A 114,627-nucleotide genomic window follows, 5' to 3' on the forward strand; every position below is an offset into this window, starting at 1 on the left:
AGCCTGTCCTGGGGAATCATGCAGGACATGCTTAACTGCCCAGCAAGGAATGTGACAGCACCTGTGAGGTGTCTGCCTGGGGGCTCATCAGAGATCAGAGGCCATGGTTTTTATTGGGGCTGGTCACATGGCACCCCTTCCTGGCACTTCCCAAAATTCCAGGCTCCCAGAGAGACAACAGCTGCCAGCACAGCCATTGTGCCAGTGAGGCACTCTCATCGCGTATGGTGGGAACCCTCCCGAAGTCCACATTCCCAGGAGCCAGCCAAGGGCCAGCCTTGGGCGGGTGGGAGAGGCCACACTGGCTGATCCTGCTGAGCACTCAGGCCAGGGCCCTGGTCCCCTTGGATAAGTCTCAGGAGGTCTGATTGCAGGGCAGGCAGGCACCCTTGAGGACCCTACACCACACATCCCCTCCCACACAGGGAGTGCTGTTCCTGGGCTGAGCTGTGCGGCTGGGATCCAGTATTACAGCCCCCAAATTTGTTCAGGTCGTGCTCCCCGCAGAACTGAGCTTTGTACAGGGAACAAAACTGTTCACTTCCTCAGAGGCCTGCCCGCCACCAAACCAGAACCCTGGCCCAGCAGCACCTTCAAGATCCCCTGCCACCTGCACTCCCTGGGGCATCAGGCCCTGTGTCCGTGGTGTGAGCCACCTGGTGCCCGCTGCCTCCCCACTCTACTGAAGGCTGGCTCTGGCAGATGCTGGCCCCAGCCAGTCACAGAGGCTGCTCCTCTCTTCTCCACATTGCCAGGGTGCCACTTACACCTGCTACCCCAGCCCCAGAAACCTCGGCTTTAGGAGTGGCTTGGGCACTTGCTGGGGCTTCCTCTCCACCTGGCACCTGCCCTAAGGGGTGTGCCACAGTGCCTGTGGTTGACCAGAGTGCCCAGGCTACTCCGGGGTGCGCAGGTGCTCACAGGTGTTCTGCCTGGAAAGCTGGACATGGCTGTGCAGACCCACCCGCTGCAGCGTGGGGCTGGAGGCCGTTCAGCCATACTGGGCGCCTGGACCTGCCTGGCCGGCGCGCAGCTCACTATTGTAGAGAGGCTCGGGCATCTGGTCGGGCTAGGCTCCGGAGCCAGAAGTCCCCGATGGCCTCACTGGCAAGAACTAAGAGACCTGGGTTTCCTCCTCCAAGTGCTCCTCTGTGAGCTGACTCATCAGCAGGCCAGGGGGCACTCTGGGCAAAGCCCCTCCACCCTCCACAGGAGGTGGGTCTCTGCGTGGCTGCCCGAAGCCCCTCCTGTGCAGCTCGGATCCAGGTCCGTCTCCACCCAGGGACCTGTCTGGCTGCTTCTGGCCCTGTTACCTCCTCAGCTCCTGCCACCGACCTTCAGTAACGCTAACCCTTCTGCCAGGCATCAGCCACTGCGAGGCTTGCCAGCCCCACCTACTGCTGGCGAAGCCTGGAACAGGGCAGGGAGTGGGCCTCGAGGAATCGAGACCAGAGCGTGAGTCTCGCAGGCTGCAGGTGGCTGGTGCTCGGTGCCTGCCCCTCAGGCCCCAATGGCCCATGCAGTGTGTGACTCTTGAGTGTGTGACTGTTGATGGCACTGACCTTAGGTGCCCACCTCAGTCCTGACTCTTGTTTGCTCCCGGGTAACGGTGGTGACAAGTTCCTTTCCAGTTGTGTGTGCGTGTACATGTGTGTGCGGGCTTACCTGTCTGGCAGACGACCTGACGTTGGCCAAGATTCAGATGGAAACCAGGGACCGAGGGATTGTCTTGCTAATGGCTCTTTGAAATCCTGGATAATACACTAAATGAGTTGGAACCACATGAAACAGTTGCAGCTTCAGGGCAGAGCAGGCTGGGGGTTCTCACGGGTTTCTCCCTCTTGGACCAGTTCCCACCTACGGGAGCAGCTAAGCGGGGAAGAGGCAGTAGCGAGGTCCCACCCACCAGACCTGTGGGCGCCACCTCACCCAGCATAGCCCCGCCTTTGTGAAGACCTGTGAACTCACACGTGTGCACATGCACTCACACCTGTGTGCACAGAGCTCATACGTGCATACAAACGTGCACACACACACACACACACACCGTGCCTCAGAGCAGGAAGCCCCTGGGGCTGGGGACCTGATCGACCCCTCCACCTCCATTGTCCTGGCAGTGCATCCCCAGGAGGCAGTGGGCACCTGAGGTCTGACTGTGCAGGGTGGGATGGGGCTTGACTTTCACAGCTCACCGCTGTAATTCCCTGGGCACTGCCTGGGACCCTGCCAGGCTGGCGGGTCCTGTCAGGGACAGGCGGACGCTCTATAGGGTACTGGGAGGGTTTGGGGAGACGAGGGCAGGCTTACATCGGCCTGGGCGGCAGGGACAAGGGTGGAAGGCTGTCCCAGACCTGCTGAGCTGGAGTGGAGGAGAAGGGCCCCTGATGGGTGATGGCTGCAGGGGTGGGACCAACCCCTGCCAACTAGAGCCCAGCTGTTGGGGAGGGTGGGGGTGAATTCCTTGTCCATTTTCCTCCCACCTACAGAGATATGCTGGACTCAGGAATGCAGGGCCTGAAGCAGGTGCAGGGGTGGGCCGGGCCCCAGGGCTCAGCACACAGCATGTGGGGTCTGCATGAGGCTTCAGGGCAGCCTTCCAGGCCTGGGGCCCATGGGCAGTTAAGGGAAAGGGTGGCCCGGGCCCATGGATGTGCCTATGGACGTGCCCCAGGGCCCATGAGGTGTCTTGAACAACCTCAGGAAACAGAACTCTGTCTCTCTGTAGACTCTCCCTCTCCTCTCTCCCAGCCCCTCATCTGCCTGGGCTGCTTTTCGGGATGTCCTGTCCCATCGCCCTGACTGCTGTAAAGGTGGTTGAGGTGGATGAGCCGAATGGTTCCCTGGGCCTGGTCCACGCGAGCTCCCTGGTTCTGTCGCCGTATGTGGATGGTAGAAACTGGGCTGGAACAGGAGCCCTACCAGATGACCACTCACTGGGGACCCCAGAGCAGCACAGCCTGGTGGCCGACTGTTTGAATATGTTTCTCTCTCCTCTGCAGGCTGTGAGTGTGACAGTGGCAAGAACTCGAAACCAATGGGGAGGTCGGGGGGTGGGGTTCCAACACACATATACTTTAGCAGGTCCCTGTGGGCCCAAAGAGTTCTGTGCCTGGGGCCTTGTGGTGGGCGTGGTGGTGGGGTTAATGGCTCTGCCTCTTTTTTAATCCTCACAGGAGCTGATTTTTTTTTTTTTAGAGAGAGGAAGGGAGAGAGAGAGAAACATCAGTGTGAAGAGACACATCGATTGGTTGCCTCCCACATGCACGGGACTGGAGCCAGGAGTGGAGCCTGCAGCCGAGGTACCTGCCCTTGGCTGGAATCAAATGAGGGGCTCTTCAGCCCGCGGGCCGGAGCTCTAACCACCCAGCCCAGCCGACTAGGGCGTGCATTTTCCATATTTAAACCCTCTGTGTTTCTCTGTCACCCAGTTTGATTGAGGTGTGTTCTTGGGGTTTCTTTGTTCAGTTTGACTTGCTGGTGTCTGTTGCAGGTCCTGCATCCATGATCAGGAGTGCCTGGGGACCTGACTTTCCCTCTCACAGTGTCTGTCTGGTTTGGGCATCAGTTATATGGGCCTCAGGGAAGGACTTGGAGAGCTTTGTTTTTTCCTTATAAGATTCCTCTTGAAAGTCTGGCAGAACTTACCTGTTAAACCACCTGGGCCTGCTGATCTCTCTGGGGGAAATTTTTTTTTTTTTTCAATATTTACCCCATCTATAGAGTTGTTTTAAAGTGGGTTTCTTTACTGAGACAATTGGGTTTGGGTCAGCAGTTTTACTGTTTGCCCTCTGTTGTCCCTCTGGTTTTTGTTACTTTGTACCTATTTTCTTGCTTTTTTTTTGGATTATTTGAATTTGTTTAGTGTTCCATTTACTTTATTAGCTTTTAAAATATATTTCTTTGTATTAATTTTTTAGTGACCACTCTAGAGATAACAAAACACAGCCCTAAGTTCCACATTCTGCATACAGTTAATATTATATTTTACTCCATATGTTGTATTTTTGTCCAGCATGTTGTTGGTTTAGGACAATGGTCAGGACCAGCTGCCGTCATAGCTGCGTGGGACTGAGGCCATCGCCGCCTTTGCTTTGCACTGGTCCCCTTGTTACAGCCGACAAGTGCTGCTTTTAAAATTTGATAAACAGAAAGATTAAATCGCTGGTAAAGCTGGAACCTGCCCTGTGCAGGTGCATCTCTGACCGGGTTTCAGACTGTTCAGATTATCTCTTGGGAGGTAATGAGGTGAAGCCAAGGAATTCCTTCATTCATCTCTCAGACTCTGCAGTAACGAGTCCTGCCCGGGGAGGGGGCGTGGGATTAAGGGCAGTCCTGTTTGATGCCTGTGCCTCAGCCTCCACAGGCAACCTTTCCGGGGCTCCCATTTTACCTCTGGGCTGTAGACCAGCCTCTGTAGCCAGGCTCTGCCTGGGCCTCACACAGACCTTGTCGCGTCCATCCAAAGCAGCGTGAACCCGAACCCTGGCTCGCAAGGCTGCTGTGCAGGGGGTGCCTGGCCTTGCTGGGCCGGGGTGTGGTCAGTGCACTTGGGGCAAATGGTTGTCCGCTGTCTGTGGGACAAGACCAGCTGGGAGGTACAATCCCTCGGGAGCAGGGCAGGGTTTCCGGCCATGCCTCTGAGGAGAGGATGCAGTTTGCAGGGTCAGCCACAAGGCAGCAGGGGTCCCCTGGCTTCTAGAGCCTTCCAAGTGGGTGCAAAGGAAGAGCTTGGAAGGAGTGCCAGCGCTGGAAGCGCACTCTGTGGCTGTGCTGGCCACGTGCCCTTGGAGCTCCTCTCTGAGGGGACAGGTCCCTCATGTCCATGGTCAGCTGGAGAGCCAGACAATTCTGCCAGCAACTGTGAGCCAGAGTGATGGCCGAGCCAGTAGGTGGCCCAGAGGGCTCCACCCAAGAAAGGGTTAGGGAGGCTGCTGTCTCGGCTCAGGGAGCCTGGCAAGGGTGCTGGGGCAGCGGGGAAGCAGCAGCTGTTCTAGAATGAGGGTGGAGCTCAGGGAAAGGCAGGGGCCTTAGAGCCCAAACTGGTGGGGCTGGGGGCTGGGAGATGTAGGGGGCAGGGAGGGAGGGACTGGCAGCACAACTGGTCAGTCTTTCCATTCCCAGGTTTCAAGAGTGACTTTCTGGAAAGTTCAGTCGCGCTGTTAAGAGAGGACAGGATGAGGAGACCAGGGAGGAGGGTCCGTGGGGGGAACCCAGCTGCAGTGACGGTGCACAGGGGCCACTGGTGACATGGAAGAGGGCTCCCCAGGTTCCCAGGTCTCAGTGTGCGGGCTTATCCATCAGGTGAAGGCCTCAGAGGCGCATGGTCGGGGGTGGGGATGGGGCTGCAGGGCTGAGCAGGCAAACTGCCCACATTCATGTCCAAGTGTCCGAAATTCCCACGGGGCGGTCAGTTTGCACTCTGGACAGACATGAGGTTCTCTCCAGCTGGCTGCCCTGGTCCCCTTGCGAGCAGGGCAGAGCCCGCACCACCGGGCTGGCATCCGACCCATCAGATAGCAGCGTCGGAGCTGTGGGCCAGCTTCAAGTATCTTCATGTACCCTCGGGAGAATGGTTAAAAAGTAATTAACCTAAATTTAGCCTGATTGTCATAAAAAAATTAGCCACGTGAGTCACCTGTGACTGCCAGCCCGCACATGCTTTCGTCCAGGTGAGCGTCACCCTGGGGCAGAGAAACATCGATGTGAGAGAGAAACATCAATCGGTTGCCTTCCACACGAGCCCCGATGGGGGAGCAAAATGCCTTTCGGTGCATAGGACGACACTCAACCAACTGAGCCACTCCAACTGGGCTTCTTTACCTTTATTTTAACAAAATCACTAATTATGATATTCAAAATTTTTATTAATATTTATTAACAGTGTTGGTCTAAAATATTTTTAAAGACTGTAATTGTATTTAAAGTGTACAGAATTTTCACCCGGCCAGAGTGCTCACTTGGTTGAGATGGTCGTCCTGTGCACCGAAAAGCTGCCGGTTTGATTCCCGCACAGGGCACATGCCTGGGTTGAGGCTTTGATCCCGGTCGGGGCACATACAGAAGGCAACCAATCGAAGTTTCTCTCTCTCTCTTTCTCTCACCCCCTTCCTCTCTCTGAGCATGTCCTCTGGTGAGGATTAAAAAAAAAAAAGCAAAGTGTACAAAATTGGAATGCATTTCCATAAAATATATAAATTAAAGTTAAATATAAAAATAAAAAGCTGAAAGTATTTTTCAGTGTTTTCAGAAAGCTATTTCCTTTTGAGATATTCAAAGGCACATATTAAAATTAAAATACAAACTATAATTGATAACTAGTAATTTGCAAAATGTGAATTATGAATATAAAATGTAAATCCAAGTTATTAAAATTAGGCTTTTAAAAAATTAATTCTTTTGAGAACTTAATTAAATTTTATTGAAGAGTCTTTAAAGAAACAACCTTCGATCTGAATGTTCCTGCAAAGTCCCGTGTCGGGCATGCCCGCCTGGCCTGCCGTCTGTAGGGTGATTCATGATGAGAAATGTGCCTGGGAGACAATAGCAACTTGCAGATCCTGCAGTAGCACCTGTGGACCTGTGGCCACCAAGTAGGACTCGGGGAGAAGCAGGACAGCATGGGCCATGCACTGCTTTGCCACCAGGAGCCCACAAGTTCATTCACCAGTGTCTTCTCTCACCTACACTCTTCCTCCCATCACATCAGGCCCATGTGCGGCTCTGTAGCTGAGCATGCCGCAGGCCCACCCATCCCAGGACACGGCTGAGACCCCAGCTGGGCCAACTGGGTGCCAAGAGCCCTCCCTCACCCTTCAGTAGGTGCCTTGTTCCGTGTTGGTGACCTGCAGGCGTCTGAAGTGTGGCCCAGGGCCCGCTGCCTGGCCTGCACAGACTGCACAGAGACCTCACGGCTCTTCTGCGATGTAGGTCACTTTGCTTACAGCCCACTGGCTGGAGGCTGTCATATGCAGAGCCTGGGACAAGGAAGGGTGGACTCTGCAGGGCTGGAAGGGGTTTGGGAACGGAGGTGTCCACACAACTTCCCAGCACCCGTCTTAGATCAGGGTCTACCTCTCAACACACCTCTCCTGGCCCATCTCCCTACTCTTCTTTTCATTTTCATTATATATTTTTAAGATTTTTTTATCAATTTTTAGAGAGGAAAGGTGAGGGAGAGAAAGAGAAACATGGATGTGAAAGTGAAACATCGATCAGCTGCCTCCTGCACGCCCCCTATTGGGGATCGAGCCCGCAACCTGGGAATGTGCCTTGACCAGGAATGGAACCTGCAACCTCTTGGTGCATGGATGCCGCCCAACCAACTGAGCCACACCGGCCAGGGCCCATCTTTCTACTCTTGAGAATTGTGGGCTCATCTGCGAATTGTGGTGCCCTCTGGGTGGGAACCTACCAGCCAAGATTTTGCTCAGTTATATTTTTTAAATTTATTGTTTCCTTTTAAATTTTGCAAATGCACAGAATAAATATGATTGTTCAAACAACCTCCATATCCTCTTTTCCTGCCCAGAAGTTGAATGGGGGTGTCAAGTGGAAGGGCCCATGGAAGAGTATGCCTGCCCCGAGGGTGTAGCTGGGGGCGCCTGCTGGGACCTGAGCGTCCTGCTTCCTTGGTGTCCTCCCTGATGGGCCTCCTGTGCCTGAGGGGACCCTGCTGGCACTCGGGAGTGGCTCCGTCTGTGTCTGCGGCTTTCAGGGAATAAAAACTATTTCCCACCCTGTTTTCAAACACAGCGAGCACAGGCGTTTACACTGTGTGTCTGAAGTCTCTGCTGGTCTGCTCCTGCCGCCTGTTGTTTCTGCTGACTCTAGTTCCCATTCCTCCCTGGGCTCAGTTCATGTTGCCCTGGAGCCCACCGTTGGCTGGAGGCGCGCTCCCCCAGGGGGTGTTTGCCTTCGCTTCCGCCAGGCGCAAGGACACCACCCGTCTCGGACCTCCTCTAACCACCTGCACTGCCTGAGGGGTGGGTTGGGTTGGGCTGGACTGCACACCTGCTGGGCTCACCTCCCCTCCAGGATGGGTCTCCAGCTCACTTTCCTGGACACCCCTCAGTTGGGGCTGTGGTCACTCAGAGGGAGTAGCCCTTTGGGGGTCCCAGCTTCAGGGGGTAGGATCTATGACACACCCCATCTCGGGAGCCCTGGGCTCTACCTTCTGTCCCATGAGCTGGGCCAGGTGGGAGCCTGCAGCCCAGGTGCACAGGTGCAGTCAGCGCCCTCAGGAGCAGGCGGGTTGCACCCTTTGGGTTTTTGTCTCATTTCCCACCTGGGCCTGCGGGTTCCTGCTGTGGTGTGGCCTTGGCTGCACTGAGAAGTGTTTTTCATGTTCCACCCATCGCGATTCTCATTTCGGTGTGCAGGGACTTGCAGGTGCCATTCCAGTACGAGCCAGCTGGGCTCCTGTGACAGAGACCCCCACGGTCCCTCTCCTTCGAGTCTCCCACTGACACTTCATGTCTCCCACTGGCCACCTCTCCTCTAGCTGCCTCTGAACCGTGAGCTTCTTTCTGCCTGTTGTCTTCGTGTGCTGGGCATTTCATTTGATAATTTATTTGTAAAAGTGATTTGAGGCCCAGGGCAATGCTGTCTTCTAGGTAGGATTGTAAACTGCGTCTGCTGGACGTGTGCAGGCGGCAGCCTTCGGAAATTGTAATTTCTGAGGGAAGAGCGGAAGGCTGGCCACGGGCTGTGCAGGCCTCCCTGCTCCTGCTGGCCAGCTCTTAAGGTCAACCCTTCTGGGGTAGGCCCAGGTCCTTTGTTCAGAGCCTTGGGGCAGGGGGGTCCCAGCTGCTTCTCCCAGGCTGGCCAATGCCCTCAGGGCGGGTGGCTCCAGATGCCAGGTCCCCTCTCTGCTCTGTTCTCTCTTGTTGGGCCTCGTGCCCATGGCTCATTCCTTCTTTGTTACCATTAATGAGATTTAAAGGACCCTTTCCTGGCCTTGCGAGCGGCCTTCAGTGTGAGGACCTGATCTGCACAGGGGCTGAGGGGGCCCCTTCCCCTGAGTTACTCCCGGGCCGCTCAAGGCCAGGCTCGCTTCTCCCTCTCGGTGCCACATGCACACTGTCCTTACCTTGCTCCTGCACGGGGGATTCTCAGGACAGCTGCCCTGCTGGCTGCGAGGTGACCCTAGAAGCTGCAATGATAAAACTCTCCCTAAACCCCCTCATTCTGGGGTCAGACCACGGTGTCCCCACCCAGGGCCTTGCAGAGCGGCCAAGGAGCCGGTTAAGAACTTGGCTTGGGAACCAGATAGGCTTGGGTTTGGGCCTGGATACAAACCCAAAGAGCTCGAGCCTGGCGCTTTGGGGGTGTGCGGTCACCAGACCCATTACCATTATTATTATTACTGTCACTGTTGCAGTTGTCATCACCGTTGCTGCCCACTGTGGCTCCCGCAGGGGGCCTCCAGGGCTCAGGCGTTTCCACAATAAAAGGCACCTTCTGTTAAAGTGTCTTCCAGAGCAGGGGCCTGGACCTCCGAGCAGCACGGCTGTGAAGTGCGCGGGTTCCACGGGAGCTCTTCTTTCTCCTTTTATGGGCACAGACACGTGTTGAGACGAGTCGTGAGCCGACTCATTAGCAATGGCACCGAGGACGTCGCTCCCGGTGCTTCGCCCTCCACTCTGGGAGTCACATTCGGAACGCATCCAGCTTCCTCCCCTTCAGCCACCTGGAGATGCAATCACTCAGTCTGCCGGCTCCTATCTTCCTGCTCACAGCCACGGGCTTGCCCCCGTGCTCGGTCCCTGGGGCGGGAGGTGACTCACAGCCTTGGATTTCGTGGGGCTGTTGTCCTTACTGGTTAAATGGCCACACACACATACATGCACACACATACATGCACATGTGCATGCGTGCACACATGCACACACACCACATACAGACACACATGCACACAGAGAGGGCTGTGAGCAGTGGCTTCCCCAGCTGAGGCTGGACAGGGAGCAGCCGGGCCATAGGCCCTGTGGGCAGTGTGTCCAGCTTGGCTGTTACTCTGCAGGTAGCAGGGCCATCAAGATTTAAGGAGCCTCATGTTTGGAGTGGTATCTTTAAACAGCCCCTCCTGCTGGTGGGGGACGGAGTGGGAGGGACGTGTGGAGGCCAGAGGCCCATCTAGAGGCTGGGGTGGGAGGCTGGGGGACCTGTGGAGATGGGGGTGGTGGATGAACCCGAGATCAGTCTCAGAGCAGGATGGACAGGGTTTGTCAGTGGGTCAGAGGACAGAGGCTGGAGCCTCCAGGAGGGCAGTGGGGCGGTCGGAGGACTGTGGGGACAGGGGACAGGCTGGGCAGTGTGATCTGTGTGATCACGCTTGTTAGGGCCCCATGACCCCTCTCTCATTTTGGCCATGCCCCCCTTTTGGGCATCGACTCCATAGTGTGCAGTCTGTTAGGACACAGGATCGTGTAAACCTGGCCTCAACCAGCGGGGCTGTGCCTTCTGGGATGTGAGCCCTGAGCCGAGGGTCCCGGGACAGACATGCCCAGAGCAGGCTGCCCTCTTGGGATGGACGTCCTGGAGGCTGTGTCACAGGAGCCTCCCACCCTGTTCATTCTGCCCGAGGAGCCCAGTGCTGGTGCCTCTGAAACACTCACCCCAAGAGACGCATGACACGTGTCCTAGCTCCAAGGACCCAGGCAGGTTAGAGGAGCATGAACGAATGCGCAGAACGTGTGAGGTCACTGCAGGGAACGGTTGGAGCTCAAATGGGACATTCCCGCTTTTGTTTTTTTGTTGTTAATCTTCACCTGAGGATATATATTTTTTCCATTGCTTTTCAGAGAGTGGAAGGAAGGATGCGGGGAGGGAGAGAGAGAGAAACACCAACGTCAGAGAGATACATCGATTGGTCGCCTCTCGCACGTGCCCCGACCCAGGGCGGACAGCGAACCTGCAACTGGGTACATGCCCTTGACTGGAATCGAACCTGGGACCCTTTTGGTACCTGGGCCTACACTCTAACCACTGAGCCACACTGGCCGGGACAGGGACAGTCCTGGTTTTGATGCTCACCCGTCAGTGGCCTGAAGTGTACTGGTGAGTTCTGTGGGTACCTTCTCCAGGTCGTGCGTCCATCCCTTTGCCCCAAGGTCCGCCACTGTTGGAAGAACAGCCCCAACCCGGGTCATTGTACCCCAAGGAACAGCGTTTGGTCACCTCCATCTGCCCCGTGCACTCCCACACCCACGGCCCTCACCCCGACGTGCTTCCTGAGTTCGCTTGGCTGTCTGGTGAACTCACACCTAGCGTTTAATTCACCTTTCACGCCCCCCCCCCCCCGCCCCGTCCTCGGTGGGCAGGAACCGCCAGAGCTGGGAGGCAGGGAGGCTCGGGCCCGGCTGACTCACGGGCGGCTCTTAAGTGGGAAGGAAATGGGCCGGAGCTGTCGGGAGGCTTCGCGCTCGGGTGAGGCCTCTGGATTATGCAGCCGGGAAGCCTGGGTCCCGGCCCCTGCGCTCAGAGCCAGAGCCAGAGGAGGTTCCTGCCCCAGACTGGGCTCCGGGACACGGTGGTGATGCAGCCAGCGAGCCCCCAGTCCAGAGCAGGCGTTTTCCTCCCCAGGTATCGCCAGCTTATGAGTGAGGTCACTGCAGGTGAGGTGAGGCAGGAGCAGGTGGAGACACAGACACAGGGCAGGGCCGGGTGACGACGGAGGCAGAGGTCGGGGTGATGCCGCCACAAGCCAGAGAACACGGAGGATGTGGCAGTGCCAAGGCTGCAAGAGGCAGGAGGGAGCCTCCCGGAGCCTGGGGGCGGGGAGCGTGGCTCTGCCCACACCTGGGCCTCCAACTTCCGGCTTCCAGACCGTGAGGATGAATTTCTGTCCTTTTAAGCCCCTCAGTTTGTGTCCATTTTTCCCGGCTGCCCCAGGAAGCAAATGCACCTGTCCTCTCAGGTCTCGTCCCTGCCAGCCTGGCCGGCACCCCTCTCCCTGCGGTGCCCCCTCTGCAGGTAGCACCCCCAAAACCCGGTGGGGGTGAAGATGCTGTGTTTTCTGAAAGCACATGACACGGGGACACAGGAGTCATTCGACTGAGAGACGACCGTCACCCCTTTTTCGTTGTGGCCGATGGTCCTGACGCCAACCCAGCCTTGCAGCTTTGAACCGGCTGCAGCCGAGCAGCGGCGTCCCCAGTGGGAAAGTCCTCTGCAGGTCCTGCCCTGCCCTCCTGCTGTCTGGGCTCAGAGCCCAGACATACGGCATCGTGTTCCTGCCTCCGGTGCTCGGTGTCTTCGGAGGGCAGGGCCCCCCTTGGGAAAGCGCAGAGAGCAGTGTGGGCCCCGGAGCGGGCGGTCGGCGCTGGAGCCTGGGACACGCCACCGCAGGCCAGGCCGGACTTGGAGACAGCACCCGCTCTTCCTGCGACCCAGAGCGCCCCTTCAGGCTGCACCCTAAAGTCCCGTCTCTCTGATGACATCAACGACTGTCGCCAGTGGGCCTCACTCAGGGCTCACTGCGCCCCACCAGAGTTTCATGAGCATTCACCCCTCTTCCTGGAGCATTAACTCCACTGAGAAGTCAGAGAAGCAGCCACAGCTCCCTGGCCCTCCAGGACCAGGAAGCCCACGCTGGGCTGGGCTGGGCGGTGACAGGGTGACAATAGTGAAGCCCATGCTTGTTCCTCCCTGTCCCTCCCCTATCCCTGCTGCCCCCCTGCTCCAAGGTGCCCACCCCTGCAGCCTTCTTGCTCAGGAGGTGCCCCTCTGGCCCGATGGTGTCTTGCTGGCTCCTGGAGCAGCTCCCAGGCATCCGCTCTGGGTTGGGGCCTGGAGACCCCAGGCCCCTCTCCCAGTGCCGCACAGCCAGGCAGGAGCAGGGGAGGGAGGCCAGGACAGCAGGGAGTGTTCCAGCTTTGGGTAGAGAGGCGGCTCAGGGGCCAGGCCCCGGGGGGAGGCTGGAAGAGGGAGAGAAACGAGAGGCACAGGCGGAAGAGGGCAGAGACTCAGCGTCTACAGAGCTGTGTGGCCCTGTTCACGCTCGGGCCACGTTCCTCCCCGCTCCACCGAGGCTGGGGAAGAACAGGATTAAATGTGTGTCCTAAAGGCCTGGACCGTGCCCTGCACCTGACGTGTGGCTTAGAAGCCATCTCGTGAGCCAGTAAACCCACACGGAGAGAGGCCTCCGCGTGCCGGGTGGAGGGCCGGACTGCACCGTGTGTGGGGAGGGACGGAGGGTGGGCCTCTGCACTTTGGGGGCTCCGGGAAGAAAGCTGTGTTTCCAGGGGCTGCTTCACAGCATCTGAAAGTATCTGCTGCTCTTTGTACTGACGGAAGCAGCCCCTTCCTGATGGGGCCGGGCAAAGACCCTCCCGCAGTGGGCCCAGGTCGTCTGCTTTGTGCCAACTCAGGGAGGCAGGGCTGTGGCCACCACTGGGGTTCCCGGTGTAGGACCAGGAAACGGAAGCTTAGCAAAGCAAAGGGACCTGCTCTCCCTCTCACCCGTGGGTGGTGTCCCCCAGTCCAGGGGCCTGGCCTCAGGCAGAGAGCTGCAGGGTGTGGCAGGGAGGCCAGCTTCCCACCAAGTGGGTGCTGCCCCCTTTTTAAAAAAAATCTATTTTTTTTATTGATTTTAGAGAGAGGAAGGGAGAGGGAGGGAGAGAGAGAAACGTCAATGATGAGAGTCATTGGCTGCCTCCTGCATGCCCCCTGCTGGGGATCGGGCCCGAGACCCGGGCATGTGCCCTGACAGAGGGTAGAACCATGGCCTCCAGGTTCAGGGGTCCATGCTCAACTGCCCTGTGCCCTGCAGGGGAGCTGGATGGAGGTTCGGGGCCCGGGTTGCAGGGAGCATCTGCTTGACTCTGACCTGGAGAGGGGCACATGGGGACCCTGGGCGGGCTCAGAACTGCCTTTTCAGCTCTGCTCAGCCATACAGGGGAGCAGCTGTGCCTCCTGGGCCCAGGTGGGCCTCCCCCCCCCAGATTCCCATAGGAAATGGGTGCGGAGCGTGCCCTGCTTGGGGCCAGGGCTGTTGACAAGGATGGGCAGTGCTCATGTTGATTCACATCGTCAGCTGTGTTGTCAGCTAAGAAGAGATGGCAGAGCGTGTCTGTGTATACGTCTACACGTCTGTAGTATATTGTGTGTATATAGCATACTGATACGGTTCTTGCTGCATTACACCGAGGCGCTAAGTGACCTCCTCTGACAGCAGGACTCGGGATAATTTTCATTTCCTTCTTTTTGTCATTAGCACATGATGAGATTTCAACGACGAACCTATTTTTACTCGTGTAATAAGGAAAACAAAGCTATTTTTAAAAGCACCTGTGTGTCTAGGTGAGGTAATCTATTTGCAGGCTGTAAGAGGCCAGGACCGTCCTAGACTGTTGGGAAGGCTTCCCGGCCGACAGCGCCCCTCGAATCTGTCAGCGGGGAGTAAAGCTGTAAATGTGCAATTTAATGGCCTCGCTGTCATTGTTATTTTTAACAAATTACACAAATCAGAAGTGAGCGCATTCTTGCTGAACCACATAGACGTGTGTCACCGGCGCGGGTAGGACCTGTGCTCCCAGCGCAGTGTGACCCCAGAACCCCAGCTGGGAAGATGCAGGCACTGCAGGTGCACACACTGATTGAACGTGCACCGTGTGTGAGGAGCGTGCACCGTGTGTGAGGAGCGTGCACAGTGTGTGAGGAGCGTGCACAGCGTGTGAGGAGCGTGCACAGCGTGTGAGGAGCGTGCACAGCGTGTGAGGAGCGTGCTCGCCCCCCCCCCCACCAGGAACACCCCTCGGCGGGTCCGAATGTTTGGGCAGCGTGTTGCCAGTTTTATTCCCGACACCGAGAACAGGGCTGGTGCCACGCTATGCTTTTACTTATTTACTCTCGTCTTAAATAAATAGTGACGTAACCTCTCTCTTCTATGATGATAGTTTTTTTCTGGGCTGAGTTGTGACCCTGAAATTCATATGTTGCAGCCCTAACCCCCAGCACCTCAGAAAGTGACTGTATTTGGAGATGGGGTCGTCAGAGAGGAGATTAAGGTAAAGTGGGGTGGTTAGGGTGGGCCCCGATCCTCCGTGACTGGCGTCCTTGTAGGAAGAGATTCGTCCCGGCCCGCGAGGTCACCGTTTGACTCCAGGTCAGGGCACATGCCCAGGTTGCGGGCTCCATCCCCAGGAGGGCGTGTGCAGGGGCAGCTGACGGATGTTTCTCTCTCGTAATGTTTCTAACTCTCTCTCCCTCTCCCTTCCTCTTTCTGAGATCAATACAAACATATTTTTTAAAAAGAGGTTAGTATACAGACACATGGAGGGACGACCATGTGAGGACACGGGGGAGATGCAGCCCTCCCTGCCACCGTGGCATCAGGTGGCACTCAGTCTTCCCCATCGTCTCACGTCCCCTGGACCCCTCTGCCTTCCTCTGTCTCCTGCTTCCCTCCCTTCCCTCTCTGCTAGGGGCTCGGTTCTTTCTGGAACACCCCAGCTCTTTCTGTCTCGCGGCTTTCTGCTCTGCGCCCACTGCCCGAGGAGCACATGGCAGCCCCAACCCGCATCCTCGGAGAGGCTGGCCGCCAGGGAAGGAGGCCGCGTCCCCTGCCATCCTCCACGTCTGATCTCCCTCCCTGCTGGGCCTGCTTGTCACAGCCCCACCATCACCACCCAGCAGCCCGCGGCTGGCACGGGGTGAGCGCCCCATTGAGGTTTACCGAGCACGTGGATGGTGCGGGATTTTGGAAGGTGGCAACAGCCCCGCTGGGAAGTCCAGCAAGTTCCCTGCTGGGAAGTGCGGCCACTGGGACTCCCGCTGAGGTATCCGTTTCTTCAGGGAATCCATGAGGTCTTGTGACAGGCAGGCTCAGTCATCTTTCAACTCCTATGACCTAAGTGTTGGACGTGGGCCCCTTCGAGCACCCGAGCACATACATCACACGTTTACTGAGCCTCTGCTGGACGCCAGCTGAGGACCCGAGGCCTGAAGGCAGGGAGCCCGCGGTCTGTGCCCGATGGCGGGCAAAGCTGGAGGAGGCGTGGAGAGTGAGGGGGAGAGGAGGAGCCGGGCCCTGCTGGGACCAGCACAAGGGCATATCCCCCAGAGTGGAGGGGAGCCCAGCAGGTGCCTGCGCCTCCCGTAGAAGGAAGAGCTGGAGCGTTTCCCAACACGCCCCGGTCAGGCCCGTCCTGGGCCCAGGCTGGACCCTCCAGGGGCTCCTGTGCCCCGAACTTAGAGAACCACTCTCCTGGAGCAGCCCTTAGCAGACGGAATGATGGTCCTTAGGGGGAAGACGTAGCAGGGCTGAGGAGGGAGGGGACACCTTAGGGATGAGGGCCGTGGAGAGGAGGGGGGGACGGACGGCCCAGGTGGCTGTGGTGGCTGTGGATCCGAAAATGAATCGGCCTCACCCGCCGTGCAAGGGGCGGCGCAGGGCTGGCAGGTGCGTGGACCTGGCGGGGAAGGAGCAGGTGAAGCAGTCAGCGGGTTCCCACTTCCCACTGAAAGCGAGGTCACTGGCTGTGGGAGAAGGAGAGCGGGAAGCCACAGGGAGGGTGCATAAGCCTCTGGTCACGGTGTCCCACCAGTCAGCTCGTGGGCACGCAGCGGGCGAGGGCTGCAGGTGCGCCCAGCAGAGGCGGGTGGTGGGACGCGGCCGGGGCAGCCACGGTGGGCCTGTGCGTTCACTGCGGCTCCCCCGGCCCCCGAGATGACCTGCTGTCTGTCTCACTGCCCAGGCGAAGCACCCACCCAAGCCCGCACGGGGAGGAAGATGTGGCCACAAAAAAATCTTTTTTTTGTTTTGTTTTTTGTTAGTCCTTACCAGGGGATATTTCCATTGATTTTTAGAGAAAGTGGAAGAAGGGAGGTGGAGAGAGAGAGAGAGAAACATTCATGAGAGACACATTGATTGGTTGCCTTCCGCACGTGCCTGAGCGGGCCGGGGATCGAACCTGCAGCCCAGGGACGCGCCCTTGACCAGGAACCGAACCCGAGATGCTTCAGTGCACAGGTCAGTGCTCTACCAATGAGCCACACCAGCCGGGGCTGCCACAGGAAACCTTAATGCAGGACTAGGCCAGTCTGCAAATGCCCCCAAACTCTATTTCTACGGAAGCTAAGAGACTGTGCATTGATTAACTGAAGAGCCTTGCCGCTGCTGAGTGAACATAACATTTTAAACTGAACATACAGGTGCCTCGGTGACAACATTTGAACACCCTGTGTCCTTGGAAAATGTGGTTTTAAAAATGTCTTAAGATAAAAATGATAGGACATCAACACAGGGGCCCAAATACTATGATTTGAGGCCAGTCTGGGGCCAACTGGCCATCAGTCAAGTGGCCAGTGGTTGGCAGCGCGAATCCCACGGTTCCTTGTCTCTGTGCGGGCCCTTCAGGAGGGAGGGCCTCCAAGCCAGTGCCCCGGCCCCCCGCTTTCCAGGTCCCGGCGGCAGAGAGGGTGTGGGCCCTGCTCTCCAAGCCCTTTCCTACCCAGGCGCCCAGGATGCGCCCTGACCAGAGAGGATGTGCGTTCTGCCCGAGATGCGTGGCTGGGGTGCAGGCCCACCCCGGTCCCACCCGCGTGGGAGGAAAGACCACGGGCATCTCCAGCCTGCTTTAGGGCCCCCCGAGGGTGCTGGCAAGGGGCAGGCGCGCCTGGTCCATCTCCCCGAAGCCTGGCCTCCTCATGGCATCCCCAAGTCTGCAGGGACCTGCGGAGGGCGGGCGGGAGGCCTGCGGGGGTCGCAGGCGCAGGGCGAGGGGCGCGCCCTCCCGGGACCCTGGGTGATTCACATCAAACACGGGGCGCCTTTGTTCCTCCGGCTGTGCGTGCGCGCGCGGGGCTTTGTTGCTCCCCGGCAGCGCAGCCGGGGCTGAACAGGCTCGGGGTGCCCGCGGCCGCTAATTACAGCTCTGCCCGCGCCCGCCCCTCGCGCCTTTGAAGTGGGTGCCGCCGCCCGCAGGCCTCGCACCCCAGTAATTGCAGCTTCCCTCCAGGCCGGCTGCCGGTTGCTAAGTTCCCCTGGGTCTTTTCAGCAGGTTGTTGGGGAAATTACAATGCGGCTCGGAGCAGAAGGCAAAACCTATGCTTTTATCGGCGTTAGATTAATGTAGGTTAAGCTGTGAGGAATGTTAAGAACATGCTCTGTGCGGTAAGGATAGGTTTCGCCTGGAGGTGGGACCGGTGCCCCGCGCAAGCTGAAAATGACAGGCTTGTGAGCCGGGGCAGGAAGCAGCCTGGTGGCCCGGGTGCGAGGCTGAGGCGGCGCCCTTTGTCCCCACAGCCGTGTCCGGGACACCCTGGTCTGCCCTCGGAGCACAGGCCCTCTCCGCTCCCCATTGCTGCGTGCGCCCCTTTCCATAAGCGGCTAATCGAACCAACTCGGGTGATTAAACTAATGGGTTTTTGGTATTTGAAATGAGGGAAAAGCCAGTTATAGGGAGGAAATGAGGGAAATAGTCCCTCCTCCTGGTAATCCTCACCTGAGGATATTTTCCCACTGACTTTAGAAGGAGTGGAAGAGAGGGAGGGAGGGGGAGTTAGAAAGAGAGAGAGGGAAACAAACAGCCATGCGAGAGAGACACACCTATTGGTCGCCTCCCTCACGCACCTCGACTCCGCCGGGGAGCGAACCTGCGGCCGTAGGGTGTGCGGCTCATGCTCTAACCACTGGGCCACACCAGGCAGAGAGGAAATGTTTCCTTCTTACACCCACCCCCCATTTGGTTCTCTATGAGAAAACATCCTGGGTGGGGCCTTAGAGATGTCTACTTCAGCGGTAAATGTGCTTCTGGAAATATTTGATTGCGGTTGGGATGGAGGGTTTAGACAGGAATCCAGTCTGCTTTGCTCTGGGCTCGCTCCTGGCCATGAGCTGCGGTCCTTCTTTGTGGAGCAGACGGCTTCCTTCAGCCCGTTCCACGTTTGCTCCCCACACACGACCGTGAGACCCACCTGAGCAAACCTGGCTGACCCCAGAGCCTTGAGGAAACTCCCAGGGTCCTCCTTGAATCGCAATTCCTGAGCCGTGGACAGGCCTTGCCCGGGCAGAGGCCGTACTGAAGGTCTCTTAGACACTTCGGGGATGTTATCACAGGACAGAATGGCCTAGAAAACAGTACACAAGTGCCTCAGGCAGGGCATCACCAGCTCAGGGAGAGAGGGGCTCGTTCAAGAGAGACCTTGCCGCCGGAACCTGCATAAACGAGTCGCATTGAAATTCCCAGGACGGTGCTTTCCAGACTTAAATTTTAATCCAGGAGAATCTTTCCCCCCTGAAATGACATTACCTGGGACTCCAATTTATAGGAGTAATAAAAGCAAAACTGCTTCACCCCTCGGCTCAACTGCATCCGCCTCCGCCTCCGCCTCCCCCTCCTCAGCTCTCCCCTCCCCACTCTGGGGTGTGCCTTGGGAGATTTTTTTTTTTTTTTTAATTCTCACCTGAGGATATTTTTCCATTGCTTTTCAGAGAAAGAGGGGGGAAAAAAACCATCAATCTCACATCGATTGGTTGCTGGGGATCAAGCCTGCAACCAAGGCACGTGCCCTTGGCCAGAATCAAACCCAGGACCCTTCAGTCCATAGTCCATGCTCTAACCACCGAGCCAAACTGGCCAGGGCTGCCTTGGAAGACAATTTAAGGAGAACTCTCCTAGCCCTAGTAGTCAGGGTTCTCCAGAGAAATAGAACCAATAGGAGACAGAGCTGTGTCTAGCTATATCTATATATTCTACTTATCTATCATCAATCATCTATCCATGTATCGGGAGAGATTGGAAGGAATTGGCCCACATGACGGTGGAGACTAGCAAGTCCATAAAGTTCGAAATCTGTAGGGCAGGCCGGCAGGCTGGAGACCCAGGGAGGAGCTGGCGTTTTTCGCAGCTCGAGTCTGAATGCAGATCCCTCCCTCCTTGGAGGGACCTATCTTTTCCTGAAGGCCTTCAACTGGTCAGATGAAGCGCACTCACATTAAGGGCAAAGAAGAAGAGACCCTGGGAATGACCCTGCCTCGCAGGCACTGGGGTCTTACTCTGTTCCTACCGGTTCTTCTGTGAAGTTCCCCTTCCACAGCTGAAGGACACAGAAAGGATTCAGGCTATTTTCACAGGTTATTTTCTTTCTTTTACTGCTTCTGATGCTGCCGTAGGATTTCTTGTCAACCGCCGTCTCTGGCAGGGGAGCTCCCCTGCCCTGAACAGCAATGTTAGGCCTCCCCTCCGGCCTCTTTGCCGATCCCTCCCCTTTTCTTGTGGCCTGTGTGAGGCTCACACCTTGCCCACCTTTCTCTCTCATTGCCGTGTTTTCTGCACGCCAGCTTCTGCCACGTGGACTGATTAGACAAAGAACCAACACTGGGCAGGAAGACAAAGATGCTCTTTTTTTTTTGGTCATGATACAAAAGAAAAAGTCACCACCAAAGTAGCAAACACATTTAACAAAATTCTAGACATGTAAGAACTTTTGGGTAAAGAGGAATGTTCTATACCAACCAGGAAAAAAATAACTGGGGAGCATATAGTGATCCCAAACATACATGCACCTAACAACACAGCAACGGACAGAGTTACAGGGAGAAGCGGAGCAGAACAGGGAGCTTGGGAACACGCACGTTCACATACTGCCTGAGAATATAATATATAAATACATTTATAGGGTATTTCTAGGAATAACTTACAGAGAAAGCGGAGGACCTCCATAGTCAAAACTCTAAAATTTTTTTAATGAACTTAATTCAAGGTTGGAATAAACAGAGAGATACACGTGCTCCTGAGTAGGATGATGTCATATTATAAAAACATCCGTTATTCTGAAATTGATCTACAAACTTACCCCATGCCAATAGGTATTCCTATGATGTTTTTTGACTGTTTGGTTTTGGTTTGGGAGGTGAAGATGAGAACCAATAATTAAAGTTCATGTGGAAGAGAAAATATGTGAGAATTGCTAATACATTTGTGCAAAGGGAACGCTAATGCACGTGTCCTTTATCTGTAGGTGTGAACGCTTATGATAAAGACCGTTACGGAGATAATGTGCTGGCAAAGGAAAGAGACCAAGGGATTTTCAAACAGAGGCCAATGGGCTGGAGCCAAGCATCCTTAGGAGCCCAGTCTGTCCTAAATGTGACATTTCAAGGTGGGGGGAAGGAGAGGCGTTTAATAAATGGTGCACAGCAGCTTCTGGAAGTAGAGTCCCACTCGCCGCGTTGCCCGTGGTCATGCTCACACTCCAGGTGGATCGCAGAGCTAAACATAAACACACAGACAGCAGAGACATTTAAAACCTGTATCTTAAGACCCATAAGTCCTAAAGAAAATGTTACTGACTAAATAAAAGCTTAAAATACCTGGCAAAAGACAAAAGCACCAAGAAACATTCCTTTAAAAAAGGCAATTAAACCAAAGCATCAAAAAAGAGGCGACAGGGAGGAAATACAGGGTGTCCCAAAAATGTATACACACTTTAACAGCTGATAGCTCAATTAATGTTTCTTTCTTTTCAGATTTAACCCACTGGAACTGACAATTATTCAAAGTATGTATACGTGTGTTTTGTTTTTTTTAGACACCCGGTATCTGCAGCAACCGTTCAGCAGACAAAGGGCCAAAGAACCCTTCTGGTGATAGGAAAAACCAACTTATTCTCTTACTCAATAACCTCAAGAGACCCCTCTTATTAAATCACTTTCAAAAGGGAATTCTAACCCGAGTGTCCTGGGGACACTGGGCCTCACGGGTGCCCCCGCAGGTGTCAGTGATGATGGCCGGACGCTGGGCAGGTGGGAGCCGGAGCAGCGAGCCCAGGGAGGTGGCCACTGCTCCTTGTCAAAGACTGCCACCAATTCTTGTCTACCGAGACCCATGGTCGCGTGTCAAGGACTCTCTTTCCCCCGCCCCCAGTATCCCACATAAGCGACAGACAGGTTAGCAAAACCGGGGGCTATTAGCATGGTATTAGCGTCTTATCTTTGAAACATGGAGTTTAGTTATTTTATTTTATTATTATTATTTTTTGTAACCCTCACCCGAGGATATTGTTTCCCATTGCTTTTCAGAGCGAGTGGAAGGGAGAGAGAGAGAGAAGCATCGATGTGAGAGAGACACATCAATTGGTTGCCTCCCGCACCTGCCCTGGTTGGGGCCGGGGATCGAGCCTTGGCTGGAATCGAACCCAGGAACACGAGGGGGCCGGAGGCAGAGTTACCGTTTAAAATTTCTCCTTTACCTGCCACTTCACCTCATTTTTCTAGAGAGAGCTTCGTTCCCTGGTTGGCATGTGAACAGCCCCTGAGGAGACAGGGACACACTGAGGGCCACCTTCGGCCACACAGTGATGCTCTCAGGGTCATTGTTGCACTGAAAGGAAGTCCCTGGACGACTGCCTGGGTGCTCGTGCACCCATCTGGGTAAATGCCCATGTCCCAGTGGAGTCAGAGTGGCCCTGCTCTCCACCGGTGGGCGGACAGAGGTGAGCAGCGAGACCTGTAGCAGTCAGACAGGATGTTTTGGGGAAATTCTTGGGCGGTTCCCTGTTTTCTCATTTGGAGGGAGCTGGTGGACCAGGATGGGCTGGGCTGGCCTGGTGTCCGGGGCTGGCTGGAGCTGTGTCTGGCTCCCCGAATAGGACATTCAGCCAGCCTGCTTCCTGGGGGCGACACTGGTCCCGGAAGGGCTGGGCAGGCTCTGAGCGACCGTGGCAGCAGCTCTGGTCTGTGACGCTGTGGCAGGGCCACGCTCTGCTCTTTACACCTGGGCTGGCCTAGTGGGTCCCTGGGACACGTCTCCATGGCCTTAGTGTATGTGACACAGGGCAAGTGATTTCAGCTGGGAGAACATGGGGCAGAAAACTTGAAGTAGGTTCTTTGCCACCAGTGCCTCAGAACCTTCAACGGGCAGTGCACTGGTGTGTCCCCAGGGAGGGGACATGGAGGGATCCCACACCTAGTCTCCTGTCCTCACTGAGCAAGCATCTCAGAGCCCGTGCGCTGGGGACGTGTCTGCAGAAATGCTGCTTTGTGGAAGTTACACCCCTCGCTTAATCTGCAGGCTCTGCCGACCACGCAGGTCCCACCAGGCGCGTTTCACAGAAGGGGAATCAACCTTCAGAGCATGTCAGTGACTCGTCCAGGGCCACAAGGGCCCAGTCCAGAGATGGCGATTCTGAGCCCTTGCCTGCGCCCAGGCACGTATTTTTGCAGTTTTAAATAGGAACAAGATCCCGCTAATTACCCCGTTTGTCATCAAGAGCATTACCGGCATTACTGGGTCGGATGTAACAGAGGAAACCTCTCCTGGGAGGGTTCAAGGCAACTTCGTTCTGAGTCTGCACATCTGGTTGTTAAAAGATGACACATGATCTCATTTTTATCAACCAATTAAAAGTCAGTGAGAGACTCGAGATCAGAGGTCAAGGGTCATTGGGTGAGGTTGATGGAAGTCACAGTGACCTCTACCATTCTGGGCAAGTCGCCTGCCCTCTTGACCTGCTCCTGCCCCACCCCCACCCAGGGCCACTGTGACCCACGGGGTTCTCATCAGATGGGAAGGAAAAGAGGAAAGCTCGCCCTGGCTGGTTTGGCTCAGTGGTTAGAGTGTCGGCCGGGAGACTGAAGGTTCCTGGGTTCAATTCCGGCCAAGGGCACCTACCTCAGTTGTAGGCTCGATCCCCGGCCCGGTCAGTGTGAGAGGGGGAGGCAGCCAATCGATGTGTCTCTCTCACATCGATCTTTCTTTTTTTGGGGGAAGATATGTCTTTATTGATTTCAGAGAGAGGAAGGGAGAGGGAGAGAGAGAGAAACATCAATGATGAGAGTCACTGATCGGCTGCCTCCTGCGCGCCCCCTGCTGGGGACCGAGCCTGCAACTTGGGCATGTGCCCTGACCCGGAATCGAACCTCGATCTCCTGGATCCTAGGTCGACGCTGAGCCATGCCGGCCGGGCTCTCACATCAATGTTTCTCTTTCTCTCTCTCCCCCTTTCACTCTCTCTGAAAAATAATGGGGAAAAATCCTCAGGTGAGGATTTTAAAAAAAGAGGAAAGCTGGATTTATCCAGTTTAAGCAGCTGTCCTTTCCCGAAGATCAGGCCTGTCACATCTGGAGGGCCAGGTCCTTCCTTTTATCAGATATTGGTCCTAATGAATGATACTGTGAGTGAGGTTTCACAGCTCCTAAGATCCAATGGGTCAGGAAGCCTTTGTCCCCACACGGTGTGCGCCAGGCCTGCAGGTCTGGGGAACAGAGGCGAGGGAGGCCCAACTCGAGGGCTCAGCTGGTGCTGGGAATGGGAGCCTGTGTACTAAGCCACTTCCAGGTTTTCTTCATAGGACCCCAGATAACTGAGGCCATGCGACCAGGAGGAAAACCGTCTCTTAGGATCTGTTGGATATATATATATATAATCTATCTAGCTATTGAGAGAGAGAGCGAGAAAGAGACAGAGACAGAGAGAATCTCTCCAGGCACAGAAGTTGCTTTAGGGAAAGAGCCTTTAACACTCGCCCTCCCTCCCTCCCTCCCTGTCTCTCCCTCCCCGTCTCTGTCTCTCTCCCCGTCTTTATCTCTCTCCGGGCTCTGCCTCTGTCCCCACCCTCCAGCAAGCCCTAACCTCAGGGTGTGTGCTTTCCACAAACACCTGTGTCCCACGCAGTCTCTGCCCAGACCTGGAGCTGGGGTTCCCCAGGGGAGCTCGGGGCTCACAAGGGCAACCTGTCCCTTTGAAACATTCACTTTAGGGGCCCTGGGAGGAATCCCACTGACCCAGGGACAGCGGCCACTGTGGGCCTGGGAGGCCAGGGTGTCCTCCAGCGGCATAAATCCCTGCCCACTGCCGGGAACCGCCTCCAGCCTCCCCTGGAGCACTGTTGGGAGGGGCAGGCAGGTGGGGCGTTTTATGGAGAACAGTCACGCTGAAAGGCCCGGGGCAGCGCTTGTCAGCTGGGGTTTGGAGAGGTCAGAGGGGAGTGACCCCAGGCCTTGAAGACACAAACTGCACACACGCGCTCACTCCCCTCCCCGGCGGGCGGCGACTCTCCTCTCTCCTCATTAGCTGTTCCTATGAAGGACTGACTTCCCTCCGGAGGGAAATTCCTGAAACCCAACAGTTGACAAACCCACACACCCTCCGGAGGGCCGGGCACCAGATAAAAGGGGGACGTCCACTGCGGAGAGTGGGGACCTGCCGCTGCCACCAGGGGACCCAGCAGAGCGTGGGGACCTGCGGCTGCGACCCCAGGAGAGTGCGGGGACCTGTCCTCGGGACCCCGGCAGAGCGGGGACCGCCCGCGCCCCGGGATCCGCTCGAGGCCCTCCCCAGCTGTGGCCGATTCCATCCTAAAAGGCTGCCGGCGGCGTCTCCGTGCGAGGAAAACAGGTTCTCTGAGTTTTTCTGGTTTGCTCTCAGCTCTCCGCTGGCCGACGATCTATTTCTGTCGTTCCTTTGGGAAAAATGAGCTTTGCCAATGACTAATCGAGGCCCGTGCAGAGATGTTATCGGCTGTCACCTGCGCGGCAGGACCCGAGCCCCTGCAGAAATGAGGAGATAGACGCAGCCCCGACCTGCCAGCACCACCTGCCTCCCCGGCGGAGCTGCTGGAAGCTGGCTACCGCCAGGGCCCCCTCCGTCCCTGCCGCAGGCCCTGGGCATGTGGTCATCCCGGTGACTGCCAGGGGCCCCCCGTGGAAGGGCTGACCCAGGTGTCTGAGGAGCAGCTGCCTCCCCTCGGGCCAGGCCCGGGCCCTGGATGGAGCTTGGGACCCAGACCCCTCATGTCTATCCTGCTGACGCTGTGTGTCGTGCTCCTGCCCTTGGTGACTCCAGGCCGAGGTGGCCGGCGATGGGAGCCCTGCACAGGTAAGGGGGCTGCTGCCCCGGGAGCCAGGAGGGGTGTCGCTATGCACTAAATGCAACTTTCTACTGCGACTCAAGGTCCCTGGAGCACTGGGACAGGTAGAAGTGGGACGGCAGAGGTGGTGAAGATGAAAGGGAACAGGGAGGCGATCACAATAGAAATGCTAACAGGGTGGGGACTCGGTTCAAAGAGTTAGGCAGCCACCATCTGAGGCCCTCCGCGTGTACGTGCCTGCTTGCCCTCGTGAAAGCCTTCCACCTGCTTTAGGAATGAAGCCCGTGGAGGAGGCGGAGAACCCCAGTCTGCACTCAGCAAAGCGGGGGCCGCTCCCTGGCCTGGCAGTTCTGTCCCGTGAGAAGCGAGAAAGATGGGAACAGCCCCAAACATACCTTTTGGGGTGGCCTCCATCGCAGTGGGGCATTCACTGGCCAGCTCACCAGGGTGGCTGGGTGGGCAAAGCTTATGTTCCCTTCTTTTCAGAAAGGCTGAGTGGACTAGCTAGTGACCATGACATCATCATAGCTTTCCGGATTTTCTACCAAGAGATTAAAAAATATATATATATATATAATATATATATGTTTTATTGATTTCAGAGAGAGGAAAGGAGAGGGAGAGAGAGAGAAACATCAATGATGAGAGAGACATTGATCGGCTGCCTCCTGCACGCCCCCTACTGGGGATCGAGCCCACAACCTGGGCATGTGCCCTGACCTGGAATTGAACCGTGACCTCCTGGTTCATAGGTTGACACTCAACCAAGAGATTTTACTTATCAAACCCAACATTAAAAAGCAAAGTAACAGGGAGATGAGGCCTGGTAGTTAGAAACCTGGTTTGCTGGACTGTGAGTGATGCAGGCACAGGTGGCCTCGGTGACTGTGGCAGTATGGGTGTCACAGGGAGTCACTGAGAGGGTTTGCTGTGTGGTTCTGGTTTTATTTGCAAATTGCTCATCCTTGGGCCCCTGGGCTCAGCCGAAGCCCCTCCATGTTATGGCTCTTTGCTCTGCCGGCACTTGGCTCCCGACAATGTGACAAGCAGGTGTCCGATGATGATCCAAGTTGGAACTGTGACTGGCATGGGTAGAGGTGTCTGTTAAAGTCCTCAGCCCCCACCCCTGAACAGCCAGGGCCCCTCAGGCGGGAGGTGAGCAGCCGTGGGGTGCTGGGGCAGCACTGCGTGGGGTGTAGGGGAGGCCTGAGCCCCTGCCTGGGCTCCTGGGTCCACTGCCCCTGCCCCCGCGACTGTCCTGGGACACAGGATTTGAAAACCACACAGGAGCCAGGTCAACCTGTCAGAAATCCCCTGGCTTCAAGCTACTGATGGCACAGGGACCAGCCCAGGAGGTCCCAGCCAGCCCCAGAGGACCCTGTGCAGCGCCGGGCCCGGGCCGTCCCGAGTTCTCGGCAGTGTCCCGGTGGCGATGAGTCACTGACATGTAGCTTCACGTTCCCTTCAGCGCTGGGAGCAGAATCAACCTGCATCATAATAATAAAGGTTATTTATAAAGCCCGCCCCCTCCCTCTCCCCTGAAGGTACATTGCAAATAGTTAAAAGATGACCCAGTTCTAAATACCACAAACCAGGGAGGAAAGATAAAAGCCACGTACATAATAGTGAACTGCGTTTGGAACACTCCCAAGACACTTGCACAAAGACCAGAGAGCTAAACACTCCACTTTGCTTGCATTCAGCTCTGCACAGCACATGAGCGACACTGTAGGGGTGTGTGTGAGTGTGTGTGTGTGTGTGTGTGCACGCGTGTGTGTGTGTGTGAGTGTGTGTGTGTGTAGGGGTTGGACTTCGCTCTTTGGGCCTTGTTCATGGATCTGTCATTTTGTGTAATGCTGGGGCGTTTTAGCTGCGACACATGGGATTTGAAGTCCTGGCCCCCAACTCTGTCCAGGTTGGAGCGGTGGCCTGTGGCTGGTGGCTGACGGGCAGGTGACAGGATGGCAGTGAAGGCTTCAGGTTTGTGCACTCCTCTCCCAGGAGGGCACCTTGCTGGGGAGAAGGTCACTTTGCCTGCCACCACTGTGCCATCTTTCTGCCCTGGTCACACTCTCTCCCTAGTCTCAGGTTGCAGTTAAGGTCACTGGAAGGCTTGGGGACCTCTGGGCTAGGATTTGCAGGTATGCCCACGCGGCGGGGCAGCAGAGGGAAGGGAAACTGCACCTTAGAAAGTCTGGGCAAAGGAGGAAAGCCTGAGTAGCCAGGAGTTGGGAGAACAGGGGGCGATGGCTCGGTGGGACTTGGGGTTTGTGTGGCTGTTTGTGTTCGTGTGGCCCGGCCTGGGGACGGGCTGGCCCCTCTGCACAGTTTGTCTGACAGTCAAGTCTCAGTCTCAGCCAAGCCTGAGACGACCCAGCAGGTGGTCAGCATGAACAGGCCACGGGGGTGGGTGGAAGGTGCAGCCACTGGACCAGCCTAAGGGTGGGAGGGGCTCTGGAGCCCAGCAGCTGGGGCTCAGGGTGTGCCTGGGGGGTGCTGTGTGGCCAGCAGGATTCTGGGCCAAGATGTCTTTAGTGCTGTTGGTCTCTGTGACCCCCGGAGCTTGGACCCCTTAGCAGGGTCAGATGCCTTGGGACAGGAAGGTTGAAATAGGGATTAGGATCCACCCGGCTCCTACAAAAAGCCCATGATTCCAGCTGCATGACATGTGCGTGGGTGTCCTGCGGGGAGACACCTGGGTGGGCATGTTTTAAGGGGGCTCATGAGGGCATGAGCAGTGGCTGTGGGGGGCAGGGGCAGGACGGTGCTCGTGGAAAGTCCCCGTTGTCCATCCCAACTCAGCTTGTTCCAACCAGACAGGAGGCCGAGGTGGAGAATTCTGTGGGAGCCATCTAGGGATAGCTGGACCCGATGCGCTGAGGTCACTGATGAGCTCAGGGGGCTGGGCAGAGAGAAGGGGTGAAGTGGGGTGTCAGATGGGGGTGGGATATCAGGAGAACTGTGCCCTGACTTCAGTGCTGTGTCTTTGAGTGTCTTCTGTCACCTGGAAACAGTCAGAGGTGGGTCCTCACTTGGGACTCAGGGCCTAACCCACATGGCACCCGTCCATGCAGCCCCTCCTTCCCTCCATTCGTTCAATACCTAGGCAAGGAAGGCGCCGTGCCTGCTGCCGGGGACACAGCAGCAGGCTGGGCATCCCCAGGGGCTGAGAGCTTGCACCTCAGTCACACTGCAGCTCTGCAGAGCAAGGATCTGCGACCTCCTGAGGGTGGGAGGGTCCAGGAGAACCTCAGGAGGGTGGGAGCCACATGGGCCAAGGCTTTGCGCAGGGACCCCATGGTGAGCCGAATGAGGAAGTGGGGGGGGAGGTCACCCTTGGAGTGCCCCGCTTCTCTGGAGCTGGAGAAAGTACCCAGGAAGTGCTGGGAACAGATCTGCGTTTTAGTCAGCTGGGGTGGGAGGCAGTGGGCATCCGGCCTCCTTTGCACCTGGGCAGTAAGCATGGTGGGGTGGGGGTGGGGGTGCCGAGTCCTTTCAGGGGCTTTGTCTTTGGACTTTGACAGGAGCCCTGCAGTGGTCAGTGGTCAGTGGTGATGTTTCAGCAGGTGACTCCCCGTGTGAGTTCTGGGGAATCCTGGCCCTTTGCTGAGACGCCCCCTGCTGGTGGTTTCTACACACATGCATCAAGCCTTTTAACCTGTTGAGAAGCCTGTCGCTTCTCCTTCCTGGTCCGCTGTCCTTTGTCCACTCAGAGTGGGGGCGCCAGCCACAGGCCCCCCCGTGGGTCCTGGGGGTCTGGGAGGCCAGGGGTGGGGGGAGGAGGCTGGACAGTTCTACAGGGCTGGGGAGGGGTTGGCAGTTGGGGACAAGACAGTCCCAACACTTGTGCTGAGACTTCACTTATGTCAGTTTTGGCAAAAGTTCACATGTGACATTAAATGAGTGACCCCCACCCCATCAGCACAGGTTCTGCCACCTGCGCTTGGAGGAGACCCCAGAACACCCCTCACCCTTGTCTCTCCAAATACAAGTCTGAGGGGCCCCCCACCCCCAGCACAGAAGCGGTGTCGCCTTGAACCAGGGCACTCGGTCACCCTGACGCCTGTTTTCCTTTAAAGAACTCTCAGCTGTTGGGACAGGGTTTATTTTTTATTTTTTGTCCGCACAGCAATCAGGAAATAAAGAATATTCATTTTTCCAACGGAACCTCATAGACTGTGCGCGGATTCTGTGGTTTTGATCTTCAGGAGTAAATCGCGGGTTCCCGGGAGCCTTTTTCCACAGTCAAGGCGCTTCCAGGTCCCGACTGGCTTCCAGCTGGACCCCCTCTCCCCCCGTGCCCCGTCCCCCTTCGCCCCCCACCCAGCTGGACCCCTTCTCTCCCCCAGTACCCCGCCCCCCCAGCACCCCCACCCGGCTGGACGCCCTCTCCCGCAGTGCCCCGTCCCCCCAGCACCCCCACCCAGCTGGACCCCCTCTCCCCCAGTGCCCCGTCCCCCCGCGCCCCCCACCCGGCTGGACCCCCTCTCCCCCAGTGCCCCGTCCCCCCGCGCCCCCCACCCGGCTGGACCCCCTCTCCCCCCGTGCCCCGTCCCCCCGCGCCCCCCACCCGGCTGGACCCCTCTCCCCCCGTGCCCCGTCCCCCCGCGCCCCCCACCCGGCTGGACCCCTCTCTCCCCGTGCCCCGTCCCCCCGCGCCCCCCACCCCACGCCTCGCCCCTTCCTCCCGGGCGGTTCCGAGTCCCCGGCTTAGAGAACTCCTGTTGGGGTGGGAGGCGCCCACTTCCCACCCTGAGCCTGGCGGGGGCGGGGTGGGGGCGGGGTGGGGGCGAGGTGCTGGGCGTCACCCTCCGTGTCCCTCACCCCGTCTCCCAACGCGGGACGCGGGCTCGGCCCTGGGCTGGGGGCTCACCGAGCTTCTGCGCGACCCCTCCCCACCCCGCAGGCGCCCACGCCGCCGCCACGGGTCCCGCCCGAGCCCGGCTCCGCTCGGAAACCGGGGAGGGCACCGGACGTTACAGCCCCTCCCTTCCCTCGCAGCGACCGGCGGGATCCGCCCGTGAGCTTCGCCTTTCACCCCTGCCCCGTCCCGCTGGGCGCCGGGGACCCAGGCACCCTGCCTGCGGCGGCGATCTGGGGGGGCCTTGGGCGAGTCCACTCTAAGAGCAGCTCCGGCACTGTCGGGGTACTTACCTGCCATGGGGGGCGGGGGGCGGAGAGAAGACAGGCCCGCCTCGCTGTGACCCCACGGTGACTCCAGGGTGGGCCTGCGCCCCCGAGCCCCCTTTGTCCCCGCTCGGGCTGCGGGCGTCCGAAGGGGAGGGCGGGGCGGCCTGGGAGGCAGAGCGGCCCCCTCTGGGCGGGGGAGGGGCAGTGGGGGCGGCCCCGCCTTCTGGTCCCCCGGCTGGGCGGGCTCCCCGGGAGCACCCCGGAAGGGACGCGGAGGGGTTCCTGCTACCCAGCGGGGCGGGCTCTGTGCGCGCAGGAACGCACCCCGCGAGCGCCGCCGAGAACAGCGGGAGCGCAGCCACCCAGGGGATGAGCTTGTTCCACGGTCTTCTTCCCGCGGGTCGCACGTGGCCGTGACGCAGGTGTCGCGCCGGGATTGGGGGGGCGGGTTGGGGGTCTCCCGGGGAGCGGGCGCGGTGCGTGAGTGGCCGCCTGAGCGCCGTCGGGGCTGGTGCGCGCGTTGGGGGCGCTGCCCGGGGCGGGCGCTCGGGGAACCGCGCTGGGAGCGCCCGTCCCAGGTCCCAGGGGAGCCCGCGAATTGCATGTTCGGGAGTCGGAGGCCGCGCTGAGGACAACCCAGGGAAGGGTCACCAGTGGTGGTGACAGGCCGCTGCTGTGTCCCCGCAGAGGGGGACAGAACAACGCTCAGGCGGATGGCTTACCTGGCGCCTTCTGGTTAAACCCGGGTGCCCTGTGCCAGTGCGGCTTTCCCGATGCCGCTGGCTCCATCCTGGGTGGGTAGGGGTGGGATCTGGGGCCAGGAACTTGGGTGGGAACCACTGCATCTCTGTCGCCAGGACTCCAACCCAGACACGGCAGTCCTGCGGAGATGCCTGGATGTGCGAGGTGTTGGCAGCACCCGGGACTGTCACATGCTTCCTTGTGCCCTGTGCCAGATTTGCGGGAGCATCTGACCCCCATCTGCGTGAGGCCGCTTTTCCTCTTGTTGGTTAACACCTTAATGAAAAGGCCACCTCACCACGTTTGTTTCAAAAATATTTTGGTAACTATATTTTCAAGCCTCCCCTTGATATCTCCAGTATTGTGTTTAAATATCCGTTTCTAAGAAGGGGGTTTCACCAGCTGCCCACGGAGGTCCAGGCCCACAGGAGACTGGGCTCCCCAGTTAACTGGTCTCTGGGGGGTGCAGGTGAAGTTGTCCGCAGAGAGAGGCTGCTAAAGGCTTGGGGGGGTGGGTACAGTGGACAGAAGTCCAGGGGATTTTCTGGCCCCATAACAGCTGGGACAGTTGATTTCTTACTCCCCCTTTCATAGTAAGGTCCCAGAAGGGAGGGCCAGGGTCCCGCCCGAGAGTGGCAGGGGCAGGGAAGGGTCCCCAGGAGAAGCAGCCCAGAATGTAGGAGGAAGGACTGTGGGCTCTGGTCTGCACACATTCACACCATCCAAATCTAGTTCCTCTGACAGGTTCTCTGAGGACCCTCATATATATATACATATATTTTAAATATGTTTTTATTGATTTCAGAAAGAGGAAAGGAGAGGGAGAGAGAGAGAGAAACATCAATGATGAGAGAGTCATTGATCGGCTGCCTCCTGCATGCCGTCTCCTGGGGATCGAGCCCGCAACCCGGGCATGTGCCCTGACCGGGAATCGAACTCTGATCTCCTGGATCCTAGGTCGATGCTCGACCGCTGAGCCACGCCGGCTGGGCAGGGCCCTCATTTTGTGAGGGTGGCTCTAGAAAAGGCAGCTCAGCCCAGGGGGTCTGGCCCAGGTTCTCCCGGGGAGATTGGTGAGGGTCAGGTGATCTCTTCAACCTGCTCTAAGAGGGGGGCGCTCGCTGTTGACCCGCCTCCCTTTGAAGAGTGCTCGCTGGGTTTCATGGCCTCCTGGGCGGGAGAGGGTGTCATATCAATAGCAGGGGAGGGTCAAGAGCGAGGAGGTGGCACTGGCTGGGGGACCTCAGTTGGAAGTGGCTCTGTCCAGGAGTGAGGGCTGGGCTTGGGAAGTCTGGGAAATGTGGGGACCCTATCCAGACTGGCAACGGGGGAAAACCCTCCAAAGGAAGCAAGCCTGGGACCCCGAGTGTGGGGCCCTTGAAATCACCTCCCCTCTGGCCTCTTCCCTCTGACCTCTGCCACACCCAGGCTGGACCTGGGTCGGGGAAAGGGTGTTGTCATTGGCCTGCGCAGGCACAGACAGGCAAGGTTGGGACATTTGGTGAAAATGAAGAGGTTGAAGGGGAGATGGAGGGACAGACTCAGGGATTTATTTGGTTGTCTGTAGAAAGCCTGTGTCAGCTCTGTTCCCGGAATGTGCTGGTCCAGCTGCCTCCTTGCCCAGAAGGCAGCGCAGGCCCTGCCCTGTGGTGTCCTCAGACTGACCAGGGACAGCAAGGCCTGGGACATCAGGGCCCTCCTGCCAAGGGCCTGCTGGCCAGGTGTTTGTTGGCCACTTAAATCCAGGCATGCAGCACAGCCTCCCAGAGCTCCCCAGAGGTATATGGGGATGGGCATGGGGCCTGCCCTGGGTGGGCCTCAGAGGTCAGCATTGTTGGAAAAGCTCCTGAGATGTGACTTGTGTCTGCAGATACAGGAGCCAGGGTTCTGTTAGCCTGGAGGCTGCAAAAACCTGCAGCTAGGCCCAGAGAGAGGGCACCAGGGGCCAGGACAGCTAGTTTATTCACTCAGCTGAGACACACGTAGAGGAGGGGAGGGCAAACAGCATTGGGGGTGGGGGTCGAGACAGGGCAGGGCCCCAATAAGGCTATGGGAGAAAGGCCAGGAACCATGTCTTCCAAAACAACCTGGGGACCCCAATAATAGGGGAGGGCCGTCTCAGCTTCCTCCGGGCCTGATGTGGAGGCTGCAGACAGGCTCGGCCTGGTTGCTGGGGTCCGAGGTCCGCCAGCGTTCATGCTGAGACATGTCCCAGTGCATGTGATGGGTTAGATCCTGCAAGCGGCTGTGAGGAGGGTGGGGTCTGACCCAGAGGATGTGCTCGGTCAGCAGCAGGACTTCTGGGCAGAGGCAGGGACACAGCAGGCCGGGCGGGAGCACGCGGGGCGGCAGAGCAGGGACACGCAGGAGGCCGGGCGGCAGCAGATGGGCTGGCAGGAGGAGGAGGGGGCACAGCAGGAGGAGGCGGGCACGCAGCAGGCGGGCCTGCACACGGGGCGGCAGATGAGGGACACGCAGGAGGAGGGTCTGCAGCAGGGTGAGGAGCAGGGGGTGGGCTGGCAACATGAGGGGGCTGGGCAGGGGGTGGCCCCAGAGCAGACGGGCACACAGCACACAGGCTTGCAGCAGACGGGGGTGCAGCAGACAGGGGTGCAGCCGACGGGCACACAGCAGGCCTGCTGGCAGGGGGAGGAGGTGCAGCAGGAGGGGGTGCAGGAGCTGGTGCAGGCTGGTTGGCAGGGGCTGGGTTCACAGGCCACCTGGCAGCAGGGGCTGGACACGCAGTTCACTGGGGCACAGGTGAGGGTCAGGCAGGAGGTGGGGGCACAGCAGCTGGACTGGCAGCAGGTGGGGGCACAGCAGCTGGGGGCACAGCAGGAGGGCTGGCAGCAGCTGGGGGCACAGCAGGTGGGCTGGCAGCAGCTGGGGGCACAGCAGCTGGGGACACAGCAGGAGGGCTCACAGCAGCTGGGGGCACAGCAGGAGGGCTGGCAGCAGCTGGGGGCGCAGCAGGTGGGCTGGCAGCAGCTGGGGGCGCAGCAGGAGGGCTGGCAGCAGCTGGGGGCACAGCAGGTGGGGACACAGCAGGAGGGCTCACAGCAGCTCTCTGGACAGTCGTCCACCTGCCAGGAGGAGTCTGTGCGGGAGTCGCAGGACCCGGGCAGGCAGGCGCGGCTGCCATAGCTCAGGTCGCTGGAGCAGACGGACAGGGTGGACGCGGCCATGGCGGGCGGTGGGATGCAGGGGAGCTGGGAGGAGTGAGTGTGTGAGTGAGTGTGTGAGGTGCCCGGGGCTGTCGGCTTTTATACCCTCCTCTGTGTCGTGTGTTGCCCCAGCACAGGCCCCCAACGCCCTTCCTTCCTTGTTGGTGTTTGGAGCTGGTTCCTGGGGAGCCCTCATTAGTGCTGGTTTATTTTCCCACAAGATGCTGCCCAGCTCGTAAAAGTTCTGCTGTGTGTTGGGGCGGGGTGGCCGGTCCTGACCAAGTCTGCTCAGTGGGCCCAAGGGACCAGCTTGGGGTAGAGCTGAGGCAGGCGGACAGAGGGTGGTGGGCTGCTGAGTGCTAGTCACAGGCACCTGGTGACGGGGGAGGGTGGCTTGGATTCTGGGTCCCAGGAATGGCTCCCCACGTGGGTGCCTGTCTCTGGGGCATGTGGTCCCCTTTCTTTTGCATTGTCACTGAGTTCCTGTAGATCGGGGGTGGGGAACCTTTTTTCTGCCAAGGACCATTTGGATATTTATAACATGATTCGCCGGCCATACAAAATTATCAACTTAAAAATTCGCTATGAAAAAAGCTCCTAGATTTATTGAATTTCGAGTCCCACCTTAGCAGGGCCAGACCAGATGATTTCAAAGGCCGTATAAGGCATGCAGGCCAGAGGTCCCCCATCCTTGCTGTAGGTGCTGGGGGAGAGGGTTGTAGAAATACTGGGCCCGTTCTGCCTGTGGTTGGGGCCGGCTGTCCCTGCCTCAGGGTGTGGCCTGGGAGATAGGTGCAGCCTGGGGATGTGCAGCTCTGGGCTGTTCTTCCTCCAGACTGTGGCTCTGGCTGGTGGGGTTGTGCTGTGGGCAGGGGCAGGGTGGTCCTATGCCCACCTGAGCAGCAAGTGGGGGTGTGTTTCCTCTGCAACCTCTAGGCTCTCAGGGCCCCGGTGGCCTGGCCAGGAGGCAGGCGGAGCCCCCGGGCCCTGCACATGAGAGGTTAGAGCACTGTCTGCCAGGGTTTGGGAGGTGGCTGGACTGGGCTCCTTAGAAGGCTGAGGGTTTGTTATTATTATTATTACTATTATTATTACTAGTTTATGTTGTCTCAATGACATTTTAAACCAGAGCACTTAGAAAGTAGGAAAGCTATATTTATTATGCAAAGTTTATCATATACAGCAGGTCCTTGAGTAACGATATTTCTCATTATAACGTTGATGAGATGCTCTAGGAACTTAACTCTTGTTTGTCTCAGCGCCTGTGGTCAAGTTGGCTCTGCTATTTGTCTTCACCTGAAGCTGCAGAATAAGCGAGGGCTGACTGCGCATTTGATTTTGTGGCCTGGGGTGGCCGTAACAATTGACCACACACTTGATGGTTTCAAACGACCGGAATTAACCCTCTCAGGTTCTGGAGGCCACAAGCCTGATAGGAGTTCCCAGGTGTCGCAGGGCCCTCGGGAGGCTCCAGAGGTATCTTTCCCGCCTCTTCCAGTTTCTGTGGCTCCAGGCGTCCCTTGGCTGTGACCCTGGAGCTCCAAGCTCCGCCTCTGTGGTTAGGAGTCCGCCTCCTGTCTGTGAGGAGAAAGTGGACACGTGTGAGGCCACGCAGGGCCCACCCGGCAAACCCAGGACAGTCTCCCATCTTGACACTTATTAATCAGCAGCTGACAGTCACTCTTCAGAGTCCTTCCTCCTGCACAGGGTGACACCCACAGGTGTGGGGTTAGGAGGAGGTTGTCTTTGGGGACATTACTGGCCCACTGCAGCAATCTTTGCAAACACTCCATGTTTCCCTGCCCCACGTGGTCTCTCTCCTGTGCTCACCCCTCACTCTCGCTGCCTGATTTGGCGTGTGCACCCTTCGTGGCTCACTGTGGGCCTCCAGCTCCTCTTCAACCAGAGGGGCCCCAGTGCACCCCGGCCACTGTGTGATTAGATATGTCAGTGCCCGATGCTTACTAGATGCTCCGTAAAGCCACTGGTCTTTCCAGTTTCACTGGCCACGTGGCAGCATTGTGCTTAACAAGGCAACTCGGTCCCCACTACACTTAGAACCGCGATGCATTTGGCTGGGAGGTTCCAGGGGCCCAGCGGCCCGGCCAGCATGTGGCTTTGACCGTAACGCCGGGGCCGAGGCTTCAGGTCCCATGGCGAGTGCACAGTACCCGCCCTGGAAGCGCCGGTTTCCTGGACTTCTAGAGCATTCGGACGGAATGGGGCGCCTTGCCAGTGTGTCTGGACACTTTTTTCGCAGGTGGCGCTTACTGAGATGAGCTCACAGACTGTCGCTTACCAGATGGCTTTGGGTAACAGGAGCGCTCCAGGCAGCCTGTTCGCCCAGCTTCTCCTGCTCGGGCCCCTGCCCCTGCCCCAGCTCTGCACCCTCAGAACCTCAGGGAGGGCAGGGACACAGGGACGGACAAGTGGCTCTGCCCAGCCAAGCGCAGCCGACCCCACAGGGCCGCCCGTTTCTGTGGCGGCTCCCCTTCCGCCCAGACCACGGCTGTGATGACGCGGGACCCTAGACGGCAGGTTCTCCGAAACCTGTCGGATTCTCCATCATCTTTCTTGCAGGTCTGCACCTTCTACTGGACAAAAGGTACATTTTCTTCCCCAAATGCATTCTAGAGGAGAAAGTGCACGCGCCGCTGTGAGCCTGGAACGCCGGCCTCGCTAGGACGGTCTTGCCCCATGGGCATGGCTGCGGGCAGCCTCGGGGGCAGAGAGCTGGGCAGGGCCCTGTCTCAGGCTGCCCAGAGTCGCTTAACAAATGGGGAATGGTGGCGAGGGGCAGGGACAGACCCCGGACTGAAGGAAGCACCGCAGGCTCCGTGGCAGGATGGGGTGTGTGTTTGGAGGGCTGGGGAGTGGGGGCGGAGTCCAGCGGGCGGGGCGGGGGCCCCACTCTGGAGGGGTAGGGGGGCCGGGAGAGGCAAGCTTGGAAGAAGGTCCTGTCTGGAGGGTGTAAGTGGCCTGAGTCCAGGAGGGGCCCTGGGGGGAGAGAGCCAAGGTCCCCACGCCATAGTGAAGTGGACGGTGACAGGCGCAGGGAAGTCAGAGAAGGAAGAAAGGAGCAGGGGAGACGCATCCTGCAGCTGAGGGCCCAGCTCCGTGGGGACAGGTCCACAGGAGAAGGGACGGGAGTGAGGCTGATCTCAGCAGCCGTGGGGCAGGGCCCGGCACGGGGTGGGAGGGGAGAGGGAAGGGTGAGCAGGTGAGGGAGGGCAGCTGTCCCCTGGGGGATGCAGGCAGCTCCGAGCCGGGAGGGAGGGAGGTGCTGGGTTTTATTGACCGCTGTTATGTGAGAGAAGACTTGAGGATGTGTGTGACCCCTGCGGGATGTTCCAGAGAGAGGAGGGTTTGGGAGCCAGAGGAAGAAGGGGCAGGAGGGCTGGGCAGCGAGTGCCGGTGCTCCCCCGACCCGTCCTCTGGGCGCGGGCAGGGGGGCTGCTGCGTCTGCCCATCCGCTCTCCTTGGAGGCACTGAGCCCCGTGTCCTGCCAGGCCCCTTCTGCAGGGAGCCTCCCCTAAGGGGACCCCTGAAGGAGATGACCAGGGCAGCGTGGTTACCGTGCCCAGGACCGGCCACTGCCAAGTCCCTGAGGAGCGACCGCCAGTGGGCTCCGGGGAAGGGGGCTGCCCACCCTGAGGCCACCACTCCTGGGACGGACCAGATCCTGTGGGATGGGAACTGGGTGCCAGGCCAGCACGGGCAGGGGCCCAGAGCGAGGCTAGCGCAGCTGGCGTCGGGCAGGGCAGCGAGGGCACTGGGCCAGGCCTCTGTTGGGACTGGCTGGCAATTCAAATAGAAATGGCCAAAGGAGAGCCAATACCGTCCAGGTAAATGCAGGTGAGTTTATTAGGTTTTCCGAGCAGCCTCTGAGGAGGTGAGACCACTGAGGCTTGCATTGTGGGCATGACCCCAACCTGACCCCTGGGACCCCAGCAGGAGAGCAGCAGTGGGCATGGGCAGGGTCATCCCGAGTTTGATGGGGCACCCTCCTGGGCTGAGAGGAGGGGCTGTCCATGCATCTCAGGAGTCCCTACGAGGCAGACCCTTGGCGGCTGTGAAACCTGCAGTGCCCCATAGTGCCTGGCTGGCCCTGGGGGTGACATGCCTGGTCAGCAGCAGGCCTTCTGGGCTGAGGCAGGGACACAGCAGGCCGGGCGGGAGCACGCGGGGCGGCAGAGCAGGGACACGCAGGAGGCCGGGCGGCAGCAGCTGGGCTGGCAGGAGGAGGGGGCACAGCAGGAGGAGGCGGGCACGCAGCAGGCGGGCCTGCACGCGGGGCGGCAGATGAGGGACACGCAGGAGGAGGGTCTGCAGCAGGGTGAGGGGCAGGGGGTGGGCTGGCAGCAGGAGGGGGCGGGGCAGGGGGTGGTTCCAAAGCAGACGGGCACACAGCACACGGGCTTGCAGCAGACCGGGGTGCAGCAGACGGGGGTGCAGCCGACGGGCACACAGCAGGCCTGCGGGCAGGGGGAGGAGGTGCAGCACACAGGCTGGCAGGAGCTGGTGCAGGCTGGTTGGCAGGGGCTGGGCCCACAGGCCGCCTGGCAGCAGGGGCTGGACACGCAGCTCACTGGGGTGCAGACGAGGGTCTGGGTGGGGACCAGGGTACAGCAGCTGGGTGCGCAGCAGCTGGGGACACAGCAGGTGGGGACACAGCAGCTGGGGGCACAGCAGGTGGGGACACAGCAGCTGGGGGCGCAGCAGCTGGGGGCGCAGCAGGAGGGCTCACAGCAGCTCTCTGGACAGTCGTCCACCTGCCAGGAGGAGTCTGTGCGGGAGTCGCAGGACCCGGGCAGGCAGGCGCGGCTGCCATAGCTCAGGTCGCTGGAGCAGACGGACAGGGTGGACGCGGCCATGGCGGGCGGTGGGGCTGGAGGAGGGTGTGAGCGTGTGGGGTGTGAAGGAGTGGTTGTGAGGTGTGTGAGCTGCTTGGAGTGGTCAGGCTTATATACAGCTCAGGGGCGTGTGTTGTCCCATCACAAGGGCACAGAAGAGCCAGTTTCCTTGTTGTTGTTGGAGCAGGTCCCTGAGGACGCTGGTCATGGACCCATGGCAGGTAGCTCAGCTCATTAACCCCTGAGAGGTTGGAGCCCAGGGGCCTGCAGGGTGCCCGGGAGGTGTCAACAGCTGGGCCAGCCCTGGGCATGGACTCAGGAGGGCCGGTTAGTCCCAACAGCCCCTCTCTGAGACGCTTTCTGGTGCTTGCTATTATTTAGCCCATTTCTCAATCCTCGGTTGAATCATAAGTACATTTTGATTTTTGTGTATCCTATTTATTTGGGGGTATAATTCTCTCCTGAATCCACAGCAGCGAATGGTTTGGGAGCTTGTTTATTTTTATTGTATTAGCAAACACTTAAATAATAGCTCTTGCTATGCCAGCAACTCTTCTGAGCAACTTAATAAATATTGACTCCGAAACCCTCACGACAGCTTCGTGAAGTAGGAGCTGTTGTCATTTCCACTTTACAGATGGGGAAACTGAGGCACAGCTAAGCACTTGCACCAGATCCACACTAGAAGCAGAAGAGCCTGGATCGGAACCCAGTGGGCCTGTGTCCTTAACTATAAACTGCTCCCCAGAGAGCAGAGAGACAAAAGTCACGAGAAATCTGGCTTCTGTGGGAGGGGAGGGGGGCAGGATCGGTTGGATTAGAAACCATGATGTGAGGTTTATGTGGAAATGTGCAGTGGGGGCCCTGAGAGCGGGGCTCGTGCCAAGAAAGGAGCTGCTTCTATGGGATGTGAGAAAATTAGCATTTATTTACCTGCAGGAAGGAATGTGGACAATGTGACGGTGACAGGAAGCCACCATCCAGAGACGGTGTCTAGGAGGCTGGAGCTTTCCCTTTGGGAGGGAAGTAGTTTTAAAAAAAAACCTGAGACATCCCACAGCCGCCTTTGTTGAGAGCTCTGCTGGGAGTAAGGGTGGGGCTGCTCGGCTGAACCCCAAGAGCCCGAGGGAGCCCGATGCCCACAGGCAGCGGGAGAGTGGGGCTGACCGAGGGGACGGCCCCTCTGAAGCGAAAAGCCCAGGTTGGAGGATCGCGAGTGACGTGGTGCGAAAATTCCCACCGTGGCTCCTTTCAAGCCTTCAGCCGTCTAAGAACCGCGCGCGAAGGTCCTGGCTGGTGACCAGCTGCCTCTCCCGGGGGCCCGGGCTCGGGGAAGAGGGTCTCGGTGACGGGGGCCTGGGCGCCCCGAGGGAGTGAGCCAGGTTGGGTATGGCAGCGGGGGTCCCTGGGGTGGCCTCAGCATGATGACCTGAAGGTTCATGTATGGTGTAGCATGAATCGGCACTGCTTGCATTTGCACGGCCGAGTCATTCCACTGCACGGAGGCAGCCCTTGCGGGTGTCCAGCCCGGTGACGGACGCTGGGCTGTTGGCACCTCTCGGCGGCTGGGGGTGAGGGCTGCAAAGAAGGCTTGAGCCCCCTTTCTGGGCCGTATGGTAACTCGTGTTTCACTTTCCGAGGAGCTGCCTAAATGGCTCCACAGTGGCTGCAACATTTTATGGGAAATGTGTGAGGGTTTTAATTTCTCCTGATTTACCAACACTTGTTAGGTTCGTTTAAAAAAAAAAAAAAAAAATATATATATATATATATATATATATATATATATATATATATATATATATATCCGTTCTAATAGATGTGAAATGGTCCCGTTGTGGTTCTGATTTGCATTTCCCTAGTGACTAATGGGGTTGAGCGTCTTTGTGTGCTCGCAGGCCAGGGGTCTACACCTTCATTAAAGAAACGTGTATTCAAGACCTTTGCCCGATTTTCAGATCGGTGGTTTGTCCTTTTGTTGAGTTGTAGGAGTTCTTTATACATCCCTGAGATTAAACTCTTATTATACACAGGATTTGCAAAGATTTTCTCCCATTCTCCATACTGTCTTTTCATTTTCTTGATAATGGCCTTTGATCCACAAAAGCTTAAAATTTTTATGAAGTTTATTTATTTATTTATTTATTTATTTATTTATTTATTTTTCGTTGTTCTTTTGGTGACATATCCATTGTCAAAATAAAGGTCATGAAGCATTTCCCGTATGTTTTCTTCTAAGGCTTTTTTGGTGTTAGCCCTTACATTCTGGTTGTTGGTCCATTTTGAATTCATTTTTGTCTATGGGGTGAAATAGGGGGTCCAACTATATTCTTTTGCACATGGAAATCTAATTTTCCCATATCTTCTGTTGAAAAGATTATTTTTTACCCCATTAAGTGGTCTTGAAACCCTTATAAAAAATCAGCTGGCCATAAATGTGTAGGTTTATTTCTGATATCTCAGTTCTAGTCCGTTAGACTGTATGACTCTCTTATGCCTTAAGCCGCACAGTTTCCATCACTGCAGTTTTGTAGTAAGTTTTGCAAGGAGGAAGTGTGAATCCTCCAGCTTTGTTCTTCTGTTTTGCTCTTCAAGGTGTAAAGTTAGTTTGATTTGAGATATTTTTTTAAAATGTAGGCAATTGCAGCCTTAAATTTCCCTCTGAGCACTGAATCCCATAGGTTTTTAAAAAATATATGTTTTTATTGATTTCAGAGAGAGGAAGAGAGAGGGAGAGAGAGAGAAACATCAATGATGAGAATCATCAATCAGCTGCCTCCTGCACGCCCCCTGCTGGGGAGTAAGGGATGAAGCCCGAAACCCAGGCATGTGCCCTGACCGAGAATCGAACCCGACGCTCAACCACTGAGCTACGCTGCTGGGCGCATCTCATAGTTTTTGATATGTTGTGTTTTAATTTTAATTCATCTCTAAGTATTTTCTAATTTCTCTGTGACTTTGTCTTTGACCCACATTAAAAAAAAGAGAGAATGTTGTTTAATTTCCACATTTGTGAATTTTCTAGTTTTTTCCATTATTGATGTCTAGCTTCATTCCATTGCTACTGGAAAAAAAATCCTTTGTATGATTTTAATCTTTGAAAATTCATTGAAACTTGTTTTGTGGCCTAAAATATGGTCTGTCTTGGAGAGTGTCTCATGCGTACTTGAGAAGAATGTTTGTTGGGCTGATGCTGAGTGGCATGTTCTGGATGTTTGTTATTACTGGCTGGTTTATAGTGTTGCTTGAGTCTTCTATTTCCTCATTGATCTTCTGTGTAGATGTTCTGTCTATTATTGGAAATAGGCTATTAAAGTCTCCAACTATTATTATAGAACTGTCTACTTCTCACTTCAATTCTGTCAATGTTTGCATTATATATTTTGGGTCTCTGTTGTGTGGTGCATATATGTCTATAATTCTTGCATCTTCCCAATAAGTTGAGTTTTTTATCAATATATAATGCCCCTGTCATGTGCATTTTTGCAGCTGGTACAATATGGATGAATAGATCTTTGGTAGATGTTATGTCTATCAGTTTTTAGGGCCTTAGTGTACTGATGGGAGAAAGTCAGCTGTAAGTAATGGTTGGTTCATCATACTATGGCAACAATTTAAAACATTAGAGACGTAAGGGAGAATGCCAGTCTTTGCCATCAGTAGCCTGGTCCCCAGTGATGTATGTGCCATTTCTATTATCTTTTGAAGCTTGAAGAGAGGAGGTACTCAAAGTGACAAGGTTTTAAAACCACATTCTGAGGAGACATATCAGAGGCCACCTAGGTAAGAATGTGTGTCGGGGGGGGCGGAGAGGGGGGGCAGAAGAGGCACAAGGGGGAGAGGTGTAATTAATTTCCCGTCCAAAGCAGGAATCCTATTTATGGCTTCTATTTGTTGTGTGGGAATATCTTTATTATTTTAAAACTACTTAGCTCTTAACTTTACTTACAACTGGGTATTTTTTTTTCATTTTGTTGTGAAAATTTCAACATAGAGAAGAGTTGAAAGAATCACACACTGAGTACCCATGTACCCAGGCCTAGATTCTACAGCTAGCATTGTGCTCATTCACTTCCTCAGACGTCTACCCATCAAACTGCGCCCGTCCACACTGAAACTCTGTCGGAAGCATGTTGTAACTGGAGCTCTATATTTATGTCCCAAAATGTCCCCTCCCACCCCATCCCAGTTGATTTCACCCCAAACCCCCAGAAACAGCCGCTGTTCTGAGTTTTTAAAATCCTAAGCGAGTCCGGCGTGTCTCAGAACCTCGTTTAAAGGGACTCGCCCAGCAGGGCTCCCTGTGCCCGGCTCCTGCCCGCGGCACGAGGCTTGCGAGATGTTTCTGCTGTTGCACGTGGAGGCAATGCGGCCCTTTTCACTGCTGATTCGTATTGTTTCACAATTTGCTCATCCATTCCCGTGGGTGGACACGGGGGTTGACGCCAGTTTTTGTCGTTATAAAGAGAATGGAGTGAAGGTGCCTTTTCTTTGAGCCTTCAGCACCCAGGAGCTGGAGCAATCGCCAGGTGCCCGCTGTGTCACAGGGCAGCTCAGCTTTGGGGAAGGCTTCCCCTGTTGAGCTGAAATCCGCCTCCCTGTCACCCTGGCTCCTTGGTCCAATCTTTGAGGCAACATACAATGAACCCCTCCCACTTGAAAGCCCTTCAGATAATTGCAAGCAGCTGCAGGTCTCCCGGGCTCTGCCTCTTTCTCCAGAGCTCAGTCCTCACTGGCAATTTCTGGGCTCCCAAGGAGCCCTGGATGAAGGCCTCAGTTGAAACCATGGAGAAGGAAATGCCCCATTTATTTATTATTTATTTTTAAAAATATGCCTTTTATCGATTTCAGAGAGAGGAAGGGAGAGGGAGAGAGAGACGGGAATATCAATGATGAGTCATTGATTGGTTGCCTCCTGCACGCCCCGGGCATGTGCCCTGATCGGGAAGCAAACTGTGATCTCCTGGATCCTAGGTCGATGCTCAACTGCTGAGCCATGCCAGCCAGGGGGAAATGCCCCCTTTAGAGTCAACAGCCTGGGCCACCACTTTTCCCAGACAGACTCCCCAATACCCTGAGGGACAGGATTTGTCTTGGGCAACAACTGTCCTGGGAGAGCCGCCCTAGGACAGGACCTCTGTGCCATCGGTTCCTTCAAGACAGCAAATGACGAGGCAGCTTGGGGGAAAACCACAGAAAGACCCAGTGCTGAGAGCAGGGAGATTTATTTCTATAGATCACTAAGCTTTCGTGGATAAGTTCACTAGGGAGTGAGCAATTCTTGCCCTGGGGGGTGTGGCTCCATCCCTGGCTGGGTACTGAGCTGTGCGCTGGGTCTTGACAGTTAGACGAGAAAGGTTTCAGTCATCGATACCAGAGAATTGATTTTCCAGATGATTTGTCAGCAGCAGGAAAGGGTGCCTCAGGGGACAAGTCTGAGGACAAGGGCAGGGCAGGAGGACTGACAGCACCCGGAGGACTGGCAGGAGGGGGCGACACACACAATGGGCCTGCAGCTCACAGGCGTGCACATGCAAACACGCACACCTGCACATGGGCACACACAGGTACGCACAGGCACTGTACTGGTTTACTGGGTGCCTTGTGAATTCACCAGTGTGATTTGTGTGAAGCTGATGGTATAGGTGGGAGCCAGGAGGCCAGTGCAGGCGTTTTGGGCCACGCGGGGTGAGGTGTGTGGCAAGGTAAGGGCCGCCTGAAGAGACCAGAGACGGGGAAGTTAGGTTTACTGAGTCTGAAGAACCCTCCCTTGCTCCCCCTGCAGGAGACCTCCCCACTTGAAGTCGGGGTGTATCACCCCAGGGCAGTTCATCATCCATGCTCTGAAACAATACATTACAGTCCTTGGCATGTTTTTATAGTTTAATGTCATCATAAGCTGTGTAGCGTTCTGTCACTTTTTTTTGCTCAGTGTTGTGTTGGAGTAATTTCTCCCTGCTGATACGTATAGCTCCTGGTCGTCTGTTCACTGCTGTATAGTATTCCACTCTATGCATATCCTGCAGCCTCTCTGTCCTCCTATCACAGACATTTAGGTTATTCTTAGTTTTAGCTACTATCCCAAATGCAGCAAATTTCCATTCTTTTCATCTTTTTCTTGTGCACCTGTGTTGACGTTTCTCAGGTAACTTACCTAGAAGCACTGCTGCTGCGTAGCTGTGCATGCCTTCACCTACACCAGGAGGTGCGAATCACCCTGCAAGGTGATTGCTCCCAACTCAGTCACCTGCATCTTGAACTATAGCTGTTACTGACAAATATTCAAAATTTGGGCAGTTTGATAGTTGTGAAATAATCTTGGGAATTTATTTCCTATTTTATTTATTTTTTATAGGATGACAGCCATGCAGAAAAGTGCACTAAATGTAAGGGCATAGCTTGATGAATATTCAGAGTGAGTGTCCCGTAACTGCCACCAGGTTTAGAAAGTGAGCACAAGCTGCCCCCAAACCCTCTCTGCCTCCTCCTCTCGTGCCCTTCCATCCTCCAGAGCAGCCCCACCCTGACTTCTAGCAGGACTGATGAGTGTCTACTGTCCTTGAACTTCTACAAGTGGAATCGCAGAGCATGCATTTTTTCTCATCTTATTGTCTTTACCTGGCTTTGGTGCTCAGGTTAGTCTTGCCTCACGAGTGAGGGAGCTGCCTTAGTTTTGTATTCTCTGGAAGAGACTGTGTAAGTTTGGAGCTATTTATTTCTAATTAGAAAAATTTCTAATGCGAAATCATCTTTATTCATAATATTGCTTTCTACTGTAAAGTACATTTTGTCTATAAAGATAGTTGTACTAGATATATTTGGTTATATTTGCTATATATATATATATTTTTTCAGCCTTTCTGTTCTTTATGTTTTAGAATAGGGGCTGATATCCTTTTTCTGTAAAGAACCAGATAGTAAATACATCAGGCTTGCAGGCCTCATGGTCTCTTTCACAATACTCAGTTCCACTATTGTAGCACAAAGAGCCACAGACAATCTATAAACAAGAAAACGTGGCTGTGTCCAGGAAAACTTTGTTTACAAAACAAGCAGAGGCCAGATTTTCCTCAAGAGAAGGACAGAGTTTGGCATCCCCTGATTCACACTGCAAATAGCTTAAAGCCAGATTTTGCTTTTAAAAATCTAATCTCTGTCTTTTAACTGGAGAGTTTAACCTACTTACAGTTATTGTAATTATTAATATATTTGAATTTAATTCTATCACTTATTTTGTTATTCTCTCCTCTCTGTCATTCTATGCTTCTTTTGAAAGCCCACTTCTACTTGCATTTACAATTCTATTTTACAATTTTTAATGTCTTTTTATCCCTTATCTGCTTCAGAAGTTCACATGCTTTCAATTCCTTTTTTCGGTGATCTTAGGATTTTAGCACCATCATTTATGTAGACTAGGGTTGGTCACATTCCTACTCTCCTTGTAAACGAAAGCAGGTCCCTTCCACTTACCTGCTCCTCTGTTCTGCTATAGCTGAACATTCACCCTGACCTGTGTGGTCATCGAGGGTCACCTCATCCCCCACTGGACAGGGCTGGGGCCCTACCTGTCGTAGCTCATGGCTGCCTGCCCTGGGTCAGTGCAGAGGTGCTTGGGAAATAGTGAATATGGGCAGACATGAGGGCCTGGTGTCTTCCTCTTCATCTTTTTGGGAACCATTGCCAGGAGCCCCCTCAGCCAGCTGATGTAATGGCCAGCACAGTAGCATGCTGCTCAGGGAGCTGGCGAGGAGCCCGTAGGTGCTGTGTTCAGTTGAGTATGTGCCACTTCTCTCTGCCGAGCGCCGGTCAGTGGAAGAAGCGAACTGCTGGGGAGTGGAGAGGAGCATGGCTGGGCTATCACATACCCTGTGCCATCTCAGTGTCAGTCTCCGGTGGTGGCCTGGACCGTGAGTGCTCTTTCACAGGTGTGGCCCAGGGCAGAGGATGTGCCAGAAGCCTGCAGGAAGGACAGACGCAGGCACCAGGCTCTGGCCACACTCAGTCATCCTCATGAGGACGAGTGAGCCCCCAGCCCTTCATCCCAGACCCTTTCTCCAGACAATGAGCCACTCCTCCTAGCCACAGGGGAGTGTGCTAATGGCGATCTCCAAGGAAAAAATGCCAGACTGATCAGTGTCTTAATCAGCCACTGGGGGTGGCTCCTGGTTCAGTCATCCAGTAGGGGCCATGCAAGGACCTTGGTCGTTAACCGGAGACCAGTTATGGTGCCGGAAAGCTTGTCCTGTGTCGGGCAGAGCTGGAGGGTCTGCGATCAGGGAGAGGCTGGTGTGCCGGCTGCAGCTTCAGTAGCAGGCAGGGATGCAGCAGCAGAAAGGTATGCAGACCAGGACGCCACCTGCGGAGGTCTCGCACTCAGGGGACTGGCAGTTCAGGGGCACACAGCAGGTCGGGCTGCAGGAGGAGGCCTGGCAGCAGCCCTCTGGGCAGTCGCAGGCAGGCTGGCTGTAGGTGCCTGAGTCATCCACGGGCCGGCACAGCAGAGCCACGCAGGGGCAGGGAAAGAAGCAGGAGCTCCCACAGCCCATGAGAGAGCAGCAGGCAGGGACATTGACCAAGGGACCAGGCAGGTTGTCAGACCTTGGAGCAGCCAGTGTGGCACATGGTGGTGTGGGGCTGGGGTGGGTGGGGCTGGTCTGGAGGCTTCTCCCCTAGGGTGGCCTTTATTACCCGGGCCTTGGCAACATGTCTTGGCAGCATGACCACTGTTTGCTGTTATTGCTGACGTACGTCCCTGTTTCTGTTTTGGGGGCCCCTATGAAGCCAGTCCAAGAAAGAAACCCCGCAGGTAGAAGGCAGTCTCTGAGCTGGAGCGGACAGTAACCAAGGTTGGCTGTGTGCTCGTGCTGGGCTGGGCCCTGGGATCTGTTGGCACTAGGTGAACATGACCTTGGGGTCATTGTCTCGGTGCACCTATCTACCCACTCCCTGGGTGTCCCTGTGTGTACTGACGTGCACACTCTGGGAGTGAGGGATATTGTCCAACAGATCTGGGCTCAGGTTATCGGCTGCACGTGTCAGCTCCCCATTTTGGGCCTCTTCCTGCAAGGATGTTTGGGCACCCTGCCCACTGGTGTGGGATCCCAGTCTCAGGAAGGAGGGGAGGACGCCAGTGGGATGTGCCCCCGGGGGTCTGACCGACAACAGGAGTGTCCAACAGGAATAATTGGGGCCCAAAGCCCTGCAGCCCCTGGGAAAGGGCAAACCAGGTGTTACCTGAGCCAGCAGGTGACACAAGAAGGGTGGAAGTCAACCGGCCCCGCCCCAGGCCCTGTGAGGAGTCTCTCCAACACCATCTGCATAAAACTTCTCAGACTTCGGGGGGCCCCTCCCTGGGACCCAGACCCTGCTCTGTGTGTGTGTGTGTGTGTGTGTGTGTGTGTGTGTGTGTGAGAGAGAGTTTCCCGCCCTCCCTGTTTAGCAATCCTTTCGGGTACCCATGGGACCTGGGGTCCAGGCCTGTGTTCCGTCCGCCCCTCAGCCAGAGGGAAGTTTCTCCCTTGCCCTTTCCCATCTACAATGTCTTGAGTGGCAGATGTGGGGACGGCACCTCTCCCCACCCCTCCACCCACCGAGGATACCCCACCTTCGGCTGAACTTTCCGGGGAGACCCTTTGAGGAGCGGTTGCTGTGCTTAGGAAGGTGCTGCCTTCAAGGAAAGAACTTCAAAAACATGTGAAGGTGACACAGAGGGACAGCTGCCTCGAGAAAGCAGTTTATTGGCCTCACATCGGGTGCCGTGAAGGGTCCGGGGCGGCGTCCCAGGCAGGGGCACACGGGGTGAGGACCCTGCTGCGGAACGGGCCTCGCCAGGAGCGGTGGGGATCCCGCAGTCGGGTGCGAGAGCACTGGCGCCGGTGACCAGATTCAGGTCGTGCCGCCCGAGCCACCAGAAGAAGGTGGGTGAACTTGAAGACGCTCAGTAGAAATGGCCCCAGCGAGGAGGGAAAGGAGGGAAGGGAGAGGAAGAGGCCTCCGCGACGACGTCGAGAAGGCCAGCGCGCAGGCGTTGGCACCCAAGAAGAGAATGACACTGAGATGTAAGGCTGTCTCGAAGAAATATGGGAAAAATCCCCAGATTTGATTTTAAAAATTCTAACTCATATATGGAAGAATCTCAGGACCCCAAAGCCCCAGTGGAATTTGGCACCATGGTCCAGACCACGGCTCTGGAGTGAAACTGAGCCGCCTCACACACCTGCCTCTCCGTCTGCGGTGGCAGGACACGGACACGGACACGGACACGGACACGGACACGGACACGTCCCCCATCCTGGATAGTGGCGGGACTGATGAGTGACAGCTTGTGAGACAGTCCATGTTAGACGTTTAGGGCGGCACCTGGCCCCAAGCTGGACCCGTCATTGTTGCTGTTGCAGTGCCGTGGCCCTTGCACTCCCCACGCGGGGCCGACAGCGTGGCTCTCGGTGGCTGGGAAGACCTTCTGGATCTTTGAGCTTCCACATCTAAATGGGGGGCCCCCAGTGCAGCGAGTGGGACTGTGCTTGTGTGGACAGAGGACAGGGTATTTAAAACTGGGGAGGACCTGGAAAAGAGGGCCTGGGGAGGGAGGTCCCCTGTCCCCTACCGATGGCCCTTTACTATCCAATCTGGGTTCTGGTTCTGGAAATCACAGGGCCGCTGGGTCACAGTGACCTGCAGCCAAGAAGGAGCTTCCTGAACTGAGTCACTTCAATGAGGAAGAGACACAGAAAGGGAAGGGGAGGGAGACCCAGCTGGGCAGCCACGAGGAAGGCACCATGCGCCTCGTTGCCAGGATGCCACGGCCTGGTGTGAAGGCCGCCTCCGGGAAGGAGCCTGCAGACCAGCCCCGTCCCCCACCCTGATCTCACTTGGGCCCTGTGCCACCACGCGCCATACCAGCTGCTCCGCCAGTCCCCTGGGCTGAGTGGCCGTTTATTGCCCATCCCCCGGCTGCAGGAGCTCCTGCTGTGCCCCCTGTGTGGCTCTGCTTTCCCGGCCAGTGTGCAGCTCAGCCACCTCCTGCAGCTGCCTGTCAGCCCACAGCTGGGCCGCCTCCTGCAGCCTGGCCAGCTGTGTGCCCAGCCCCTGCCAGGGGACAAGCTGCACGTCCCTGAGCTGCTGGGATGCCTTCTGCGTGCCCGTGAGCTGCAGGCTACTGTGTAGGTAGCCCCCTCGTGCCAGTCCTCTGGATGCTGCCAACCGGTTGCATGAATTCCTATGAGGCAGCCCAGACGTCCACTTCAGACCTTCTGGACCCGACTGGACCACCTTGTAACAAGGCCACTGGAACCCAGCCAGCCAGGCCGAGGGACTGGGCCTGGTCCACCCCACACGGCAGGTGCCAGTGTGCAGGCCCTGCACCCTACCCCATCCAAGGCCTAGTAAATATCAGAGTGCGATGCTCACCCGAGGGTGGCAACGTCTTTCCTTCAGTGTCTTTCCCTAGATTCCTCTGGCGAGGTTTCCGGGGATTCTGGAAAGTTCCTTCTGTGGAGAGAGCAGGGCCTGACCACTCAAAGGCCACCTCTGGGTGATGGGCGTGCTCCTAGTGCCCAGCCACATGGGACCCCCTTCCCTTGAACGTAAGAGGGCAGTTTTCAGCCAGCTCTGGGTGGGGCTGAGGGGAAACCACTGGCTTTCGGACCTGATCCCTTCTAGGGAAGCAGGCCTCCTGCTCCTGCTCTAGCTAAAGCCCAGGCGGCAAGCTCCATTGAAAAGCACAGCCCCTCCTTCTCCCAGTCGGCGGGAGAGGGCTCAGTGGGCAACTTACATGGTCCCCAGAGATGCCCACAATCCCAGACCTGTGAATATGCTCCTTACAAGCAAAGTGACTTGGAAGATGGGAGTCCGTGAAGGGTTTTGCAATGGGAGATGATCCTGGGTCACCCAGGGGGCCCAAAGTCCTTAGAGCGACTTATGAGGGGGGCAGGGGGGACTGGAAAAGGAGGCCCAGGAAGGTGGAAGCAAGACACCAGGCCGCCGGCTTGGAGCACGCAACTGTCAAATGTGGCGGGGCCTCTAGGAGCTGAAAGGGGCTAGGATCGGACTCTGCCCCGGAGCCTCCGGAAGGGTCCAGGCCTGCCCACACCTTGATGTCAACCCAGAGAGACTGTCAGATTCCAGCCACCACAGCTGTGAGACAACGCATTGGTGTGGTTTTAGCCACATGTTCGTGGGCATTTCTCTGGCCACAGGATAAACCCAACTTTTCTGTTGCACAGTCTCCAGTGTCCACTTTTCCTCCGTGATGCTCCTGGCTGCCATGTGATTATTGGGTGGGAGAGGTGGGGAGGAGGCGGCGTCCCCAGCAGGTTGCAGCTGGCTGCCCCTCGCCCTGCTTCGGGGACTTTGAGCCCCTCCTGTCTCTGTGGACTCCTCCTGAGCCCCTGCCCCATGCCCACCAGCCAGGGGAGGAGGCCCCACTCCAGGTGGTCCATACCCTTCTCGGGAGCTTGGCAGAGGGGTTCCTTCTGCTCAGGCCCACCCTGCTCCAGGCTCTCCCCTGGCCTGAGTCCACCCCACCCTTGCCCCCAAGGGTCCACCTGGATCCTTACTCCTCTTACCCATGGAGTGTCCAGCACAGACTCCAGCCGTGTCAGACCCAGGCCGGGGTGGTCCTCCCTGCAGGGGACACTGGCACACAGATCCTGACCAGCAGGGTTTCTACTGGTCCCCATCTCACCTTCACCTAGACCAGCAGGGGGACAGACCTGGGCAGGAGCCCAAGTCCACTCAGGGCCTGTGCCTCCTGGGCCGGGCCTTGGAGGCCTGTCCCTGTGGGGAAGGTGGCCGCTGGGGTCGGGAAGGGAAATGAGTGTGCAGATGGTGTCCCTTCAGGTCTTGTGGCTCAGCTGCCCTGAACTTGGACTAGAGAACGTGTCTTTACCTTCTGGCTTCTACCAGACGGAGCACCACAGCCCGGGAGTGGAGTGGCCGAGGGGGCTCAGGGTGACGGAGAATAGACACGGATTTCCCGGCACAGACATTTTATTGATTATAGCCATTGGCCTTTGTCACATGGGAAGCAAGCAACCAGTCCTGCAGAGGAGGCTCCTGGGGCCCCAAGTGCACCCCCAGTGAGGGATTGGTGAGGGGATGGGGGCATGTTCAGAACTGCACCAGGCAGCCACGGTGACAACCAGTGCGAGAGGGGAGGTCCTGGCACCAGCAGAGGGGCTCTGGGGGCTCCAGGGAGAGGAGAACTGGGCTCAGGAGCAAGGACAGCAGCTGAGAGGCAGAGGACGGAGCTGGTCAGCAGCAGGACTTCTGGGCCGAGATGGGGACACAGCAGGCCGGGCGGGAGCACGCGGGGCTGCAGAGCAGGGACACGCAGGAGGCCGGGCGGCAGCAGCTGGGCTGGCAGGAGGAGGAGGGGGCACAGCAGGAGGAGATGGGCACGCAGCAGGCGGGCCTGCACACGGGGCGGCAGATGAGGGACACGCAGGAGGAGGGTCTGCAGCAGGGTGAGGAGGATGAGCAGGGGCCGGCCCCAGAGCAGACAGGCGCGCAGCACACAGGGGTGCAGCACACAGGCTTGCAGCAGACAGAGGTGCAGCACACAGGCTTGCAGCAGACAGGCTTGCAGCAGACAGAGGTGCAGCAGACAGGCTTGCAGGAGACAGAGGTGCAGCACACAGGCTTGCAGCAGGCAGGGGTGCAGCACACAGGCTTGCAGCAGGCAGGGGTGCAGCAGACAGGCTTGCAGCAGGCAGGGGTGCAGCACACAGGCTTGCAGCAGGCAAAGGTGCAGCACACAGGCTTGCAGCAGGCAGGGGTGCAGCAGACAGGCTTGCAGCAGGCAGGGGTGCAGCACACAGGCTTGCAGCAGGCAGGGGTGCAGCACACAGGCTTGCAGCAGGCAGGGGTGCAGCACACAGGCTTGCAGCAGGCAGGCTTGCAGCAGACAGAGGTGCAGCAGACAGGCTTGCAGCAGACAGGAGTGCAGCACACAGGCTTGCAGCTAACAGACACACAGCAGGCCTGCTGGCAGGGGGCAGAGATGCAGCAGGAGGGTTGGCAGCAGGAGGGCTGGCAGCAGCCGGGGACACAGCAGGTGGGCTGGCAGCAGCTGGGGACACAGCAGGAGGGCTGGCAGCAGCTGGGGGCACAGCAGGTGGGCTGGCAGCAGCTGGGGGCACAGCAGGTGGGCTGGCAGCAGCTGGGGGCACAGCAGGAGGGCTCACAGCAGCTCTCTGGACAGTCATCCACCTGCCAGGAGGAGCTGGTGCAAGAGTCACAGGTCCCAGGGAGGCAGGTGTGGCTGCCATAGCTCAGGTCGTCAGAGCAGACGGACAGGGTGGACGCGGCCATGGTGGGCAGTGGGGCTGGAGGTGCGCTGGGAGGAGGTGTGAGTGTGTGAAGGTGAGTGAGTGTGTGAGGTGCTGGAACTGTCCAGCTTTTATACCCCTCCCTGGGTATGTGTGTTGTCCCACAGGAGGCCCGTGCTTTCCCTTCCTTGTTGGTGTTTGCACTGTGAGCACCTTCATTATGGTCAGTCCTGGTGTCATGAGATGCCTTTGCTCAGCTCATAAACTTTTGACTGTCCTGGGCAAGGCTAGCTGTCCCTGGCCTGACTCTGACCCCTGCAGGGACGCCTGGAAGGAAGCCGCAGTTTCTCTGTTTCCACCTGGGGAGTCATGTGCCAGGCTCCTGGTGACATCTGGGGCCATGGTTTGATTGTATTTTGTTGAAGATTTTTAAACTTTGCTATAAAGAATATTGGATTGTAGTTTTGTTGTTGTTGTCTTTTCTGGCTTTGATACCAGGATAATGATGACCTACCTCGTAGAACGAGTTAGAAGGTGTTCCCTCATGCTGTGCTCTTTGGAAGGGTTTGAGAAGGATGGGTGTCAAGTCGTCTGTGAATGTTTCCTAGAATTCAGCACTGAAGCCATCTGGCTGTGGACTTTTCCTTTAGGGGAGGTTTTTGATTACTGACTCAGTCTCATTGTTTTATGTCTCTTCAGCTTGTCTGTTCTTGAGTCAGTTCACTCACGTTAGATCCAAAGATACAAATATATTGAAAGTGAAAGAATGGAAAAGGATATTTTAGTGCAAATAGTAACCAAAAGAAAGCTGGTGGCTATAAGAAAATCAGCAAAATAAACTTTGAGTCAAAAATTATTGTAAGAGGCAGATAAAGACTTCAACTGTTGATAAAAGGTCAATACAGTAAGAATATGTGACCATTATAAACACATATGTACCCAGCAACAGACCTCCAAAATACATAAAGGAAAAACTGACAGAACTGAAGAAAGAAATAGACAATTTCAGTTCTAAAGTAATACTGGAAGACTTCAATAAGTCTTTTTCACTAATTAAAAAAAATGAGATGGTAGAATGACTAGATTAAAGATCAATAATGAAACAGAGGACTTGAAGACCACTATAAAGCAACTAGACCCAACAGACATGTATAAATTGCTCAACTCAACAATAGCAGAATACACATTTTTCTCAAGTGCACATGGAATATTCTCCAGATTAGACCATATGTTGGGCCACAAAACAAATCTCAATATGTTTAAAAATATTGAGCCCAGCCGGGCATGGCTCAGTGGTTAAGCGTCGACCTAGAATCCAGGCGATCAGGGTTCGATTCCCGGTCAGGGCACATGCCTGGGTTGCGGGCTGCAGCCGATCAATGACTCTCATCATTGATGTTTCTGTCTCTCTCTTTCCCTCTCCTTTCCTCTTTCTGAAATCAATAAAGATATATTTAAAAATAAATAAATAAATAAATAAATAAATAAAAAATAAAAATATTGAAATCACACAAAGTATCTTATCTGACCACATGGAATGAAAATAGAATCAATTACAGAAGGAAAACTGAAAAATTCACAAACATGTGGAAATCAAACAACACAGACTCAAACAACAAATAGGTCAAAAAAGAAATCAAAAGAGAAGCTAGAAAGTAGTTTGAGATGAAAACATGATAAACCAATACTTAAGGGATACAGCAAAATGATACTCAGAGGGAAGTTTATAACTATTGACACAATTAAAAGAAGAAAGATTTCAAATCAATAACCTAACTTTACACCTTAACAAACTAGTAAAAGAAGAGCAAACTAAATCCAAAGCAGCAGAAGGAAGGAAATAAAGATTAGGACACAGATTTATGAAACAGAAACTAGAAACAATAGTGAGAATCAATGAAACCAAAAGTTTTTCTTGGAAAAACCCCCCCCAAAACCCCCAAATTGACAAATCTTTAACTAGACTGGCTAAGAAAAAAAAGAAAGGAGATTCAAATTACTAAAGTCAAAAGTAAAAATGGGGTATTATCACTGCCTTTACATAAATAAAAAGGAGTGTACGAGAGTACTGTGAACAAGTATTCGCCAAAAAATTTGATCTAGACTTAATGGAAAAATCCTTAAAACACACACTGCTGAAAGTGACACCTCTTTGGTGATCTTATTTCTTCATATGGCTCTAAGTTATTAATCAATGCCCTATTATTCAGCCTGAATTATTATTTCTTGTAGATCAGCTCTACTAGTAATCAACTCAACATTTATTTATCTGGATATGCATTAATTTCTCCTTCATTTTTAAGGACACTTTTGCTGGATATACACCTCTTTATTGACAATTTTTAATGCACTTTTTATATGTCATCCTACTGCCTTCTGGTCTCACAGTTTTTGTTGGGAAATTAGCTGTTAATCTTCTCTCGTTGCTTTTAAGGTTCTTTCTTTGTCTTTGTCTTCCAATAATTTGTTTATAATGCATCTCAGTGTGGATCTCGAGTTTATTCTAGTTGGAGTTCATTCAGCTTCTTGGATATGTAGACTCATATGCTTCGTCAAATTTGGGAAGTTTTGAACCATTATGTTTTCTTTTTAAAAAATCCTCACCCAAGGATATGTATTATTGATTTTAAGAGAGAGAAGAAGGGAGAAAGGGAGAGAGAGAGAGAGAGAGAGAGACGGAGAGAGAAACATCAATCAGTTGCCTCTTGTACATGCCCCGACTGAGGAATCAAACCTGCAACCTGGGTATTTGCCCTGACTGGGAGTCGAACCTACAACCTTTAGGTGCATGGAATGACACTCCAACCAACTGAGCCACCCAGCCAGGGCTTGACCATTATTTCTTAAAATATTTTTTCTGCTTCTTTCTCTCTCTCTCCTCTTTCTGGGACTCTAGTTTAGTATATGTTTTTTTGCTTGATGGTGTCCCACAGGTCCCTTAATTTCTGTTCAATTATCGTCCTTCTGTTTATTCTGTCTGCTCCTCAGACTGGAGTATTTCAGTTGACCTATCTTCACTTTCACTAATTCTTTCATCTGTCTGCTCAAATGTGCTATTGAGACCCTGTAGTAAAGTTTTCATTTCAGTTATTGTACTTTTCAACTCTGAATTTCCATTTGGTTCCTTTTTATATTTCTGTCTCTCTATTGATACATTGTATTTGGTGAGGCATAATACTCTTGATTTCTCTTAGCTCTTTGTCCAAGGTTTCCATGAACTCTTAGAGTATGAATAGAGTTGACTTGAAGGCTTTGTCTAGTAAGTTCAATTCCTGGACTTTGCATGCCTCATAATTTTTTTTTTAAAACTGGACATTTTGAATGAATATTATAATGTGATAATTGACATTGGATTCTCCTCCCTCCCTAGTTTGTTGTTGCTGGTTGTTGTGGCTTTTTGTTGTTGTTGTTGTTTGTTTACCAACTCTTTTAAACTATTTTTGCAATGACTATACTCTTTGTCATGTGTGGTCTCTGTTAGTAGTCAGAGAGTGATTTGACAGAGAGTTCCTTAAACACCTGGACCCAAAAAATGTTTTTCCCCTTCTTTGTAGCTGGGTTCTGTTTGTGTGTTGGAACATGATTTCCACCCTCAGCCAGGCAGTTTACAACTCTGCCTTCACCTTCACTTCCTGCTTGTTCAGAGCTTGAAGTGCAGCCAGAGGTGAGGACTTTGGGCCTTCTCAGGTCTTTTCTGAGCATATGCCCCTAGTAGGTACCTGTGGGTCTTCTGGACTCCCAGGAACTGGTAGAAGCTTTGAAAGTCTAATTCTTCAAAGCATCTCATTCCCCAGCTTGTCATTCTAGGCTTTTTGGGGTGTCTTCTGTGTGCCACAGCTGATATTCTTTCCTCAGGTGCCTTAACTTGTTTGTGTGTTTTGTTTGTTTATTTATTTTTATTTTTTGTTAATCCTCACTTGAGGATATTTTTTCCATTGATTTTAGATAGGGTGAAAAGAGGGGGAGAGAGAGAGAGAGAGAAACAAAACAAAACATCGATCAGTTGCCTCCTGTACGTGCCCCAACTGGGGATCGAACCCATAACCTTTTGGTGTATGATGGGACACTCCAACCAACCAAGCCACCTGGCCAGGGCAAACTGTGCTTTTATTAAGACCAGGACCTCTTGTGGGCAGTGTGATGATTTTCACATCACCAATGTCTGCATGCTTTGATCTACAGATCTGGTTCTAGGAGTCTGTTCTCAGTCTTGCTCAATCATTTGTGGGCCTGCATTTGTACACATCTGTATACACATATTCATCTGTGCCTCCCGCTCTGTGGTTTGGACTCCCTCTCACACGTTCTGGGCTTTCTACACCATTGCTGCCAGGATCTGCCCTTTTCCACCTCCTCTCCCTCAGCCCCGCCCAGCAGGTGGCACTCCAGAGGCTACACCCCTGTCTCTGCCCTCTGCATCCAGCAGCTGGCATGGTGCTGGGGCACAGGGTGTCTGTCTCAGTGTCTGTGACTATGTGCATGAGTTCAGGATGCCCATCTGCAAACTCCAGTAGAGTGTCCATGGCTTTTCTCTGTGTTTGTCTTCCCCAGTGTCCACCCCAGACCCTGTTCTTACTTCCCCTTCTGTCTCAAAATTACAAAATACTGTTCATAATCTGTTATTTCTGGAGTTTTCAGTTTTAGATACAAGCTAATTTTCCGCTGTGGAGGGAAGCACTTTCTCTTGTTTACTACCAGCCCCATGAAAAACTCCCTTCTTCCCAGACACAGAAGGCAGTGATACCCTAATGTTGGTTAAATCAGTGTTCAAATCTGTATTGTTTTAGCTGAGTATCACTCACAGCCAAGTCTGTGTAGTGGAACCAGGTTTAACTTCCACACTGATGCACATTTTGTTTTTGCTTGTTTTTCCTTTCTTAGGGTTCATAATTGCTGCTTTTGTTTATTTGTCTATTTTTCTGGCGGACTTATCATTGAATCATCCCCACGCTCCACACAAGAGGTTCAAACATATCAGGTGATCAGTCAGTTTCATTTACTTTTTGGAAGTCTCTCTCCTAGAGCCCTCTGCATCTGTGGGCTGTCCCCTCTGCTGGTGCACAGGTGTCATCTAGGCATCTCTGTTCACTGTTTTCTCTGATGTTCCCCCATCTCTCTCCAGTCATGGGTCTCTGATTTCCTGAATGTGGTGTGTTTTCCTCCCTGGGTTTTTGCCCTTATTTTGGTGGAGTACAGCCTCCAGAAGCTTTCTGAAAATGGGTGCATTGGAGATACATTTTTTAGCACAGCATAGTTAAAAATGCCTTCATTCTGCCTTTATAGCTGATGGATAGTTTAGCTCAGTATAGTCTTCTGGATTGGAAAAGTTTTTTCTTAGAATATTTGTTGAAGATGTGTAACATTTCCAGAAATCTAAATGTTCCTTGTGCTGTTTCTCAGTTAACCCACCTCCTCCCCGAAGGAGAAGTCACTATTCCACCTTCTCTCCCCCCTTGCTTAGTTCTGCTTGTTCTGTCTGCTCTTTTATTTATGGCCCATTTTGCTCAACAAAAGGCCTGTGATAAAAACATGTTGCTGCATGAATCAGAAGTTAATTTTTATTTATTTATTTATTTATTTATTTATTTATTTATTTATTTATTTATTTATTTATTTATTTGCTGTGAGGTAAATTATTGCATCAAACCCTCTACATGTTACTTATCTATTCTCTTTGTCAATGATGGAGATTTTGATTCAATATTTTGGCTAATATGAATAATGCTGCTACGAAAATTCTTGTACATTTTGTTTTTAATGAATATATTTAGCAATTTCAGGGTATAGTCATGAGTGAAATTTCTGGGCCATATGACATGCATGTGTTCAGTTTAACACTACCCAACAAGTTTCTAAAGAAATTTACAGTTCCATTAGTCAATTTTATGAATTCCAGTCAATGTATATCTTGTATAAAATGAGGCATTGTCAGTCTTTAAGACCTTACCCATTTTGTAAAGTGGGTAGGGGTACAGTATTATTGCATTAATTTGTATTCCCTGGTGTATGCTCCCTGAACATTTGAATATGTTTTCCTGTAGGTGCTTGTTCAAGCCATTTGCTTGTTTTAGTTAAATAGGGTTATTTGTATTTTTCTTGATTTATAGAAAATCATATATTCTGAATATGAGTTATGAGTTGTATATGTGAAGTGGTATGCTGGTATGTGTTTACTAACTGGCTGCCTGTGAAACAAAAGCAGAAAAGTCCTGATTCGTGGTGTTTGCCAAGTTCCATAATAGCTACTGATGTGATGTTACTGAACACCGAGCCGGGAAGAGAGGTCCACGGTCAATTCTCAGGAGCTGGGCAAGTCAGCCTCAGCCCACCACTGGGGGGGTGTGCGATCAAATCTCTATCCAGGACTGGGGTTGTGTTTGCTTGTGTATCTCTTGATCATATTCTTTTAAAAAGTGAATGTTATTTAGGTGTGATTTACATACTGTAAAATGTACCTGTCTACACTCTAGGCCCTGTTGGTTACTATCAGACTTGGACGTTTTTTCATTTTGATGTTGGGTGTTGGGTCCTCAGCACCTCCCTGTTCTGCTGACTCTCTAGAACTCCTAGGATTAGGTACGCAGAGCTAAATCAGCACAGGAAAAGGGCTCGTTGGGGGGGAGTTGGGGACATCAGGTGTAGCTTCCAGAGCCCATCCTGGTGGATTGTGCAGGAGGCACTTAACTGCTCAGCACACAGTGTGACAGCACCTGTGAGACGTCTGCCAGGGAGCTCATCAGAGACTCAGTACCCATGGTTTGTATTGAGGCTGGTCATATGGCACCTCTGCCCGGCACTTCCCAAAAGTCTAGGCTCCCAGAGGGACAGCAGGCGTCAGCACAGCCATCATGTCTGCACAGATGGTTTAGGCCAGTGAGGCATCCTCATCACACACGCTAGGAACCCCAGGCCTGCTGTGCTAACTCCTCCCTGAACAGGCCCTTCTGGAGCGGGGACACTGAAGACAGTCTGAGTCACCCCTGAGGGGCAGGCGCCACTGTCAGATTATTCAGACTTTGTGTCCAGAAAGTGTGTCCATCTCTTGCACATAGATGTGGCAAGAGTCAGGGGGCTTCAAGGACACCACTGAGGGGCAGGAACATGGTGGCCCGGGGGTATGACCTAGAACCACCTTACCTGGGGGATGTTGGTGTCAGGTAGGGGTCTTTGTTGTCAACAACAGAAATGAATGCTGGTTAAACGCATCAGGAAAAGAATTTATTGGAAGGGATGGACAGAGTACAGATGGGGGCGGGGCTGGGGAGGAGATGAAGAAACCAGGGTAGGGTGAGTGGAGGCCTGGGCCACACGGGCGGGGTGGCGAGGAGAAACCAGCTTTTCTCTTTTCACTCCACTCACGGCTCCGAGGCCTGGGGGAGTCCAGCTGGCTTCGCTGGGGTCACTGCCAACCTGGGTGGGTGGCAGGGCACATTGACATGGGGGAAGTCAGTACTTGGAGAAAGGAGTGAGTTGTTCCCAGAGGGAGAAATGCAATGGTGGCCAGGTGACCACAAATGCCCAGTGCAGGAACCCATGAAGGTCACTTGGCAGTTGTCTTGGCTCTTAGTGAAGAATCCTGGGGGTGCAGATGGCAGTGAGCTCTTGAGTGTTTGGGTCCCCTTAAGGAGATCACTCAGCAGCAGGACTTCTGGGCCGAGGCGGGGATGCAGCAGGCTGGGCGGCAGCAGCTGGGCTGGCAGGAGGGGGGGGCACAGCAGGAGGAGGCGGGCACGCAGCAGGCGGGCCTGCACACGGGGCGGCAGATGAGGGACACGCAGGAGGAGGGTCTGCAGCAGGATGGGGTGCAGGGGGTGGGCTGGCAGCACGAGGTGGCCCCAGAGCAGATGGGCACACAGCACACAGGCTTGCTGCAGACAGGGGTGCAACAGACAGGTGTGCAGCAGACAGGTGTGCAGCAGGAGGGTGTGCAGCAGGCAGGTGTGCAGCAGGAGGGTGTGCAGCAGGCAGGTGTGCAGCACACAGATGTACAACAGACAGGCCCGCAGCAGATGGGCACACAGCAGGCCTGCTGGCAGGGGGAGGAGGTGCAGCAGGAGAGGGTACAGGAGCTGGTGCAGGCTGGTTGGCAGGGGCTGGGTTCACAGGCCACCTGGCAGCAGGGGCTGGACACGCAGCTCACTGGGGCACAGGTGAGGGTCAGGCAGGAGGTGGGGGCACAGCAGCTGGGGGCACAGCAGCTGGACTGGCAGCAACTGGGGACACAGCAGGTGGGGACACAGCAGCTGGGGGCACAGCAGGAGGGCTCACAGCAGCTCTCTGGACAGTCGTCCACCTGCCAGGAGGAGTCTGTGCGGGAGTCGCAGGACCCGGGCAGGCAGGCGCGGCTGCCATAGCTCAGGTCGCTGGAGCAGACGGACAGGGTGGACGCGGCCATGGTGGGGCTGGAGGGGAGCTGGGAGGAGTGAGTGTGTGAGTGTGTGAGTGTGTGAGTGTGTGAGTGAGTGCATGAGGTTCCTGGGCTGTTGGCTTTTATACTCTCTCTGGCTTGTGTCCCCACAGGATGCTCACACACCTTCCTTGTTTGTGTTTGGGACTCGGAACTCTCATTAGTGCTGGATTTGTGTTTTTGTTCTGTGAGATGTTGCTCAGCGACGAGGCTCCTAGCATGTTCTGCTCTTGATGTGTCCTAAGCTGCCTGTGGTTCATTCATAATGTAGAGGCAGAAAGGCATGTGTGTCTCAAATAAGCATGTTTAGGGTCTGAGGTGGCCTCACGAGAGAACCATCTCTCCTAATCCAACTGCCCTTTCTTGACACCTGGGACACATCCTGTGAACCCCTGGAGACTCTGTTCATTGGGTACCCTGGCTTTCCAAGTGCCTGCTGGAGAAGCCCGAGGCCAAAGAGGCATAAGGCTGGAACATTTCTAACTGTGGCTCCCCAGCTCACCCTCCAGTGCAAGGACTGCCCTGGCGCAGGTGGCAAGCAGGTAAAGGTGGACGGCCTGGCAGCGGCTCCTCCAGGTCCCTGGGTGGACAGTGCACACCCCGTCCCCCCCGACTGCTCAGTGAGGCACAGACCCCACACCCGACCACAACCTTACCACGCCACCTGCATTTATCTGACTGAAAGCTGTGTGCGTGACCCAGAGGTCCCTGCCCACCTCCCTGCAGCAAGCACAGTCGCCGCAACAAGGTTTCTGCCCAGAAAACGAGGATTGCTGTGTTTCCTGTTTATTTTCTTGAATGTTAACAAAAAAATAAAATGCACAGTGGTGTTAACAGTAAATATGAGAAGGGTAGACAGAGTTAAATGGCTCTGAGGTCTGAGCATTGCCTGGGAAGGAGGGAGAGCACCAACGTGTACTTGAACGGCCAGAGTGCACACTGTCATCTCCAGGCCGCCGCTGAAAGGGGAGTAAACTCAGTGGGTAACTAGTCAAGAGTAGGAGTGGGAAATGGCCTGGCCAGTGTGGCTCAGTTGGGAGTTCGATTCCCAGTCAGGGCACATACCTGGGTTGCGGGTTGGATCCCTGGTCAGGGCATGTGCAGGAGGCAGCAGATCCATGTTTCTCTCCCACATGGGTGTCCCTCTGTCTCTGTCTGTCTCTGTCTCTGTCTCTGTCTCTGTCTCTGTCCCCCCCTCTCTCTCTCTCTCTCCCCCTCCCTTCCTCTCATCTCTAAACTCAATAAAAACATATCCTCAAGTGAGGATTTAAAAAAAGGGGAATTGAATAATAAAAATGCTTAATTAACCCCAAATAGTCAGGAAATAATAAAAAAGAACATTTGGGGGCAAATAGGAAACATATAGCCAGAGGGCAGATGTAGGAGGTGTGTGTGCGGCTTACGGCAGCGGAGTGAACCATGGGCGGGAGGACAGCACCGAACACCGGCTCTGGCGACCCGGGTGGCCTCCTCATACCAGGGAAAGTGGGTTTGAAAACAAGAAGCATTGTTTGAGATAAAGACTTTTCGTCACGAAAAGGGTCAGCCCACCAGGAGGCTCTAACAACTCCAGGTGTGCATGCACCTCGTAACATCGCCTAGAACACAGAAATGAAAATGTGACAGGACTGAAAGTAGGAACAGAGAAAGACCAAATCATAGTGGGGGACATTACTACTCCTCTCTCAATAACTGAAGGGAAAGGAGACGAAAATAACCTTTAGGTTTGGAGTAAAACAGTGGTATCTGCGCGTCTGTGGCCCCACGTGCGGTCAGGACCCGTGACATGCTTTAGGCACAAAGAACACGGCAGAGGGGACGGGTGCGTGGCAGGACTGCGACGCGGGCCTTGGGGGAGGAGCCTAGCGGGACAGGGCTGCGGCCCCTCCGCGGGCAGCCCACGCGCTCCCTGTGGGTCACGCGTGGGAAGCAGGCTCCCAGGAAGCGGTCGCTTTCCTCTGGAGAAGGGAGCCACACGATTTCCCCAGAGTACAGTCTTGTGGCCTCCCAAGCTCAAGGACACGTGGGAAGGGGACACATGGACAGCTGGCCTGGGAGAGGCTCTGTGGTGATAAGAAATCCTCCTGAGCTCTGGTGAAGAGGTCCAGGTCCTGTCCCGCCCATGTGGCCCTGGGAAGTCACCAAATCCCCCTGGCCTCTAGGTTCCTCCTACACAAGTTGGCGACAGTCCTGCGTCCCCACGGGACGGGGTGTTTGAACCACAGGGAAACGCTGCCTAGTGCCGGCTCCTGCAGTGAGCCAGGCGGGACGGCCGCCCTGCAGCTGACGGGACAGTGACCCAGCACACCCAGGGTGGCCTGCGGCAGGACCCGATCCACCCCTCCCACCTGAGGACCAGGCTGGGACCCGCCACCCTCTCCTAGTCCCCTGGGGACACCACAGGATGGGCTCCTGAGCAGGATGATCTGGGAGATTTACGAGCTGGACAACATCCCGGGCAAACATCCTTGATGCCCCTGGGAGGCGGAAATGGTGCCGCGGGGCCCGGGGCACAGAGCCAGGAGGGTATAAAAGCCAACAGCCCTGGGCACCGCACACTCACACTCACACACTCACTCACACCTCCTCCCAGCTCCCCTGCACCCCACCGCTCGCCATGGCCGCGTCCACCCTGTCCGTCTGCTCCAGCGACCTGAGCTATGGCAGCCGCGCCTGCCTGCCCGGGTCCTGCGACTCCCGCACAGACTCCTCCTGGCAGGTGGACGACTGTCCAGAGAGCTGCTGTGAGCCCTCCTGCTGCGCCCCCAGCTGCTGTGTCCCCAGCTGCTGCCAGCCCTCCTGCTGTGCCCCCAGCTGCTGCCAGCCCTCCTGCTGTGTCCCCACCTGCTGTGCCCCCAGCTGCTGCCAGCCCTCCTGCTGCATCTCCACACCCGCCTGCTGCAAGCCTGTCTGTTGCATACCCTCTTGCTGCACACCTGCCTGTTGCACACCCTCCTGCTGCACACCTGCCTCTTGCACACCCTCCTGCTGCACACCTGCCTCTTGCACACCCTCCTGCTGCACACCTGCCTCTTGCACACCCTCCTGCTGCACACCTGCCTGCTGCACACCCTCCTGCTGCACACCTGCCTGCTGCACACCCTCCTGCTGCACACCTGCCTGCTGCACACCCTCCTGCTGCACACCTGTCTGTTGCACACCCTCCTGCTGCACACCTGCCTGCTGCACACCTGCCTGCTGCACACCCTCCTGCTGCACACCTGTCTGTTGCACACCTGTCTGCTGCAAGCCTGTCTGCTGTGTGCCTGTCTGCTCTGGGGCCACCCCCTGTGCAGCCCCCTCGTGCTGCCAGCCCACCCCCTGCCCCTCACCCTGCTGCAGACCCTCCTCCTGCGTGTCCCTCATCTGCCGCCCCGTGTGCAGGCCCGCCTGCTGCGTGCCCGCCTCCTCCTGCTGTGCCCCCTCCTCCTCCTGCCAGCCCAGCTGCTGCCGCCCGGCCTCCTGCGTGTCCCTGCTCTGTCGCCCCACGTGCTCCCGCCCGGCCTGCTGTGTCCCTGCCTCTGCCCAGAAGTCCTGCTGCTGACCGAGCACATCCCCCAGGGCCAGCTGGGCTCAGGCCTCACCCTGTGACTGGTTCTCGCAGTCACCCCTCAGTCTGGCCCTGACCTGGATCAGATGGTTGCCCCTACCCAGGGCAGGGTCCCTCAGGTCTCCACTGTCCTCACCTGACCTCTGCTCTCAGGAACCCTGGACCTCACTGCTCCCCCGGGCTCTTGCCTCCCAGGAGGCTCCTCCACCTGCTTCTGGGTCACCTGTCCTTCCCTCCCAATTTCTCTGTCCAGTCACTTGACTCTCAGTCTGTCAGCACTTCCTCGGGCACCCCAATAAACTGACTCATCACCTGATGGCTTCCTTCATCTGATTTCATTGTGGTGATGGGGTGGGGGTGGGGGGACAGGGTTTTCACCAGACAGTGGTCTCCAGCCACGAGTATTTCTAGGAATGAGTGAGAAGTCCCAAAGGGCAGTGGCCTATCTGTTCTGGGTGAGGTGACTGGGTAGGACTCTTGCTCTCGCCAAGAAATGTCAGTGCCTGCTGGGCCTGAGCCCAGCTTCCCTGAGATGGGTCACCAGCAGACACAGCATGGTCCAGGGGTTCTCAAGCCCCCTGGGTTCTCAAGCCCCCTGGACCATTTCCACCCACTGTTGCATCCGGGCACACCTAGCCTTCAGAGTTCCTCCTTAGGAAGCTGGCCTGGGGCTCCACGCAGCACAGCCTGTGGCCCTGGGCCCCTCCATCACCCGCTTGCAGGCCCACACCGTTAGCAGAGACCTGATGGAGTGAGGGAGGGAGCTGCTCCCAGCTCACAGGAGTAAACGGTTAGAGATAGAAACAAAATATGAAGCAGCAGGTGGTAGGACCTACAGGGCCCCAAGTCTGCACGTGCCTCGAGGGCCCTCCTCTGGCTGCTCCAGGCTCCGTCTGGGAGTGTGAGAGACCCCAAGTTATGGTGCAGGGCCTCCCCTGTGATCTGAGCACCCGTCAGGCCTCAGCTGAGCACCTGGACAGCAGCCTACCCTGATATCAGGATGACATTGGTACCACTCAAGGGCACACATGAACAAGGGTGCAAGATCACCCACTAGGGCAGTGGCCAGAACTGTGGCAGGACATGGACCACTGCCCCCAACCCATGAAGGATCAGATAATGTTCAGCCCTCCTCGGGCCTACTTCGTGGGTGAAGCACCGCCTCCCTGCTCATGAGCCCCCCATTCTTCCTGCGGCCAGTGCCCGGGCCGGAACCCACAGCGGGAGCCCCTGCTGTCCCCTGTAGGTCTCAGCCTCCTTCTCTGAAGCACTAACCACCTCCCACCCCACACAAGCCCCACCTGCTGCACATTCCTCGCCCAAACTTCCCTCTTCTCCTGCTGACCAGTTTTTCACCCACTTCTGCTTAAAATTGGCTTTGCTGTAATACAAATGCACTCAGTTGTATAGTTTGATGAGTTTTTAAAAAGGCTGCCATCCTGTCACCTCCACCTATGTCAAGATGTAGAACATTTCACCCTGGCCGGTGTGGCTCAGTTGGTTGGGTGTCATCCCATGCACTGCAAGGTTGTGGGTTCAATTCCCAGTCAGGGCCCATGTCCAGGGTTCTGGCTCTATCCCCAGTAAGGAGCATGCAGGAGGCAGCTGATTGATGTTTCTCTCTCACATTGATGTTTCTCTCTCTTCCCTTCTCCCTCTAAAATCAATAAAAACATATTTTAAAAAAATATGTAGAACATTTCCTTCAGGCCAAAGTTTCCTTGCAACCCTTTCCAATTGCCAACCTCCGCCTGGAGCCCGGCCAACCCTGTGCCACTGTCTCACTAAGAACAGGTCACACGGAAAGAAATGTACAGTGTGTGCCCTCAGCATCTGGCTCCGCCTCCTTGTCTCTGTTGTTGTCTATATCAGCAGTTAATTCCTTTCTAATGCTTGAGTTGAGGTCTGTTGAATGGATGTACCACAGTTTATCCGTTTACCTGTTGAAGTATATGTGGGTTGTCTCCAGGTTTTAATGATTCTGAATTAAGCAACTATGAACACCTGTACTCAGTGTGTTTTCATTTCTCTTAATGCCTCGGGGCGGGGGGCATTGCTGGTCACATGGTGGGCATAGTATGTGTAGTGATATTTTTATTTCCCTGACGACTAACAATGGCTATAAGCTCCTGTGCTCGTTTGCCATTTGTATGTCTTCCTCAGTGCAGGGTCTGTTCCAAACCTCTGCCCATTTTTATAAAATCAGATTGTTTGTCCTTATGATTAAATTGTGAGTGTTCTTTATAGAGTCTGGATACCAGTCATGTGTCATAAGTTTAAACTGGAAATCTCTCTATCTGGGACTAGCCTTTTCATCTCCACAGTGCTCTTTTGAAGGGCTGACATCTTTAATTTTGATTAAATTCAATTGACCATTTTTTCTTCAGTGGTTCTATCTAAGAAATATTTACCTAAACACAAGGTGACACAGGTTTTGTCCTATGCTAACTTCTAAATATTTTATGGTTTTAAGTTTCATGCTTAGTTCTAGGATCCATTTCAAGTTAATTTTTGCATATACTGTGAATTGTTCCAGCATCATTTGTGAAGATTCCCCTTTCTCCATTGAATTACCCTTGCTGAAAATCTATTGACTGTATATGTGAAGATCTATTTCTGCACTTCCTTGTCTATCGTATTCTTCTATGTTTATTATTGCACTAATAATAAATGTTTATTATTGCACCAATAACACACTGTCTTGATCAATGTAGCTTTAAATTAAGTCCTGAAATCAAGCAATATAAGGCCTTCAATTCTGCTTTTCTCTTTTTCCAAATTGGTTGGCTAATCCAGATACTTTACATTTTCATATGGCTTTTAGAATATATTTTCGAATTAGCTCATTAGTTTCTACAGACAAGCATGTTGGGATTTTGATTGGAACTGCAGTAAACTTATACATTTGGAAAGAATTGATATTTTAATATTGAGTTTTTAAATTCATAAACATAATATGTCTCTCCAGTCATTTAGAATTGCTTTTTTCAACAATATTTTTTCATTTTCCAAACACAGACCATGTATATTTGTTGTTAACTTATCCTATTTTGCTTTTAATGTTTTAGTTAATGGTATGTTTTTTCATTTTCAACTATTTATCTGATAGCAATCAGATAGAAATACAATTGCCTTTTGTATATTGACCTTGTCTCCTGTAACCTTTCTAAATTCATTTGAATTTAATAGCTTTTCTTTGCAGTTTCCTTTCTTAGGATTTTCCGGGGTCAGTGCATTTGGGCTCGGAGTCTCCTTCATGGGAAAGATTTTAACTATGAATTCAATTTCTTCAATTGATAGAGGGCTACTCAGGTTTTCTATTTCATTTTGTATTAGTTTTTATAGTTCATGTCTTTCCAGTTATTTGCCTATTTCGCTTAGGTTGTTGAATGTATCAGCATAAAGCCGTTTGCTTTCATCGTTTTTAATTCTTTCATTCATGAAGTTAGTAATTTATTTCTTTTTTCTTTTTACTTGACTGATAAAGTTTAAAATGTATCAATTTTATTGATCTTTTAAAAAAAACAAATTTGATTTATTGATTTTCTCTCTTGTCTGTCTGTTTTCTATTCGGTAGATTTTTACGCTTCTTGATTATTTCCTTCCCTCTACTTATTTTGGGATCAACTTGGACTTTTTTCATAGCTTCTTAAAGTATAAACTTAATAACTGATCTTAGCCCTGCCTTCTTTTTAAATATACATTTTTAAGCTATACGTTTTCCCCAATACACTGTGTTAGCTGCATCCCACAAAGTTTATTTTCATTTTAATCAATATATTTCCTAATTTCCATTGTGCCTTCTTCTTTGACCCAGGGATTATTTTGAGATGTGTCGTTTAGTTTCATAATATTGGATAATTTTCCAGATGTCTTTCTGTTAATTATTTCTGATTCTGTTGTGGTTAAACAACATTCTCTGTATGATTTCAGTCCTACTGAATTTATTGAAACTTGTTTAATATGATTTATTTTGGTGAATGTTTTATGTGCTCTTGAAAAAATGTTAATTCTACTGTTTTGGGAATGGTATTTTGTATAAATGTCAATTAGTTCAGGTTGGTTTACAGTGTTTTTCAAGTTTTCTATATCAATTTCATCAAATTTCAAAAAAAAGTATTTGGCCATTATCTCTTAAAATGTCTTTGCCCTCACCCCCACCTTTATTTTTTTGAGGTACTCCAGTTATATTCATGTTAAACCTCTTAATGTTGTTTCCCAGATCACTGAGGCTCTGTAAAGATTTTATATTTTAATTTTTTTCTCATGGTCATCTGGTCTGGATAATTTCTATGGCCATGTCTTCAGAGTCACTGGTCTTTTCTTTGGTGGTGTCTAAATGACTTTTAAGCTCAATCTTCTAATTTTTTATTGTTTACATTATATTTTTCAGCTTCTGGAGTTTCGTTTCATTTTCTTTTGTACCTTTTATTTCTCTCCTCATTATGTTCATGTTTTTCCTTAAATTCCTGAACATATTTATAGCGATTGTTTTAACTACCTTGTCTGCTAATCCCATCAACTCTGTCCGTGGGTTTGCTTCTATACGCTGTTTTATCTCTTGGTCATGGGCATTTTTTTCTCTTCTTCATGTGTCCACTAATAATTTATTGAATGCTGGACCTTAATAAAATAAAACCAACCTGGGAAATGCTCCAGCTAAAGTCAAGCTCCACCTGAGCCATACCTACTTCCCCAAGGACTGGACCATGCAGCCAACATTCTCCAAGGAGGAGTGGATCCTCGAGACCCTAACAGTGGGTCCTGGACAGACATCAGAAACATCAGTCTAACTTTTAGGGGGCTCTGAACTCCATGAGAAACATCACCATCTCCCATTTTACCCAAGGCTCAGTGGTATCTGGTTTGCACAGACCCTGCGGTCAATGTGTCTGTAGAGAATTACAAAGTAAAAGCAAGAACAAGAACTGTTCAGTGACTAATAGTGCAGGAGGGTGAAGGACGAACCCAAGGTGGCCCCAAAAGGCCAAAGGGCTATGAAGCCTGTCTCATCTTCTGCCACCCAGTTGGGAAACCTGGGAGCCACAGGAAACCACACAGGGTCCTGCTAGATGGCAGAGTGTCATGTAGGAGTAGATGAGCAGTCAAGCTGAGAAATGACTATGACAACACATGGACATCAGCACAGTGCTCAGTTCAGGGATGTTTATTGGTCATTTTGCTCAAGTGCGTCCTGATGAGGCTCAGGGTTAGAGACTGATGGAGGCTGAAGTGGTCCCCATGAGGGTGGGAGATATGGAGGGGACACTGCCATGAGGACTTCCTAGCAGCCCTTCAAGACCCATAGCATTGAGCATAGTCGTTTAGATCTTTGCATTGTCCAGTGCAGCAGCTGGCTGGACCAGCAGTCACCAGGAAATGGTCCAAGTGCTGAGCATTTCAGGATGTGGCAGTCAGCTTCCAGGTGGGGGCAGCCTCCTGACATAGGTCAGGACAAGACTGAGGGGTAGCTGGGAGAACCAGTCACAAGGTGACACCTGTGCCCGGCTGGCCCTGGGGAGATGTGCTTGATCAGCAGCAGGACATCTGGACTCAGCAGGCTGGGCGGGAGCACACAGGGCGGCAGACCAGGGACACACAGGAGGCCGGGCGGTAGCAGCTGGGCCGGCAGGAGGAGATGGACACGCAGCAGGCGGGCCTGTACACGGGGCGGCAGATGAGGGACACACAGGAGGAGGGTCTGTAGCAGCTCGGGGGAGCTGGGCAGGGAGTGCCCCCAGAACAGATGGGCCTGCAGCACAGGGGCCTGCAGCAGACAGGTGTGCGACAGACAGGCTTACAGCACAGGGGCTTGCAGCTGACGGGCTCACAGCAGGCCTGTGGGCAGGGGGAGGAGGTGCAGCAGGAGGGGGTGCAGGAGCTGGTGCAGGCTGGTTGGCAGGGGCCGGGCCCACAGGCTGCCTGGCAGCAGGGGCTGGACACGCAGCTCACTGGGGTGCAGATGAGGGTCAGGCAGGAGGCGGGGGCACAGCAGCTGGGGGCACAGCAGGTGGACTGGCAGCAGCTGGGGACACAGCAGATAGACTGGCAGCAGCTGGGGGCACAGCAGGAGGGCTGGCAGCAGCTGGGGGCACAGCAGGTGGACTGGCAGCAGCTGGGGACACAGCAGATAGACTGGCAGCAGCTGGGGACACAGCAGATAGACTGGCAGCAGCTGGGGACACAGCAGCTGGGGGCGCAGCAGGAGGGCTGGCAGCAGCTGGGGACACAGCAGGTGGGCTGGCAGCAACTGGGGGCGCAGCAGGAGGGCTCACAGCAGCTCTCTGGACAGTCGTCCACCTGCCAGGAGGAGTCTGTGCGGGAGTCGCAGGACCCGGGCAGGCAGGCGCGGCTGCCATAGCTCAGGTCGCTGGAGCAGACGGACAGGGTGGACATGGCCATGGCGGGCGGTGGGGCTGGAGGAGGGTGTGAGCGTGTGAGCGTGTGAGTGAGTGTGTGAGATGCTGGGGCCTGTCCAGCTTTTATACCCTCCCTGGGCGGGCGTGTTGTTCCAGCAGCAGCTCACACGCCTTCCCTTCCTTGTTGCTGGAGAGAGTGAATCCTGGAAAATAAACAGCAGATGTTTTCATCCCAGGAGTCATTGCTCAGCTAACAAAACTCTTAAAATTGGCTTGGGGCTTGTTTACCCAGTTTTAGTCCTAGAACGATAGCTTGGGGTGGAGTATAGGTTGTCCTGTTGTGTTAGTGGGATCCCTGGGGGCCGAGGCAGAACCCAGGTGTGTGGGCTGCTGGCCCCTGGTCGGGGAGCCCCGTGCCGGTGTCCTGCTTGCGGGCCCAGGTCGTGCACCTTGTGGTGGAGGCTTATTTGGTTTCTAAATGAAGACGTGAGTCATCCTGTGTATCGATGGTGTCCCAGGGCTGTGTAACAAAGCACCACGGACAGTGGGGCTAGCGCAACGGAAATGTATCTTGTCACAGTCTGGAGGCCAGGAGGCCACGGTCAGGGGTCAGCAGGGCTGGCTCTGCGGCTGAGGGACACCCTGCCCCGTGCTCTCGCCCAGCTTCTGGCGGTTGCTGGCCCTCTTTGGTTCCTTGTCTCGCAGAAGCAGCATCCCGACCTCTGCCTCCGTGGTCCGGGGCTGTCCTTGTGTGCCTCTCTGCGCCCACGTTTCCCCTGCTGGTAAGGACATCAGTCATGCTGGATAGGAGGACCCCCCTAATGACATTTTAACTTGATTGTTTCTGCAAAGACCCTATTTCCAAATAAAGTCACATTCACAGGTCCCAGGCCGCAGCAGCGTTTTGGGGACACGGTTGAACCCATCACAGCACCTGCTCTGAGGCAGGCACGGCGCCAGGGCCGGGGGTGGGAGGAGGGGTTGAGCGGGTCTCGCTTCTCAAGTCTGCGGCAGATGAAGGATGGGCAGCAGGGAGCACCGGGCGTGAGGGGCTGGTGGCACGCACGTGACTTCTGCTTGCCCTGGAGCAGCTTGACTCATGGGATGATTTTTTAAAAATTTATTTTATCAAATAATTGTGAAGAGGGTACAGAGAATGCACATGTGCCCCTCGCCCAGCTTCCTCTAGCGTCGCCGTCTTACATAACCGCAGGTCAGTTACCAAATTTTAGAAACCACGCGGGTACCCACTGTTCACTCAAGGACCGACTGTGTTCCACTCACCATTTCCCAAATGCTTAGTAATATCCCCTATTTTTTCTTGCTGTTGGTAAACTGATAACATCCTCCGTCTGGTCCCTAACCCCACACGGCATTGGTCAGGCCTCCTTCCGCTCCCGTCGGGGACAATCGCTCGGTTTCCTTGCGCTCTGTGACCCTGGCACTTCAGAGGAGCCCTGGCCAGGCGCATTTTCTGACCTGTTCTCGCAGTTAACCTGGGGCTGCTATGTTTGGGGCGGCATCTCACGGAAGTCATGTGTCCAGCAAAGCAGGGGTGCAGGATGTCCACGTGTCTCATCCCTGGGAATGTGACCCTCTTCCCCTTTGTAATGAATACATCCTGGGGAAGATTGTTTAAAGACTTTGCAGATATCCTGTTTCTACTGAAACCTCTGCTCAGCGGCTTCGGCGCCGGTCTAAGGACTGTGCCTGCGGCCACAGTCACTGCGGTGTTCCCATGTTTTACTTTCTGAAAATGTTTAGTAACATCCCTTATTTTTTCTTGATGTTGATAAATTCTTTTTTCTCTCTGGTCAGCCTGGCTGAAGTTTATCAATTTTACCAATCGTCTCAAAGAACCAGCTTTGATTTCATTGACGTTTGTTCCCAGTGACCTTGATTCCTGCCCTTGTCTGTCCTCTGCTCGCTCTGGGTTTCACGTGCGTGTCTTTTTCAAGTTCCTCCGGTGGCAGCTGAGATGGTTGGTCTCACACCTTCCTTCTCTGACAGAGGCTCTCACTACTATACGTCACCCTCTCCTTTAGCGTGTCCCAAAGCCCTTCCGTGTCGATGGCCCCGGTCTCTGAATGAGCCGATCTCCCAGCCCCTCCCGCTCTGATGCCACAATTCCTGGGTTCGTCCTGCGTTCTCAGGGCCGTGGAGTCGATGAGCTGGGAGCTCGCACGCAATGGGACTGGAGGCAGGTGACGCCCTCAGGGCCGGGCTGTGGCCTTCCACACTCAGCCGAGGCCCTTGCAGCGGGACTGGCCCTCTGTTTACGGCTCACGTGCCAGGAGGACGGCAGGTGAGGGACATGGGGAGCTGACTGGGTGGCAGGGGAGTCAGGCCTGGCAGGAGAGAGCCGTGTTTTCATTGCAAGGTCCCCGCCCCTTCGCCTCTCCCACCTCTTGGCTCCTGGCAGAGGCGAGTCCGGGAGGAGGCGCTTTGGATCACTGGAGACATGTTCTGTGGGTGCGGCCCCGAGGCCCCGAGGGCCACAGAGCATCCTGCCCTGGAAGAGCTCCCCCCCCCCCCCCCGCGGCCTGCACACTGTCACTCTGCTTCTTTTCTCCTGAATGTCCATGTGCCCCTGGGGCCAGCTGGTCACTGTACCTAATGGACAGCATTTGACAAGGGCGGAAAGGAAGGTCCCTGCTCTGAGCTGGCAAGCGCGGGGCCCGCAGCTGGACTCATTCCCGGGCTGTGTGTGGATTTCCTGCGTCAGCCGATCGGGGCGCCCGGCAGCCTGTTGCTTATTTACGGAACGTGAGCTTAACCTCAGCTCTTTTATGAGCCACGTGGATCGTACTTGAGAGTCCTGCCTCGCCAGCCGGGCAGCCTGCCTTCCGCTGCCAGACGCAGGCCCTCCCGCAAACTCAGGTGGGAAGTTAGAAATTCCCTAAAAGTGGCGCAGCACAGGGTTGACTGCATCGTGAGGGATGGGCACTGCCTTCCCAATCTAGTCTTGGCGAGGCAACATGAGTTTGGGAGCAACTTCTGCCTGCTGGAGATTTCAATCCCTCCCTGTGGCCCATAGCGCAGACCTCGGGCCTCAAAGCCCTCTGTCCAGCATCAATTGCTACCCACCGTTCTCCTTGGCACTGCTGCCTGACTCTGCTTCCTGCAGAAATGGCTGGAAGTGAACCCAAGACTGTCCACAGGCCCCACGGGCAATAGCCCTTGTTGCTTCAAGAAAGGTCCCGGGGGGGGGGGGTGGGAAACGGGTCATTGGGGAGAAAAAGGGACATCTGTAATGCTTTAAACAAAAATGAAAATTATACATATTAAAAAAAAAAAATTTTTTTAAAAAAAAGAAAGGTCACTGGTTCGACCCCTCAGGGAAGATGTCCCTGGGATTTCTGGGTCATCCCGTGGGCCGTTGTGATTTATTAGGGACACGTGTCTGCCCAGCTCTTGATGTCTGGTCCACCATAACCGCAGCGGGTGGCCGTGTGCAGGGAGATGGACGGAGGTGTCCTCTGCCATCAGTCACCTGTGTCCTTGCCCACATTTACAAAGGAGAGGCCTTAGGAGGGTTGCCTGGGCGCAGGAACGCAATCCCATCCCCTGAGACACTGGCCTGGGTTGGGCATGGGTAAGAGGAACTCCGATGGCCTGCAGGGAACACGGGAACTGACAAATACTGCCCGTCACTGCCAGCAGGGGATGGTGTCGCCCTGTACAGACAGGAAAAGAGCACCCACCCCAGGAGCATCCATGAGGACAGAGCCAGGCAGTCTCCATAAACCGCCAGGACGGAGCCTGGCATGGCTGTGTCTCCTCGCTCTGTCTCGGCTGCAGGGACCACTGTCATGTCCACGTGTCTGGTTGATGATGGTGGCACTGCTGAGAGCACCGGGGGTGCCTTGCTTGAACTCTCAGTCCCCAGGTGCTTTATGGGCATGAGCCTGTCTCTTGCAGGGACCGTGCACTCCCAGGGACAGGGCTGGGGCTTGTCCTTCAATACAGCCAGCACAGCTGTGGGGACAGGTAAGAGAGGTCACAGGCGGGCTCAGGTGGGTGGTTAGCCAGAATAATGGTGACACCAGCTCTCGGGGCCCTGGCGAGGATTCCACACCATGCTGAGACCCAGCCAGCCCCATGGATGCCCCGTAAACGACCTGGCATAACCCGCCTGTGGTTTCCTTGACACAGATCTGCGCCCCCTGGACATCCTGGCGGAGGCGGTCCCTCCGAATGGCGCTGAGAGCGGAATCAGCGTGACGCGGGTTCAAGGCGCCCTGGGACTCCAGCTCTCAGCTGCTGCCCCCAGCGCCATGAGCTTCCCCGCGTCAAGGATTTTCGTCAGATGCGACCTCTTCCCTGAAGAATTTTCCATCGTTGTAACCTTGAAAGCTCCCGATCTGCCCCCCAAGGTCAGTGACATGTCTCATCCTTATGTTTGAAGGACCCAGTGTCCTCATGCCAGAGTGCAAAGGGCACAGCCGGCTTGGGCTGCAGAGAGGCACCCATCCAGGTCTCCTAGACCTTGGCAGGCAGGAGTGCCAGCCCTGGTGGGTAGTGAGGTCCCCATCACTGCAAGTGTGCAGGCAGGGCCGGCAGGGCCATTTGCTTGGGGTTTGTACTAGCAGTTCTTGCAATTATAATTTTTCTGGGGTGCTAACCTGTCAAAGGCTAGGGATACTGCTTAGAGCTTTTAGTTTGACACCCTTTAGCAGGAAAGACAAACAGTAAAATGACAAAACTTACCCTTCTGGGGCCTGATTACCTGTGGCTTGCAGTCCATGCACCCCAGATCCAGCTAACAGTGCATCCTACCTACTGGGCTGGGAGCCCCTGAGGGGGGACATGGCACCTACTGCCATTCCCTGCAGGGTTCTGAGACAACGCACTTCGTAGGTGTGTAACAAACCCCTTCTGTTTACAAGAGTGCGTCCCTGCCCTCCCATAACCGTGATCCTTGTGGGTTTTGTCTGTGGACTGTGATTCTGTCCGATCTTTCCTGGGACTTCTGCTCACTAACCTTTCTCCTTTCATGCCATCAAACCTGCTGTCAAACCCAGCTGCTAAGTTTTCCATTCCAGCTGTTGCACCTTCAGTCCTATAATTTCTATTTTTTTCCTTTTTTAAAAAAAAGTTTTTATTGATTTCAGAGAGAGGAAGGGAGAGGGGGAGAGAGAGAGAGAGAAACATCAATGATGAGAGAGTCATTGATCAGCTGCTTCCTGCACACCCCCTACTAGGGATCGAGCCCACAACCTGGGCATGTGCCCTGACTAGGAATCGAAGCCTGATCTCCTGATTCATGCGTTGACGCTCAACCACTGAGCCATGCAGGACCATTTTCTTCTTTTTTTCTATGAATTCCAATTCCCAGATAAAGTCTCTGTCTTGTCAGATACTTTCTTGAATGTGACTTCAGTATTTGGAAGCAAGGATTCCATACTGTGGACCACTCCAGCATGTGGATCCCACAGAAGCCGGCTCTGCTTCTCCTCATTTCCTGTCATGCCCAGTCACTTTTCACAGCCTTATTGAGATACGAGAAAGATATCACACAATTCACCCTTTTACAGCCACAATTCAGTACGTTCAACTGACAGAAGCAACCCTCACCACAGTGAATTTAGAACACATTCATCACCCCATAACAAGCTCTGCACACTTTAGCTCTCACCTGCCCCCCAACAATGAACAACAGATAATTTAGAAAACAAGAAAGTTCTCAAATAAATGACCTCAACTTCTACCTTAATAAACTAGGATGCAAATAAAGCTCAGAGAAGAAAGACAAGACCAAAGATCAGCGTGGAAAACAATGAAATGGAAAACAGGAGAAAGAAAAAAAAAAGAGGGGAAAAAAAATCCACAAAGCTCTTTCCTTGAGAAGATCAATAAAATTGATAAATTTTTATCCATACTGACCAGCAAAACAAAGAGAGAAGACACTGGTCCCCAATATCATGTGACATCATTAGAGACCTTACAGACACTGGAAGTGTAATAAGAGAACATTATGAACAAGTTTAGGACCATACATTTTACAACCTAAATGAAATGGACAAATTCCTTGACAAACACGAACTAGCAAAACTCACTCAAGAAGAAATAGAGAACCTGAGTAGCCCTATAACTATTGAAGAAATTGAATGTGCAGTTAAAGACGTTCCCACAACCCAGCTGTCCTTCGACAGGTGAAGGTTAAGCAAACTGAGACGTCCACACCATAGAACAGCATCCCCAATAGAAAGGACCAAATTGGTGACATCACAGCAGCTGCATGGATAGTGAGGGAATTGTGCTTTGTGAAAAAGTTCCTCTGAAAAAATGACAGTGTATGACTCCATTTATAAACATTCTCGGTATAACAAAGAGTAGAGATGGGGGAGAGATACGTGGTTGTCAGGGGTTAGGGGTGAGAGTGTGAGTGGGTGTGGTGTTAAGTTGTGGATGTGGGAGCCTTATGGTGACAGTACAATTCTGTGTCTGAGGGTGGAGGTGGTTATATGATCTTCAAAAGTGAAAATACTGACTAGAAACACACACACACATGCACACACACAAGTGTGTGTGAATCTGATTAAATCTGAATAAGACTGGTGGATTTTCAGTCTCCTGAAAGATGCCTTCATGGAGGGAAGCTGGGTAAGGGTAAGGATAAGGCCCCTCTCCCCAGGTGGACACCAGGCAGATGTATGAGCAGGGATGAGAAAGATGCTGTCCTGGCTGCCCTCCGAACTCCCAGGACTGCCTGCCTGTGCCCTGGGACCACTCCAGCCCAATGTCCACTCCACCCCATGCCTCACCTAGGTGTGGGTGTGAAAGCTGGGCAAACCAGAATCCAGTGCCCTGAGGGTCTCACCGCCCAGGCCCTCTGCTCCTGCCCGGCACGTGGCCTCCCCGCCGAGGAGACAGGCCATCCCCCATGCTCCTCTCCAGGAACACTGCGAGCAGGTCTGCACCTCGCTCTAACATAATTCATGGGACCTGACACAACCAGAGCAGCCCTACCAGTGACCACCACAACCATCTGTTGGAGAGAATCATGGCCACACATCTTCCCGACCCATCAAGACCTACAGGAGGACACAGTGTGATGGCAGCGTGGCCAGAGCACCAGCTTCCTCAAGGGCCAAACATGGGTCGGGCCGTCCTCAAGGTCACCACAGGCAACTGACTCATCTAATGAGGCTTCTGAGCCCTGCACTGACACCAACAGGGAAGGGGGCATGTGAGCCTTCTGTGGGGACAACATAGGCCAGGCACCAGATATAAAAGCCCTGTAGTCCCAGGACACCTTACACACACTCACACTCACTCACTCACACCTCCTCCCAGCTCCCCTGCACCCCACCGCCCGCCATGGCCGCGTCCACCCTGTCCGTCTGCTCCAGCGACCTGAGCTATGGCAGCCGCGTCTGCCTGCCCGGGTCCTGCGACTCCCGCACAGACTCCTCCTGGCAGGTGGACGACTGTCCAGAGAGCTGCTGTGAGCCCTCCTGCTGCGCCCCCAGCTGCTGTGTCCCCAGCTGCTGCCAGCCTACCTGCTGTGCCCCCAGCTGCTGCCAGCCCTCCTGCTGTGCCCCCAGCTGCTGCCAGCCCTCCTGCTGTGCCCCCAGCTGCTGCCAGCCCACCTGCTGTGTCCCCAGCTGCTGTGTCCCCAGCTGCTGCCAGCCCACCTGCTGTGCCCCCAGCTGCTGCCAGCCCACCTGCTGTGTCCCCAGCTGCTGTGTCCCCAGCTGCTGCCAGCCCACCTGCTGTGCCCCCAGCTGCTGCCAGCCCACCTGCTGTGCCCCCAGCTGCTGTGCCCCCACCTGCTGTGTCCCCAGCTGCTGCCAGCCCTCCTGCTGTGCCCCCAGCTGCTGCCAGCCCACCTGCTGTGCCCCCAGCTGCTGCCAGCCCACCTGCTGTGCCCCCAGCTGCTGCCAGCCCACCTGCTGTGCCCCCAGCTGCTGCCAGCCCTCCTGCTGCACCTCCTCCCCCTGCCAGCAGGGCTGCTGTGTGTCCCTCTGCTGCAAGCCCGTCTGCTGCACACCTGTCTGTTGCAAGCCTGTGTGCTGCGCGCCTGTCTGTTCTGGGCCTACCCCCTGCCCAGCCCCATCAAGCTGCTGCAGGCCCTCCTCCTGCGTGTCCCTCATCTGCCGCCCCGTGTGCAGGCCCGCCTGCTGCGTGCCTGTTTCCTCCTGCTGTGCCCCTGCCTCCTGTCAGCCCAGCTGCTGCCGCCCAGCCTCCTGCGTGTCCCTGCTCTGCCGTCCTGTGTGCTCCCGCCCAGCCTGCTGTGTCCCTACCTCGGCCCAGAAATCCTGCTGCTGACCCAGCCCTGCTGGCCAGCTGGGCTCACGTCTCTCCTTGTGGCTCTGGTTCTCCTGGCTACCCCTCAGTCTGATCCTGAGCCATGTTAGGTAGGTGCCCCACTCAAGATGGGGTCCCCCCAGATCTCTACTGTCCTCACCTGACCTCTGCTTCAAGGAACCCTGGACCTCACTGCTCCCCCGGCTCTTGCCTCCCAGGAGGCTCCTCCACCTGCCTCTGAGTCACCTGTCTTTCCCTCCTAGTTCCCTGTTGAGTCTCTTGACCTCCATTCTCAGCCTGTCAGCACCTCCTTGGGCACCCAATAAACTCACTCATCACCTGATGGCTTCCTTCATCTGATTTCATGGGGGCTGGGCACATGGTTTTTACCAGACAGTGGTCTCCTCCAGCCACGAGTATTTCTAAGAATGAGTGATTTAGAAATCCCAAAGAGCAGTGGCCAACTCCTCCTAGTGGGGCACCAGGTGGGACTCTTGCCCTGGCTCAGAAAGATCAGTGCCTACTGGGCCTGTGCCTGGGGCTTCCTTGAGGCTGGTCACCGGCAGAAAAGTCATGTTCTAGGGCAGGAGTGGGCAACATCCGGCCTGTGGCTGGATATGGCTGGCGAAATCATTTGGTCTGGCCCTGCCGAAGAGAGGCAGTTCCAACCATCACATTAGGGGGTGAGTTAATTAAATGTTTGACGAAATATAGCAGGCTAATTTTTAAGTTGTGAATTTTGTATCGCCCCAAAATGATGTTATAAATATCTATATAGCCCTTGGCAGAAAAAAAGTTCCCCATCCCTGGTCTAGGGACTTCTCAGGCACCATGGAACATTTCCACCCACTGTCTCATCTGGACAACTTCACGCCTCCAGATTTGCCTATCAGGAAACACCTGGGGACTCCAGCAGCACAGACTCTGTGGGCTTGGGGCCACCCCTGTCATTCACCCACAGGTCTACACTGTTAGCAGAGAGCTGGTGGAGTGAAAGAGGGAGAAGCTGGTCCAATACTGATGGAGTCAGAGGAATTGGATGACATTCCCTCCATGGCCAAACCGAAAGATTAGCAAAATCGTGGAGCAATGGTATTCAGATACTGGATTTGAGGATCACAGAATAGGAACCCCTTACCAAGGAAAATAAACAAAGTGAGTCTCATAATTGGCCCCACTTGCCACCTTGAGAACATTTCTAGGTCCTAGTGCAAAACTGGAAAACCCACATGGAGCTCTATGCACCCGAGTCAGAGATGGCTTTGGGAGTTGGGGGAGCCCCAGGCAGTCAGTGTTTAGGGCCAGAGTGCCCGAGTAACTCTTGGTCCTCAAAGGGTCTCCCTCAAGTGTCAGCTAAGTAATGTTCAGCAAATCCACGTGAGACTGAGATTGGGGAAATCAACAAAATTAGATGGCATGATCCCAGAAATCAAATATGCCTAAAGTAGTGCCTATTCCCACTTGCCAGTTGGAACATGATCATAATTCTCAAGACACCGGGTAGACCACTCAGAGGATATTGCCTCAGTTGTGGGTAAAATTAGCAGCAGCATAGCCACTGGTCCAGTCCCACCTGACAAAGCTAATATGCAAACTTTAAAGAATGAGCCATTTCCAAGAAACTTAACTACATCTAGAACAGAGGTCAAGAACATTCATTTGAATACAAAATACCCAGCACTCAACAAGGTAGCATTCACAGTTTCAGACATCCTTTCAAAAATTTTAGGGATGCAAAGAGGCAGGAAAACATAACCCATAATAAGGATGAAATTAATCCATTAAAACCAAACCAGAGATGTAGCAGATGATAGAATCAGTAAGAGTTACGACTGTGTTCCATGTGTCCAAGAAGCTAGAGAAAAGGCTAAGCGAGCATGCTCAGGAAAGTTGAAGAGGATTTGAAAGGACACAAGAACACCTAGAGAAGAAAGCTACAATGTCTGAGTGAATATTACATGAAATGAGGTTAACAGCAGAATAGATGCTGCAGAAGAAACGACAAGTGAACTGGAAGGCAGAGCAATAGCAACTAAATGAAACTCAGAGAGGAAAAAGAAACGGACAAAGCATTCTTGAGCTGGAGGATGACTTCAGATGATCTCAGGTATGTGTAGTTAGAGTCTCCAAAGAATAAGAGAGAAAGGGAAGAAGAGAAAAGAGACTGTCAGGCTGGATAAAAAGACAAGCTCCATTCTGCTGCCTATAGGAAGTGCACTTTAAATATAAAGAAAGAAAGAAGTTAAGTTTTTTTCATGGGAAAGATAAGAGTAAGTTAAACCCAAAGCAAGCAATGAAATATGACATAATAAAGATGAAAGCATCAATCAATGAAATTGAAAACAGTAAAACGGTAGTGATAATCAATGAAACAAAAGCTTGTTTTCTGAAATGGTAAATAAACTTGATAAACTCTAGCTAGACTGTGTAAGGGAAAGTTAACGAAGATGCAGTATCAGGAATGGAAGAGGTGGCATTACTACAGACCCTACAGATATTAAAGAATTAAAAGGGACTGCAGCAAACAATTCTACCCCTCAAAATTGGACCATTAAGATGACATGGCTTCATTCCTTGAAGACATAAAGTACTGAGTTTCACTCAAGAGAAAACAGATTATCTTAATTGTCCTATGTCAATTTAATAGACTTTGCTTCTTAGAGCAGTTTTAGGTTCCCACATAACCTGCACCCTCACACACACACAGCATCTCCTACGATGAACATCATGCAATGTTGATACATTTGTTACAAATGTGGTTTGTTATAATCAATAAATGTATATTAACATCAATTTCACTCAAAGTCCACAGTTTCCATTAGAGTTTTCTCTTGTACATTCTTAGGGTTTTGATAAAGGTATGACATATATGGACCATTATAGTTCACACAGAATAGTTTCCCTGCTCCCCAAATCCTCTGTGCTCCACCTATCCACCCCTTCCTTCTCCCCTGCTAAACCCTGGCAACCAACCCCTTCCTTCTCCCCTGCTAAACCCTGGCAACCAGTGACCTTTTTACCATCTCCATAGCTTTGCCTTTTCCGGAAGATCACATGGTCTATCACATGCAGTATGAATACTATCACATGCAGTATGAATACTTTCAGATCGGTTCTTTCACTTAGTAAAATGCATTTAAGGTTTTTCCATGTCTTTTCATGGCTTGACAGTTTATTTCTCTTTTTTATGAATTTTTTAATAAGGTAAAATACAAAATTCAAATATATAAAATTCACCATCTTAACACTTTTTAAGTGTATAGTTCTCTGGTATTAAGTACATTCGTAATATTGTACAGCCACCACTACCCTCCACATGCAGAACTCTTTTCATCTTGAAAAAAACTGAAACTCTATGCACATTAAACAACTTCCTTTTCTCTCCTCCCTCCAGCCCCTGGGAATCACCATTCTACTTTCTGTTTCTAAAGTACATCCTCTAAGTGGAATCATATAGAAATTGTCTTTTAGTGATGGCTTATTTCACTTACCATAATGTCCTCATAATTCATCCTTTTTTTGTTTCCTTTTTAAGGGTGAATAATAATCCATTGTGTGTATATACATTTTGCTTGTCCATTCATCCATCAATGGACACTGGGTTGCTTTCACATTTTAGCTATTGTAAATAATGCTGCTATGAACATGGGTTAGCAAATATCTCTACACAACCCTGCTTTTAATTCTTTTGAGCATACATCCAGTAGAATGACAGGGTCATATGGTAATTTTACCTCTAATTTTAGGGGGAACCATCATGCTGATTTCCACAGTAGCTGTACCATTTCATGTTCATACCAATAGTGCCCAAGGGTTCCAAGTTCTCCACATTCTCACCAACACTTGTTAATTCTGTTGGTTTGTTTTTTATATATAGTAGCTACCTTCATGGATGTAAGGTGGTATCTCATAGTTTTGGTTTGCTTTGCTCCAGTGGTTAGTTATGTTGAGCATCTTTTCATGGGCTTGTTGGTCATTTGTGTATCTTCTTTGGAAAAATGTCCACTCAAGTCCTTTGACCATTTTTGAATTTTTAAAAATTTTATTCACTTTTTAGGAATTCTTTATGCATTCTATATATTAATTCCTTATCGGATACATGATTTTCAAATGTTTTTCTCATTTCCTTGGGTTACCTTTTTTCTCTGTTGATATTGTCTTTTGATGCAAAAACACTTAAAAATTTTCACAAAGTCCAATATGTGTATGTTTCCTATGTTGTCCCTGCCTTTGGAGTCATATCCAAGAAATCACTGCCAAACTCAATGCCGTGAAGATTTTGTCCTGTTTTCTTCTAAGAGCTTTATAGCTTTAGGTCTTGCACTTAGGTTGTAGATCCATTTTGACTTAATTCTTGTGTATGGTGTTAGTTATGAGTTAACTTCATTCTTTTGCATGTGGATATCCAATTTGCCCCAAACCGTTTGTTGAAAAGACTGTCTTTTTTCCATCGAATGGACTTGGTGCCCTTGTCAAAAATGATTTGACCGATCATGTGAGGGTTTATTTCTGGACTCTATTCTATTCCATTGGTCTATATGTCTTCATGCCAGTACCACCCTCTTTTGATTACTGCAGCTTTGTAGTAAGTTTTGAAATCAGGAAGTGTGATCCCTCCAGCTTTGTTCTTTTAAAGGATTGTTTTGGCCATTCAGGGTCCCTTAAGATACCACATGAATTTTAGGATGGATTTTTATATTTCTGCAAAAAAACTCACAAAAACACAACAACCCCAAAACCATTGAGAATTTGATAGTGATTGCATTAAATCTGTAGATTGCTTTGGGTAGTATTAAAATCTTAACACTATTAAGTCTTCCAATCCATGAACATGGGCTGTCATTCCATTTACTTATATCTTTTTAAATTTCTTTCAACGATGTTTTGTAGTTTACATTGTAAAAGTCTTTCACCTCCTTATTTAAGTTAATCCGTAAGCATTTTATTCTTTTTGATACTATTGTAAATGAAATTATTTTCATAATTGTCTTTTTGGGCTGTTCATTATTAGTGTACAAAAATGCAACTGAATTTTGTTAACTTTGTATCCTGCTGTTTTGCTGAATTCATTTATTAGTTCTAACATCTTTTTGTGGAATCTTTAGGGTTTTCTACATTTAATATCATAGCGTCTGTGAACAGGGATGATTTTACTTCTTTCCAATTTAGGTGACTTTTTATTTCTTTCATTGTCTATCTGCTCTCCCAGAGTTTCCGTTACTATGGAGAACAGAAGTGGGCATCCTTGCCTTGTTCCTGTTCTTAGAGGAAAAGCTTTCAGTCTTCCAAAATTGAGTATGATATTTGCTGGGGGTTTTTTCATATATATTCATATGTATGTTGTCCCCTTCCATTCCTAGTTTGTTGAGTATTTTTATCATGAAAGGATTTTGAATTTTGTTAAATATTTATGTTGCGCATAGTTTCTTTGCATCAGTTGAGAGGACCATGTATTTTTCCCCTCATTCTATTAACGTGGTATATTACATTGATCAATTATCATATGTAGAACCATCTTTGAATTTCGGCAATAGATCCCTCTTGGTCATGGTGTATAAACCTTTTAACAAGCTGCTGAATTTGGTTTGCTAGTATGTTGTTGAGAGTTTTTATATCAGTGTTCATAAGGGATATTGGTCTGTAGTTTTCTTCTCTTGTAGTGTCTTGGTCTGGCTTTGGTATCAAGGTTAACACTGGCCTCATAGAATGAGTGAGTGTGTGTTCCCTCTTCAATCTTTAAGAGAAGTTTCCAGTGACCTAGGAAAAAAACAAAAACTCCTTAACCCGATAGAAGGCACCTATGAAAATCTCACAGCCAACACCATATTCCATTGTGAAACTGCTCCCTAAGACTAGAAACGAGACACAGATGTCCTCTCCCACCACACCTGTTCAGCATCAGTGAGACAAGAGAAAGAAATAAAAGGCACATGCATTGGAAATGAAGAAATAAAACCATCTCTATTCACAGAGGACATGATTGTCCACATAGGAAACCCTCAAGAATCTTCAAAAAGCTTCCTAAAAATAGAAGAGAGTTTCGCAAGGTTCAAGAATGCAAACTTAAGCCCTGGCCGGTTTTCCTCACTGGTTAGAGTGTAGGCCCATGGACTGAAGGGTCCCACATTCGATTCAGGCCAATGAACCTGCGTTGCAGGCTCGGTCCCTGACCCCAGTTGGGACACGTGTAGGAGGCAACCAGTGGGTGACCAGCCAATGTGTCTCTCTCACATTGATGTGTTCCCACCCTCACCCCTCCACTCTCTCTGTAAAACAGTGGAAAAAATATTCTCAGGTAAGGATTAAAATAATAATTTTAATTAAAAAAAAGAATGCAAACTTAATAAAAATTATTTGTAGTTCTGTGTACAGGGGTAGGCAAAAGTAGGTTTAAGTTATGAGTACATGAAACAGAATTTATTCTTGTATCATTTATTTAGTAATAACAACTGTATTATTTATTTGTATTATTTGTCTCATTATTGTTATTGTTATTACTTTGTGTCCTTACTTATGATTTATATTTTAGGTAATGATGGCTGGTAACTTAACCTACTTTTGCCCAGCTCCGTATAATAGCAATAAAAATTGGATTTCAAAATTTTTGTTTAAAAGTATGACTTACAACAAAATAAAAAATGAAAACCAGTGTAAATCTAATAAAATATGTACATAATGAGAACTATAAAAACACTGGTGAAATAAATCAAAGAAGACAAGTGAGTGAATTAGGCCATGTTCACGGGTTGAGACGTTGTTATGTCCGTTACCGCCAAACTGATCCATAGACTCACGACAATCCCAATAGAGATTCCAGCAGGATTTTGTTTTGTTTTGTTATCAACAAGCTGAATCTCAGATTCTTTGGAAAGAGAAAGGAGCTGGAACAGCCCAGGCCGTTTGTCATCCTGCGCTGTGTTTGAGACCCTTCTTGTCTGTCTTCCGTCTGCGGCTTCTCTCCGTGGCTGGTATGTCCACGCTCGGCCCTCTGTTTGTGGGGATGTCCTGCGGCAAAGGAGCGGCGGGTCCCAGTTCCAGCCATCTGCTGCCCTGTCACTGACTCTGGGCTTCACACCTTCACCTGCAATGTCACGGAGAACACCTGGGGAGTGGGGCCCAGCTGGGCAGGGGCAGGCTGCCAGGGCTCCACGACTCCAGGTTTTTCCAGTGGTGTTTGCTTAGGAAACCAAACAGGTCAGGGGGTCAACCCAGTCTTCAGCCACGATCGGCATTTTACAAGCAGCAAACTCCTTCCTGTAAATAAACCAGAAGTCATAAGGGCTCCCAGGACTCAGCTCAAAATATCAACAAGGAAAGGAGGGCGTGGGGAGCCTCCTGCTGGGACAACAAACACCCAGGGGGGTATAAAAAGCCAACAGCCCCGAGCACCTCACACACTCACACTCACTCACACGCTCACACGCTCACACCCTCCTCCAGCCCCACTGCCCGCCATGGCCGCGTCCACCCTGTCCGTCCGCTCCAATGACCTGAGCTATGACAGCTGTGCCTGCCTGCCCGGGTCCTGCGACCCTTGCACCAGCTCCTCCTGGCAGGTGGACGACTGTCTAGAGGACTGCTGCCAGCCCACCTGCTGTGTCCCCAGCTGCTGCACCCAGACCCCCTGCCTGACCCTGGCCTGCACCCCAGTGAGCTGTGTGTCCAGCCCCTCCTGCCAGCAGTCTAGCTGCCAGCCCTCCTGCTGTACCTCCTCCCCCTGCCAACAGGCCTGCTGTGTGCCCGTCTGTTGTACACCCGCCTGCTGCAAGCCCGTCTGTTGCACACCCGCCTGCTGCAAGCCCGTCTGTTGCACACCTGTCTGCTGCAAGCCCGTCTGCTGCACCCCTGTCTGCTGCAAGCCCGTCTGCTGCACCCCTGTCTGCTGCAAGCCTGTGTGCTGTGTGCCCGTCTGCTCTGGGGCCACACCCTGCCCAACCCCCTCCTGCTGCCAGCCCACCCCCTGCCCCTCACCCTGCTGCAGACCCTCCTCCTGCGTGTCCCTCATCTGCCGCCCCGTGTGCAGGCCCGCCTGCTGCGTGCCCGCCTCCTCCTGCTGTGCCCCTTCCTGCTGTTAGCCCAGCTGCTGCCGCCCAGCCTGCTGTGTCCCTGTCGCAGCCCAGAAGTCCTGCTGTTGACCGAGCGCATCCCCCGGGGCCAGCTGGGCTCAGGTCTCACCTGGTTCTCCCAGCCACCCCTCAGTCTGGCCCTGACCTGGATCAGGTGGCTGCCCCATCTCAGGACAGGGTCTCTCCAGGTCTCCACTGTCCTCACCTGACCTCTGCTCTCAGGAACCCTGGACCTCACTGCTCCCCCGGGCTCTTGTCTCCCAGGAGGCTCCTCCACCTGCTTCTGGGTCACCTGTCCTTCCCTCCCAATTTCTCTGTCCAGTCACTTGACTCTCAGCCTGTCAGCACTTCCTCGGGCACCCCAATAAACTGACTCATCACCTGATCGCGTCCTTCATCTGATTTCATCATGGTCATGGGGGTGGGGGTGAGGGGACACAGGGTTTTTACCAGACAGTGGTCTCCTCCAGCCGTGAGTGCTTCTAGGGATGAGGGACTGAGAGCTCACAAAGCGTATTGGCAAGTCCTCTGGGGACTCGCACCCCGGCCAGGGAGGTCAGTGAAGGACCCAGAGGCCGTGGGACCCATTCTGAGCCGAGTGGATTTTGCTGAATCAGGCATTACATTAAGTACGAGGAACGTGGAGGCTTTGAACTTCTTTAGAATACTAGTTGCATGAAATTGGGTCACAATGTCCCACGGGCAAAGACTTCCTAAAAAGTGACCCTCTGTAATTATGTTACAGACCTGCTGGGCACTCGGGCTCCATCACTTCCAGTTCTGACCCTTCCCCTTGTGTGCGGCTAGGAGTTAAGGGCTCTCCACTGCAATTACTTACAGCCATGTGTGCACTGTGTCCACACAGCTCATGGGGCTGGGGTCACTGGGGGTTTGGGGTCACCATCGTGGTAAGAGGTGTGTGGTTTTTAAATTGTGGTAAAATACACATAACCTGAAGTTTACCATTTTAATAATTTTTAAGTTACAGCTCAGTGGCATTAAGCACATTCACACTGCTGTGCAGCCATCGCCAACGCCCGTCTCCAGAACTTTCCATCTCCCCAGAGTGAAACCCTGTCCCCATTAAGCACTAACTCCCTGCCCCTGCCCCAGCCCCTGGCGCCCCCCTTCTACACTCCCCCTCTACCAACGCGACTGCTCGAGGGGCCTCGGGTAGTGAAATCACACAGCGGTTGTCCTGTGACTGGCTTGTTTCCCGCAGCGTAATGTCCTCAAGGTTCATCCAGGCTGATGTGGGAACTTCCTTCCAAGGCTGAACACGGTCCATCGAGTGGCCGGGCCGCCTTGTTCACGCTCATCCTTTGACACCTGCTGTCAATCTCTTCGGATTCATAGCAAATGGTGGACTTGCTGGATCATACGGTAGTTCCGTTTTTAATTTTGGGAGGAAACGCCATACTGTGTTTTCACAGGGGCTGCACCATTGGACATCCCACCAACAGGGTTCGAGGGTCCACGTTTCTCCACATACTTGCCAACACTTGCTTTTTCCGTTTTCCTGATACCAGCCACTGTCATGGGTGTGAGCGGAGCTCTGGGTTTTAGCACAGACAAGGTTATGGCAGGAGGCCCTGCGCTGGAGGCCCTGCCCGCCCTCACCCCCGCCCTCCCCCCCCGCCGCCCTGTCTTGCAGAGCAATGAGTACCTGTTCACGGTGGTGGCCGAGGGGCCCGACGCGCTGCTGCTGGGCCTGCGGTACTCGCCCACGCGGGTGCACTTCCTGTTCCTCAGCGAGGACTCGGCAGGCGCCTGGCAGACCCGCGTGTCCTTCCGCAGCCCAGCCCTGACGGACAGCCAGTGGCACACGCTGGTCTTGGCTGTGTCTGAAGACTCCTTCTCCCTCACCACAGACTGCGGCGCCCCCGTGGACATGTAGGTACCGGGCGCCGGGGAGGGTCGCAGGTGCCGTGTGCTGCCTGACACTGAGTCTGGAGTGGGCGCCCGGGGTCAGCTTGAGTCGAGCAGTGAGGGCCCAGCGGGGTCAGGCTGGTGGAGGAGCCATCGTTAGGAACATGCACTGCGCCACAAGCCTGGGTCACCAGCAGGTGGACGGCAGACCTGCCTCCTGCGGGGCACGGTGGGGCCAGGATAAGGCAGGTACCAGTCTGGGAGCGGAGGGCAGTGGGGCGGGGAGCTGATGGCCCGGGCTGGGGCTGAAGAGTGAATCCGGGCTGGGCTCCCCGGGGGAATGTGCCCGTGGGTGCTGTTACCACGGTGAATAGGCCGGAGGAAGGTCGTAGAGAACTCAGCACCAGAGGCGAGCGGGAGCATGGCCCGGCTGCGGCCCAGATCTTACCGTGTGACTTTCAACAGGTCATTTAACGTCTCTGACAGTTTCATCTGAGATGAAGGAGTAAATATATATATTTAAAATATGCTTTTATTGATTTCAGAGAAAGGAAGGGAGAGGGAGAGAGAGAGAAGCATTAATGATGAGAGAGAGTCACTGACCGGCTGCCTCCTGCACACCCCCTGCGGGGGACCGAGCCGGAAACCTGGGCATCTGCCCTGACTGGGAATCGAACCGTGTCCTCCTGGTTCCTAGGCCCACACTTAATCACTGAGCTGCACTGGCCGGGCGAGGGAGTAAATATCCACTAAAACTCCAGATAAAGATGCAGAGGAATCCTTAGTAACTCTGATACAGCCCTGGGCACCGGGAAGCCTGAGTTCCTTTCTTGTCCTTGCCAGCGCCTCGTTGTGGGCCAGGGAACAGGGAGTCCCTGTGGCCTGGCCAGCTGCTGATCGTGTGGGCGCTCAGCACCCATCCTTGCTGAGCGGGGCTGGAGACTTCTTAATCCCAAGTGGTCCAGTTACCTTCAAATCCATCATTATACCAAATATTACCTTCAAAGGTAGAATCTCACGCTGCTCTGTTATTATGGAACTTTTTCCATAATAAAAAGAAACCATAACATTTATACACTTGGTTTAAATATGTCTTACTCACCACCCCTCCCCCTCCAAGCCCTCGAATACATTGGAGCCTTTACAGGGGTGATGGCTGGTCAGTGCCTAGAGGTGGTCGAGGGACAGCTCCATGAGGGAGGGCGCGGAGGCCAAGCTGGGGGCCGGGCACCAGGCGGGAGTCTCGGTGACCGAGGGTGGATTCAGGCCCAGGGCTCCGCAGGCCCTGCAGGCACCGTGGAGGGCACAGGCCAGAGCTCAGGCGACCTGGAAACTTGGGGCACTGGGCTGATGGTGCCACGCCAGCGGCAGCCAGATGGCAAAGACTGGAAAGAGCAGCTGCTTTTACAAGGGGACGTGGCATCGTGGCCTGGGAGACACGGGGCCATGGGGAGAAAGCACGGGCCTGGCTTCCCTGCCCCGGGAGCTCCGGCCACACCGTCCTCTCCAGCAGGGCGCCGACCTTCTCACCTTTCCCCAGAGTCTGGACCCGCGTGCACATCAAGACCCAACTCGGCCACATTTTCCACCACCCTCACCCTGACACCACCTGTCCCCCCAGGCTCAGCGGAGGGTGAACAGGCTAGAAACCCCGCTGGCAGAAGCCCCTGGAGGTGCTGTGAAATGGCAAAGAGCCACTGACCACCTTGGCAGCAGGTGCTTTTGCAGAAGATCTCTGTCCTGGGGCCAAGGCTACCCCCCAAATTCACGTCCCCTAGGACCCAGGGATGGGACCTTGTTTAGGGACACTACCTTTGCCGGTGTGACCTAGTCCATTGAGGTCACCCTGGAGAGGGCAGCCCTGACCCCTTGACAGGTGTCTTCGCAAGTAGAGAAGAGGCTCAGAGAGACCATGTGATGATGGGGGCAGAGAGCAAGTGATGCAGCCACAATCCAGGAGCCCCCAGGAGCCCCCAGGCCCAGGAGGAGGCAGGGAGGACCCTCCCCTGGAGCAGACTGTCTGCAGGAGCACAGTCCTGTCAGCACCTCAGTTTTGGACTTGTGGCCCCAGAACTGTGAGGGAATGAATGTCCGTGGTTTAAGCCACCCAGGCTGTGGCACTGTTACAGCCGCTCCAGGACACTGACACGTCCCACATGCGGCACTGCCCTGTCCTTTGCCACGCAAATGACCTACGCTGCAGCTCTCCCCTGGCCTAAAACCCTCACCCACTGTTTGCAGAACGGCAGACGTGCCCTTCCCAGCCACCCTGTCCGTGCAAGGAGCCCGCTTCTTCATCGGCAGCCGGAGGAGAGCCAAAGGCCTGTTCACAGTAAGTAGAGAGGGGCTGCCCCCCCCTGCCAGTGTCTGCAGCGGGGCTGTCACCGTAGATCTGCTGCCCCGATGCTCTGGCTCAACAGACTGTCATGTGTATCAGATGGGATTGAGGATCACAAGGCTCAGTGGAGTCCCATGCACGCCAGGCACACCTGACACGGGGCCTTTGCACTAGCTGCTCCCTCTTCCTGGCACACATGTGCCCTTTCCTGCCACGGCTCACACCCTGTGCCAGCGACACCTTGCCCCTTGTCCTCTTACCATGCAGGCCCTTCCCACCACTCAGAAGATGACCCCACACCCAGCCCTCCCAGACCCCACCCCTGGTTGTCCCTTCATCATGGCCCTGACCACCCTCAGACCGGCGGCGCGTTTGCTCACTGTCTGTCTCTCCCCTAGAGTGGAGGTGGGGGCGCCTTGTTCCATGAGGTAGGGGCTTTTGTTCTCTGTGTGTCCAGCGTCTAGAACCATGGCTGATGTATAACAGGGGCACTGTGAATATTGGCTGATGGCTTGGGTGGGTGGGTAGGTGGATGGATGGGTGGATGAGTGGATAAATAGACAAATGAATAGATGGGTGGATGGATGGATGGATGGATGGATGGATGGATGGATGGATGGATGGACGAATGGATGGGTGGGTGGGTGGATGGGTGGATGAATAGACGAATGGATGGATGGATGGATGGATGGATGGATGGATGGATGGATGGATGGATGGATGGATGGATGGATGGATGGATGAGTGGATAAATAGACAAATGAATGGATGGGTGGGTGGGTGGATGGGTGGATGGATGGACGAATGGATGGGTGGGTGGGTGGGTGGGTGGATGGATGAATAGATGAATGGATGGGTGGATGGATGGATGGGTGGATGGATGGGTGGATGGATGGGTGGATGGATGGATGGATGGATGGATGGATGGATGGATGGATGGATGGATGGATGGATGGATGGATGAGTGGATAAATAGACGAATGGATGGGTGGGTGGGTGGATGGGTGGATGGATGGATGGACAGATGGATGGGTGGATGGACAGATGGTTGGATAAGTAAAATTGGCCAGTGGCTCTAGGTTAGTCCACAGGAAAATATACCTTCCTGGTTTAGCAACCTTAGCAGGGTGTCTAGTTCTCCACTGATGCTCCCAACGCTCCCCCATAACCTATATGCAGACTCTTCTCTCCAAGCTCTAAAGATGGCTTGTCCCCCCCCCCCCCCGAATTTCCACCCGCCCCAGGTCTGAACACGCTATCCCTCTCTCTCCGCAGGGCCTGGTAAGGCAGCTGGTCCTGCTGCCCGGCTCAGACGCCACTCCAAGGCTGTGTCCCTGCAGGAATGCTGAGCTGGTGCTCTCCGTCCCCCCCATCCTGCAGGGGCTCACGGGGAAGCCCGAAGATAACGAGCTGCTAAAGTACCCCTTTGGTTAGTAAGCCAGAGCCGCCCGCCCCCCACGCAGTCTTCTTCCTCTCCAGCCGCCTCTTCCCCCTGCTGCCTGTTTTGCCCCCAGAGCAGCGTTCGGGGCCCTTTCTCCCCATCTCTCCTCAATAGACATCCCAACCTCGGCCCCTGCCCCCGGGGGACCCCACCTTCGCAAGGTACATCTCTATTTCCCGTGAACCCCCTGATCAGAGGGTCCCCAGCTTTACGTTTTTATTTTTATTTTTTAGAAAAATATGTTTTTATTGATCTAGAGAGAGAGGAAGGGGGAGGGAGAAAGAGACAGAAACATTGATGAGAGAGAAACATCAGCATCGATGGGCTGCCTCCTGCACGCCCCCTGCTGGGGATCGAGCCCCAACCCGGGCAGGTGCCCTGACCGGGAATCGAACCAGTGACCTCCTGGTTCATAGGTCGACTCAACCACTGAGCCACACCGGCCGGGGCCCAGCTTTGCTTCTTTACACCTGTTTACACCTTTCCAGTGTAAAAGTACAACGTAGACTGTTTATTTAAACCACAGCCCCTGCCAGGAGGATCCACCCCCTCATTCACACACCTTACCCCCTACCACTTGGCAAGGTGGGGAGACAACCCCATCCTCTCCCCAGCTTCACTGGGGGTGCCCCCCGACCTTGAGCAGGGTGACACTGAGATCCAGTCCTGTGTCTTCAAGTCCCCGAGCAGGAGGCCTCTGGGTGTCTTCCTCAGGCCTCATGGGCCCCTGTAACCAGAGGGAGTGCTCCTCAGGGGGCAGGATTCAGCCCCCGGGCCTCTGCCCGGTGCTTTGAGGGGTCAAAGGTGTGCTCCGTGTCACAGCCTGGCCTCGGGCCTGGGCTCTGAAGTGGCCAAGTGGCATCATTAGGATGTGTGCTCGACCTGAGGCGCAGGCATAGTTCTGAGAAGGGATGGGCTCAAAATGCCACAGAGCGAAGCCAAGCGGAAGTTTAGATAAACTCGTGCCAATTGGCCACAGACACGGGAGGTGAGCCAGGCGGGCGGCAGTCACCGAGGATTTTCAGGAGAGCTCAGATCCAGGCAGGGTGGGCACGCTGCCTCCCAGAGCCCCAGGAGCATCCCGGCGTCCCGCCAGGCACACGCCCCGGGGCAGGGCATGTGCCCTGGGCTCTTACTTGCCCCCTGAGGCCCATGTAAGACCCCAAGTGAGTCCTCGAAGTGCAGCTTCAAACGAAGGCAGGGCTGCTTCCTCCAGGGAGCCCGTTTCCACTGGACGCTCATCCTCCCGGTCTCCCCCAGAAACCGACATGAAGGTGACCCTGGGATCTCGGCCTCCGTGCACCAAGGTGGAGGATGCCCAGTTCTGGTTTGACGCTGGGCGGAAAGGGCTGTACCTGTGCGTCGGCAGCGAGTGGGTCTCCGTGTTGGCAGGTGAGGTAGACGGGGCGTCGTGGCTCCAGGGACTCTGGAGAGTTAGGGGCTCTGCTCAGAGTCAGCATTATCTAAGGACAGGAGGCACCCCCACTCAGAGCAAGCCCCATATTTCATCTGGAACCACGTGCCCTCCTGGGCACCACACGTGGTCGGGAGGGGCTCATCACCTTGTCCCGGTCCCGGGAAGAGCACGAGGCTCCCTGGGCTGGGGGGGGGGAGGGGGGGCTGCCCACCCTCCTCACAGCCTGTGACGATGCCAGGGCCTGGGGGCATTTTTGCTGCAGCTGGCCCTTGCTCCTGTCCTACTGTGGGAAGGGTGAGTGAGGCAGCCCTGGGTGTCTGTGCTGGGAGCTCCTGACTCCCCTCTAGTCCATATTAGGGCCCCGCCTTTTATAACAGCAGTGAGTGTGGGAAATGTCTCATTAGGACCCGACACATCGATTCCCCTGGGTTAGCACCACTGGGGGCTCAATGGTCCCTGAAACCCACGCAGGCCCAGTGGGCTTCTTGACAGGCCTCTGGGGTTAACAGGCACTCTGAGCACATTGCCCTTGCCCATGCTAATGCTCCAGGGTCACAGCTCAGGGCCTGAGGGGCGGTGCTCCCAACACTGTCCCTCCTGGTTTCCATTCTGGGAAGCGTTGACCGGGTCTTAACGTCTCTCTCACAAGCCAAGGAGAAGCTGGACTACGTGGAGGAGCACCAGCGCCTGTTCACGAACTCGGAGACGCTGGGCATCGAGGTCTTTGTCATCCCCGAGGCCGGGCTCTTCATAGCCACCGCCAATCGCAAGGCCACATCCGCCATCTACAAGTGGACCGATGGGGCGTTCGCCTCGTACCAGGACATCCGCACACACCAAGCACAGTCCTGGAGGCACTTCACCATCGGGAAGAAGGCAAGTCTGCGTGCATGGGGTTCCCAGTCCTTTTAAGTTGGAAACAGCTGCAGAGCCCGAAGGCTGGGCTCCCCACGTAGCTTCTCCAGGAAAGCGCGTTTCTCGAGGCTCCAAAGCCTTGGTGGGGCTCTAAGCGCCAGTCACGGTCAGACCCTTCGCTGCGTCTCTAAATCCAGGCCCGGGTGTTGGGGACGTCTGTTCGGCTTCCAACACAAGAGAGGAAAGGTCTTCTCTAAGATGCCACCCAGGTCTGCGGAGACCCACCTTTACTAACTTAAAACCTTGTGGAGGTCATTTGACTTGGACCCGTCAACAAGGCAGACGTCATTTCAGAATGGCGACAGATCTCCCCGCCCGATCCTGCCTCCTCCACAAACAGGCCTAGGAGGCAGAGACCCCCTGCGGGCAGCCCCTCTTTCCGTTCAGGGCAGCGCTGAGCAGACAGCCTGTGCCTGGAGGGTCTGAGAGGGTCCGAGAGGGTCTAAGGGGGCTGGTCCACTCCCATCCAGATGAATGTTCTCCCGAGCTCCTTCTATGCCCTCACCTCAAAGCGGCAGTGTCTTGGGGACACTTTCCCATGCCTGTCCTGAAATCGTTCACTCACCTACACACCTGTGCCGGGGACAGCCCTGCCCCCACCTCAGCCCACCCACTAGGGGTAGAACTGTGAGCAAAGAGACACCCCTCTGCCCTCCTGTCACTGGCAGCTGCTGCAGATCTTGTGCCAGATCCAATGTGGTGAATGAATGGCTCACTCTCTGGTTATTTGGTTGATGATGTTTTAAAGGTGCTTATGTTTCATTATAAAAAAATAATAATAACTTTCCATCAAAGAAAAATCGGGAAATTCACAAAACCAAGGGGAACGTCTGTCCGGTCACCTAAGCAGATGCGGGCTTCACTTGGGGCATTTTTGCCTCTAGCCCCAGTGCGCACGCCCGACCGCCGAGCTTCGGGCCCCTGTCATAGCCACAGACGCTCTCGGTCATGCTCGTGGGTCACGTCCCACGTAGGGGCTTCCCTGTCGGACTCAGCTGCGTGACAAACACCCACTTGCTGTGGGAGAGTAGGGCATTAAGACTTTTCCTGCTCACCGGGTGACGAAGACCAATTTTGTGCATGAAGCTCTTGTTGGGTTTGGGAGATAGAAATGGCGGAAATGAACATGGACACGTTTAGGGTTTTGTTTTTTTCTTGTTGTGAATCCTGACCCAAGGATATTTTTTTCCATTGCTTTTTAGAGAGCGTGGAAGGGAAGGAGAGAGGGGGAGAGAGACACACATTGGTTCCCTCCTGCACACACCCTGACCAGGGCCGGGGATGGAACCTGCAACCCAGGTGTGTGCCCTTGGCCAGGAATTGAACCCGCGGCCCCTTGGTGCTCGGGCTGACAGTCCAACCACTGAGTAGCACCGGCCAGGGCACACTTAGCTGTTTTAAACGCAATGAGCAAATCTGGAGGCTATCAGGCTCCCAGGCCGCTGAGCCATCAGTACCGGGGGGGGGGGGGGGGCTCGGCCTCCGTCCCCCCCTTTCTCACAGAGACGCCGACACTCAGCGACCTTTCACACCAGAAAGGCCGCGCGCATGCGAACCGAGCGTCTGGCTCCTCTCTTGCAGATCTTCTTGGCTGTGGCCAACTTTGACCCCAACGAAAAGGGCCAGGAGTTCTCCGTCATTTACAAATGGAGCCCGAGAAAGCTGCAGTTCAGGCCCTACCAGAGGGTGGCCACCCACAGCGCCCGGGACTGGGAGGCCTTCGAGGTGGCCGGGGAGCACTTCCTGGCCGTGGCCAACCACAGGGAAGGTAGGGCTGTGACCTTCAACCTGGGCCGGCGGGACTCCCTCGCAAGGCGACCCTTCATCTCATTAGGAATGACAATAAATCAGCCAGCCCCTCCGAGGGGAGACACGCCCGAGCACCTCCCCATCTGCTCAGGTGGGGAGGCGGGTCGGTCTGTACCTGCTCCCAGGAGAGTCGCCACAGAAACGGGGGCCACCTGGAGGCACAGGCAGCCTCATTTGAAGCTAACTAACTAGCTAACTAACTAATTAAGTAACTAAGTAGAACTCACCTCCCGTGGGAGGATCTGGCTGACGTAGGTGGGAAGCTGAGCTCTCTGACCAGCAAGCCCAGGGTCAGGGAGCGGGACGCTGGTGTGGACAGGCTGGGGGAGTCTCTGGAAGGGTGTGGGCCTCGTTTCCGAGAACAGGTTGTCCTCCTGTGACACGTGGGCACGGTGGGGAGACAGGCTGAGAGGGGCTGGCCCCGGCCACCTTGGCGAGCACTTCCCCGGCCTGTGACTCAAGGGCCGGACAGGTCCAAGGTGGCAGCGGGTCCTGCAGAGTGTCCCTAGCTCAGGCCTCAGTGGGCTCCACGGCTCCGTGTTTACTTGAGTCCAAGACCCACCAACCAGGCAGCTCTGTGGGGGAGCCCCCCGCACCTGCTGATGGGCAGGGTGACCCAGGAGCCCGCTCACCAGAGCCCTCCGTGGAAGTGAGTGTTCCAGGAGAGGCTGGCCTGAGGGGCTCCAGGGAGCCCAGCCTGTGGGAGAGAGTGGGAGCCAAGGGGACTCTGCGTGTGGCAGTTGAGGCTGGGGAGAGGCGGGGGGGAGTGTCCCCCCTCCAAGACCCTGTGAGGGTTTAGGGCCATCCAAAGGGGGAGCCCACTGAGGGTTTTCACCTGGGCAGCGGCAGGAGGTGTGGTCACCTGAAGGGCGTCATCTCTGGAGAGTGAGAGGGGGCAGGAGAGTGTGGGGTGAGCAGGGCCACGTCCAGATTGGCCCCAGGCCTGGCTGGACTGGACAGGCCCGGGGGGGCCCCGGGACAGGGTCCAGGGCGGGCTGGGGTTCTGCCAAGGCTGCCGTGAGGCCACGGAAGTCCGCCTCCCCTCCCTCAACACAGCAGCTTGACTTCCAGGAGACAACCACAACATCGACAGCGTCATCTACAAGTGGAACCCGAGGACGCGCCTGTTCGAGGCCAACCAGACCATCGCCACCTCGGGCGCCTACGACTGGGAGTTCTTCACCGTGGGGCACTACTCCTTCCTGGTGGTGGCCAACGCCTTCAACGGCACGTCCACGAAGGTGCATTCCCACCTGTACATCTGGCTGGTCGGCTCCTTCCGGCTCTTCCAGTCTTTCCTGGTAAGGATGCACGCGCCCCGCGCGCCCCACCGCGCTGCCCCGACCCCACTCCAGCGCCCGGTCATGCAGGGTCGGGGGCCCCAGCCAGGACCAGTGCCCGGGTCGGGACCTTCACCCTTGAGCCTCCAGCCCAAGCGCCTCCCCCATGTAAGGCTCAGGCTGAGTCATGTTTCCCACAGCAGCCTCTGTTACCCCCAAAAGAGCCCGGGGAGCCCTGACATGAGGTGAAGGGGAGGGGTGTGCCGTCCCTCTGTCACAGAGGTGTCCTGGGAGGCCCCGGTGCCTGGACTGAGAGCCAGCTCTGGCCTGTGCCCAGCCCTGGACATGGGCACCGTCAGAAGGGAGGCTGTGGGCAGAGGGGCAGAAATGGGCTAGCTGCACTGAGGTGAAGGCTCGTTCCCGCGATGGGACCCTAAGGAGAGCTGGCCAAGGGGCATGAGAGGAACGTCAAGGAGCAGGGTGGCTGGGAACAGGACCACAGTGGCCGTGACAGAGGTCTCCAGCCCCGAGGGCGGCACTGTCCCAGAGGCCAGGACTGTGGGGCTGCTGGGATCTTCAGGGCACTGCGGTCGCCCAAGGTCCGCAGGCATCCGCTGGAGCCCTGGGCAGGTGGCTGCTTCGCGCCCTGCCTGAAGGCCACCTTCTCCTACAGGTGCATCTGTCCCTCCCTCGACAATTCCTCAAAACCCACAGAATTCCACTTTCATGCTCTGCCAGCATTTTCCCTACTGTGTTTCGGTCCTCTCGGGCCTTGGAGATGCCTCGATGTGTTTACTGTTTTGTTTGGAGCTTTGCAATGTCTTTCACGACCGTGAGCTTTGAAGCAGGAGAGGCTGGGTGCTCGGGGAGCGTGTGCGCGGGGAGAGGTGCTGGCATCACTGGGAGAGGCGCTGGCACTGTGGGGGCCCTTTCTGAGGGCTTGCGGGAGTGGGACGTGGCGATGTTTACCAAGCTGTGCACACTGACCTCGTCGGGAGGAGTGCCCGGTGGGTCTGGGTGGCGTGGAACTTCTGCTCCCGAGGAATCCGGGCCACACAGGGCTTTTGGCCCAGGTGTGAATGGAGGCTGCCCACCTTCCCACCAGGAATTCTAGGGCCTTCCGAGCGGGGCATGTCCAGGAGGGGCTCCGAACATGGAAACCTAGCCTCCACTGCTGGGGCGTCTGCTCCCTAAAGTGACTGGCTGTGGGGCTGTGGCCACATTATCAAATGTAGACCCAGGTAGAGGGGGTGGGGTGAGGAGGGAAAAGGTAAGGGAGGGGAGAGGGGCACAGCTGACCAAGGTTCCAGGTTCAGGGTTCAGGGTTCCCCTCCTGGGTGGTGGGGCTGATGGCAGACGTGAGGACCCAGAGCAGGGTAGGTTTCGGGCAGAAGGGTGGCTGAGCGCCAGGGCCCGGGAGAGGGTCAGTGGTGGAGGGAGCGTGGAATGGGGCAGGTGGGTGGGCTGCATGGAGGCTCTGCACGCAGTGGCCTGCGGGTGTGCGGGCGGCAGGGAAGCTGTGGGCTTGTTGGAAACAGTCTCCACCAGGGACCTAAATGTCCAGAAACAAATGAAGAGAAAGAGGCGAGAATGTTGGGTTAAGATCCGCCTCTGGCCCTGGCCAGCGTGGCTCAGTGGTTGTCGACCTGTGAATCAGGAAGTCGGGGTTTGATCCTGGGTCAGGGCACAGGCCCGGGTCGTGGGCTCGACCCCCAGCAGGGGCTGTGCAGGAGACGGCTGATCAGTGACTCTCATCACTGATGTTTCTCTCTCTCTCTCCCTTCCTCTCTCTGAAATCAATAAAAACATATATATTTTTTAAATCCACCTCCGTAAGGAGGGTGGCGTGAGAGAGCACCCCTCTCGTGGTCACACTGTCCAGAATGACCTGGGAGGGGCCAGGCTCGATGACCCAGCTGGGTGGTCATGAGGCGAGGTGCTTGCCCTGTGACTTCCGTTGGCTCCGTGGAGCAGGAGCCGCAGGGGCCCAGCAGCAGGGTTTGGAGGGCTCGCTGGGCCAGGGCTCGGGGAGGAGCTCGGAGGGGCACCCAGAAGGTGGCTGGGGGGGTGCTGCTCTCCACAGCCTCCTGGGATGAGACCCTCGCCCACCTCAGTTCGCTGCCTGCAGTGAGGATGGCGGCCTCGCCTCAGGCCCTCTGGGGGCCGCCTGTGTTCCCCTGGTAGTGCCCCCGCCTCCCCCGCCCTCTCCCCAGCCACTCCCCGACCTTGATTCTTTGCTCCATCAAAGCCAGAACCCAAGGGCCTGCTTGCCCACACTGGTCCGATGATCCCGGGAGCCCACCCACCCTCAAGGCAAGCTGTCGGGGACTCCAGGGACTCCTGACTGCACCTTCATCCCTGAGAGGTGCTCTGGAGCCCTGGGCACCATGCCAGGGCTGGCAGGGCAGGGCTCCAGGGGAATTCCGTTTGGAAGGAGGGGAGGGCCTGCCCAGCCCAGCAGGTGCCTGGCTGCCTGGGCGCCAAGCAGGGTTTGGCAGGTTCCATTTGATGTGGGGATTTCTTCTCTCTGCTTTGAGTCCTAATTTGCTTAGAACCCGGGAGTGGCCTGACAGTGGCCCCTGGCCGCTACACCCCGAGCTGAGGACAGCGCAGCCCCAGGCAGTCACAGACTCACTTGCCAGTGGGGAGAGCCCAGCCCCTCTGGCTGAGGGTGCAGGTATTGTCCCCACTCTCTGGGGGTTTCTGGCAGCCACAATGTGGGGATGAGGGGTCACAGACAGCCAGTGATGGTGACCCAGCCAGGCCCCATGTGGGTCTCAACCAAGCCAGAGTACCCAACTTGAATTCCAGAGAAACAATGACTACTTTTTTAGTAAAAGCATGTCCTGAGTGTTGCATGGACACACAAAGACCGAGAAATGGCTGTTTCTCTGAAATTCACATGGAAGGAAGCGCCTCACATTTGCTGTATTGGCTCAAACCTGGCTGGGCGCATAGAGCAGAGGCAGGACCACAGCCCCCCTGAGCCACGCTCACCTGGACACTCCTCCCTGCTTCCCTTCTGCCAGCCATACCTTCTTCCTCACCTTGGGCCTCTTCTCCCTGTGTTGCCAAAGCCCCGGCACCCTCCAGGCCCCCACTTCTGCATGCCCTTCGTGCTGGGGCTCAGGACAAGTGAGCGGTCTGAGTTGAGTGACACGGAGTTCAAGGAGGCCCTGGCGACCTGGGGGAGACCTTATCATACGGCTCCTGGCCCTTGTGCTGTGTGGGAGTGCCCGTGTGCATATGTGCATGCAGGAGTGTGTGTACACAGGTATGTGTGCGCATATGTACATGTGGGTATGTGCACACAGGCTGTGCATTTACCTGTGTGCACACATGTGTGGCTTCCCATTGACATGGTTTCCCCAGTACGGGTCAGAGGAGATAGGACCTAACAGTCTGACATCTCCTGTTCGGTTCTGTGAAGTCACAGCTGGCAGGTGTGTGACTCTCTGCCCCATGTGCGTCTTTAACAGTCGCCTCTTTGAAGCAGCCGCAGGGCGATGATGCTGAAGGCCCCTGCAGGCCCCCGTGTCCAAGCCTGCTCAGGAGTTATGGGGTGCCCCAGGGAAAGAATGGTGCCACCTCACGGAGCCAAGTGAGACACGCTGATCCAGAAAGGCCTTAGCTAAGCTCCTGGCCCCTGTAAGGGATCAGTGGCCACCAGTGTCCTGATCCCCTGTCCTTGTCCTAGTGCGTCATTCTTTTGGCTTAACCTTACTTTGTTCCTCTCTTCAGGATGGATCCAGACCTGTTTCTAGAGCTCCTGGCTCTGAGCCCAGGTTAGGGGACCCCAGGAATGTTCTCAGCTTGCAGCCAGGCAGGCTGGGCCAAGGCAGGCAACGTCGCCCTCTGCTGGGCATGGGGAAAAAACACTGTCTCCTGCCACAGTGCACTGCCAAGGTTGCCCCCTCTCGCCCTGGTCTGTTATCCTGTGCGGTCGCCTACTGGGTCTCTCCCTGCGCCTGCCCCTTGTTCCCAGGAAAATGTCTCCTTCTGTTTCTGCCCTGCCCTCTCTTCAGGGCTCAGGCCAGGGCCTGGATCTGGATTCTCTGGTCCTTTGCTCCCCATGCACTGGCACCACCATTACACCTGAGATGCTGGCCTTGAACTGCACATAAGCTTCCTCCTCATGGGCCCCACATGCAAATCAGCTCATGCGGCTCGAGGTCTGGGGAAAAGGCTCCACAGCTGGCCATTCATGCAAACGTCCAGCCCTCCTGACCCTGCACACCTCAGCCTCACGGGTGACAAGTGATTTGTGGAGCAACAGCGTGCACAGGGACCCAGAGATGGGGCTGTAGGTAGAACCAACGGTGAACTTCAGGCAGGAACAGCTCATAGCAAGAAACACAAGACGTACCCAGAGGTTGCTTCAGAGTTCAGGGCCAGACAGGAGGAAGCAGGGAGGGCTCCCTGGAAGAGGTGTTACAGCAGCTGGACCCTGAAGGAAGGGCAGCACTGGGGGAGTGGGCAGCACATATAGCTAAGAAGCAGCCACCCCAGATGGCGCCGTTCAGGTACAGGCACAGCTGCCTCTCATGTTCGTAAAGGGAGTGATAGTCGATGGGCCTGGGAAATGAGCAAAGCCAGGCCGGGGAGCGGGACCTGGCCAGGCCTGCTGAGCTGAGTGTGTGTGTGAGTGTGTGTGAGTGTGTGTGAGCATACATGCGCAGCATAGCGTGGCTGTTCCCGCCGTCTCTGTTCACCAGTGCGTTCCGCCCTCTTCTCACCCGCTCCCAGACGTTTGGCGCCGCGGACTGGGAAGTTTTCCACATTGGAGACAGGATCTTTCTCGCTGTCGCCAACAGTCACAGCTACGATGTGGAAATGCAAGTGCAAAATGACTCCTACGTCATCAACTCCGTCATCTACGAGCTGAATGTCACAGCGCAGACATTCGTCAAGTTCCAGGAGATCCCCACCTGCAGGTATGGCTGAGCTGGTAATGGCTGGAGGGGTAAGCGAGGCGGGCTGGGCACCGCGTCCGGCCGGCTCACTGCCATCTTCCCCCCTGCTCCCGACGGAGCCCACCCTGAGAAGGCAGCGTGCTCAAGCCTCGGGCACGGTCCCCAGAGCCACACGCGGTGGCTACCACACGGAAGGCTGCTGCATCATCCCTCGAGGATGTGACGTGGCCTCGCTCCTGCAGGCTGCACCCCTTCTCCAGGACCAGCCGAGTGATCCTGTGGCTCATGTTTATAATCTTGGCTCTAATTCCTTTGAAACAGGGCGTGGTTGGTTTGTTACAATTCAGTGGTTTTATTAAATTCACAGACATGTGCAACCATCACCACCGGTAATTTTAGAACATTTCATCGCCTGGGAAAGAAACCCCCTACCTTTAACTGTGACCCTTCCCCATGGCTCCCAGCCCCTGGCACCACAGTCGGCTTCCTGTCCCTGCGGATCCCCTGTGGTGGACACTCATATGGGGGAACACGTGTCAGCCAATGACACACACTGTATGGAGAGACCACAGTCCACTCCCCCGATTGTCCGCTGATGGACTTATGGTTATTTCCACCTTTTGACCATGTGCAGTGGTTCTAAAGCATAAAGAAAACCTTTAAATGACAGCCGGGTAACTGCCGTCGCGTTGCCTCAGAGGAGAGCAGGACGCCGCGCCGCACAGCGTCTCCGGCAAGATGCGGGCCGCGGAAGTCTTCGCCGCCTGCGCCTTCCCCACGGGTCCTGGTTTCGGAACCCAGTTATGTTTGGAGGAACAACACGCGAACGACACCACTGTCCCCTCCCAGGGGCGCACCTCACAAGCCACTCCTCGGTGAGCAGAGCTGGGGACACCACTTTGGGGCCAAATCACAAGTGGCCATGGCCGGCAGTGGCCGAGAAGTGATCCCAGCCAATAGAAGAAGGAAGGAGTGAGGAACCCCAGGGTCCCTGCTGACCTCAGCCTCCCCTGACTGTCCCCAGGTACCTCCTAGGCCCCCTCATTCCTGGGGACGTGCCTGGGCCCCCTGCTGTATGTCAGTGCCCTCAGTCTCCACAGAAAGGGAACCTGCGGTGAGTCTCCACCCAGATAGAAGGCCCCCTGTTGCCCAAGCAGGACCCAGCCCAAGGCGATTGGACACAGACTCACCAGCCGGGCCTTGGAATCCAACTGACTGGCTGCGTGGCTGCAGCCTCAGTCTCCTCATCTGCGAAGTGGGCACAGGGCCTGCAGTCATCAGAGAGGTGATGGTGGGGTCCGGGGCTGACGGCCCAGGGGGGCCTCCTCGAGGGACGGGATGCTGGGGAGTTCTTCCAGGAGGCTACTTGTCAGATCCCCCGGAACGGACCGAGTCTGCGTACAGACTCACCCTTAGTGATTCAGGAGCTTTTTGTCTAAGGCGGAAAGCAGCGTGTGGGTTTGCAGCAAGAAACACCGTCTCCAGGTGTAGGAGCCATTTCTACATGGGCTCCTGGAAGCAGCAGGAAGGGAGGGATGGTACCTGGGTGACCTCACAGCCCACGTCCTCAAGTTTCCTGCCAGGGTGCTGCCAGCCCGTGGGCAAGACCCTGAGCTTGGCGCTTCTCCAATGATTTCAACCTCTTCAAAGCGGAAGCCTTTGCACGCATTTCACAGCAGCACCATTCACACGTGCGGCCCAAGTGCCTGTCGACGGATGAAGGGAACAGCAACGGTAGCCCATCGGCACAGTGGAATAGTATTCAGCCTTGAAAAGGGGTGGAATTCTGATGCAGGCTGGTACACGGGGAAACCTGAGGACAAGATGCCGAGTGGAGTAAGCCAGACACCAAAGGACCAATACTTAGGAGTCAAATCCATAGAGGCAGAAAGTAGATGGCGGGTGCCGGGGGCTGGGGGAGACGGAGGGGGTTGGAATTTAATGGGGACAGGGTTTCAGTTGGGGAAGGTGGAAAGTTCTAGAGATGGGTGCTGGTGATGGATGCACAAGAGTGTGAATGGGCTTAATGCCACTGAGCTGTGCACTTAAAAATGGTTAAATGAGCCCAGCTGGAGTGGCTCGGTTGGTTGAGCATCGCCCATGCACCAAAAGGCTGCCAGTTCAGTTCTCAGTCAGGGCACCTACCTCGGTTATGTGTTTGATCCCTGGGCAGGGAGGGTGTGAAAGGCAACCGATCCATGTTTCTCTCACATTGATGTTTCTCTCTCTCTCCCTTCCTCTCTTTCAGCATGTCCTTAGGTGAAGATTTAAAAAAAATTGTTAAAATTTTATGTTATATATATTTTACCCCAATTAAAAACTTTTTAAAAAGTTTTAAGCAAATGACTGAACTCCCTGTGTGGCTGGGAAAATCACACCCCTCAGCCCGGCCCCTCCTCTGCGGGTTTGGGATTAGAACTGGCTGGAAACCAGTGTCCGAGCTCTGGTGGTACCTTGGGCTCCATGTCCTAATGTCTGCCCCCTAATGTTGGCCCCTAATGTCTGTCCCCTAACATTGCCCCCCTAATGTCTGTCCCCTTGCTCCCACAGTGCTCTGGACTGGGAGTTCTTTTCAGTGGGAGAAGATTACTTCTTGGTGGTTGCCAACTCCTTTGACGGAAACACCTTCTTGGTAAACAGTATTATTTACAGGTAAAGAGCTGCGGAAGGCTCTGCCCTTCCCCCCGCCTGGTTCACCAGGGGTAGACTCCCCTTCCCCCCAGTGACCGGGCTCAGAGTGGGTCCCAGGCCTTGAGCCCCATGGATCAGCTGGTGCTGGGTGCACCTGAGTGCTGGCCAAGTCCGGGTCACGCCCCTGGGGTCACCAGATGACCCGTAGTGGTGCTAATACTCACAACTTTGAGCCTGGCCAGGTGTGATATGCAGACACGGGGATCTGAGAGTTAATCGACACTTGATTCTATTAGCTGTTTGCCCGCAGGACTCTGGCAGGTCTCTCCATTCTCACGGGTCCCTCAGCAGCAGCTTGCACCCTCACTCGGGCACCATGGCACCTTCCTTAAGTTCTCTCCTGGGTGCTGCTCACGTATTGTAAGCAGGCTCAGCGTCACAGGGTTTGAACAGACCCGGAGCAGCCAGAGAGGCCCCTGGTCCCTTCGGCTTCTTCATTCCTCGGCGCTCAGCGTGGCTCTTGTCCATTAATCTACTGATGTAATGAAAGACTTACGAGATGTTTCCTCGAATCCCTGGGACGGATGCCACTTGATAATATGTAATTACTTAATATGCCACTGGCTACCAATTTTTCTGAGTGATTTAAGAGTTTTGCCTCTTTAATAAGACGTGAAATTGCTCTGTGGTTTTCTTTGGGGGCCGTACCTTTAGTGCCTTTTCCAGTTTGAAGTGGAGCCTAACCTTAATAGGTGCGCACCACAGAGCTCTCCACCCACGCCTCCGGGCTGGAAGGGTTTCGGTGGCAGGATTTTCTATTTCCTTTACGATTAGGTCCAATTCAGCGCTAAAGCCATCCAGGCCAAGTCCCTGTTTCAGTGTCTCTTGAGCAGTATATGTCCAGTTTCTCCCGTGGTCCTTGGTGTAATCAGGTTTTCCATCTCTTCTTGAGACAATTTTGGTTATCTAAGTTTTACTAGAAAAATAAATTTTCTTGCCCTGGCCAGTGCGGCTCAGTAGGTCGGGCATCGTCCTGGTTGCCGGTTCAATTCCCGGTCAGGACACATGCCCGGGTTGCGGGCTCAATTCCCTGGAGGGGGCGTGCAGGAGGTGGCTGATCAATGTTCCCTCCTCACATCGACGTTTCTCTCCCTCTCCCTTTCTCTCTCTCTAAAAATCAATTGAAAATATTAAAAATAAATTTTCTTTAGATTTTTCTAATATATTGCATGTGGAGGAAAGCAGTGTGGTTTTTGCAGAAATAAACGAACCGATAGGTGGAATAGAATACAATCCAGGACGAAAGCCAACCATTTATGGCCATTTAATGTGATAAATGTTGTATTTCGATTCAACAAGAAAATGATGCATTACTTAGTAAAATAATTTGTATATAATTTTTCTGTCCACCTGGAGGAAAACAGAGCTATATTCCTGGTTCATATTATATAGAAAATAAGTTTTAGAAGGATTAATCATCTAAATATTTAAAAATTAAATAACAGAAATATTAGGAAAAAAGTTGAGATGATTTTTTACCACCTCGAAGTTATACAAGAACATGGAGATGTCCTTAAACACGGCTGGAAATAGGTCACCTGGATGACTACCTACATTTAAGAGTTTTAAATGGAAAAAAATCGTACTCAAAATCAAAAGACAAACTATTTACCACACGTACCACAGAAAAAGAACCCCTACAAAGTAATAAGATATTTTTTTAATTCAGAAAAAATGGGCAAAGCATACGAACAGGAATTTTCAGAAGGAAAAAATGAAAGGTGTGAATAAACATATTGGCAGTTATTTTTTTCAGAGCACGAGGATGACGCATTTTCTTTCCTCCATCCCACTGGGAGTGGCGCGAGGAAGTGGGGGTGGGGCCCTGGCCCTTTCCCATCAAGACAGGCATTGCCCCGGCCTTTTGGGAAAGTAGTCGGAAAAATAATAAAATTAAAACTGCTCATCCAGGCACCCTGCTGTGGGAACTCCACTCTACAAAAGTTGGAACCACCTGTCGATAAATCCCTTTTGACGGCAAAACCCAGAAACCGATTGTGTGGGCAGCGGGCCACGGGCCGGGTTCGGGATCCAAACTTGGGGAGCAGGGTGTTGCAGGACAGTGTCCCGGGAGCGTACTTCCTTCACCAAGAAGCAGGGGTGCCACACCCCTGTGGTGACAGGTGTGTGTGAGGCCATGTGCCTCGGTGTCAACTGTGACCCAGGAGTGGGGAGGATGTTGGCTCGGCCCCTACAGTTAACCCATTGAAACCGCCAGGACCCTTCCCTGCCATATCCCCCTCCCCCCTCCTCCCACTCCCACCCTGGCCTTGGGGCTGCCCCGAGGGTGCTCTGGGCTGGGGCTAGGTTCCTGGGTGGATATGAGGAGCCGCAGGGCCGTGGACAGGGCAGATTCGTCCTTCCAGGCCTCAGTTTCCCTCTTTGCAGGCTCCTAGTCTAGCTCCCTGAGGTCATGACCCGGGACGCTGTGAGGCCAGGACACATGGCCCCTCCGTGCCTGGCAGTGGGAGAGGCAGGTGGGGACCTGGGCAGAGAACAGAAGGCCAGGCTGTGCGCTGGGTGGGCGGGAGCCCCGGGGGTGCCAGCCTGGACGTGCAGGCCGCTCCCCCTCCCTGCAGGCAGCCCGGCCCAGGCCTTGGCTGTCCCCCGTCCCCGAGGCTGACCCGGCTCTCCCACAGGTGGCAGGGCTACGAGGGCTTCGTGGCTGTGCACAGCCTCCCGACCTTCGGCTGCAGGGACTGGGAGACCTTCCGCACCACGGCTGGCTCCTACCTCGTCTACTCCAGCGCCAAGGAGCCCCTCTCCCGAGTGCTGAAGCTCAGGACGGGATGAAGGGCCTGGGCCCCCGGAACAGGACTCGCCTCACTGCACCCCGGAGTCCCGCCCGAGAAGCCCTGGCACCTCTGAGGGGATGAGCCCGGACAGCATCACCTCCGGAGCTGCCATCTCGCTGTCCTTCCCCTCCTCCGGTTGGGGACAGCTGTCACCTGTCTGGCCTGGTAGCCATCGTGGCCTGATTTGGGTGGCTCATGGGTGTTCAGGTGAAAACCAGAGCTGCCCTGTGTGTCGGGGGCCCTGCAGGGACTTTGCCTTAAAGGAAAAGTTCATACATTTTTTTACCTCATAAGCAAAAGCCTGGCCACCTTCCCTGCGGTGGCGACCTGCGGCCCAGCGACTCCACCCGGGTTGGCGAGCCTGACGGGGACAGGCTTGGTGCTGTTTTACAGATTCATACCAGCTATTTATTGTATTTTGTCAACTCAGAAATATATTTATGACACTTTTTAGAAAAAGCCCGGCTGCCTCTGCGTGTTTTTGGCACGGCCTCAGCTCTCCGTGAGCATGTCCGGGCCCTTGCTCTGCCACCAAATTGAGATGTGCCCTCAGGTCCCTAGTCACCAATGCAGATGGAGGACACTTCTCCTATGCCGAGAGCTTCTTCCTCTGGCCTCCGTTTACCCACGGGTGCAGCTGGTGGGTGTGCAGGATGGACCAGGGCTGCCTCCTTGGGGCCAGCTCTCGCTCAGCTCCTCCCTAATGCCCGGACCCTACACCAGGAGGAGGCCTCCTGCCTCCCGGGGCTTGCTGCTGGGGTGAGCATGACCCCACCCTGGGAGCCTGGAAGGGGTGGGAAGGTGCCAGCACCACCCACAGGGGCAGGCCTTGGGGTCGAAGGGAAACGCTCCATGCCAGAGGCGTTGCTGAGAAGGCCCGTGGGTCCACACAGAGCCGGGAGACCACCAGTTCCATTGCCCACGCCAGCCCGGCCCGCTCCAGGAGGGTGACTGCCCCGCAGAGTGGGCTGCTGGGGCCGGAGCCCAGTGGCAGGAAGGCCGCACGCTTGTTGAACGCGCTGCTGTTTCTGCCTTAAAACTCTCAGTGACTTTTGCCCAAGATCACACAGCCAGGGACACAGTGGCAGCTGCAGCCAGCCCGCGCGGCTCCCATGGGCAGTTCCACACAGGACGGGTAGGCCCTGCAGCCCGGGACGGAGGCCTGTGCTGAGCCTGCTCCTCCGCAGTCCAATCAGACTGGGGTTTCCACACTCTAAGCAGCGCCCCTTTGATTCCCAAAGGCTGAGAGTTTTCTAGACCCTCCTTCAGGCCAGTAAGTACTTCATGTGTCTGGGGAGAGCAAAGAGCAGTTTGGGGTGGAGGGAGGGGGGTTCTGGGGACAGGCAGGGGACTGGTGAGAGAGAAGTCCCAGGCTCTGGCATCCCCCTGGGTAATTCCATGGGCATGGACCTCTCCCTCCCCCCAGCCACTCTGCAGACTTGGGGCCCACCAGTCTCCACAGTCACCTGAGCCAGTTCCTTATGTCTCTTCTCTCTCTGCACTTGCCAGAGGTTCTACTTCCTGGAGAGCACAGGGCTCCAATAGGCCAAGGCACTCGGGCATCAGGAGTTTAATCCCACCTGCCGCTTCCCAACCCCTGAGCCTCAGTTTACCCCTGGGTGAGGGCGAAATGGGCACTGTACATGACCTCCACGCATCCACCCTTCACAGATTCTCTCTCCCTGGGGTAACCGGATGTCCAGTTTTCTCTGTGGCCTGAGGGTGTAACTCCAGGGTCTGGCTCACCATGGGAGAGGGGGGATTGGCCCCCCAGGGAGGAAGGAGGCAGACACACAGGCCACCAACACACATGTGGAGCCGCTGCTTCCCTGCCCAGGACTTGCTCAGCAATCAAATGGTGCCATCACTTCCTTGGCACAAATCCGATCTCTGTTCTACTGGGTGGAAACAAAAACCATAAATCAAGGCATGTTTAAATTATGAATGCAAACAAGAGGGGGACATGCAGAGAACGTTAAAATATTTACATCTTTGCAAGTCAGGCCTGGTCTTTGTCCTGCTGATAAGCGCTGGCAAGGCGGCCTGCAGTGTGGTGAGAATTTGCACACGGTTTATGTGCCGCATTCCCGTCCTTTTGACAAGAGTGCTGTGCTTCCTGTGGCCACAGTCCCTACCCTGCAGAGCCAGCGGCCTTTGTTGATCTGTGGGGCTCTTTTCAATAGTCCCCACTGCGCTGTAACCCTCTAAGGGCAGGTTGGTACAAGTTGCATTTCTCTGGGGCTGCTTCTTCGCTGTCTGGAGAAGTATCATCCAAGGCGGTCTCTGCACCTGCTCCTGACTTCCAGGGCTCCCTCCCGAACCCTGACCGAGGCCACGGGCTGCCAGATGTGCGGAGCTGCACCTGTTCCATCGGTCTTGCCAAGCCTGGGGCTTTACCTGTCCCACAATCAGCCAGGTTAGGCAGCAGGGGTGCTGACAAGGTTACCTTGTTCTAACCTCAGTTATCGCTCCTGGTGTCAGGGTTGCTGGACTTTTCCTGTAGCACCCTTAACTTTGTCACCACCAACACCCCCCGCTCTCTGCCACACATACACACACACATCTCACACATGCATACCCATAGGCATGCACACACGTGCACATACACATGCATACACCCACACGTATGCACACATGCACACCCATACACGTGTACATATGCATGCACACACTTCCCACACATGTAAGCACATGGTACATGCACGCACACATGCACGTACATACAGTGCCAATCAAAATCCCAAAGCTCGCCTTTTTAACTGATGAAGTGATCCACAGAGCATCTCAAAGAATCAACAGGCAAAAAAATACTTTGAAAAAAGGAGGGAAAACTTGGCCTCCAGGTATTAAATTACACTAGAATTAAACAATTCAACCTGGTATTGGCATAATTTGGTAAAGTTAAAGTTACAGGTATTGGAAAGCAAAATATTCTAGAACAGATTTTTTTTTTCTATTTGGAGGAAGAGTTTCTAACGATAAAAACATGGAGGTAAATGGAAAGGGAGGAAATTGAACGGGATGCTGTAGGGGATAGATGGATAGTCCTGCACCTGTTGAACACATGATGTTACATTGAAATGTAAGTCGGGCTGAGACCCCAGCACAGACCGATGACACTATAGGCACATCCAGGGCCTGATTCATTCAAACGGTCAGCGCTCAGGTCCGAGGAGCGCTAACAAACCAGTGGGAACCCGACCCCCACATATCTCCGCATCTTAATTGCTCCGACTTCCTGTCTGGGGGCTGTGGCTTTGTGGGTGGCCGCCAGACGTGTGTGCCGTCCACTGCTGCCTGGCAGCTGGTCACACCCCTGCTCAGCATTCACCGGCTCCCAGGACCTTGGACAAGTCATCTAACCTCCCTGTGCCTTGGTTTCCCCATCTGTAAGAGCTGGCTGTTAACATCGCCTCTGGAATCAGCTCCCCAGCCTGGTGGCCACTCTCCACCTGCTCCCTGGCAGTTTCTCCCTCCGCAGCCTCCGTGGCCCTTCCTCTGATGCCTCCTCCCCAAGAGCGGCTGAGCTTGCAGGAAAGGCGAGCCCGGTGCCCGGCCGGGCCTGGCTCAGCAGCCGAGCGTCGACCTAGGATCCAGGCAATCGGGGTTCGATTCCCGGTCAGGGCACATGCCCGGCTTGCAGGCTCGATCAGTGACTCTCTCATCATTGATGTTTCTCTCTCTCTCTCTCTCCCTCTCCTTTCCTCTCTCAGAAATCAATAAAGATATATTTAAAAAAAAAAAAAAAAAAAAGGTGAGCCCGGTGGGCCTGTCGCCCTGGGACGCTGCCTTCCCACCTCTCTGCCCAGAACAGCAGGCCAACACTGGCAGCCACGCCCGGGAGTGGGCCTGACAGCCGGCCCTTGTCCACTCCCTCTCCTGCCAGTGGTGTTGCCATGGTTACAGATGCAGTGCCCTAGGTGCTGGGATCCGGCGTCCCAGCCTGGACTGCAAACCCGGGCTGCTCTGCCGCCAGCACTGGCCCCTCTTCAGCCCGGGGCTGAACCAGGGACTCATGTCTTTGTGTTGACAACGCTCGTGTTTCCCAGAGTGAGGACTTCCAGGCCCGGGCGTCAGAAGGATTCCAGCCCAGCTCTGCCCCAAACAAGCTGACTCCTGCGTTCGTCATTTCCCCTCCAGACCTCACGATCCTGGGTTTCTTGTCTGGAATAGAAATATTCTCTACCCTGCCCGGCCACTGCGGGAATTAGCTGAGGCCCCTATGAGCGAGCCAGCCCGTGTGTGCTGTCCAGTGGCTTCGCGGCTGCTGCCCTCTCCCCGGTGGAAGGCGGCCCTGGGCCACCCTGAGCCCGAGCGCGGCCGCCGACTCCTCGCCTCAGGCCACAGGGTGTGCGGCCTGGTCTCCCTGACCCAGCGCCCCACGCCACGGGCTCTGGGCGGTCTGGCTCCACTGCAGCGCCAGGTCTGCAGTGAGAGGTCTGGGTTGGGGTGGGGCTGGGGCCACAGACGTGCAGACAACAGAATCCACTTGACCGATGTAAGCACAAGGGGTTTATTGAGAGCTCCCGGAGGGTGGGGAGGACGGCAGAGTCAGG

At 54.6% G+C, this 114,627-nt stretch overlaps 7 protein-coding genes and 1 pseudogene across 8 annotated transcripts; 4 read left to right on the forward strand and 4 right to left on the reverse strand.

Moving 5' to 3' along the window:
• Window positions 1-25,198: 25,198 nt before the first annotated feature.
• TSPEAR (thrombospondin type laminin G domain and EAR repeats) lies at window positions 25,199-110,533 on the forward strand. The gene is made up of 12 exons (XM_081139343.1): window positions 25,199-25,818; window positions 76,440-76,660; window positions 90,258-90,496; window positions 92,714-92,804; window positions 94,086-94,239; window positions 95,512-95,643; window positions 96,318-96,544; window positions 98,165-98,351; window positions 99,464-99,693; window positions 104,419-104,606; window positions 107,136-107,237; window positions 109,916-110,533. Exons 1-12 carry the CDS (start codon window positions 25,734-25,736, stop codon window positions 110,067-110,069), a joined length of 2,010 nt encoding a protein of 669 aa, XP_080995469.1. The 5' UTR covers window positions 25,199-25,733; the 3' UTR covers window positions 110,070-110,533.
• On the reverse strand, window positions 33,967-34,866 carry LOC308558120 (uncharacterized protein; the record flags this gene model as incomplete). The annotated part of the gene is made up of 2 exons (XM_081139320.1): window positions 33,967-34,579; window positions 34,730-34,866. 2 exons carry the CDS (start codon window positions 34,864-34,866, stop codon window positions 33,967-33,969), a joined length of 750 nt encoding a protein of 249 aa, XP_080995446.1.
• Window positions 38,973-39,719, reverse strand: LOC308558119 (uncharacterized protein; the record flags this gene model as incomplete). The annotated part of the gene is made up of 1 exon (XM_081139319.1): window positions 38,973-39,719. One exon carries the CDS (start codon window positions 39,717-39,719, stop codon window positions 38,973-38,975), a length of 747 nt encoding a protein of 248 aa, XP_080995445.1.
• Window positions 52,953-62,363, reverse strand: LOC308557600 (uncharacterized protein; the record flags this gene model as incomplete). Its single annotated transcript, XM_081138188.1, has 2 exons — window positions 52,953-53,769; window positions 61,615-62,363. 2 exons carry the CDS (start codon window positions 62,361-62,363, stop codon window positions 52,953-52,955), a joined length of 1,566 nt encoding a protein of 521 aa, XP_080994314.1.
• On the forward strand, window positions 64,993-65,919 carry LOC308558121 (uncharacterized protein; the record flags this gene model as incomplete). Its single annotated transcript, XM_081139321.1, has 2 exons — window positions 64,993-65,224; window positions 65,417-65,919. 2 exons carry the CDS (start codon window positions 64,993-64,995, stop codon window positions 65,917-65,919), a joined length of 735 nt encoding a protein of 244 aa, XP_080995447.1.
• LOC308558122 (uncharacterized protein) lies at window positions 71,479-72,327 on the reverse strand (the record flags this gene model as incomplete). The annotated part of the gene is made up of 2 exons (XM_081139322.1): window positions 71,479-71,913; window positions 72,109-72,327. The coding sequence occupies 2 exons, from the start codon at window positions 72,325-72,327 to the stop codon at window positions 71,479-71,481; spliced, it is 654 nt and encodes a 217-aa protein (XP_080995448.1).
• On the forward strand, window positions 79,600-80,558 carry LOC308558129 (uncharacterized protein; the record flags this gene model as incomplete). Its single annotated transcript, XM_081139342.1, has 2 exons — window positions 79,600-80,124; window positions 80,341-80,558. Exons 1-2 carry the CDS (start codon window positions 79,608-79,610, stop codon window positions 80,556-80,558), a joined length of 735 nt encoding a protein of 244 aa, XP_080995468.1. The 5' UTR covers window positions 79,600-79,607.
• LOC308557884 lies at window positions 87,969-88,672 on the forward strand (annotated as a pseudogene). Its single transcript has one exon. The product of its transcript is annotated as an uncharacterized misc_RNA (transcript).
• Window positions 110,534-114,627: the final 4,094 nt, after the last annotated feature.

The sequence above is a fragment of the Miniopterus schreibersii genome, assembly GCF_964146895.1.
Source record: "Miniopterus schreibersii genome assembly, chromosome: 5".
Taxonomy (NCBI): Eukaryota; Metazoa; Chordata; class Mammalia; order Chiroptera; family Miniopteridae; genus Miniopterus; species Miniopterus schreibersii.

Coding starts and splice junctions, on each gene's coding strand:
- TSPEAR (XM_081139343.1), top strand. CDS start 25,734: ATGTCTATCCTGCTGACGCTGTGTGTCGTGCTCCTGCCCTTGGTGACT. Junction 94,240..95,511: donor GCTGCTAAAGTACCCCTTTG/GTTAGTAAGCCA, acceptor GGTCTCCCCCAG/AAACCGACATGAAGGTGACC. Junction 99,694..104,418: donor GGCTCTTCCAGTCTTTCCTG/GTAAGGATGCAC, acceptor ACCCGCTCCCAG/ACGTTTGGCGCCGCGGACTG.